The sequence below is a fragment of the Enhydra lutris genome, unplaced genomic scaffold, assembly GCF_002288905.1.
Source record: "Enhydra lutris kenyoni isolate GAN:26980312 unplaced genomic scaffold, ASM228890v2 scaffoldscaffold21, whole genome shotgun sequence".
Classification (NCBI taxonomy): Eukaryota; Metazoa; Chordata; class Mammalia; order Carnivora; family Mustelidae; genus Enhydra; species Enhydra lutris.
In genome coordinates, this window is record NW_019154105.1 from 72258951 (window position 1) to 72395006 (window position 136056).

The 136056-nt window shown below is 38.5% G+C and overlaps 3 protein-coding genes across 3 annotated transcripts; 2 read left to right on the forward strand and 1 right to left on the reverse strand.

The window, feature by feature from the left end:
- Positions 1–6989: 6989 nt before the first annotated feature.
- On the forward strand, positions 6990–16303 carry LOC111149149 (uncoupling protein 1). The gene is made up of 6 exons (XM_022506097.1): positions 6990–7115; positions 7758–7956; positions 11690–11890; positions 12202–12303; positions 13071–13251; positions 16189–16303. The coding sequence occupies exons 1-6, from the start codon at positions 6990–6992 to the stop codon at positions 16301–16303; spliced, it is 924 nt and encodes a 307-aa protein (XP_022361805.1).
- A 4138-nt stretch (positions 16304–20441) lies between these two features.
- On the reverse strand, positions 20442–49867 carry LOC111148990 (ELMO domain containing 2). Its single transcript, XM_022505855.1, has 9 exons — positions 49819–49867; positions 48509–48664; positions 46572–46600; positions 37455–37552; positions 37072–37201; positions 34666–34799; positions 30865–30933; positions 29956–30089; positions 20442–24009 (listed from the first exon to the last, which is right to left on the reverse strand). The coding sequence occupies exons 2-9, from the start codon at positions 48648–48650 to the stop codon at positions 23864–23866; spliced, it is 882 nt and encodes a 293-aa protein (XP_022361563.1). The 5' UTR covers positions 48651–48664; positions 49819–49867; the 3' UTR covers positions 20442–23863.
- A 12586-nt stretch (positions 49868–62453) lies between these two features.
- On the forward strand, positions 62454–105442 carry LOC111148892 (MGAT4 family member D). The gene is made up of 12 exons (XM_022505674.1): positions 62454–62689; positions 63322–63383; positions 78890–79048; positions 81408–81545; positions 84466–84599; positions 85984–86030; positions 92313–92426; positions 94134–94209; positions 95499–95613; positions 98409–98539; positions 103861–103968; positions 105341–105442. The coding sequence occupies exons 1-12, from the start codon at positions 62454–62456 to the stop codon at positions 105440–105442; spliced, it is 1422 nt and encodes a 473-aa protein (XP_022361382.1).
- Positions 105443–136056: the final 30614 nt, after the last annotated feature.

The following is a 136056-nucleotide window of genomic DNA, read 5'->3' on the forward strand; positions in this document are numbered from 1 at the left end:
TCCAGACCCTCAGGTGTGGGTGATCTCCATCTTCTACCCCCTGGCATTTCACGACACACCAGACTCAAACAACAAAGTGAAAATTCAAAGCGAAAGTTCAAGATGGTCATTTCTTTACTTGGCCCTGCTCCACCACGCCCTGCGTGAAATAAAACCCATCTTTTCATTAGCGTCAGGGCTGTGTCTTTCCCAGACATCTTGCCAACAGGAACGGCAATGGGGAGATTCACTGGCCAAGAGGACCTCTTGGCATGTCTCTGCCTTCTGTGTGGTGTTGGAAACAGGCAAACCCAAGCAACACCCGCAGACCTCACAAAGAATGCTTCCAAGCTAACCTCAGTTAGTCTTTGCTCCTTCCCCCAGTGTCCCAGTCACATTCACACTAGGGCTGCAATCCCTGACCTTTCGCAGAGTCCTCTCTGCCAGGCAGAATGCCCTGTGCTGACATTTCCATTTGTCTGGGAGATTGGGAGGAGGGATGGGGGAGGGAGAGGGTCCTGAAACTGGGCTGTGACCTCTAGCCCGGTAATCTTGACACCCTGGGAACTTCAAGCCTGACTCTCAGCTACAATGGCCCCGTTCATTTCACCTTCATGCCGCCCCTGGCTGTCCTCAGTCAAGAGACCTGGGTTCCAGTCCTGCTTCTCCTTCGGAATAATAGCTGCATCCAGGGTGGGTCATGGGATCTGGAACTCAAGATCTCCGAGTGTGAAGGACCTTTCACATCTTTCAGTAAAACCTTTTAGTTCAATGCCTTGGTCCCCTAGGACAGCCTGCAAAATGGTCATGCAAACTCTACTAATAAAATGTAGCAGCAGTGAACATATATTATACCTTTTCTAGGTGCCACTCATAGTTATTGTGCCAAAATCTTACTAGTATTAATTATATCCTCACAATACCACTGTAAGTGTAATTATGATGACCATCCCCGTTTTACACACGGGAAAACACATGTAAAGAGATTAAATAAGTTACCTGAGGTCACTTCGATAGCAAATGGCACTTTCAAATCCAGGTCCTTCTGACAATCAGGACAATAAGTTTGTTTCTCCTAAATGATATTACACCTAACTGCTTAAAACCCAATGCCCCGAGTGAGGAGAACTCTTACCTAAAGTAGCAGCACCTTCTATCTCTGATCACATCGCCTCGTATTTTTTACACTTACCTGAAATCTGTTCACTTGTACTTTCCATGCCTCAGCATTAATGCCTTTCCTTAATTGTGTACAGAACAAATCTCACCATCCCACTGCATCTGCCTTCCAGTGTCTGAGGACAGGAATGTCCTGTTCTCGAAGTCACCTACCTCCTCCTCTTCATTCTCTGGTCCCTCCACTGGGCCTCAATCCCTATAAATCACATTTTTCTAAATCTCATATATCACCTTCCATACGTCTTCCACCAGCTTCTCCTGAAGATGAAATGGAAAAAGGTGATTTTAGGGGCACCTGGTGGGCTCGGTTGGTTAAGCGTCTCCCTTCGGCTCAGGTCGTGATTCCAGATTGAGCCATTTCAGGCTCCCTGCTCAGAGGGAGTCTGCTTCTCCCTCTCCCTCTGGCACTCCTCCCTCTCCTGCTCTCTCTCCTACTCCCTCTCTCTCTCTCTCTCAAATAAATAAAATATTTTAAAAAAGAAAGTGATTTTTTTGAAATTAGAAGTGTTACGAAGTTTATTCTTTCCTTTGTAAATCCCCTCGTAATGTATAGAAACCAAGTAAAGGATATATATTTCATGTGACTTTTTGGAAACTTTTTCTATGACCTATTAAGAAAATATATGAGTATACCTAGCCAATCTACACCTTCAAAGCATAGGAAAATATCTGTCATAAATATGTTGGGAAGGTGGTTTGGGTATCACATAGTGACAGAAGGTTTGAGGATCAGACAAGCCCTAAGTGCACCATTGAGTGGTTACATGATTGAGAAGCTTCTTACCGCTCTGCGCCTCTGAGTTTCCTCGCCCGCGAGGTGGGATAACACAGTACTTTTTCCAAAGGGCTATCATGCAAGGACTTATGTGGGTTAAATCTTGTAAAGTGCTTAGAACAGCGTCTAGCACTTAGAGACTCCGTACAAATTGGGTAAGTGAATGAAGTGGGTACATCTTTCAGAGGCTTAAGACAATTATGTACACCTGGTGCCAAACACAGAGTGATCCATTAATAAGAATAACCTAATGACGCAGGAAGACTCATCGTAAAAGTGAAGAATTGGAGTTCAGAGAAGTACTTTGTCCCCACTCACTCAGCTAGTGAGCATCTTGGATAGAACTGGAGCGTGGACCTCTTTCTCTTATTTACTGGGCTGTGCCACCTTGGAATGACAATGGAGTGTTTTCTTCCTTATCACACAGCTTGATGGTCTCTGTCTTTGGGCTGGGCTGGACCAAGAAAACCCACTGGGGTCCTCTCCCCGTCCAATTCCTAAGGACAGTCTCCCTCATTTACATATTAATGCATACACACGTAGACACCAATGGATCACTATTATGCACAATTCTTCAGACAAACCCAGATAGACAAATCTGGATCCCAACTGACACAGATGCTCCCGGTAATTTGCTATTATAAATATTAAGCTGTAATGGGCATCAACCTATATAAGACTTTTTTTCACATTTTGGCTAACCATTTTAGGGCCGATATCTAGAAGTAGAATTACTAGATCAAAGGATATGGATGTTATCTTTGCTCAGTGGATACTGCTAAACTGTTTTCCAAAAGAATTACGCAATTTATAATGCCATCATTAATACAGTACTGCTATTATAATCATACTTTTCACATTCACAATTTGTAATTAAAACAGTCATTTATGTATATTTATAAATTAACTTTATGATATGAAAAGGTATATATAAATGTTATTATAATTATAATTTTGGTAGAGACAAGGTATTTATTAGGTAAAGAAGGTACATTACTTTATTAACGAGGTAAAATATATCCCCTCTATTTGTATAATTTGTATTTCTTCTTTTATAAATTGTCCCTTCCATCATTTGCACAGTTATCTATACAACTACAACACGGTATTTCCTACTGGTGGTGAATGAGAGAATTACGGGAACTTGTAGAACATTATTCAAATGCACAGCGTTACCCTGTTTTATTTAATATGGAGACATTTTGTTCAGTGTTCAGTTCGCTCTACATTTTCAAAGAGGAAACAGGTGTTTAGTACATGAGGAACCTGCTGCCACTCCTTAGCTACTTCATAAAAAGGCTGTTACCCTTGTTCACACTGACCTATCCTTCACGTCTTCTTTGGGCCAGAAGAGCAATCTGATCCTTTGGGGACGCCACCCTCTACCCTACTGTTCTCTCCAACCTGAAGCAAACTTTCTCCTACTTCCCCGAGCCTCTCAGAAAGGGCGAGGTAGCCTGCTCCTTGGAATCCAGAACCATTTTCCTCTTGAACTCCTGCAACCCTCCCTTGAGGGTCTCCTCATATGAGGCCTTTGAATTCTGCTGCTTCTTTGACCCTTAGTATTGGCATCGTGTCCGGCACATCTCAGGTGCTCGGTCATCATTGAACTAAACTGACACTGTCTTCTGCGGAGTTCTCTCACCATGTCTATTAATATCCCAGAGGCTCAGGCTGTCCTTCTTCCTATGGTCTCAAATAAGTCAGTTTCTTTATCCCCCCACAGGTCCCCTCTTTCCACCTGCTCTTACTGGTTCTCACTTTTCCTATTTCTAATGGATCTTTTCCTCATATTTTCTTCCCTTCTAATGACTTTCATTTCACCCCCTGGTCTGGTTTATCATATCCTGCCTTGGAAACATGGAAACATCTGCCTCATGGAGCAAAACAACTTTCCGTTTACCCTGTTTCTCCTTCAAAAATGTAGTGTATAGTACAAATCCAAAATTTGTAGTCCAAATCTAAAAATTCTATACCAGTCCACTACCTCCAACCCTTCATCAGGAAGGTAAGTAGGTAGTGTTGGAGGAATGAGCAAAGAGACAGTGCATGCCCCCCTCCATTTTACTTATCAAAAAAGTAAAGGTTGTGTTCCCTCTTCAAACACCCACCATTCCATTATATCTCAGATATAATTTCATGAGTCAAAAATTTGAGTCATGCTCAAGTGGATGATTCTTCTGTCCTACTGGCATGGACAGAGGTGACTCGGTGATATCTAGCAGTTGGGTGGGTTTATCTGTAGAATCCAAGAGAGCTGCATTCTTATGTCTGGCACCTTGGTGGGGAAGGCTGGAAGGGCCTCCATGGGGCCTCTCCAGTGTGTGAGAGACTCAAAGGAGCTGTATTTCTTACATGGTGGCCCAGGGCTCCAAGTGTTCCAAGGGACTAAGAAGCTGAAAGGGCTTTTATGATCCAGCCTCAGAACCACAGAGAATCAGTTCCATCTCATTCTGTTGGTCCAAGCGTTCACAAGCCTGCCCAGATACAAGGGGGAAGAGTCATGGACCCTCACCCTTTAGTGGGAGAAATTGGTGATTATGCTTTAAAACTACTACAGATGGAACATCGTGAACAATTTAGGTTAGGGTTGGGTTGTGGGTTGGGGACTAACCAGTTGATAGCAGCTGTTTGCTAGAATTAGCTGGGAAAAATGCCCTCACTCCTTTTACATCTAGTCTCACCATATCAAACATTTGCAATCTCTGCTTAGCCATCAGACTCAACCTAATGACTCCACTCCTGTGCACTCCCCAAGATGACCAATAGCCTTAGAGCCAAAGCCTACAGGCTTTTCTTCATTTTTGTCCTCCTTTGACATTTCTAAACTTCATCCTAGTCAACACCCCACCATTCCTTAAATTTTTTTCTCAAATACCATGGTTCCATGACTCGAAACACTATAATTTTACCTTTGAAGGCCATTCTTCCCAGACCAGAACTCTGGGTATCCCTATTATCCCTACATTTCGACCCATGACCTAGTCCTGCTGTTCTCGGTCCTGTTTAAAGTGTACCCTCTTTCATCACATCCATCTTACTTACTCCCAAATGCCTTCCAGCCCTGATTTCTTGCTCCTTTATCATGTTATATGATGTTTCTATGGTAACTACTTACCTATAATAAATACCCTTCTCTTCCAAGAATTCCAAGACTCTAAAGGCTGATCTCAACTTCTTGCCCCTAAAGTCACCTCTTCTTACCCTCTCATGACAATCAGCTGTCACCATCCCTGAAGCTACTACCCATGTTCTTAAACTTAGAATCATCTCTGAAAAATTTTTGACTCTATACCGAATCATTCATAAAGATGTACTGTCTACCATATTAAATACGACATTTATGTAAGAACATTTTATGGTCTGTAAAGTACTGTCCATGCATAAGGTGATGATAACATGAATTCATATTTGGAGCAGATGTTCAAGGTCAACCCTCAAGCTGGCCTCATTGGACTTCTACGGTCTCATCTTTTACCAACTTCTTATCCTCTCTCCTTTCCATCATCCAGTGTCTCAGGCAGGCCAACAGATCACATTCCCATATATTCGCCCTGCTTTCCCCAAATCTCTGCCTTCATACATACCACTTACTTGCCTCAATTGCTCTTTATTTCAACAGGTGTTTGTAGAGGAGAAAACCCACTGTCGTCTTCTCCTCTCTGTTTCTCCAGAGCCCATCCTACCTTTACAGTTGACTTCCTCAACATACCTCCAGCATCCCCTAGAAATGGCTTCTTGAACAGCTGCACAGTACCTACAACCTGTTCTCACAGAGTATTTGGAAATTATTCTCTAGGGGGGTTGAGCCTCCTTTTCCCTGCTCTTCAACCAAAAGAATAAATGAATGCTCACAATAAATCTTTGCACAAGGACAGAAGTAGGAAAAGCTCCTCCTTCCACAACAAACACACTTTGCAATATTTAATTTATCAATATAGGTAAGTTAGTAGTAGATTCCACACCTGGGGATGTCTCTGGATACACATTTTATTCAGAAGGAAGCAAAAAAGTGGGAGTAAAGATGACTTCCCACTGAAGGGAAGCCTCAGAGCTACATCTGCTGCGAAGGAACCTACCAATGTCTTTTCCAACGCACTCTCCTAAGAAAAGGGAGGGGAAGGGAAGGGAAGAATAGGGAAAAGAAGAGAAGGGAAGGGAAGGGAAGGAAAGGAAGGGAAGGAAAAAAAAAAGAAAAAAAAGAAAAGGAGCAAGTTATAGCTCACATTTTAGAGCACTTTAGCAATTTACTATTTGCTTTCTAGTATGTCAATGATCTCATTCGACTTCCTCTTACAAAAAGTGTTCAAACGAAACACTTTATGTCTTTTAAAAGTTCTGAGTGTTCTTGGTTTCTGCCTGGGAATTTTCCGGGTCTGGATTTGGTGGTTGGAAAGCAGAAAGTTAAACAGAAAGTTAATAGCAGAGAAAAGGAAGCTGAGAAGATGCCTGCAAGGTTCCAGGGGAGTCAGAGGAATAAAAGGGGCACCCCTTTATCATTTGGGAGAGTTCCAGCTCTGCAGGACCTTTTACCAGGATCCCCCAGAGACCGCGCTTGTCAGGCTGCCCCAGCCAAGGGCACGCAGCCAGGCTCGGGGTGGCGGTGGGCGGCTGCTGCGGTGCGCCCTCCCTCGGACACGCCGGGCGCAGACGGTCAGGTGCGCCGCGAAGGCTCTCGCGCTGGGAGCGTCTCCCCAGGCTCGTGGCAAGGATGCGCGTGGGAGGGACCAGGCGCCCCAGGACACGCCCCGGCCAGCTCCCAGGCCCGGGTCCGCGGAGACCCGGCGAGCCGCAGCCCGGGAGCGGCCAGCTATATAAGTCACCCGGCGCGGGCAGGGCGCACGGGCGCAGCCAGCCTTCGCGTCCTGGGTCCTCCTGGCACTACGGCGCGAAGGCGGGAGGCGCGGCCAGGCTCAGCTCCAGTGTAGCCGCTGCCCGCGCACCCCCTCCCCCGAAGTCAAGTCAGAAGCCGGTTTGCTGTCCGGGAAATTCCACCTTGTGGGGCCCGAGTCCATCAGTCCTTGCGCCCGCCCGTCGCTCCGCTCTTTGAGCGAAGATGGTGGGCCCCACAGCCTTGGACGTGCCCCCGACGATGACGGTCAAGATCTTCTCCGCTGGCGTGGCGGCCTGTGTGGCGGATGCCATCACCTTCCCGCTGGACACCGCCAAAGTCCGGCTCCAGGTAGCGAGTGAGATGAGGCTGGGGAGGTGTCTCAGGGCAGAGGGGGGACACCTATTCTGTGCGCCCTTTTGGGAATGGCTTTGGTTTAACCACTCCGCAGGTGGGGCCGGTGGCCGCCTTAAAAGTGTGGGCTTGTCACGGAACTGGACGCATTAGGGTGGGGAACTGGAACTTACCTGAGATTAACTGAAGAACCACAAGTAGCCCCAGGAAAGTCGGTTGACCATGACCACTGCCAGAGCCCCCAAAGTTAGGGTGCACTATGTGTTCTAAGAGCTAAGACTATCAGCCTCTCCCAAGTCTCCATGTCAAGTTCTTTGCCTTCCTTACTTTGGTGGGGGCATCTTCCCATCGGCTGCTTAGGGGTTCTGGAGGATTTGTACAGGGAGGGTGGGAATGTTCAAAATGGGCATTGTAGCTAACCTCTCTCCATATATGCACCTAGAGAGATATAGAGATATCTAGAGGAGATGTTACTGAGAAGGGAAAGGGAACTGGGAGCAGAAAAACAGTGGGAAAAATCTTGGCTGCAGGTTTCTCCACAGAGGACAGCCTGTTGCCAGTCTTTGTTTTTTCCTCACCAGTTAGGACCTCCTTACTCAATTTTCACTTCCCTCTGACCTGTACCTTTCTCATTTCCAGATCCAAGGTGAATGCCAGACCTCCAGAGCCATCAGGTATAAAGGTGTCCTGGGAACAATCACCACTCTGGCAAAAACAGAAGGGCCAGTGAAACTCTATAGTGGGCTGCCTGCTGGTCTCCAGAGACAAATAAGCTTTGCCTCTCTTCGGATCGGCCTCTACGACACGGTCCAGGAGTTCTTCAGCACAGGAAAAGAAAGTAAGCAATGAGCATCCCTGGGCGGGGCAGACAGCCGGAGACATGCCCTGGGCCCAGCTCTGTTCAAGCAAATGTTACATGCGGGGTAGTGGTCTTCATAACAAACTGGCAAGCAGACATCCAATAGTAGCTTGATACTCACTGTTTGTAGAAAGAAAAGGAAATGTGCAAAATCAATTTTTCAGATACCCATTTATACTTATAAAAATCACCTGATCAGTCATGGAAGTTTGGGGCATAATTTGGATATCCATCTGGAGAAGACGGATGGGCTGAAGAGTAAGGGGTAACTCTTAGGTTCCCCAAACGGTGAAGTCTCACAAGAACATCTGAGGAGCGTGTTGAAAATCCAAGTGCTGAGGACTGCCCTGTTCCCTGTTCCCTGAATCTGAACTGCTCAGGTTGGGACCAGGGGATGGATGTTTTCACAAGCTTCCTGGAAATTTTTGGCAGGCACAGATTTGAAAACCTTGGTTTGAAGGGCAGAAAACCAGACCTCATGAGGAGAGCTGAGAGGACAGGGAAAGGGGTTCCTCATTGTTCTTCAAGAATTCCTGTCAGTTCAGTCAGCATTTATTTGAGGCCACACTATGAGCTGGACTTTATTCTAAGTGCCTCAGATACATCACTGCTGGAAATATACTATTATTTGTATCCTTTAATAAGAGGGGAAACTGAGGCACAGAGAAGTTTTAGAACTTGCCCAAGGTCACATAGTTGGAAAGGGGCAGAGCACCAGTTCAAACCCAGGGAGTCTGGCGGCTAACCTGTCTCTCAACCACTTCACTGTCCTGCCCCCTCCATGTGATTCTGGGCATCATTTAATCCAACAGAGTTGTGAGATACAAAGTGTTATCCCCACAGTCAGGTAGGGAAACTGAGGATCAGAAAAGTTAAGTAACATCAAGATCACCCAGCTAGCATGTATCAGAGTCACTTTCTTATGGAGCAGACAATCCAGAGAGAAGATGGACTGATGATAAAATGAATATGTTAAGTGACTACGTGGGCAAAGTTCACCATTTCTGCTTTAAGTAACTTTAGGATGGATGCGAGGGCGATCGGGTTGCGACATCTGTCACCCCATTGATCCGGCTGGCTAGATGGGTGTCCCTTTCCTCCCTCACTGCTCTGTGTGTGTCCCTCCCAAAGCTTCACCCTTGATCAAAGAGGATGACCTTCCCCGATACAGGAAGACCATTCTTGAGTCAAGGGTATAGGAGTAGCTGCATTCCCCTGCTAGAAACTTCCAAACAAGCTCTCAAGGTCCATTGGTAGGAGTATGTAGTGTAGTCAAGCTTCCAAGACTCCAGACACATCCAAATGAGGCACTGGTGGTGGCAGTCTGTTTTTCTTTAAAAAAAAAAAAAAATGTCACCTTAGGATTACATAACTTTATGGGACAAGTTATAAATATTAGTCATACAAACATAGAATGAGTTTATTTTATACAGTTTCAAAGTAAAGTCTAGATGCTTTGAGATCACTGCATTGTCCTGTTTGTACATGTAACAAGAGAGGAATCACAAAAGACGTAAAGCTGCCCATTCTGGTAGTTTCTGTCACAGTTAATTGTCCAGCCCAATTGGTGAGTACTTCAGATACTAAATTAATAGGACCTATCTTGGCAGGATTCTCTGTTATGCCAATTCCATGCATTTCGTTAGCTTTATTGAGGTGCCATGTGCCCCAAACCGTGTTCGATACATGGATTATAGATTTCTGTCTAGGCAAGATCTGTGAGCTTTGAGTAGGTCGGTAGATGGCTATGTACTATGACACATCCTCTTTAGAGCATTTAGAAGTAACGGCAGGATGTTGGGCACATGGAAGAGGAATATTTTACCGAGCCTTGGGGCATGCTCGGGCCAGATTTTCCTGAAGAACTGACGTCTGAATCGAATCTTGAAGGACTGATAAGCCTAATAAGGTAAAGTGGTGAGGAAAGACCTTCCAAGAGAGTGAAGGTCATGTACAGAGGCTCAGGGAGGAGTGGCAAGAGCACACAGGGCAGAGAGGGAGGACTTGTTGGCAAGGAGGGAGAGGCGAAGCCCAGGCAGGAAGGAGCCAGATCACAAGGAACCTTGCAGACCTTGCTAGGAAGTTTAGATTTTTGTCCTTATAGTGATGGGAAATCATTGAAAAATGTTAAGCAGGAAAGTGTCACAAACCATTTATATTTTTGAAAGATCACTTTGGCAGCAATATCTAGAGGATTTATAGAAAAAGGGCCAGAAGGGGGTAAGTTAGAAAGTAAGAAACAACTGGGATAGGCTACAACAATGGCAATAGGGAAGGAGAAGAGAGATCAGAAAGATTCAGGAAGTGTAGCTGACCGAACTTGGTAGGCAGCTGGCTGTAAGGATGAGGGAAAGTCTGCGATGGAGATGGCCTCTGAGGTCCTGGCGAAAGGTTCCATTCATGAAGGGCAGGAACATGGAAGCTGTCTTGGAGGAAGGTAAACCTTAGGGAAAGTTGACACTTGAAGAAGTATAAACAAGTAACATCCAGTCAACACCATGAGCTTAGGAGAAATGCCTGCGCTAGACTCCAGATAGTTACAGGTGGAACCATCAGTAGTGTCATACAGAGCAGAGAGATCTAGCATGGAAAGGACTGAAACGTGATGGATGTGACTAACAACAGGAACCCATGGGTTTCCTTTGCCAAAACATCGGAGGGGGAGTAGCAGAGATGGAAGCTGGATCATAGAGGACTGAGGAGGAACTATAAGAAGGGCCTTGAGAAGTAAAGACAGAAAATATAGCCTCTATTTCAAAGGGTTTGACAGGGAAAAGAGAAGGGGACTGGTGGACAGGATGAGTGTCACAAGATAAGATTATGAATGTGGCCCCAAGTGAAGGGGATTGTAATTGTCTGATCTTGCCCATTAAAAGATGGTTATTTATTGTATGCTCAGCTGCTGGACAAGCGTGAGGAGAAAAGAGTACAATCATATGGTTATGAAAAAGCTTATGTACTTTCTATATGCAGGCCAGTATGTTATATGCTATACTGATATTATTTTAACTCACATGATAACTGGTATGAGATAGATGTTATCTCTATTTTACAGATTAGGAAACAGACAGACTGAGAAAGTCCTTGATGAGTACATGTTCTTGAGCCATACTTTAATGGATCCAAGACTACTTATAGTTTATTAAATAATATCTGTTTTGAGTAACCTAAGCTAATTTTTCAAATTTTCAGGTCAAAAATCACTTTCTTCACTTCTTTTTTTTAATTTTTTGTTTCCTTTGTAATCTGTTGTAGCCTAATACCACCGACATGCCATATGGGGGCCGTTTGTCCACTTGGGATTTTCCTAAGACCCTGAAGCCCTATAATTAACATTACCATTGACAAGAGGAAGGCTAAGCATCATTGGTGACTGGTACCTGCTCCCAGTTGGAAAATACTGGAAAAGAGGGCTAAATATAGAAGAGAACTAAGCACGGTTTAAATAGGCATTGCATTTTCTTTGTCCTTGAAAGTCTTTATTTATTTTTTAATTCTAGTCAACTTCGAAGTTTCTAGACCTAAAGTGATTTAGCCCATACTCAGTACATAATCACAGCATGTACAAGCATTAAGGAAATAGAAAAGATCTAGAGATACAGTAATAGTAACCACTAAAATTAAAAAAGACATAGAGTTGCCCTCTGGGTCTTTTTTTTTTTTTTTTTTCCATTTCTTTTTTGCTTGATAAGTATCTTTTCTCTCCGGATAGCAACACCTAGTTTAGGAAGCAAGATCTCAGCTGGTCTGACGACTGGAGGGGTGGCAGTATTCATCGGGCAACCCACAGAGGTCGTGAAGGTCAGACTTCAAGCACAGAGCCATCTGCACGGTCTCAAACCTCGCTACACCGGGACTTACAATGCTTACAGAGTCATAGCGACAACAGAAGGCCTGATAGGCCTTTGGAAAGGTAATTGACTTCAAGGTGAATCTGATCATTATTAAAACACATATATCTTAGGGAATGCCTTGGTGGCCCAGTCTGTTAAGCATCTGCCTTCGGCTCAGGTCATGATTGGAATAGAGTCCTGTCATTGGGCTCCCTCCTCAGCGAGGAGTCTGCTTGTCCCTCTCCCTCTCCCTCTTCCCCTTCCCCCAACTTGCGCACTTTCACTCTAGCTCTCTCTGAAATAAATAAATTAAACTAAATTCAAAAGAACACATATATCCTGTCAGCATCTTATCGTGTAATGAAGCTATTACACATTTTCTTTTTTCTAGGAACTACTCCCAATCTGACAAGAAATGTCATCATCAATTGTACAGAGCTGGTTACATATGACCTAATGAAGGAAAGCCTTGTGAAAAACAAACTCCTGGCAGGTAACTTCCTCTTAGATACGTAACCTGTGGGTCTACACATTTACAGTTTCATCCTGGAGGTTCTCCAGGGATGTTGTACTGAATCCCTTAATCGTAACAGTTGAAAAAACTAAGTAATTTTGAACACTAGATAGAACTTTTAAGCAAACAAAACAGAACAAAAGAAAAAAACAAACCGAAACCCCAAAACACCAACTTTTAGAAGCTTGCTGCAACCAATTTTTTTCTGCAACAAAAAGAAAGTGTAACAGTATTCTTACATCAGCATTATACTCAGGTAATACTAGTATATGGGACTTTGGTTAGCATCTTATTCTTTATATAGCATAACATCCCACACTCTATCCAGATGAGCTGGTTAGGTAAGGAGCCCATCAGTGTTTTCATCCAAAAGTAGTACCATTGGATAGGTTCCTAAGATAATCTAACAGGTTCTAGAGACATTGAAGTTCTCCCTGGACAATGACTTTAATTCAACAAAAAAAGTATTAGATGCCTATGTCTCGGGCATTATGCGATATCCTAAGGGCACAGAGCAGACTCACAAGATATTTTCCTAAAACACTAACAATCCCCTGTGCCACGTACTCTTTGTCATCTTTTTTGGTAAGGGTAAGTGAAAGCTTCCTTGGGATATTTTATTTATTGATGAGACATCCACATTGGTCTTCTGATATCACCAGGTTTCCGAGGATCTGAGAGATAACTAAAAACTAGAAGCTTCTTCCAAAAGTCTGCTGCTGATTTGTTTCATTGATCTCTTTTAGATGACTTACCCTGCCACTTCGTGTCAGCCCTCATCGCCGGATTTTGCACAACGGTCCTATCCTCGCCAGTGGATGTGGTAAAAACCCGATTCGTTAATTCTCCACCAGGCCAGTACACGAGTGTGCCCAACTGTGCCATGACAATGTTCACCAAGGAAGGACCGCTGGCTTTTTTCAAAGGGTAGGATATAGTCTTCTCTGTCTGTAATGCTGTGTTCAGCCTATCTGTATGCTTTGGGAGGCTGTCTCGTCTAAACAGTCGACCAACCTTAGTCTATGCCGTATGTTTAGTGTTTATTTTTCCTTGTCATAACTATCACCAGTTCCTCTGGGCCAGAAAACTATGATATTAAAATGTTCTCAGCCTTGATCAGAGGCTTGTTTAAATTCAGTGACCTCTCTCTTGGTCCCAACCTATTGGGAATTGGACAGGATTTTGCTTGATCAGGACTAGAGAACTATAAAGTGAAGGGAAAGCATAATAGAGGGCTACACAAAAGCAAGATGTGATTTTTGCTATTAAAATAATTTTTTAGAGGCGCCTGGGTGGCTCAATGGGTTAAGCCTCTGCCTTCGGCTCAGGTCATGATCTCAGGGTCCTGGGACTGAGCCCCGCATCGGGCTCTCTGCTCGGCGGGGAGCCTGCTTCCCACTCTCTTTCTGCCTGCCTCTCTGCCTACTTGTGATCTCTCTCTCTGTCAAATAAATAAATAAAATCTTAAAAAAGAGAGAATTTCTTAAAAATTTTTAAAATTTTAGTTCCAGTTAATTAATTCCAGTTAGAGCTGCATTAGTTTCAGGTGTCCAATATAGCGATTCCACACTTCCATACATCCCCCAACACTCATCACAAGTGCCCTCCTTAATCCACATCAGCCATTTAATCCCCCCTCCCTGCCCACCTCCGCTCTGGTAGCCATCAGTTTATTCTCTATAGTTAAGAGTCTGCTTCTTGATCTCGTTCTCTCTCTCATCATTTCCCCTTGCTTGTTTTTTAAATTCCACCTACGAGTCAAATTATATGGTATTTGTCTTCTCTGACTTATTTCATATAGTGTTTTCCTCTCAAGCTCCACCTGCGTCATTGCAAATGGCAAGATTTCTTTTTTATGGCTAAATAGCATTCTACTGTGTGTGTTCGTGTGTGTGCATGCGTATTTTCGTCAATCAGTGGACATGTGGGCTGTTTCCATATCTTGGCTCTTGTAAATAATGCTGCTATAAACATAGGGGTATATGTATCCCTTTGATTTAGTGTTCTTGGATTCTTTGGGTAAATATCCAGTAATGTGATTGCTGAAATTTTCACTGTTTTAATTTGATGGACTCAGATTTTTTTATTGTATTAAAGTAAAACTAGAGAAAAATCATTGCCACTGACCTAGAAAAGTCATGCAGAAAATGATGTGGTTTGAATAATTATTATGCTCACCTTGAAATCAGTATTGCATAGTAGACCACTTTTCCCGTTAAGTAGTATTACATTGACTACTACCTACCTGAGAAAGTACAGTATGAGCTACTGTATGGATGCACTCTGTAAGGATTAAACTGGTGATAATATAGCCATTTCTATAACCCTTTAAAATTGTAAGGCAATGCCTCAAACTTTATGAAATAAGCATAAATGCACCGTACACATTATACACAAGCTTTTCAAATCACCATAATTAGCACTAATGGTATATGAATGCAAATGAGTTATATTATAAAATTAATTCAGAATGGATATCTCAGTTATTGACCATTAACCATTTAACAATATTTTCGTTTTTTTCAAACTTGAAACCTTTTGGGGATATATGCTGCAGCAAGGATGAACCCTGAAAACATTATGCTGAATAAAATGGGCAAGACACAGGACATATATTGTATCATTTCACTTATGCGAGGTATCTAGAGTAGTCAGATTCATACAGACAGAGGTGGAATGGTGATTACCAGAGGCTGAGGGGAGGTGGAGGGGGGGTAGGGAATTATTATTTTTTTGTTTTTTAGGTTTTATTCATTTATTAGAGAGAGCATGGGAGCATGAGTGGGGTTGGGGGAGGGGCAGAGGGAGAGGGAGAATTAGGCTCCCCTACTGAGCAGGGAGCCTGACACGGGGCTTGATCCCAGGACCCTGAGATCATGACCTGAGCTGAAGACAGATGCTTAACTGACTGAGCCACCCAGGTGTCTGGGAATTATTGTTTAATAGGTGCAGTTTCAGTTAGGGATGACCAGAAGGTTTTGGAGAGGTGTAGTGGTGACGGTTGCTCCCAATGTGAATGCATTTAATGCTACTGAATTATACACTTAAAATGGTTAAAATGGTAAACTAATGAACAATGTACCACAATTAAAATACACACACACACATCCAGAAGTCAGGAGAAATGTATTGAGACCTTAAAGTAACCAAAATCTTTGGGGCATGATTTTTATAGGCCAGATCTCTTTTAAAAAATCTATCCAAAACGGAGTTAACTGATGACATCTTTTTCTCTCTGAATGTCTTATTGCTGCAAACAGGCATTCAAAATCAATCATCTGGTCTGCACAGTTTGACAGCATAACAACAACAACAACAACAAAAAACAAACAAACAGAAAACAAACCACCCAAACCTCTCCCCCGCCACAAAAAAGAAGAAAAGTACACTTAGCTCCTTGACGGTCTAAGGCCAAGAATTGCCAAGATCGGGACAGCACTAATTTCTTCACTTTAGAAAATCGTCCACTTACTCATCGATTTTTCTTGGCTTTCTCCTCTTCCTCTTTCAACAGATTCCTACCTCCCATTCAGAAAGCAGAGCAAAAGATAGCAAGAATTTCCTTGCTCCTCAAAAAAAGAGAGTTACGGGAAATGCCCCTTCAGAAAGGACACGAGCTTTGGTGTGGTGGGAAGGAAAGCCGTTTATGTATTTGGATAGATGTGATCATTTGGGGTTTTGTGGTTCTGAAGCAGTATTAGATGGTTACATAAAACATTATCTTAGGCATCGCTGGAAAGGGGAGGAATAGGTCATTTTAAATGTGTTTATTTGAGGAGAGGGTGAATGAGAAGCAGAAACTGTGTGATAATAGCTTTAAGAATTCCAACAAACTCAAGAGAATGATGACATGCCCTCTTCTAGATTTGTACCTTCCTTCTTGCGACTGGGATCCTGGAACGTCATCATGTTTGTGTGCTTCGAACAGCTGAAGCGAGAACTGATGAAGTCAGGACAGACCGTGGACTGTGCCACATAATCACCTTCAGGAAAAGGCGGTAACACACCAGGGAGAATCTTTGCTGACCGGATAACTAAAATCAAAAACGAAAACAAAACACCTTTTTCCCCTTATTTCACCCTAAAAAGATAAAGGAGTTCTGATAAAGAGTTTTGGACTTTTCAAAGAAAAATGAGTATTTATTTCCTGTGACTTTTATTCTCAGTTTCTCAGGAAGGAGAAAGCAAAATTCCCAGTATGCACCTTGGCTCATGCAAGGTGCAAATGAGTGACTGCATTTGATTGGCTGTTTTGAGAGGGTGGGAGTCTTATGATTGAATATGAAGAAATTTAACATGTTTTCATTATAACTTAAGTTCACAAGAAAGGAAAACGGCTGCATTTTATGTTTATAAATACTTAATGATGAACAGTTATCAAGAAAATGCTGTTTCCTTTTATTAACCCAGTTGTCAGTTAATATATTCAGTAAAGTATTCCCAGTACCTTTGAATGTTTGCCATTTGGGGTCTGTCTCTGAATGTAAAATTTGCGGTGCACTTCTAGCAAGTGAAGGTCTTTAGAATCAACAAGCATAAACTTACTTTAAATGTAATTGGTACAGATTTCTAATTTTGGGAGTCTGTGTTTTATGGCATTTATAACAACCTCTAATCTAAGACACTATAATCTTTTGGGCATATTGTTATTACAATCATGATATCTGTGTCAGAAGTGCAGAATTTTTGAGGCAGAAGGTACCTTGGGTTAGACAGAAGAACCGTCTGGGATTCCTAGTGAGATAAAAACAAATCTTCGTGGCATCTTTCCAGCCAAGCTAAATTCATCATTAACACCTGTAGGAACCTTTTTCTTATGCCCGCAAACTGAGTGCAGAAGAAATAGGGAAAGAATAAACAAGAGATTAGAAAAGAAGTGTAAGACAAAACCCAGGCTTGTTTTGAGCCAAAACTGAAGAATGGCGGAAGGGCCAGGAAGCCTACAGGTTGTCAGGTGTCATTCTATTTGTTTTCATCAGCTCCGCATTCTATCTACTGTTGTGTTTTCCCCCCTTGACTTTATGAGGTTTCCCTGGTGCTTATTTCCCCTGCTGTGAAATGGTCTTGTAGCAGAGGTCTGCAGTATCCCTCCCCTGTCTCTTTGATCTCACCACTCTAGCGCATGCGCGCCTCACTTCCTGTTGTCCTGTCCTCATCTCTCTAGGGTCTTCTGGCCAGCAGAGCCATCCCTGTGCGCCTGCGCATGGCATGCTCGAAGAACGGGAAAGAACACACCCCCTGGGAGCCGCCCTTGCCCAGTAACTGATGGGAGTTTGTACATAAATACTTTAGTCCCCTCGCCCTCACCCAAGTACTCAAAATCCAGTTACACAGTGTTATTTTGCTTAATACAAAACCCTTTATGGGATGACTTCAGTCCCCTCACTCCCTTACCAGTGTTTCCTGGGATCACCGCCCAAATGAATGACAAATCCTTATTCAAGGTCTGATTCTGGAGGAATCCAAACTAAGACAAACCACAACCTTAGAGTAGCATGTTTCTGTCAAATATAGAAGAAAACATAAAAGTTCGTTTCTTTGCAGTCAGGAAGTAGGCTGTAGTGACAAGATACTGTCCCTTGATCAAACTATAGTCAGGCTTCTCTGAGCTGCCTTTTTCTACTAAATACTCCTTAGGCATGTCTTCAAGAGACCAATTTAACAAGAATCAGGCTAGATAGGTTTAGCCAGAGTCCCTCACCCTTCATAAATGATCACCCTTGATAACTGATCAAAAATTCCTCCTCTACCCTTGATATTGGATCAATTCTCTTGGATTTTCTATGTACACATTTAGATCATTTATGACTAACTTTTCTTTCATTCCATCCACTTGTTTTATGGCACTGGGCAGGACTCTAGCACAATTTTGAATAGATGTGCTGTGACAATTTATTCATCAAATGTTCACTCTTTAGCCCTTCCTAATAGAATACATGTCCCTGTTCCACGGATGTTGGACTTGACCATGTGATTTGCTATACAACCAAGGGAATGTGAGTGGACATGATGTGAGCAAAGGCTTGAAATACCTGTGAGCCACTGGACTTCTTCTTGTGTTTCTGCTGCACCATTAAAGAGCATACCTCAGGTAGCCCACTGGTCCCAGATGAGTAGATGACATCAAGATGACAGGAGCCAAAAACATGACCTGGGTTTAAGGCCCACTGAACCCAGCTGAGATTAGCAAAGCTGCCTGGTTAGCCTACCCATGTGTGAGGAGGTCATTTTTTTTTTTTTTTTGTAGCCACTAAAATTTTTGCGTGATTGGTTGTTATGGGTTGTTATTGTGGCAAAAACAGATACAAGTGGTAACATCCTTTCTTAATTCTGATCCTGATGTTTTACCATTAAATATATATATTGGTTAGTGTTTATTTTATAGATATAATTATAGATATAAGATAAAATTGTAGATATAAAATAAAATTATAGATATAAAATTAAGGTAACCTGTATCTCTTATTTGTTAAGTTTTTAACATGAATGGATGTTGAATTTTTACCAAATGCTTTTCTGCAACTTTTAAGATTATGTGGTTTTCAAATGTTAATGTGGTAAATTTCATGAATTTTATTTTGGGAATTAACCTGAGCGGCAGTTGATCACACATTAAAACAACGTATCTATACGTAGTTCATTATTATTTAATATATTGATTTCTGGATTTCAGTAGTTTCTATTTTATTTAGCATTACAACATCTAAAATGACACTGGCATATAATTCTTCTTTTTCATTCTGTTCTTCTTGGACTTGAGTCAACACTATGAAGTTTCATGAAGGGTGTCTACCCTTCATTACGCAGAAGAGATTGTGAAAACTGTCATTATTTTATTCTTTTTTTGTTTTTGTTTTTAAAGATTTTATTTATTTATTTGAGAGAGAGACAGTGAGAGAGACCACGAGCTAGGAGAAGGTCAGAGAGAGAAGCAGACTCCCCGTGGAGCTGGGAGCCCGATGCGGGACTAGATCCCGGGACTCCAGGATCATGACCTGAGCCGAAGGCAGTCGTCCAACCAACTGAGCCACCCAGGCGTCCCTGTCATTATTTTATTCTTAAATGTGTTAACTTACCAGTGTGGAACTGTGGGTGTTTTTGTTTAATTAACATATAATGTATTATTTGTGTCAGGGGTACAGGTAAACTGTAGGTTTTTTAATGGAAAGATTTTTAATTCCTGAATCCACTAACAGTGCTAGGACTTTCTGCTTCCCTATTTCTTCTTATACAGTTTTGTTTTGATAAGTATATTTTTCTAGAAATGTTTATATTTCATCTAAAGTTTCAAATTTTTGAGGTGATCCTTAATATATTTTCAGGTTTGCAGGATCTGTAGTGATGTTTTCTATTTAATTCTTGATATCATTATTTGCTTTTCCTTATCTCACCATGGTTTATCAGTATTACTAGTCTTTTCAAGCAACAGCTTTTTACTTTTGTTGAGTCTATGGCATATATTTCTACTCCACACATCTGAGCTCTTGCTTTTAGTATTTCCTTCTTTATATTCTTTAGGTTTATTTTGTTCTTTGCCAAACTCCTTGAGGTGATTACTTTGTCTTTAATTTTCAGCCATTCTTTTTTCAATATATACATTTAAAGCTATTATTAGTAATGCTTTTGCTGTATCCAACCAGTGACATATGTGGTATGTTTGTTTAGCTTAAAATAAGATACACACACACACACACACACACACACACACACACAAAGAAGAATGCTCTGCAGCTGTACATAAATAGAATAAGGAAGCTATGTATTAATATAAAAATGTATCTAAGATACACTGCAATATTAAGTAAAACATACTACAGTGCAGTATGAATTATTCCCATCCTTTCTAAGAATGGGAGATGGGAGTGGTAGCTTCTTTTCTGGTCTTATAACCAACTGTTGTTACCCAATAATATCTTAAATACGTAATTAGTGGATGAGTTAAAGTCATAAAAATAAAAATTTTCTGTATATTCTGATAAATCTATAGGAACATGATTAAAGGATTAAATAAGAAAGGCACTATTTCATAGAAATAAGTGACTTAAATTAGGGATGGGGAGGAAGGGAAGAGACAGAAGGCTTAGCAGAAAGGCTTATAACAATTGTGACACTTTTTTTTAATTTGTTCACAACATTCCGAACAAAATAACATCACATTTCAACTATTGCTTTTACATAAGAAGTTAATTGTTTTATCCAAAGTAGACAAAAATCTATTTCTTTACGTTGCCAACCAGCACTTTTTCCCCCAGGGAAAGCTGCTGCTCATTTTTTGAATACATTAACAGAAACATAGAACTGCCCTATAATTGGGGAGAAAAAAAAAAAAAAGAATTCCCCTATAATAGTTGGGTCTTAGCTGAAGTACATTTAATTTTTTTCTTGTCAAAAGCTGAAGCCAGAAAACAAAACAAAACAGAACAAGCTCAGTCATGATTTCTCTCAGATGTTTAAAGTCCATTAATCTTCGTTAACAATCTGCCTGTGTGGAGAGGTTCCTAAATGTGAAAATGGAAAGTAAGCCTCCCCAGACTTATTCATAGAGAAGTTGAGTGGACCGTTTATCCTGAGAAAATAGCTCTTGGCCCCCAATCCTTACTTCAAGGAAGATAATAACCATTATTGCTCTCCAAGCCAAACCTCTTCTCTTATGTGCCATGATAGTGTGTAATATTTCCTGCTCTGGCAATGAGCATTCCACTTTTCACTCGTGTAATGCTGCTCCTTTGAGCAATCTATGACCAAGTTCAATTTCACTGAATGCTAAGGGGAGAAACAGTAATATAAACAATTATTAATACTGGAATAAAAATGAAGACTACACATAAATTTCAGATAGAAAAATACATACAAATCCAAACAGTTGTTAAGAGAGGAAAAAAAATACAGGATGGGCGTTTTCAAGAAAAAGATTTTGTTTTCTAACTGGTGCCAGTAAGACACTGATTTTATATCTAACTCTACCACCATATGTATATACAAAGAGAGGCTGGTCTAGGTTCACTGATATACTGATATCCCCTGATTTCTCCTATTTCCTTAAAGATTGTCTTTCAGAACATATTTGAACTACAACCAGTGTAACTGTGTTTACCCTGTTCTTGTCACTGGCACACTCTCTTCGATCTGGCACATACAAAAATTCATTTCCACATTGATTCACTTTTCTGATGCTAAAGCAAACATAATTTTCCTGCTACTTCAATTCTATCACTACTTTGGTATTTCATTCATTATTAGGGAAACAGGTAAGATTCTAAATATGGATTTTAAGACTACATAAAATTCTAACATACATAGGTCGAAAGCAAGGAAAAGTAGGAAGGTAGACACAATTATGTTTTTTCTTTTCATGTATGTCACTATGTTACATTCTAATTTACAAGTGGTGATAGTTTCGGCTTCCAGACTATCAAACGTTACAATTTATTGGTAGCTTTTAGACCAATTCACTACAGAATTTCTGAAATGGTTACTGATTATTTTAAGCAAAAACAGGACAATATCTATAGTGTACAAACAGAGATGACTTAAAGAACATATTATTGACCAAATTTTCTGATGACATTCTTTTTAAAACATTAAAGTTACTTTCCTCCCTAGAAGGGGAAAAACTTGCTTAAAAAGTTTCCCCTTCCACAGTTGGATCATTCTTTATTAAGCATATTGACAAAGGTTTAAATCAGTTCAAGACCTCAGCTATTGAAAGATCAAAATATTAAGGTAAGTATTTTCAGCTTGGAAATTAAACTAACAGAATTGCTTTCCATGTAAGAGTAAACACTTAAAACTATAATGATTAGCACCCGACCTTTACCAGGATTTTCCTACATCTCCTAGAACTCTAGAGCTGGATAATAAAGCACCAAAAACATAAAAGTAACAAAATAAAAGAAAGATAATCCCAAGGTTGAGAAGTCTCCTACAAGAAGCCAATTTTTAAATTCCTGTGATACTGAGATGGTAGACCACCATGACTATAATAAAATGAATCCAATTTTTAGAAGTTTTATCCTGTTGAGAAAATAATAGTTTTAATGCTGTGCTCTCAATGTATGTGCCATACAAAACCGCATCTGTTATTTTCCGCTCGGGTATTTTTCATCGCTTTTCTCTCTGGCAAGTTTACAGAGAGAGGTCTGTCAACAGACAGGAACAAATACTGCAAGTCTCAGGTCTTGCTATACCACAGGCGTCAGTCCTGAAACACTTCATATTCACATTAAAAGATCCACCAACTCTCATCATGTTTAAATGATGTCTCTAATAGGCTGCTTTCTGTAGGATTTGAGAACTTAGTAATCAGACAAACCTATCTTTAAACTCTTTTAGTTTTGCTAGGAGTACAGATTTCTAAAACACACAAGGAAGAAATTATTCCCGTTAGAATTTCCTCACTATATAATCCTTGACAGCACTTGATGCCCTCCTGAGATTTGAGGAGAATAAAGCTATACGAAATGCACAGTCATCATCCTCAGGCTACTTTAGAATCCCACAGATCATCAACTCAAAGAACACCCATAAGGTCCGTACGGCATTATCCAGAAACACTATGGAGGCAAAGCAAAAAGAAGCAACAGTTAAAAGTGAGTAAAATAAACCAACCATGTTTCATGGATATTTTTAAGAAGCTTTAGGTTTTCCCTTTGTTTCGGTTCAAAGACAGCTTTATGGAAAGTAAGCCACTGTCCTTTGAATACAGTCAAGATTTTCTTAGCAAATACATCTCTTTTCATAAACACTCACAGCCAGAGAAGCCTCATAAAAGGCCCTCACAATGAGCACTAACTATAGTTCTTTCCTACAACAGACTGAAAAGCAAATACTGAAGATGAGAAAATGCCTTTAAGCTTTAAAATACCACTGTGATATTTTCAAGTATGGTATTTAAAAACAAAAAAGCTAGTCACCAATACCATCATTCTCTCATTAGCGATTATGCTAATGAGAGAAACCAAAAAGAGGCCATGTTTCTTTATCTTGTCTGACATAGCTCAGCTTTCTGCTACTAATGAAGCAACATTAGGAATGTGATTGAGATGCAAAGAAAGAAAGCCTTGAAGAGCTACTCTTCCTGTTAATTAACCTAGGGAGAAAACAAGACAAAGGAAATAAAAAACAATCGTTTCCAAACTAAGACACGAAAAATCTGAAAAGAGCTCTGAAAAGAGATGGACTTGATAGTTAACAATACATAAAAATGAACACTGTTTTTTACACATTTTAATCAACCAATTTAATACAAATACCTGATTTATACTTTTACACTAAATGGGCTAAGTCCCAAGTTCCAAACTGTAGTTTGCAGGCCTCTACAGTAGGGATCTTTGGAAGGATAAGGTACCTTTGGAGGACAGTGTATAAATGACTGTAAACATACACTGATTGTCCACTAGCTTTCTTAAATAGAATTTCTGAAATATTTTAGTAGGAAATTATATATAACGAGTGTTATTGATCAGATAATTTCTATTACAACATATAAATTCTGTTGTGTGTGCAAAATGTGGTAGAAATAGAAGATAATATGGAGGAATCATATCTTTAAAGTTAGTGATACATTACAATCCAGTAAGAGTCCTTTAATCTTTTCATGAAACTTCTCTCTATACATGTTGAAATACATAATGCTTTCTGGCTTTTCTTCAAACCAAAACTTGTCAAATTCATAGACAAGGTAACCTGCAGTGAAAAATAAAATATAAATACAGTGCTCAGTAAAGGAAATCACAAACAAAGCATCTCATTTTAAAGTGCAGAACCAGGGGCGCCTGGGTGGCTCAGTGGGTTTTAAAGCCTCTGCCTTCAGCTCAGGTCATGATCTCGGGGTCCTGGGATTGAGCCCCACATTGGGCTCTCTGCACAGCGGGGAACCTGCTTCCCCCTCTCCCCTGCCTGCCTCTCTGCCTACTTGTGATCTCTCTCTGTTAAATAAATGAATAAAATCTTAAAAAAAAAAAATGCAGAACCCTCCTTTAAATTCCACATGAAGATATAATAAGATATAATCAGACCCTATGACCCAGCAATTGTACTACTAGGTATTTATCCAAAGGATACAAAAATAGTGATCTGAAGAGGCATCTGCACCCAATGTTTATAGCAGCGATGTCCACAATCGCCAAACTATGGAAAGAGTCCAGATGTCCACTGACCCACTGACAGGTGAATGAATAAAGAAGAGATGTGTGTGTGTGTGTGTGTGTGTATAAAATGGACTATTACATAGCCATCAAAAAGAATGAAACCTTTCCATTTGCAACAACACAGATGGAACTAGAGGGTAGTATGCTAAGGGAAATAAGTCAGAGAAAGACAAATACTATATGATTTCACTCAAATGGGGAATTCAAGAAACAAGACAGATGGACATAAGGGAAGGGAATGAAAAATGAAGTAAGATGAAAACAGAGAGGGAGGCAAACCATAAGAGACTCTTAACTATGAGAAACAAACTGAGGGCTGCTGGAAGGGATGGGGGTGGGAGGATCAGATAATTGGGTGATGGGCATTAAGGAGGGCACTTGATGTAATGAGTACTAGGTGTTAGAAGCAACTGATGAATCACTAAATTCTACCCCTGAAACCAATTTTACACTCTATGTTAACTAAACCGAATTTAAATAAAAAATTTTTTAAAAGATATAATAATCAGAAATCATATTAATAAACTACTAGAGGGATGCCTGGGTGACTCAGTTGGTGAAGCACATGCCTTCGGCTCAGGTTGTGATCCCAGGGTCCTGGGATTGAGTCCCATATCGGGCTCTCTGCTCAGCGGGAAGTCTGCTTTCCGCTCTGCCTGCTGCTCCTTCTGCTTGTACTCTCTCTTTAACAAATAAATAAAATCTTAAAAAAAAAAAAAAACAACCTACTAGAAGCCTGGAAAAACCTTTTAAAAAAAAGGAATATTTTGGTATGTTCAAAATAAGCCGGAATTTCAATAAAATATTTAGTATATCTACCATTTGTCTCAAATGTCAATAAAATCCCTCAAATGTAAAGAGATACAGTACTATCAAAAAAATACCTTGGGGATAGGAAAAAGTTATCCCCAGAGATCCCTGAAACACAAATATGAAAGTAATGAGAAAACATTAGAAAGCATAAAGTACATTAAAACATTAGATAAGCATAAAGTTTAATGAAGTCTACTTCATTATAAATCTAAGAATTATTTCTGCTTTCCTCAATAAACTAATCAACACCTTCATTTTTTAAAAAAAGAATATATGGGGGGCATTTGGGTGGCTCAATTGTTTAAGCGTCTGACTCTTAATTTTGACTCAGGTCATGATCTCCCCACATCGGGCTCTGTGCTCAGCATGGAGTCTGCCTGTCCCTCGGATCCATCTGCACCACCCCTCCAACCCCGACCAGCTTGGGCACTCTCTCTCTCTCTCAAATAAATAAAATGTTAAAAAAATATATATGCATTCTAAATAGTAGGCTTAACATTTTTGTTTTGCAGTATCTTCATAAAAGTAGCCAAATAAACCATCAAAATGTTAACGATACTTAATAAATATGCATATAGATATATTTACAACGAAAAAACATGAATTTAAAACCATTCCTAAACTGTACTTGGATTCAACCAAATATATTTAATATTATTTAACAAGTGTTATCATAGTGCTCGCCATGTACTCATGTGCAGATGTACTCTCACGGCAATCCTATGATGCAGTACTACCTTATCCCCATTTTACTGAAGAGGAAATGGAGTGTGCAGAGAGCGTTTACTTTTTTTTTCCCCAAGTAATTTCTGTGCTCAGTGTGGGACTAGAACTCACGACCCTTAGATCAAGAGTTGCATGCTCTACTGACTGAGCTAGCCAGGTGCCCACAGAGCTTAAATAACTTGTCCAAATCACATAGTTTACAAGTGGTCTCTATTATGTTCTAAGTTAGACTTTGTTTCCACCAGAATCTCATTTCCTCTTCTGAAAGGACTTTTAAGAAGGGATAGAAGTGATTTTTTTTTTTTTTTTAATTTGACAGAGAGAGAGAAAGAGAGCACAAGCAGGGGGAGCAGCAGGCAGAGAGAGAAGCAGACTCGCCACTGAGCAAGAAGCCCGGTATGGGACTCAATCCCAGAACTCTGAGATCTGAGCCAAAGGCAGATGCTTAACCCACTGAGCCACCCAGGTGCCCCAGAAGTGACCTATTTCAGATAAATGGAGCAGGGAAAGACAGTGACTGCATAAAAGTGTGGCAAGACTATCATAATCACTTAATATGAAAACAAAGTAAATTCTATTTTAGAACATCAGTCATAAATAAAGCAAACATTAACAGTTAAGAACCATGACATTTCAACATTGAAATATCTAAGAAGACCAATTTAAGAAAATATTTCAGATTAATCTCTTGATATGATAAAATAGATTTTTGTTAACTAGGATATGTTAGAAAAGTGAAGAATAAGGCCTCGTTGGGCAGAGGGATGCTACTTCCTTCTCATTCCCAAAGACAAACTGAGAATGGTAATCTTGTAATTATTTTTAAGTATATTTTTAATCTTTATTTCATTCAAAATTTAGCTTGTGTATATAGTGGAACAATAGTACATCTAAAGAAATTACATATTCGTGTATAAATTGCATCTTTGCTCTCCCCCCACCCCTACTCCCATCACATTAATAGGTATGTACAATAAAAAATTTAGAGATTAATAATCTGGGTAGTATGAAAAATAAGACATCTATCTAAACTTTATGGTATTTTTGTTTTAGTATTTTTGGCTATTGAGTTTTAGCTATTTACCATTCCTATAAGTCCTTTAGATTGCTTTTTTTTTTTAATGTGGGTTCCACACTAGGCATGGACCCCAATGCAGGGCTTGAACTCATGACCATGAGATCAAGACCTGAGCTTAACCAACTTAGCCACCCAGGCATCCCAAAACTGCTTTTCATTACTGTCCTCGGCAAATGATTACTTAGGTCTGGAACAAGCTGCTCAAGTATAAAGTACTAGAAATTTCTTGCTTCAGAGCTGGGTTATTGGTCTATAATGTAAACTGGTCTCAGAGAAAGACGTGCCTAAGGTCCTGAGACTGTAATGGCTAAGCTGATGAAACATCAAGACACTGCAGGAGATGACACCAAAATTATCGGAAGCTAGCTGGCAGGGCCTTACATGACATAGACTCTGAAATCCTTGCGGGAAAGGATGGAAAAGAGTTGTTTCCACAAAGCATATCTATTTTCCTCTTGACTCTAGGAGGTTTAAACACTAGCCTCAAGGAAATCCCACACAAAACTTCTAACCTTAAAATTCCCTGTGTGCTTTTACTGTCTCTAACCAAAGCCACAGGGGCTCTGGATATTTTCCAACAGGGGTTAAAAATAAGGGAACCAGGGGTGCCTGGGCGGCTCAGTTGGTTAAGCAGCTCCTTTGCCTCAGGTCATGGACCTGGGGTCCTGGGATCAAGCCCCACATCAGGCTCAGTGCTCAGCAGTAAGCCTGCTTCTCCTCCTCCCTCTGCTGCTCCCTCTGCTTGTGCTCTCTTGTTTGCTCCTCAAGTAAATAAATCTCAAAAAACAAACAAACAAACACACACACACACAAAAAGGGAACCACAGGAATAGGGATTGACTGTAAACTGGCCTGAGGGGCCTTGTGGGGTGACAAAAATGTTCTAAAATTGGATTATGATGTTGGTTGTGTAACTCAGCAAATTGACCCAAACTCGGTGAATCGTATACTTAAAATGAGTGAATTACTGGAGTGGTATCTGGAGGTGCGTGCTGCATGAAGGGAGTGTTTTGATCTTGAAAATGAAAGCTTTAAAACTGCTAAGACTTTGGGCTCATTTCTGCTCTCTCCGCAGTGTCTCGAACAGCAGCTGGCACCAAGTACGTGAATGCCTGATTGCGAGGTATGGAATTCTGTAGTCTGACAGGGATGCTCCAAAAGAGAAGGAAGGAAGAATAATGCAGAAATGGATAACTGAAGGAACAAAGTCTCTGGTAAGACTTCCCAGAGAAGGTCATGTCTAAACTGAGATTTGCAAGATGCGCAGGTGTCACCTGGACAGAAAGGAAGGAGCAGAAAGGGTGTTCCAGGCCGAGTGAGAGGTCGAGAGTCAAAAGAGCGTAATACATTTGCACAACTAAAAGGCCAGGTGCCCACATTGCAGACTGTGGGGAGTTGGTGTCTGACAAGAGAATGAATCTGGAGAGGTTACCAAGGTATGGATTATGAAAGGCCTTGTAGTGGAACCTTTTCAACAATCGTAGGCAGTGGAGCAAAATGATTCGATTTTCATTTGAAGTCATTCTATCTGCAACATGGAGAAGAACTGGAAGAAGGTCATCACAGAGAGACTACTCAAAAAGCTGTCACAGTAACCCATTAACAAAAGGCCTCGTGCTGCGCAGTTACAGTGGGGATGGGAAAAAGTAAGGAAAGGCAAGAGATATTCAGCACCTGACAAACCTGGGACAAGGGATTAAGTGAAGGCAGAGGAGGCTGTGGGAAGGAGAGACTTGGATGATGCCTTCAACGTGGAGATGAAGAAGTTATGATTTGGCCATTTATTACCAATTAGTTTCCTACATTCTGCCAACATGCAAATGGCATTCTAAAGACACAAAGAGATCAAGAAAAGTAGAATGTGAAACTAAGCTAGGTTTAAAGTCTTTGCTTCTGAGCAATAGCTTCACAAGATAAATTCATTTAATTAAACCTTTAGTGTGCAAATCACAAGAAAACTTAATGGAACAGTGATAATAATGACTGCATTAGGAACCAGTTAGTAAGTACCCCCAACCTAACACAAGAAAACCTGGCCTTGAAGTGGGAGATGGGGGAGAATGTTCCTTTAAATTTGATTTCCTGGGGCGCCTGGGTGGCTCAGTGGGTTAAGCCTCTGCCTTTGGCTCAGGTCACGATCCCAAGGTCCTGGGATTGAGCTCCGCATCGGGCTCTCTGCTCGGCAGGGAGCCTGCTTCCTCCCTCTCTCTCTGCCTGCCTCTCTGCCTACTTGTGATCTCTCTCTGTCAAATAAATAAATAAAATCTTTTAAAAAAATAAATAAATAAATTTGATTTCCTTATAAGACTAACAAAATAATCTGCAAATGGATTGTCCTTGACTCAACAGCATTCGCTAACAAGTTTTCAAGAGGGAAATTCATTTTATAGTTGACTGGAAAATGGATGTCTACAGGAAAACTGCATAAATCCTAAATTAACATATATGTGAAAAAATGACCTTGCTGAATTTTTTTATTCAGCAATTATAGACACTGATGATGAAATATTCTTGGGGACTCATTTTCCATTATTTCCTTCTTTTCTTTTTTCTTAAGGTTGATTTATTTATTTGAGAGAGAGCAAGAACATGAGCAGGGAGGAACAGAGGGAGATGGGGGAGAGAATCTTAAGCAGACTCCCCACCCAGCATGGACCCGACATGGGGCTCAGTCTCACTACCCTGATATCATGATCTGAGCTACAACGAAGGCTCAGACGCTTAACTGACTGAGCCATCCAGGAGCCCCCCTCCTTATTTCCCTGTTTTTCAAAGAACTTAATAAAATAAAATGTCAAGCGTAAATTACATATTTAGTAGAAATATGTCTAGAAATATCTAGTTTTGACTCATTTTAATACGCACAATAAAACTGATGAAAGTGTTCCATCGTTGGTATACCAGGAACAAAGTTGTAGAGATGAAACTTCAAAGCTTCACTCTTCAGCAAGCTATAAGCCATCTCGGTAAGGTTGATTCCAACTATTGCATAAGAGTACCTAAGTCAGAGACATTACCAGTTACACCAGCTAGCCAAATAGCTCATGAGATAAATTTAAAATTATGCAAGAAATTAGTGAAAAATTACTTTGGTGCATTTCTAATACAGTATTGGCTTTATGAATAGATAAAAGATTTTTATTTTTTTTTTAGAGGCCTTTGGTTTTCTGGATATAATCTAAGAAGTAATAATGAAACTTTGGTCATGCAAATACCAAAAACCTTTTAAAGCCTTAAAAAAAATTAAAAAGAGTACACTCTCATTGGTTTCTAAAACACACTGGATAATCTGACATTTTCTCCTCCATTATCAGGGTATTTATTTTTATGACATAATATTGTTATAATGTTTTTTCAAAGGTAGGTATCACTGGAATATAAAAACAAAATAATTGTGATAAAGCTGATAATCGGACCTCAACTGCATTTCACTTTACGATTTTCAAAGCTATTTCTCATTTTCCTATATCTCTGTCAAAGCAATTTCGCATTTTTATTTTCAAATCTATTCCTCAAGAAACTTTCAGAAAGTTCCTTACCTCCATTTTCTAGACAAACTATATCTTGTGACAAAAAGATATTGAAATAATACAAAATTGGTGTACGATCACATTTCACCTTAAAAATAATGGATCATGTACTATCTTTATGAAGTTCTTATTAATAAAAATAATCTCACTTTTAAAAATACCATGAAATACTTTCAAATTCAGATAATCTAATCAACATTTTAAAATTCAAGAATTTACAATTTCTTTGAGGTATCCAGCTTACCCTAATTTTGGATGATTTGAACGGGAAAGAATCTGGTGAGCTTCACTGGTATAATTTTCACTGAAATACCTTTAAAAAGTTGAAGAAAAACCATAAAATTAACACATTATTCAAATTGAAGATATCCAGAAGAAATTTAAAAAGCTAATGTCAACAGGATAGTCCCAGGACTGCCACAATCATCCCAATCTCCATCTCAAATCCCTTCTGTGACTCGGAAATGCTTGTGAATCAACATTTAATTCTGAGGGATCAGGCCTATCTAGTTAGTACAGGACACGGGCCCTTGGCAACGCTTTGAAGTATTTTAAAAAGAAATGATTTAACAAGAGACTTTCTACCTACCTTTAAAAAAAATCTAGAGTCCTTTTTTGTTGTTGTTATTTTAAATTTTCTATAAAATAGTGCGTGTGTACCTATTAGGATGGACATTCATCCTTTCTCCTAGGCTAACGCTTTCTATTGCAACTGGAGTCTGTACTGTTTAATGCCATTTTCTGTGCAGAGGAAAGGCAATAACCTTTCTTTTGCACTAAAAAAGCCCTCCTTGATCAGTGGTATAACTAAAATGCTGGCCATAAAACTCAAGTATTAGCAGGTACAATGGAGAAATATATGAAGCTACCTATTCGTAGGCTCATACATCCTGTTGTCTTATACTAATGCAACTTCTTTGAATTCTTCGAGAGAGGGACTAAATCTTCTGTTCAGCCTCCTGGGTCACCTCATGACGCACTGGTACTCATGCACATACACACGTATGATGACTGACTAGATGTTTGTATGAGGGTAAGAAGTAGAATAAACAGAGGGGCGCCTGGGTGGCTCAGTCGGTTAAGTATCTGCCTTTGGCTCAGGTTATGATCCCAGGGTCCTGGGGTGGAGCCCCACATCGGTTCCCTGCTCAGCAGGGAGCCTGCTTCTCCCTCTCTTCCTCTGCTTGCTGCTCCCCCTACTTGTGCTCTCTCTCTGTCAAATAAATAAATAAAATAAAATTTAAAAATCTTTAAAAAAAAAGTAGAATAAAAAGTGGCTTTCCATGGCTCATTTAAATTTTAGAAGGCACAAGCACTGAAATTTTCACACAGCATAGAAATTTCTAACCAAGTTTTCCCATTTTCCTTCTATAGATTAATACTGTAGACTTCTATTTTTCTTTACTAATTTTCAACCCATTAAAAAAAGGGTTGTTAATTTAGAACTCCATGAATGAAGGATCATTCATGAATGAAGGGGTATCCATGAACCACCTTAAATTATGCATAAATTTTTCTGTGTGTACATTTCCTGGGAAGAGAATATATAAAACTTTCACCAGATTCTCAAAGGGATATGTAATTCCCCAAACAGGAAACAGTCCTGTTTTAGTGCAATGCTTTCCTTACATATACTAATTTTTCCCCTTTATCCCTAGGTTGACTTTAAGGATGCCCTTACTAAACTATCTTTCATTTTTTGTCATGATACTAATACAATTCAGTATTAATATTTTTATAACCAAACTACTCTTAAAGTATTCAATCTGTAACACAGAACAACTTTTAATTTCCTTAATGAATTAGTCAACCCCTACCTTAACAGCATCTATGCAAAATGAACATCTATGCAATAGGAAAACTATTCCTTGCAATAATCTGTAGAGTTCCGTTCCCCCTTCCCTCCTTCCCTCTCACCTCTTGCCTGCCTGCCTTCCTTCTCCTTTCCCACATACTTTTGGCCTTAATTAGTATATTCAACTTAGCTGCTTCTATTTCCTCATCTATTCCGCTTTCTTCAGTCTCTCCTGGATTCATTTTCTGTACAATATCCTTTCTTCTACACCTGCCTCAACATTCATTTACCTAAGTATCATCATCAAACTACCAGCTATCCTTTAAAGCAACAAAATATCTCAGGAGATTAGATGACAAAGGCCAAGAAAGTTAAAAAATAAATCACACAAGGGTGTTTGAACAGCTTGTCTGGTTCTTGACTGTATCTTTACTTCCATCCTGAAGACTCATAGCTCCATGCACAGGATGACAAACATGATTCTAGGGGAATCAGAATGAATTTTTCATGTTTTCAACCATCTCGAGTACATCACTGGCAATCAAATAATTACTAATAAATTTAAATCAGTAGATACCAGCTCTAAATATAAGTATCTGTACACCACTTAAAGGTCTATCAGAATCTCTTGCCACAATCTTGAATCAAATCCTACTCACTTAAATTTTAAGCTACATTAAATTCTTTCTCTGGCAAATGCTGAAAAATCTTGATTTCTTAGAAGCAAGGTTACTCATAAAAAGAAAGGAAACACTATGGGGTGCCTGGGTGGCTCAGTCAATCATCCAACTCTTGATTTTGACTCAGGTCATGGTGTATCAGGGTTGTAAGACTGACCCTGTGTTGGACTCCACATGCTTATGATTCTTTCTCCCTCTCCCTCTGCTGCCCGCCCATCCCCCTCCAAATGCACTCTCTCTTTCAAAAAAACAGAAACACCAGAATAGTGTCTGATTCACTGAGGTTCAAATATCTGTGTAGTTTACAAGTTCCAAGAAGAAAGATGGTCTTTAAAGGCTATGAGCAAAGAATCCATGTGTTCTGAAAAACAATGAATTTTAAAATTTTTAAAAATTTTTCCAAGTGGAAACAAACTGCATTTATTCTACTTCAATTCCAACTGCAAGTTTGTTTATCAAAGCAGAAAACTGGCAATCTCATTTTTTAAATTATTACCTTGTAATTTTTTAAAAGACTATATTTATTTATTTGAGAGAGAAAGAGAGTACACAGTGAGGGGAGGAGCAAAGGGAGAAGCAGGCTCCCTGGGGAGCCCAATGCAGGGCTTGACCCCAGGACCCTGGGATCTCAACGTGAGCCGAAATTGGACCCTTAACCGACTGAGCCACCCAAGTGCCTGTGTAATTATTATTTTTGTATTGTGTTGTATCTTTGGCAGGTATACTTATAGGGAATCTTTATAATCTTTATACTTACAAAATTTAGGTATTACAGAAAATTAAATATTTTTATGACTGGAAAAATTATAGATATTAAAACCCTACTGTGTCTTCTATTTTCCCCCCAAATAGCTTTATCTATACAGACCTATTAATAATATTAGCACAGTTTTAGGACAAATTTTTTCATAGTAACAATTATCCAAACTATGCTAATGGTTAGGTTTCCCATTCTAGGCATTTTATGGTCTATAAATCACAATTCAAGGACAGACATTAAGAGTGGAATCTTAATTTGCATATCCACATCCATACTAATCTTCCAGTTTACTTTCTAGAATAGTTTTGGCCATCTATTCTGATTTTAATTACATATTTGGGGATTTCATATGTATGACCAAGCGTAAGTATTAAAGGAGGAAAAAAAAAAAAGAGAGTTCATATAGGCTCTGAAAAGTCAGGGCTTTAGATCACTGATCACAGATGGTGAAGAGTATATGTGAAGAGACTTTATTAGTATCAAGCTATATTTCCAATATGGAACTGGAGAGCCAAGAGAGAAGTGGCAAGAAGATAAAATGAATAAGAGTATACATGCTTCCTTAAGAGGTATCAGAAAGGAGGAGGAAAGAGAAAGGAAGAAGAAAGATATCAGTAAGTAAAGAAATCACACACACACAAAATGTTTCCAATGTCTTCATATTGTTGCCAGGACATGAGAAAATACTTTAAGCACTGTAGGTATTAAAATTCAGAGATTGTATGAAACAACTAGATCAATTCTTATTAGAATTTAACAATATTGGAGGTTATGCATCATTTCAGAGAAGAAAGAATGTATTTCACTTACACAAGGTTGATTAATCCAAGTATCCCCATGCCTCTGAAGTCTGTTTTAGGATCATCACCCTGGAAACCAATATCAGCCCACTGCTTGGAGATTCTAGCCTTCAGCTTTTTCGTGGGCATTAGAAGATTCCAAAGCTGTACAAACATACTTCCATATTACAAATAATAGCGATGTTCTTAATTTACTAAGACATTTTTCTTCTCACAGCTGACATACAAGTAAGCTGAATGCTTTCAATTAAACAGCTTTAGTAGACAAATCATAGGAGTTCAACAAAGACTATATTTAGAGAACTTTTCAGTTACCCTTAAAAATGCAGCATACTTATTCCAACTTAAAAGACTGATATTAACAATAGATTTTAAAAAGTGACAAGTATATAGAAATCTAAAACAATGAGATACCTTTATTTACTATATATATTACTTAGTAAATAAAGATATAGATAGATAGATAGATAGATATACACCAGGCTTGGCAAACTGCCTCCTTAAGAAAAAACAAAACAAAGCAGTGTTAGGTACTTGGCCCTTCACTCAAATACTACATACTTAAATAGGCTCTACTCTAATGGTGGGCGATTAGTCCCTAAACGGAAAAAGGGAAACAGAGGGAATCACAAAGAAGTAAGACTGACAGCATTTGAATCCGTACAATTATTATTTTATAAATTTTCATAATTTTAGAAGAAAAAATAATATGGCTTGGTTTTAAGTAAATATGTTCCTTAACACAGAGCATTTAAAAACAGCAATCACAGATTAGCAACTGACTAACCAATGCAAAACAAAGTTTAAAAAATTTAATCATTTTCTAAATTCAACACCACAAGTCATCAAACAAAACAGACTTACAAAAGTTGATTAAAAAGTGTGTCAACATTTGCAGAACAGAAATACTTGCATTTTTTTTCCATTTCACTACCATTTCAGGCATTGTTGAATAAAGGACTCCTAATGAAAGGAGTATCCTGTCACCTAAAATAAAATGTGAAGACTTGTGACCTTACTTTAAGACAGGGTCAGGACTCTGGCCCTGAAGCTAATCCAATCATTAGACTGGGTTTTTCTCTGGTCCCTTCTCTTTCTACTAACACATCAGTGTCTCTCCACGAGTTCGGCAAGGGGTTTGATTATGCCAATGCACAAATATCAAATTTCTGGGTTCTACCCCTGGAGATTCTGATTTCATGGGGCAAATGTGAAATCTTACACTGTAAATATAAGACGCTGGTTAATTTTCGTGAAGGTGGTCCTTAAACTACAGATTAAGGAAACGTGTACCTACTTAGCTCTTTCCCCACGAACACGGTGGAGTATGCACAGTGGCTGTGGGATTCACCGCCAGCAACTGGCTCTCTACCTTGAAAATGGAGTCTCATAATGAATCAGCCAAGATAAAAATTCCCTTGAACCAAATGCTAGGATGTGTATCTTACCCCTTCTAAAGGGAAGGGATTGTGTAGAAAAGGTCAGAAATTAAGGGAATGAAAACAATGAAGATATAAATGGTGGCCAACCTCCAGTTAAATATAAAGGTTCAGTCTACACCAACAGCCCTTTGAGGTGTGTATTTTCATTATCCTCATTTTACAAAATCAAGATTTATTTTTAATTTTAGGTGAAGTGTATGTTTATACTTTCTCAGAAAAAAAGGTTTGTTTTTAAAAAAACTTGTCTGTTTACTTAGATATTATCTGTTACTTAGATATTATCAATGTCTCTTTCCATAGCACTTTTAGATACAACAAACTCCTAACTCCAAGTACAATGTGCTATGTTCTTTACTTTATCCCTTTAAAAATGAAATTGGCCCCAAAGCAAATTACTTCATCTCCTCCGGCCTCAGAATCCTCATCCCTAAAACTAGAATGAAGCTGATAGGCTAGATGATCTGGAAAGCTTATTCCAGGTTTAGTAATCTCTACTTTTGTCCTCTCACTGGCCTTATGTATTTATACTTTAGAAATAAGAAATAGGAAAATTCAATTACTTTCTTAATTTTTAAATCTATGGCGGCACCATTTGGCAATTCACATTCTGTAAATCCCAAAATTTTTGACATAATAATATGAAAAGGGAGAGTCATGTTTACAATTTCTAAGTAAGCTAAAAAAGAATGCCTAACTTATACAAGCAATTTACATAAAAAGTAGGGGAACATCTGAAGCTTGCGGACTCATCAGTTGAAAAGATACCTCTCTCAGTAAGTTTTAATTTATTTCAGAATTAAAAGCATTAAAATAAAATTTACGTGAATATATTTTAATGAGGCTTATCAGAAAATTGCAAAAATAGCTAAATCTTTCACCAACAATAATAAGGGGCAAAGAAACTGGACGATTGGTAAGCCTCTAGAATCTGCACACAGACTTTACTGGCTTAGATAGAGAAAACAGAAATTTACCTTGAGAAGCAACTTTTCATGTTGGAGGTTATCAGAGTCATACGGCCTTTTCCTCACACTTTCTACATCCAAATAGAGCTGTTTATAACCCGATATCTGCAGTAAGCATGCCTTCATACAGATTTTAAAACTGAAAATGAGAAAATTATTATTTCTAAAAATCGTTCCTTCTTACCACACTAAAGTAATGCCTTCCACAGCTTGTGTGTTACATGTTGATCTAGAAAGCATTTCTTCAAGGCCTCATCTACTGATGTGACAGGGTTGAACTGGATGAACTCTACAACCCCTTCAGCTCCAATGTTTTACAATTGACTGTGTGTCATCTCCACACCTCACAATAGAAGTATATAATAAAAGAGAACACCATGAAAACAACATACCTGGTATCCTTCTCAGGGTTAATATTCTTTTCCTTCATTATATCCTCTACACATTTGTCCACTTCACTCTGGATAACAAGAGTCGCTTTCTGCAAAACCTGTTTATGTGAAAGAAAGCTGAATGAGGAAAATCTCTTAGAGCTGAAACACTACAGTAAGTTTTGGGATATTTAGTCAACATACAATGCATATAATAAAATGCAAAATGAAACAAAATTTGTTCCCCCAGGGCTAAAATCATACATACTTACCCACATACATACATGCAAGCATGCCTACATACATACATACATAAAACAGAAGCAGCAGGATGTGATGAAGGTTTCCTCAACTGAAAACCAATAGGTTCTCAACCGTTAAGTTCTTAACATACGAGCTGCCACCATACTGGGTGTGTGAAGCAGATACTTCTTATAAAATTTTTAAATTACATGTATGTGTACAAAAATTTTAATGTAGAAGTCAAAAAACCTTTTAAATGCAGAAGAACAAAAAGAAGAGAACTCAAATATTCTTGTAATTAATCTGCTACCACTAGAGACAGTCACTGGTAACCGGTATCCTTAGTCTTTTTTCTATTCACGTTAAACAGATTTCTTACATATGTCCTATAAATGTCCACTGGATCCTTCTTTTAACAAATAAGCAAATTCAGGACTTTTTTAATCCTTAAAAAGTTTAACTCTTATCACTCTGTAAACTGCCAATAAAATTCTCTCTGGTATCCCTTATAACCCCAGGCAAAATATTCTCATCATACCTGAAGTTATGCCTCTGCAGCTCCTGGACCTTTCTTCTGGAATGTTCCTTCCCAATCACTAAACATATCAACACTGCCCATTTTTAAGCGAGCTCATGTACCAGGCCCAAGAAGTTTTCCCTAATTTTATTCAAGGGGAATTAACCTCTCCTCTCTTGGAATCCCCAAAGTGATTTATCTATAACCTTTTTATGATGCTTTCTACTTTCTAAATTAGTTACTTTTTGTATATTAAGTGGAAAATTCTTTGAGCACAGAGATTGTATCTAGCTCATCTTTTCCTATCCTGCATGTAAAAGATAACTGACTAAATAACTGTTAAACGGAGATATTTAGCAGATAAAAACCTTAAGAAAGGCAACTGTTTCACTAAAAGACACATACAGCAATGCATATGATTATTTTTAAAAAGGAAGAAAAGGAAACAAAAAGAAGACTCCTCCAAGTAAATGAAAAAGTGAGAAGGAAAATGATCAAAGACTAACAGTTGGTAAGGATACACATATGGTCAACAAGGTCTAATTGGTCAAACCCTGAGGTAATATGGCTACAGGAAATGACTTGAACCTTAAACCCCAGTGGTAATTAAAGGGTTATCTTTACCATGGATAGAAACCTTTTGCTTCCTGAAACATGAAACACCTAGTCAAATATTACCTGCTCTTGTGAGGACTTCCTCAGCCCTGGAGTTAGCTACTCCCTTTCACGCTCATACTCACTGAAAGAGTACTTATGACAATGTATTTGCTTACTTTTACAGATTTGCCACTGGCCTTTGTCTCTCTTACATGCTCTTACATTATGAAGGAATGAATAACTGATTAAATGAACTTGCCCAGGGCCTACATAAACTTAGAGACAGATTTCATATTAGAAATAATGTCTAGTCTCTCAGCAAATACTTTTCCTGTAGACACTCTTCTATGACTTTTTAAAAATTTATTCATAAGATTTTATTTGAGAGGGCATGCCCGCAAGAGAGAGCACAAGCAGGGTGGCGTGGGGGGCAGAAGAAGAGGGAGAAATAGACTCCCCAGTGAGCAGGGAACCTGATGTGGGACTCGATCCCAGGACCCTGGGATCATGACCTGTGCCAAAGGCAGATGCTTCACTGACTGAACCACTCAGGAGCCCCAACTTCATTCTCTTAAGATTACGAGGGCTATACTAGGAAACTTACATTTCTGTATAAACTTCAGAATGCAGAGTGTCTGGGTGGCTCAGTGGGTTAAAGCCTCTGCCTTCGGCTCAGGTCATGGTCTCAGAGTTCTGGGATCGAGCCTGCATCGGGCTCTCTGCTCAGCAGGGAGCCTGCTTCCCCCTCTCTCTCTGCCTGCCTCTCTGCCTACTTGTGATCTCCCTCTATCAAATAAATAAATAAAGTCTTAAAAAAAAAAACAAAACTTCAGAATGATCTTGTCATTTTCTCCAAAAATAGCTTGCTGGGATTTTGACTGGAATTACATCGAATCCATAGGTCAATTTGGGAATTAACACTTTTTTTTTTAAAGATTTTATTTATTTATCTGACAGAGAAAGATCACAAGTAGGCAGAGAGGCAGGCAGAGGAAGAGGGAGAAGCAGGCTCCCTGATGGGCAGAGAGCCCATGTGGGGTTCCATCCCAGGACCCTGGTATCATGATCTGAGCCAAAGGCAGAGGCTTAACCCACTGAGCCACCCAGGCGCCCCTGGGAATTAACATCTTAACAACACGAGTCTTCCAATTGATGACCATCCGGTATCTTTCCACTTTTAACTTTTCTTAGGAAAAGGAGTTTTAGCGCAGAAGGGTTGTATAGCTCTCATTAGTCATTAAATATTTTATATTTCTGAATGCTCCTGTAAGTGGGACTGTGTTTTTATCCTGTTTTCCAAGTTTGTTGCTAACTTATAGAAGCACACTGTGCCTTGAGACATTGCTAAACTCCTATATTGATAATGTGAGTAGTTTTTGTAGACTTCTTAGGGTTCTCTGCACTCACAAACTATGTCATGTGTTAATGAACAGTTTTCTTTTCCATCATTGTTTTAGATTTCTTTTCCTTATTGGACTACCTAGGATCTCTAGCACAATGCTGAAAAAATTCAGAGAGCAACCCTCTTTACCTTGTTCCCAATTCAATGTGGGAGCATTCAATATTTCAGTATTATATATCATGTTAGTTCCATTTTTTCACTGATGGCTTTATTAGGATGAAGTTCCTTCTATTCCTAGTTGAGTTTTTAATCATGAATGGGTATTGAGTTCTGTCAAAATAGTTTTTCAGTATCTATTGAAAGGATTTTATTTTTCTCATTTGTCAATGTGGTGAGTTACATTCATTGACTTTGAAAACTCCACTGTGATACATTACCCTTTTTATAGATTACTGGAATCAATTTGCTAATAAGGAACTTTTGCATCTGTGCACATGAAGAATACAGCTTATTAATTTTCATGTATTACACTGTCCTTGTCTGGTTTTAGTATCGGGGTTTTAGTGGCTTCACAAAATGTGTGTGTGTGTTTTTTTAACTTGACTTTTTTTTTTTCCCCCAAAGATTTTATTTATTTATTTGACAGAGAGAGACACAGCCAGAGAGGGAACACAAGCAGGGTTAGTGGGAGAGGGAGAAAGCAGGCTTCCTGCCAAGCAGGGAGCCCAATGCAGGGCTCAATCCCAGGACCCCAGGATCATGACCTGAGCTGAAAGAAGACACCCAACGACTGAGCCACGCAGGTGCCCCTCTACTTGATTTTCTAGGAGTTTATAATAGTGGTATTATTTCTTCCTAATGTTTGATAAGAGTTCACTAGTAAAGGAGGATTTTAATGAATCTTGGAATACTGCATCAAAAACTAATGATGTATTTTACGGTGACTAACAATACAACAAAAAAAAATAAAGGAAGGTTTTTTGGTGCAAAATTTTTAGATTACAAATTCCGCTTATTAGGTGTGTGGCTATTTATATTTTTAAATTTTGTTTTGTATTCATTTTGATAAATTGTATTTTTCCAGGACTTTGTCCCTTTCATCTATGCTACAGAATTTATTGGCATAAAATTATTCATAGTATCCCCTAATACTTTTTAATTTGTAGTCTGATGTCTCTTCTATCATTCCTGATATTGGTAATTTGGGTTTTCTCTTTCTTGATCAGTGTTGCGAGAGGGTTATTAATATCGCTAAGAATCAAATCTTTTCAAACAATCAACTTTTGAGTTTGTTATTTCCTATTTTTGTCTGTTTACCATTTTGCTAATTCATCTTCTTTTTATATCTTTTACTAACTTTGGGTTTAATTTGCTCTCTTCTGGTTTAAGGTGTAAGCACAAATCATACATTTGAGGCCTTAAAAATCACTTAATTCAATTTTTTAAAAAACTTCCCTTGTGAGTTCTTTTCTGATCCATGAGTTCAATTTTTAATTTCTAGATAGTTGCGGATTTTCTAGATGTCACACTTTTCTAAGTTAGTACTATAGAGGACAGAAAACATACTCTGTATAAGTTCAAGCCTTTGAAATGTATTGAGACTTATTTAAAGACCCATATATTGATGTACCTGTATGAATATTCCACATGTACTTGAGAATGTGTATTATACACTTATTGGGTATAGCATTGTAAAAATGTCATTTAGGTCAAAAGAAAGTATTGTTCAAAGTACTATTGTAAAAGTATTGTTCAAAGTATTGTTCAAATGGTATACACCCCTTCTGATTTTTTTTTGGGGGGGTGGGTCTTTTTGTACTGTCAATTATTGAGAAAAATGTATTAAAATTTCCAACTACAACTGTGGATTCATGTATTTCTCCTTTTAGTTGAGTCCATTTTTCCTTCAAGTATTTGGCAGCTTTGTTAATAAGCGCACATACTTTTAATGTTGTTGCATTTTCTTAATAAATAAACCCTGTTATCATTACAAAAACAATTCAGTCACTGATAATATTCCAAGTTTATATTTTCTGAAACAAAGACACAACAGCTTTTTCATGCTTGTTTGCATGGCATATCTTTTTGCTACTTGTGTCCTTATGTTTAGAGTATATTTTTTGAAACAACATTCAGTTAATTGAGTCTTACTTTTTTATCCATCTGTCAATCTCTGGCTTATTCTCTAACTTTTGGGTAGGTCTTTGCTTCCTCATCAAAAATAAAATAGCAGCCTGGATGGAGGATAAATATAAACCATTACAACATTTTCTATGTTCAATTTGAAGGTATATTCAATACTGGAATATATAGTCCTGACAGAATTTCTGAAATCAGTAATTCCAAAACTTTCTTTTTTAACCTGGCTTGAGCCATGTACACACCCAAAGACAATTTTCCCAATATTGTTTACTTTTACTAAAGAAAAAGTGATAATAAAGAATAAGAAAACAACAAATATGAATCACTTATCATATATTTTGTAAGAAAATTACATATGCTTTGTGTATGATTTTATTATTAAACAGCATCTGATGAACATAAAAGTGAAACGGTCTTTTTTATTGCACCTACCTTGACAGTAGGTTACAAACTACATGATTAACACATATTTCCAGGCAGCAAATATCAACAGTGAGTTTCACTATGCAAGTAAATTCGGGGAGATTATATATACAGAGTATGAGCATTTCATTTGTGAACCACAGCGCCTATATGGTTATATACTTAAAGGTTAGGGATCTAAGCCTAGCTTTTGCAAAATTAAAGACAAAAAAAATACGCGAATGTACATCACTGGACCACACCATCGACCCACAGACAACTGAACTGATGCCATAAAACTGATTTATCATTCAACAGCGAGAATGTTGTCATTATTATTTAAAAGCCAAGATAGCAGCTATGATTGAAAAGCACAGCCAGACAAAAACACTATTAGACTGACAAAGTGTTCTTTCTTTCAATTTCAAATTTTTCCAATGCCTGTATATGCATTAGTACAGTTGAGTTTTGCAACATTACCATACACTGCATGGCAGCCAGACTTGTTAGAACAGTACAGAATTAGACTGCTCGAATTCCAATAAGGTTTTCGTTTTCACTTATAAATCCTAAAGTTTAGTAACCCTTAATATACAATTAATAAGTAGTCCTTAGCCTAAAATATAAGCAAATGAGACTCAATTTTTAACAATCAAAGAATTTCCACTGAAATAGTTCACAACCCAGTAGGAACATACTATCACTGCTTTAAGGAATAAAGTGGCCTTAATAGACTAAAATCACTTTTATTCACAGCAATTATCAGCACGGTTAAGTGTTTAAATACCTAACAAGGGTTCATGAATATTTAAACTTCTAAAAATCTTGTAGTATATACTGGTTTAATATCATTATCATTAATATTACTAACAACTACTATTTGTCATATACCTATCATGTACTATGTATTCTTAGACTGCTTTCATATTAATATTTACAATCCTAAAACAATCACGTGGATATTAACACCTCCTTTTATGATGAGAAAATAAGTACCCTGCACGTAAGTCAAACCACGAGCCAGTGATGAAATCAGGATTTGAACTTGGACTTTTCTCATACTGATAAAAAAGTAGATCAAATGAATAGAAATATATCACAAAATTGAAATTTGATTTTACTCCACAAAGTAAATGGAAATATACAAGTGAGATGTAATACATACCAGAGATGGTATGTTTAAATTGATGAGGCTTCCTCCATTTGTTTAACAACAAGTTTACCTTAGATCTAAAACTTCAAGAAAACCAGCTTCTGTGATTTAATTTAGTTAGGAACTACCCATTCGCTGACTATCCTTTTTTTCAGTATGCCCTACAAAATACCATTAGCAATCTACACTTTTTAATAATAAAAATTGTTGGGTTTTTTGTTTGTTTTTAAAGATTTTATTTATTTGTCAGAGAGAGCGAGAGAGTGCACACAAGCAGTGGGGGGCAGCAGTCAGAGGAAGAAGCAGACTCCCTGATGAGCAAGGAGCTCCATGCAGGACTTGACCCCAAGAACCCGGAATCATGACCCGAGCCCCATGACCCCAGCCCAAGGCAGCACTTATCGGACTGAGCCATCTAGGTGTCCCAATAAAACTGTTAACAATACAATGTTAATGTTTACTTTTCAAGTGGGCTTTTCATAGTCAGTAAATCAGATAAAAAAGAATAAACACTGTATTTTTCTTTAACTCATTACCATGACCTTGAAGTTCCCAGTAAAGTTTACCTATACCTTCTCTAAATGCCTATTCATAATTACATTCAACACTGCTCTTTATTTCTTTTGTATATCCCAAAGACCCGAAGATCCTGTTGAACATATGGCACCATTCAAATTTTTGGTCAAGGATTTGACCAAGGCACTGAAGTTCTTAAAAAGCAAGATCTTATGTACAGTCCCACTTAAGTTTGGCATTATTATACCACATATAAAATCTCATTAGTAAAATCTGTGACCAAAACTGTTGTTACAATCAGTTGTAGTAACAATAGTTACACAGACAGCTATGACACTGAGCTGCTAGTTTCAGAACTTCTCTAGAGGTTCTCCCACAGTTTATGATATTGTTACTTTGTGACACTGCATCTTAAGTTTTTTGTTTTTTGCTTTTTTAAGATTTTATTTATTTATTTGACAGAGCAAGATCACAAGTAGGCAGAGAGGCAGGCAGAGAGAGAGAGGAGGAAGCAGACTCCCTGCTAAGCAGAGAGCCCAACGCGGGACTCGATTCCAGGACCCTAAGATCATGACCTGAGCCGAAGGCAGAGGCTTAACCCACTGAGCCACCCAGGCACCCACATCTTTAAGTTTCAATTAATGGAAGAACTATACGGGTGGATAAATTTTTAGAAACAGCAACTTGTTACCTTTTCGATCCCTACATTCTTATTTTAAAAAGAACAAGAATATTAATCACTCTCTAGGATTCCAAACAAGAGTCAGACTCCAGATTCCCGTTCCCAATATATATTCATGTAAGAGTTATTCTTACCTTGACCATTCATAAAAAAGACTGTAACTAAATCAGTAAAGGCACTTATTTTATAGGTCACTCCCCAGAATGTAACTGATATGCTTGCAACATTCAACAGTGCCCATTTTCTTTCTGGCATGAATTAGTAACTCATATTGGTATCACTAGATAATAACAAGTCAACAGTTTTTTCATTCTATTTTTTACCCACATTGTAGATCACGACCAAGTACAAACACACCTATAGATATCTAGAATATCAATAGATGCACACAGATAACTAAAATTAAAATTTAATAAAACAATATTTAACTTTATTATAACCAGTGTTTTCTGATTATCTTGTATTCTATTTCTTTTGTTTTCTTTAATGCTGGCTGTGACCTACTATGGGATTTTAAACAATGATCTAGATGACCCATACTCTACCTTTCCCATACCAAATTTTATATATATATAGAAATCTATCTATGTATAGAAAGAGAAAAAATTGTGAACTACTACAGAGAAGTACAGCATGTAGCAGATTGAATCATTTGTCCCAATTTTTCACTCCCCTATAATTAAATTATATACTCACATGCTTACCATGGCTTCGTAGTGGGCACAGTGTATTTGTCCACTTCTTGACTTGGACTGGCTATGCAACTTACTTTACCCAATGGGATGTTAATGGACATGACAGAAGGAAACTTAAAAAATATGTCTCTGTGGTTGGACATTCAATGATCTACTGTGAGAACATTCTCAAAGTACTCACTACATTTTCAACCTGGGTTGCAATAATAACACAATTGCAACAAACCTGAATTTGGGACCTACTTGAAGAAGAATCTCTCCAGTTGGCCTGAAGGCCATGGGCAAGAAATAAACAATGTATTGTTATATATGCCCCTGAGATTTTATAAGTTTGTAACACAGCAAAAGCTAACTAATAAAGAGCATGAAGTAGGACTTATTTTGGATCAAAAGGCATGTGATGCAGGGTTTTTGGTTTTTTTTTTTTTGTAACTATCCAAAATTGTTTTTATCTCACATAAGAATCTATCTGAAGGACACAGTTTCTGAGATTTTTTTTTTTCCTTAAGAAGATGCTTTCCCAAAGGCTGTCAAGTTTTGAGGCAAAATAAACAAACAAAACCTCAGATAAGGACAAATTATTCAAATACCTTCTCTATGCATGAGTAGCGCACTAACACACACACACACACACACACACACACACACACACACAGAAAATGTTTCAAAAATAAAATAATACTTTCAAAGTGGGAAATTTCATAATACTCTACAGCAAAGACTCTTCTAGTAGCACATTAAAAATAATTCTAAAACTGAGGCATTCTTTTTTTTTCCTGAGGCATTCTTTTAAAGAAAAAGAATCTCCAGGTTGAGTTTTCTAGAATTACCACCTTGATATAATCCTACCTTATTCTTGGAGTATGTCAAGGAATTTTCTGAAATAAAAAGAAAAAAGAATGTTACCACTTAAAAGCTGTTTGTGAATTACTCCATAAACAAATAATATAAATATCAAGCCAGTAATAAGTTAATAGTTCTAGAAAATGTGATTTCTACCTGTATAACACAGCAAACATTTTTAAATGTTATCCTCACGTATAGAGAACTAGATATGATTCCAAGATCCTCAACCCAATACAACACCAGAGCCAAAGAGTTGAGACCATTCTAAATTCCCCAAGGTCATGTTTCTGTGCAAACCCCCGGTGTCTACTAACCAATGCAAATTCATTCATAGCTGCCTCACAATAGCTTAGGTCCCAGAAACTCATCTAAAGAACATACAAGGAAAGTGTGCTTTACTACATTTTATTCATCTGTTGGCCTTATGAAGTAAGCATTTAGATTTGAGGAGCCAGTGACTAATTTACAACAAAAGGGCAAACATGTAATGACTCAGATTATATGGCCAACTATCTTTTGAATAGAGATAGAAAAGCAGCTTCTCCATTCTTGTCTTCTGTTTCAAGAATGACTATAACATTTCTACTAGACTATTTAAACATTTTTTCTTGGCACATTTACTAAGTATCTTTATTCTCAGCAATTTGAAAAATTCAAGCAAAATAGTTTTGCCAAATTAATGCCTATGTTCTTCCCCCATAGTACAAAACATAAACCATGACTGCTAAGATTTCTTATCAAGAGGTACTTTGTTCTTAGAGCAGCCAAAAGGGCAAATCAGAACTATAGGCAGTAACTGAAGTCAGCCAGGAAGTTGTGAAAAAAAAAAACTAGGGAAGTAATTAAACTTCAATCATCCAGCTGCCCTGAGGTTTACTCCCTCCTTATAGCTCTCATTCTTCCCAAGTTGCCTTGGATACCAACGCCCACTCCCCAGATCTCACAGGGGTGGATTTCTTAGTTGAAGTACACGTGTTCAACAAAAAGGAGGATTTAGTTAAGTCATGATTTTCCATTTAATATAATGAACATGAACTGTAGCCAATCCCTGGTCTTCCTTACTCTGGTCAAAGAGTAATCACCTCAACCACATTTCTCACTCCTCTGTGTTCTAATTTAAAGCAATATTTTCAATTAAGCGTTGAAAGCTGATGAACTTTAGAAGGTAACAGAACACCACTGTGCAAAAGAAATACAACACAAGCCGAAGTGTGAGCCATGTGTGTACTTTAAAATTTTCTAGTAGCCCATCACAATAAAAGAAACACATAAAATTTATATATTTAACCCAATACATCAAAAATATTATCTCACCATATCCTGAATATACAATTATTAATGAGGTATTTCTATATTCCTTTTTCATATAGAGTCTTTGAAATCCAGGGTGCATTTTATGCACATCTCAATTCAGACTAATCACATTTCAAGTGCTCAATAGCCACATGTGGCTACTGGCTACAACACTGGACAGTACAGACTCTGACTGTAATGATCTTCATCAGGGATCACTAGATACGTATTACTGTTCTTTCACGAATTACATAAAAGACTAAAAGACGGATAAGAGTGCTGAATATAAAACTGGTCTAGATTCAGACACTCTTCCCCATCATGTAAGTGAAAATTTCCAAGGATATAGAAATATAGAGATTTTTCTCTGGAAAATAGGTTGTAGCTATAATCTAAGGTACAACTGATGAATTTTAGGAGCCAGAGAAGATCATTTTTTGCACAGATGTGGAATGAAATTATGATTCCTTTTCTATCAAATCATAGTTTTAGAACTGGAATCATTCAAAGCTAGATTTCAAAGACTAAAAAACTAAATTGAAGATTCTTGATCAGGATACACAATGAGTGCATCTGTCACTAACAATATTGAGAAAAAATATTGATTCAGAGTTAAAATTGATTTATTCTTTTTCAGATAACATTACCTATCCTGTGTGTCCTTTGTGCACCTACATAGGTATCAAAAATTCGCTGCAATTCACATTTTCCAGTCATCTGTCGTAAGAGCCATTTCATCCAAAAGCGAAAAAAGTGCCCATAGAAGAACTCCCACAAAGAAATAAACATTTTTTTTTTTAATCCTGGAGAAGGAAATATATGACAGATTTAATGACCTTAAATTAGATTTAAGTGGAAAAAAATAGTTATTTCAACTTATCAAATCCCAAATTGTATCTATCATGTTATTCCACTGGGTCTACTTTGCAGTAGTAGTTAGGCATGTAAGAAAACAATGACAGATGTAATAAATACCATTTAGATCAGTTAAATAATGGATGGTCAAATAGTCAATTTCTCACTTTTTAGGAATTAACTATAAAAATCAAACTACTTACTTAGCTTCAACTTCTCAGTTCCCTATATTCTCTGAGAATGGGGCTCAACAGTTCAAGAACAAAAGGGACACAACTTAGAAACAATTAAATAAAATATGCCATACATCTGAATGGTTTGTATAACGAAGAGCTCTTTGAGCCGATGTATAATTCCAGTTACATCTGTCCTACAGTCAGGAGATTCCAGCGAATAAAACCACAACACATGGCTTACAAACTGAAGTATATAAGTTGAACCCAGAGTAGATCACACCCCGGCTAATAATTGATTTTCCATTTAAGAGGTGAAGGGCAGAAATACTAATGAAGAGTAATAAACTACACCCTCGACAAAGCGGAATCTTGACGCCATTAGAAAAATCTTGAACTTCTCAATGAAGCGGGGGGGTGGGGGGGGTGGGGTAGGGGGAATACCAGTGAGAAGTTACTTTAAAATAAAAATGCTTTATCTCCTTCCTGCCTTCAACATTCCCACAGGTACATCGTCTCTCGACTCCGGCCCGAGGGACTGTCAAATTTGAAATCCCCGAAAGTCAGTGCAGAAGCAACGCCCACCGTCAGATATAGGGGCAGAACTGCGACTTTAAAATGAATCCATCTAGGTCCGCGCTCAATAGGACAAAAGAAGCGAGAACTGCCGAGCGCGGGGAACGCCAGCCTCGAGGCGCCTGAGCTCCCCGAACCTCGGGGAGTCGCTGCACGGAGCCCCCCTTCCGGAGCCTGGCCGAGCCCAGGTCGCGCGCTGCCCGCGAGTGGGAAAGTACGGATCGCACAAAGCCCCGCCAGCCTGGGCACCCCACGGTTTTCCTTAAGACACCGAGGGGCTCAACCAGCCCGCGCGACCTCAGCACAGCCGCGCCAAAGCAGCGCCGGCCGAGAGGAAAAGAAACAGCAGCCACCTCACAAGAGCGGAAGAACTAGGGGGGAAGCTGGAGCTGCCTCGGTTTCCCCAACTGCAAACAGCCGGCAACGGAAACGACGGTAACCGCGGAACACTCCCTGCAAGCACCGCGACCCGGAAGTCGGGGAGGGAGGCCGCGGGAACGCCCTCCCCGGGATACTGCCCGCCCCCGCCCCGCCCTTCCCGCCACTCCGATTGGCCCGAGCTCCACCAATTGCTAACGCCAGAAGGAGGTAGCTCTGAGTCGCTGGAGCGCGTGCTCGGATTCTAAGGACGCCCAACGGTTTCCCTGGCAACGACTTCCTGGAGGCACGCCCCGCGCCAAAGGTTGGTCTGTCAAAAGCGCCGCTCTGGCCTTACGTCTCGCCTTAAACCTCAGGTCGTTTGCGCGGTCTGGAATTGTGTGCTACTCCTAAACTCCAAGAACTAACGGAGAAACAGCGTACTTTTGGTAACCTTCATAGCGCCAAGGTTGCAAAAGCACTTTCACCTACATTTAATATTAATCCTGCGAAGTATTTATTAATAGCCCTACTTTATGGATGAGGAAACGGCATTTATGTTTAATGACTTGACCATGGCTAATACATGGCAAAACCAAAACCAAAACAAAACAAAAAACACCAAAAACTCTGCTATGTTGAGTAAAGAAGTTGGGACTTTGTCCAAAACCCAAGAGTATCTGGAGGAAGTGCGTTCCAGGCACGAAAACCACAAGTGCGAAGGAGCATTCTTCATGAATGGGAGAAAGCACGAAGGCCAGTGTGGCTGGAGAAGCAAAGGATAAGAGGAGAGTAAATCTAAGTACAAAGGACAGCTTCCGTGGAGAAATAACCTACCCCCCACCCACCCACAACTCCTGAAACCTCAGTCCCATTTCTCAAAAGCAACCAGCATTAGTTTCTAGTTCATACCTCCAGGAATATTTTAGGCAAGTGTGTGCTTGTATAATCCCCGCATCCCCTTATGTGTTAACACACATGGCAGCAGCAATACACACTTTTCCACACTTCAACATTTTTTCAAAAGGTGCTAATTGTAAAACATTAGACACCGAAGCCCCATGGAAGCAACCAACAACCAACGTGGTCATGAAAACTGGACATGTACTATAATAATAGAATCATAGAATCTTAGATCTTGAGGGAAACTTAAAGATCTCATTGAATATTTTTTGTTGTACATGAAAAGACTCAAAAAGGCAAAGTATACAGCCAATTTGGCAAATTAAGAAGTGGAAACAAACTTCTATTTAAGGGTCTTTCAATTATTACACAAGTGCTTTGTATAATTGAAAGTGAGATAGTCCTGTAGCACCATTTCTTAATCCTTCTACTTTTAAAATTTGCTATGCTGAGAGTACAGAGTATAAAGAAAAACTGTATTCTTGTCTCCATGCTGCCTAGTTGGTCCACTTCTATCTATGTTTTCCTCCAAGAGAAAGTAATGGTAACCTGTTTGGTTAGAACCTGAAAAGTTGATTGAACTGACTTTATTGGAAGCAAAGTCACTGTACATTAGATGTCATGTGCCCCAGCCAGGAGACCCAACAATGACCACAAGCTCTTCTCAAATTAAAAAAATATATTTTAAAAATGTCATGTGCATATGATTACCTCTTCTATTTTCACTAATTCATTTGCATGTAGCTGGCAAATATATTAAGCACTTCTTGTCTCTCAGGGAAGATTGTCCTTCTCTCTTTCTCTCTCATTCTCTTTGGTTTTCTTCTTCCATGTGGCCGGCTAACTGATGGTTAACTCGAGATTAGAATTCTGGCTTCAAGGAGAAGGTGGGACCCCACTTAGGTCTCTGAACTAATCTGTGTGCTTTTACCTGGTTCTGTCAAATAACCTAAACGGAAAACAAAGGTTATGGTGTAATGGTGTTTGGTTATATTTTTCAATAGTACTAAGGAATCTTTGTGTTCTTAGATTCTTAGACTAAACAATCAAGCACTGTTGATTTTAGAAATTGCTTAATAGAAAGGTTGTTTGGCATGACTTAATCAATAGCTCATTGCAATGTTCAGCATTTGATCCATAGAGGAATCAAATTAAATATCAATGCCCCCTTTTGGAGTGTGTGAGGTCTGGAATGCAGCAAATTTATAGTGAGAAGGAGAATTGTATACTCCTTTCATTAACAGTGAAATGGATTCTCTCCTGTGGAAGTATTAAAAATATGAAGGACAAAAAAATATTAAGGACAGTGGCAACACTGGTTGTATGATGATTTGTGCTATACTTCTCTAAATCTATTTTAAATTTTATACACTGTAATTAGGGGGACCACCTCATAAGTATATGGTTCCCCATTTGGTTCTTTTAGTGGGAGAAGAGGAAATATACAGAATGCCAAAGCACATTGATTCTCATAGCTCCTAGTACCGAGCTTTACTGATGAAAAGAAAGTTGAATCTATTCAGAATTAAGCTAATGGACTGGGGTGAAAATGGTAACCAGGACAAAGGAAATAAATATTGAATCAGGTTAAATGATTTCTATGATTGCTTAAAAAAAGAAGGGAGAGTGAGAGGGAAGAGAGAAGCAGGAAATTGGATGACCTACCAGGGGCTTGGTAGCACATTTGATAGCAATAGTTGAGAGGAGAGACACCTACTCCAGCTCCTACATCCACCTCACCTAAGCTAACCTGTCAGATCTGTTCCAGTTTTCCCAGCCTGGGAGAGTTTCAAGCCAATGATACCAAAGGGAAATAGGGAGGTAAAGAGTGTTTAGCACAGGATGGTGATTTTGATTCATCCATTAAGTTTGTGGGAGAAAAGGACAATTAACTGGAGGGTCAATAAATCTTCATTTGATCCCTGGTAGGAGGTCCAAGATTGTTGTTGTTTTTTTTTAAGATTTTATTTATTTATTTGATAGAAAGAGATCACAAGTAGACAGAAAGGCAGGCAGAGAGAGAGAGAGAGAGAGGGAAGCAGGCTCCCTGCTGAGCAGAGAGCCCGATGTGGGACTCGATCCCAGGACCCTGAGATCATGACCTGAGCTGAAGGCAGCAGCTTAACCCAATGAGCCACCCAGGCACCCTCCAAGATTGTTTGATGAAGTTAATTTTGAGTGGCAGAGGGTAGTGAAATACCTTTTAGGGATTAGTGAATGATGATGCAAAATGTAGCGCAATACCAGCTGAAGAATGAAAGGACCATATTAAGGTATGAAAATTCAAGTTTGGTAGCGCCGGGATCACCATGAAGCTGAAGAGGAAGAGGAAGAATGAGAAAATGATGAAGAATGAGATGGAGAATAAGAAAGAACTTCCAGTTCTTGACTTTAGCAGAATATATAATTAGAATCGATGTGAGGATAATTCTTGTCGCTACCAGTTTAAAGCCAAATGTTTTTAAGAGACAGAGAAGTCTGCCCTTCATGTAGCTTTAATTGGACACGCAAAATAGAAGACCTAAGAATTGCCCAAACCTTCCTTTATAGTAAATATAAGGCAGTGTCAGATTCTGTAAGGACACAGAAAATCTCACCTTTCATTAAGGAAACACAGGAGCAGAAGAGCTAATCTCCACTAATGGTTTGCATTAATCCTCTGTGGCCTAGGAAAGAAAGAAATAAGAAAAAGAAAAAAGAAGGCTCTTAAAAATAACATGTTAACGTTATGATTTAACCAAAGTAGTTTCCATGATTTAAACAAGTGTCTGTTATGCCAGGCATTGTAAAAACTATAAGAGGTTCAGTATGCCATCTGGGACTGGGATTTTTGTGATCATTTCAGTAAATGCTGTCTTCTCGATCCCACTCTCAGAACTCAAGCACCATTTTCTTGTACACGAGAAGGAATGCAGTATTTGTTCATGGTCCTTCCCCCAAGATATCTGACCTCTCCAACTCACTGCCACAATTGGTGAGATTGAGTTTAGATATGATTACCATCAAAATTAAGTTAATTCATTGTATTGATAACATTATGATCATTTCCCCTTTGAAGGAAGAAACTCAGAAGATATGAGATATGTAGTGGCAAATATAACTAACCAAATGGTTCATCAATCCAGATAAAATTTAGAACTTAATGCAATCTTTGAAATTTCTAAAGATCACTTTGGACAACCAGAGGTATTCTATGAACACTAAATAAATACATAACTCTCTCTCCAGAACTCTATCAATAAAAAGAAGGCACAATACCTTTATGAACTATTTGGAAAGCTATGAAAAATATATAACGGGCAATGGTCCATGAATGCTCCGACACCCTCTGATTCTTATACATTCACACATAATTTTCCAAGAGTCTGACACAGAATACAAGCAGTTTGGAGGCTTTGAATAAGATGATACTGCCGCCTTGTGGCGACCACTGGGATTTTTTTACTCAAAAGTTCCTGATGATGGCGCTAGAGAGCCAGTTTACCAGCACACTGTTGGGCTCTAATGAAAACAGTTCCCCATAACTTAAGAGGAGCAAATTAATATCAAGACCTGAACGACCTGTGATATGATATATGTGATATCAGGAAGAAGTTGTGATAAAGAGGAAACTGCACAACAAGTTCTCAAATAAAATGGAATTTGTGTCATGAGAGGGTTCTCTGAGGAGTTATAACACACCCATGACCCACGAGCATAGCATCTGTGCTTTCGGACGAATTCATAGTCCACTTCTCTGGCTGACCAGTTTAAACCTCATGACTTTCCTTTCACCAAAATAAAACCAGTTTCTTGGTTTATCCATGAGGGGTCCTGTACCGTAACAACTGCAGTGTAAAAGTCAGCCACCATCTGCTCTACAAGCAGTAAACACCCAGTGAAATAAGGCAAAGGCAAGTGCAGGCAAGGGGCCACCATGAGGGCGGAATCCTTGACAGTGGGGGGAGAACTGTTTTCTACCTCAGGGCAATGTCCGCATGTTCAAAGAGTAGTGGGCCAGTCACCAAATGAGAATCTCGGTGAGGGAACATAAGAATACTCCCAGGGTAGGTGATAAAATTGTGGAAGCCTCACAAGGCTTCCCAAGGAGGATTTTAGTGGATCATAGAACGCCTACGACAGGGTGCCTGGCTGGCTCAGTCGTTAAGCCTCTGCTTTCAGCTCAGGTCACGATCCCGGTGTCCGGGGATCGAGCCCCGGATCTGGCTCCCAGCTCAACAAGAAGCCTGCTTCTCTCTCTCCCACTCCCCTTGCTTGTGTTCCCTCTCTTGCTGTCTCTCTCTCTCTAATAAATAAATAAATAAAATCTTTAAAGAAAATAAAAGAAATGCCTACGACAAGAAGTGAGTTGGTTCAGCAGGGGAATGGAATGCCTAGGTGATGCCCTGCCGATTTCTTGAAGTAGCTATGTGGGTAATAATGTGGGTACAGTGGTGCCAAAGTGAGACAAGAGTGGGAAGAATAATGGTATTGTTCCACTTGTCTCTCACCTGTGCCACTAATGTGGTAGGAGACTGTTGACTGCTAATGACAACAAAATTAGCCATTTAAAGATGGCATTCAAGAAAATCTCCTGGGCAAAAGACTCCAAGCATAAAAGCCAGTCGTTAAGAGGATACAGGATTACTATTTGCAGTCCCTGTAGGATCCAAATGAGTTTGACATTTATTCTGTCCTGGACTAAAGCCCAAACACTGTCCAGGGCTATTTGGTTCCCTTTGTGTGGGGAGTCCCGCTCGGACGAGGGGACACCAAACGTGGGCGGCACGGGCAGTGAAAGGATTCATCCAAAGCAGAACAAAAGAGATAAAAGTTGGGACGCCTGGGTGGCTCAGTCACTTAAGTGGCTGCCTTCAGCTCAGGTCATAATCCCGGGGTCCTGGGATCAAGTCCTGCATCAGGCTCCCCGCTCAGCCAGGAGTCTACTTCTCCTCTCCCTCTGCCTGCTGCTGCTTCTGCTTGTGCTCTCTAAAAAAGTAAATAAAATATTTTTTTAAAAAATAGAAAAGAGAAGTTTCTTGAATACACTGCAAGGGAGCAGGCAGGGCAGAAAGGAAAGACTGAGGTGAAGAGGCCTGGAGGTGATGGTGAGGGGCCCTAGTAATAGGGCGGGGGAGAGGGAGTACGGGGATGTACAGAATTTTCCTTTTATTTATTTATTTTTTTTGGTAATCTTACGAACTGTGCCTACCTTGTTGAATTGGTCATTTAGGGCCTGTAGCTATTTCCAGGTGGGTCACTTAAAGAGCCTGTTCGCACTCCGCTTGATGGTGGTCACTGTGGGCGCTTTCACCTTGCTCCACACTCTGGACCAAAGAATGCCTTCTACATTCCAGTGTGCAGAAAACGGCCCCTCCAGTCCTAACATAGGGACACATCAGATTCTTCTCAGTCTATAAAGTAGCTGTTAAACTGAAACTAGAGCTGGTATTGAAAATACAATGTAAAGATACAGAGGGCTGGCTGCATCAGTTAGGTGAATGTGTGTTTTGTCCCTTTTTTATAAGGGAATCTAACTCAGGGACAGCCAAATGGAAGAGATCCGTAGGACAGTGTGTGGAGAAAGAGGCACGAAGCTTCTACACTCTCTGAGCACCCCATTTCCCCCCAGTCTCCACATGGTCCCCAACCCAGAAGCTCTCCTAATTCCACCCATTCTGGTGTTTATGGAGGCTTTATTACATAGGCATGATTGATTAAATCTCTGGCACCCTTGGTGATTTTACTCAATCTCCTGCCCCTCTCCCATCCCCAGAGGTCAGGGGTGGGATAGGACTGAATGTTCAACACCCCTCACACCCCTGCCTTACATGCTTTCCAAAAGTGACTTCATTAACCTAACAAAAATCACTTTTATCACTCTCTCTCAGGAAATTTCAAGGGTCTTAGGAGCTCTGTGCCAGGACTGGCTGAAGACACAATATATATTTCTTATTAGAAATCACAATATGGCCATGGGGATGAGGGGGTGGGGGATGGTGAGAACTCTCTCTTTCCCATTGTACACACTTATTTTACTGGACCTCGTGCTTTAGGGTCCAACATTTCACTTGGAAGACAGAGAAGGGAGAATTGCTGCCCAAGACACAATTTCTGTTCCTTTCTACATAAATGTGCATATTTTTAAGGAACCCGCCTGTGTTGGATAGTGACTTCACATCATGTAGCCAAGCAAGGATTGGCTATATGTTTCTCCCAGTGACCTCACAGAGTGGGAATATACTTTGTTGTACTTGACTGAAACAATCCTACCCCTTCCTCCTGGGAATGGACAAAGGGAAGGCCCTGGCAAGTTTCCAACTGCTGCTCTCCTTGTGGGTTGAGAGTGTGGCTGAACCAGAGGCCCTTGCCTGGGGAGACTAAGTCTATATTCTGACAGGTGATAAATGGAAAAAAGATGAAATGTTAAAAGAAGGAGAACAAGTAAATGATGATGCTGGGGAAAGAGACTGTTACTTAGTCCTCTAGAGTGACTGATAGTAAGGGCACCTGGGAAACTCAGTCGGTTGAGCATCTGCCTTAGGCTCAGGACATGATCCCAGGGTCCTGGGATCAAGCCCCATGTCGAACTCCCTGCTCAGCTGGGGACCTGCTTCTCCCACTCCCCTTACTTGTGCTCTCTCTTTCTGTCTCTCAAATAAATAAAAATCTTAAAAGAGAGAGAGTGTCTGATAGTAAGAGAACTTAACACTTATTATAGTGATTTCTCATACAAGCCACATCATGGTTGATGACAGGATCAGGCCTCAGATCTGTTGTCCCTGAAAACTAGATTGAAGCAGATTCACATGTTTGGCCTGTAAACTCCGCCAGGAGTTTCTGGAGAAAACCGCGACCCAGGACCCCTGAGCTCCTACCCCAATGGTAGAAGACTGGTACTATCATCTGGGTTGTGACGTATGAGCTGTGCTGGTTTTTCTGCTGCTTTTCTAGGTACCTGATGTGGTCATCTAGGTGGCCTCCTCGTTTTTGTTAAGACCAGAACTATGCCTGGTCGAAGCTTCCGGAAGCCTACATGATGCTTTTGTATGAATGAATATGAGATGCCTTCCTTGCTCTGAACAGTTCTGCACCACAGAGTGCAGCTGGAGCATGTGCTGTTCTCAGCCTTCACCTAGGCAGGCCTCTTTGGTAGGACTACAGTCTTTCAATTCAGGGGACAATTCTAGACACTTGAAGCCTTTTCCCCCCTAATCAGGCTTGTCTTGGTACATTCAGGGATATGAGACAAATTTAACATCTAGAATACAACGACCAGGGCACATCATGGAACCCCCCCCCCCCCACACACACACAGACTGATGGCAGAGAATGCAGTGTCTTTATTACATAGGTATTTTGGAATGATTTGAGCAAAGAGAATAAGCTAAGTAATCTATACTTTTCCCCAAATCCAACCTATGATTCTATAAAGGGCTGCTGTGCAGTGATTCCCAAAAGAGTCATTCCTTGGACTGTCAGTATCATCGAGGACTTGTTAGAAACGCCCCTTTTGGGGTCCCAGCCTTACCCCACTGAATCAAAACTGAAGGTGGGCCCAGAACTGTCTAACCAGGTTTCCAGGTGATTCCTTTTTTTTTTTTTAAGAGTTTATTTATTTGTCAGAGAGGGGGAGAGGGAGCACCCGCACACACAAGCAAGGGGAGCAGCAGGCCGAGGAAGAGGGAGAGGGAAAAGCGGGCTCCCCACTGAGCAGAGAGCCCTAAGGGGGACTCATCACAAGATCCTGGGATCCTGACCTGAGCCAAAGGCAGACGCTTAACTGACTGAGCTGCCCAGGCATCCCTCCAGGTGATTGTTATTTAAGAAGAATGGCTGTCATAGATGATTCTTAAAAGTTCCTTTCAGTGCTGTCATTTTCCTGAATTGTGCCAAACAGATGGCACTCAGGTGGGTACAGATGACTTATTTCTAAATAACATGAAACAGACAACAGGGCCAGGACAACTGGCATTTTATCAAGTTATTATCTTTCAGATTCTTTCCACCCGTATATCCCATATATATACAGAACTAGAAACATCCGTCCCCACTAAGTTTATTTTTCTTTGCTCCTAACAGTCGTGAGACCACCATTCAGACCGAAGTTCACTCAAGAAGCCCTGATGGCTTTAAGGCTGGTCATACCCCCAGAGAATACTCTCCCCATTCCCATTGTTATTCCCATAAATATTCCTATACATATTGAGCATTATTTGCCCTGGCAATTCTCTACTTCCCATGGTCTGAAGGTGCCACTAATTTTAGAAAGCAAATCGCAAAATGGAAGTCTGACGGTCCTTGAGAACGCTACTGCATTCTTTATCCATTGGATTTCCTGGAGTGGTGTTTATTGTAGGCATGAACCATAAGGAGCTAGCAACTGCGGGTAGTTTGTTGAGAAGACCGCTCAGTTGTACTACAGGCTTGTGTTTCAATCACTACTTTTGATCTGTAAGACACCCTGGAATCCACAAGAGGGAGTAGGATATGGAAATATGTGAGGTACAATATGGAGTGGGATATGGAAATATGTAAGACACAAACTTTCTCTTGTAAGGACTCAAAGCATGGTAAAAGAAAGAAAATATGTGCATAACAAATAAATATGGTGTACATCAAGTGTCCTGAGAGAGGACCTAAGTGCTACAAGTTTTCAAAGAGGATAGAGATTTCTGTACACACGGATAGTCAATGAAGTCTTCAGGTAGTGTCGTTTCAGCTGAGTCTTGAACACTTTTGGAAGGTAGGGACATGAGCGTGTGCAGTGCATCCATGTTTGAGCGTGAAGAAGGCAGAGCCCAGAACCAGCAGGGGACCATTTGTATCTCCAGTACCTAGTTCAGTGACTGGCACAGAGGAGATGTTGAGTGACAATCATGTGTTCCGACTCATAGACAAACCATTGACTGATTATCGTGTTTGTTTGTTTTACTTTTTTTTTTTTTTAATTTCTTTTCAGCATAACAGAATTCATTGTTTTTGCACCACACCTAGTGCTCCATGCTATGCATACCCTCCATAATACCCACCACCTGGCTCCCCCAACCTGCCACCCCCGCCCCTTCAAAACCCTCAGGTTGTTTTTCAGAGTCCATAGTCTCTCATGGTTCACCTCCCCTTCCAACTTCCCTCAACTCCCTTCTCCTCTCCATCTCCCCATGTCCTCCATGTTATTTGTTATGCTCCACAAATAAGTGAAACCATATGATAATTGACTCTCTCTGCTTGACTTATTTCACTCAGCATAATCTCTTCCAGTTATCATGGGTTTTAAAAAAAAAGATTTTATTTTATTTATTTGACAGACAGAGATCACAAGTAGGCAGAGAGGCAGGCAGAGAGAGAGGGGGAAGCAGGCTCCCTGCTGAGCAGAGATTCCAATGTGGGGCTCAATCCCAGGACTCTGAGATCATGGCCTGAGCTGAAGGCAAAGGCTTAACCCACTGAGCCACCCAGGTGCCCCATATCATGGGGTTTTTTAAAGATTTTATTTATTTATTTGAGCTAGAGAGAGCAGGGGGGAAAGGGCAGAGGGAGAGGGAGAATTGGACTTCCTGCTGAGGGGACGCAGGACTCTATCCCAGGACCCCAGGATCATGACCTGAGCCAAAGGCAGATGCTTAACTGACTGAGCCACCCAGGCACCCCTGATTATCAAGATTTTGGTTTTTCCTTTCTTTGGAAAAGAGACAAAAGAAAAAAAATAATTATACAAAATGGAAAAATTAGAAGACACATGCTGATTTCTAAAACATTAAGATGTGAGAGCAAAGTGCTTTTCTGAATCTTGAAAACATGGTATTTGGTGAGTTTGAGTGGAGTAGACCTTGTGAGTACTACATTAGAGGCAAGTACATAGCTGGAATAGGGAGGATAGCTGGAAAGGTAGATGGAATCAGACTGTGCAAGGGTCTGGACTCCACGCCAACACTTTTCACTTTTAACAGAGTTGCTGGAAGATTTTTGAGCAGGCGGTCTGCTCAAAATAATAATAGAGAAAAAAATAATTAATGGTAGTTAAATGCCATAAACTATGGGACAGTTCTCCACTGCTTTGTGGGGGAAAAATAATTAGAATTAGTGAGAAAATTAATACTGTTTCTGACGAGCAACAGCAGAGAACCAAAATGTATTGAGTGTTACATAATGACAAGGAATATGCGAATTGGCTTTGAACGCTACTTAACTCAGCAACCTAGAACAGGTATTATTCATGTCATCTTTTTGTTGAAGACCCCTACTTTAAAAAGGATTAAAAACTTTCCCTGTATACTGCTAGTGGATTCTGATGTTGTTTTTCAACACAAAGCTAAAAGTGTGAAACTGGAGACCAAGTAAAAGGACTGTGAAATACTGAATTTGGAGATTCCTGTGCTGAAGAGCTTCTTCCCCCAGGTTAGTCTTTCTCCACCCAGCTCCACACTCCCCTCCCCCGCAGACAGGTCGGAAGGTCTAGTACACTACAGAGAACTTCCTGGCCCTGTGGCTTCCAGAGGAGCTTAGCCAATGGGATGAGGGAGAATAGAGTTGAGGATTGGCTCCCAATCCTGGGATCCGGCTGGGTGACTGCTCAACGGAAGGTCACAACTTCTGCCATCAGCACAGGAGAAAATACAGCTTATAAAGGCATCCTCAGGTTGGCATGTGTTCAAATCTTTTTTCTCTTTCGAGGGCCAGAAACTAACTCAGCCAGTGGTGTAGTGCTGGTTTGAAGAACACTTTTTACCAGACCTGGCCAGTAAGAAGATTGATCAGTGGGGAGAACCTAAATAGCAAAACACAGTTCAAGGACCCCAAAGAGAGTCTCAACCTACTGATTTTCTTTCTTTCTTTCTTTTTTTTTTTTTTAAGATTTTATTTGACAGAGAGATATCGCAAGTAGGCAGAAAGCCAGGGAGAGAAAGGGGGAAGCAGGCTCCCTGCTGAGCAGAGAGCCAGATGCACAGGACTCTGAGATCATGACCTGAGCCAAAGGCAGAGGATTAACCCACTGAGCCACCCATGCACCCCCTGATTTTCTCCTAGTATTTCCCAGGCTTAGTTTTTAAGGGGCTGAGAAACGGATACCTTGAACTTGGCATAGCTTATCAAGTCTCCCTTGCACTACGCATCTTATATATAATTTCTTTCCTTCACAAACGTTGATTCCCCGCTCCTTTCCTGGGGGAGGATGTACTAAAGTATAAAAGATAAAGGGATTAAGCTGAATGTCTGATATTTGTCATTTCCCACACAAAAATCTAAGCCCCCTAAGATATTTGGGCATTTGATGGTTTTCATTTAAAGCTAAAGATACATATTTTATTTAGGATCTTTTTACCATATTTTATTTATAAACTTCTCTATGTACACGATTTGTGGAGGAGCCCCGTCCAGCTGTTTGTCCTGTAGCCAACTGCTCCATTTCACAATAGCTCCTATTCTTTCAAGATAAAATGAAGAGAACAATAGCATATTAGAACTATTGTTATCTTGCCTTTAAAAAATTGGGATGTTGGAGGATTTACCGAGATAGTATGTACAAACTGCTTAGCCTAGGGTCTGGCACGGAAGTCACAGCTACAGGAAAATAAAGCAAGCTCCTGAGCATCCACCAGCCGCAGGTTAGGCAGTGGAGAGTTTTCCCAAAGTTCATGGCATTGAACTACCAGCGGTCCTAGCAAGAGGTTCGAGATGCTAAGTGCTGAGCCACGGAAGGTGGCACTAAAAAGGCGGCCGAGCCGGGACCCCCAGCGATAGGGGTGGGATGCGGGCAGGGGGCAGGGGGCGCGGGGTGGGGGGGCGCGTCCAGAGGCGCAGGCGCGGTGCGCGCGGCTCCTCCATCGCGGGGGCGCTGCGCGTTGCCTCCACTCGCCGGGCTGCGAGCCACGGGCAGTCAGGCCAGCTCCATGAGGACCAAGCAGGTGAACGTGCTGATCGCGCTGGCCGCCGTCATGCTCTTCAGCTTCTTCTGCTTCTGCATCTCCAGGACGACTCAAACCAGTAAGCTGCGGGTGGCCTCTCCACCACCGTTCCCGCCCGGAAACTCTGGCTTGGGGTCTTTGGGGTTGCCAGGGCGCTCGGGGAGGGGGGGAGAAAGGGGGAGCGACGTGAGAGCCCGGCGCGGCCGCCCGCTCTCGTAGGAGGTGTTTTGCAGATGCAGCCCCGGCGCCCCTGTCAGACCGGCGGTTAGACTGTAACGCGCGTCCTTAGTCCGCTCCGGTGGCCGCGACCCCCGCAGGGCGCGCGCGCTAACGGATCGGCCCTCCCAGGGCTGGGGGCTCCCGGCGCAGTCCCGCCTCCGCGCGTCCTTTCCCCCAGAAGGTCCGAGGGTCCGCTTTGCGCCCAACTTCCCGCCGTCCGCGTCTTGTTCTTCCCCATCCTTTCCAGAAACGTGCCTGTCTGAGTTAAGAGCTCTTCTTACAAAGCCAACACCTTCCCACCTTGGGGTTTCGAGTTCTGTTACTGAGCCACATTTCGAGGCTCCCGAGAGTATTTTTTGCGAGGCCAGAAAGGGGTGCGATGATGGAGACCCATTTAGAGTACGGGTGTGGCTCCTGAACTTTCTCAGATGAGCCGTGCGGCTTGTGTTACTACTTCGCAACACACCGACCTTTTAATTCATCTTGTTTTAGGGCTCCCATTGTAGCAAACAAACGTAGAGATTGCCCAGGGAAATTTGAACTTTGGATAAACAGTGAGTAAACGTTTAGTATAAAAATTGCACAGGCTATATTGGTACCAAAGGACTTACTGTTTATCTGAGTTTCAAATTTAACTAGATTTGCTGCATTTTGTCTTTTCAGCTCTACTTGTCCAAGGTCCAGTGTAACATTTTAGCGTCCATGTAGTTGGATTTTGAATTAAGCTAATTTTAAGTTTATATATATATGTATATATATATATATTTTTTTAAGATTTTATTTATTTGACAGACAGAGATCACAAGTTGGCAGAGAGGCAGGCAGAGAGAGAGGAGGAAGCAGGTTCCCCGCTGAGCAGAGAGCCCGACGTGGGGCTCGATCCCAGGACCCCGAGACCATGACCGGAGCCGAAGGCAGAGGATTTAACCCACTGAGCCACCCAGGCGCCCCTTAAGTTAATATATTTTAAGCCAGATTTCCAGGATTGTCCTTAGGTTGTTTTAGGTTCAATTTTCATTTTTATTAAACACATTTATGACCCAGGGTTCACACAAAGTGCCCTTGGTGGTAGTGTCCAGGATCGAGTTTGGAAGTGTCTTTAGTCCTCTAATTAATACGAAATTTTGTCGTGTATACACAATATCAACATTCTACTCCATTTGTTTCAAAGGTTTAGAAATATATAATAATTTATCTGATTTATACTACTGTTCTTTAATCATTTTATACACTTTCCTCTTCCTGATTTTCTGTAAGAACATTATCCAAATGTGTTTTTATGTATTTTAGGACAACAAACTATTACTATTTTTATAACAAAAAATAAATCGTTACTCAGAATTAGAAAGTAAAATGTAAACTCCCTCCCCCCACCCTTTTTTGGTGCAAGATGGTGGTTTACTAAAGCACGGGAACAGGACCCATGGGTAGAAAGAACTGCTGCTGTAAACTCCCTTTTAAAGTAACTTTGGAAGGCAGTTTGGATTGATAATGTCAGAAGGTGTTTTAATAAAACTAATATTATTATATTATTTATTATAAACTGTGGACTTTGTGCTATGACCAGAAAGGAGAAGTTTTGTCCCTTGAAGCATTTCTATTCCCATCATTCATATGTTCAAATTCAGAATATGAGATATTGTTCTTGAAAATGCACCACTCTTGGAATAACTGATAAAACACTGTTTTGTGTTTATGTTTCTGTGTAAGCCAGCTCTAAAATAGTTACAGAATCAATCCTGAGATGTTCTTATGTCAACAAAACAGACTTCATTTAGTTTTGGAAGCAGCGATTTTTATAAGACACCAAAGATAGTCCGAATGGTTTTTAAAATTTGATCCATAGCTGTAATTCTTACCAATGAAAACTTGGTTATATTTATTAGAAAGATGGCCAGGGGGTGCCTGGGTGGCTCAGTTGATTAAGTGCCCAGCTCTTGATCTCAGCTCAGATTTTGATCTCAGCCTGGTGAGTTCAAGCCCCATTCTGGGCTCCATGCTGGGCAGGGAGCCTACTTATTAAAAAAAAAACAACAACAAAAACTTGGCCACAACCTAGTGGGAATCTTTCCCCTTTTAAATTTGTGTGTGCGTGTAACCTTTTGTTTGTTTCTATAAGCTCATAGCGCTAACAGTTCATTAATTTGCTCCATTTGTACGTAAGCTCCATGCAGAGAATTTTTTTCTTTTCTGTTTTTGCCTGCTTGGTTCACTGCTGTGTCCCAGCATCTGGAAAAATGCCTGATATAATAGGTATGTCAAATATTTGTTGCATGGTTGGATGAATGAGTGAATTAATGATTTTGATAAATACTTCTTCATGTTGTAGGAACTAGGCAACAAAAAAATTTTAAAGCCTTTCAGGGAGCTTACATTCTGATTAAGGGAAATAAACAACAAACAGGAATGATATTACTCTATGATGTCAGGTGTTGACAGGGGAGAGAAAGTGCTATTTTAGATAGGGTGGTTAAGGAAAGTCATATTCATGCCTATTCCTGAATGAAGTAAGGAGACTATTGTATGGCTATCTGGGGGAAGAGTTTTCTAGGCAATGAGAAAAGCAGGTGCAAAAGCCTTGTGGTGCAGTCAGCTTGATAGTTTGAGAAACAGCTAGGAGGCTAATGTGAACAAGGAGGAGTTGTAGAGGGATAAGATCATGGAGACCATAGTAAGAACTATGACTTTTATTCTGAAGAAGATAGGAAGCCATCTACATGAAAAGACAGTCAACATCACTAATCATCAGGGAAACATAAATCAAAACCACAGTGAGACACCACCTCACACCTGTTAGGTTGGCTATTTTTGAAAAGACAAGAAATAATGTGTGTTGGTGAAGATGTGGAGAAAAAGAGAAACTTCATGCATTGTTGGTGGAAATGTAAATTGGTGCAGTCACTGGAAAACAGCATGGAGTTTCCTCAAAAAATTAAAGATGGAACTATTCATATGACTCAGTGATTCCACTTCTGGGTATTTATATGAAGGAAGTGAAAACGCTAACTTGAAAAGGCATCTGTACTCCCATGTTTATTGCAGCATTATTTATAATAACCAAACTGTGGAAGCAACCTGTGTGTCCCTCGATGGATGAATGGATAAAGAAGTTATATATATTCTATTATAATGGAATATTATTCTTTTAGTGCATAGCTCTAAGCAGCATCCAGAATGCATGTGTGGGCCATTCAAGACAATAATGGAAATGTCTGGTGGAATTTAAAGTATATCTAGAACAACAATGCATGACAACGATTACAAGATAAGATAGAAGAGGGGTAAATGGAGTTAACTGGTATTAAACCTGTAGCACTGTTGAAAAATGAGAATGTGAGAAATTGTATTAGACTGTAGTAAGTCAAGGATTCACAATGAAATCTCCGGTCTAACTATTAAAATGATACTAAAATAATGTATAACAATATCACTCATTATAGTTAATACTCCAAAAAGGAAATTACGGTTTTTTTCTGATTGGATATAAAAACAAAACCAAACATGATGATATTTACAAGAGATACATTTAAATTTTAAAGGTAGAGAAATGTTGGAAGAGGGATGGAAAATGTATACCAACAACCTAATCCAAAAGAAAGTTGGTGTAACTATATTAATATCAGCAAAATAGATTCTAAGGCCAAGTGCAACATAAATGTTAGCTTCATTAGCAATCAAATAAATGCAAATTAAAACATTTCTTTTATAACATTTCATACCATTCAGATTTTTAAATTTAGGAGATAAGACATTTGGTGAGGATGCGGAAGTGCAGGAATTTGCACACACTCCCCTTGGGAATGGGGATTATGCATACATTCAGTAACTTTCATTGTGTGACCTGCACTTCCTGTGTCCTAGCAGTTCTGCCAGTCAGGACTGAAACTGGTGTGCAGTGTCACCCAGTGGTTTATGGCCAACTCTTCTTGTCACTGATCAGTACCCACATCATACAGGTTGTTCAATATTTAAGACAACATCCCTACCACCAGATATATACAAGGGAAACTCTTGAATATATTGACCTGGTATGTTCTTGGTAGCATTTTGTATAATTGTTCATCAACAGTAGAAGAGCTAAATGTGTTACTGTATCTTTAAAACAGTGGAACATTTAACAGTAGTGGAAATGATTGGACTAGAGCTTCACTTATCAGTATGGATGGATCGCAAAAACATACATTAAGAAAAAGAAGCAAGTACAAAAGAATACGTATAAGTATTACTTATTAATATCTTAAAACAAATATCAATCAGTTTGCACAAGTGGTGAAACTTGAAAGAAAAACAATGGAAGATTAATACAAAATTCAGAATTCTGCTTATCTGGGAGTAAGGAGGAAAGGGAACATAATCTTAGAAGGAAACAGATGGAATATTTAAGGCTAAGGTAGTAGTGGATTCATGGATGTTAATTTTTATTATTGTCTTTCAAACTATTTTATATATGGTTTTCAAAGTCTGAAATATTTCATCATAAGACCTAACGCATAGAGGGATCAATCCAAGGGAATTCAAAGGGCGTTGTTCATAGTGGGATTTGATTATTGCAAAGCATACATGGAGTGGAATAATCCAAAATATATTCTGTCTTTTTACCTTCATCTCCTACCAGCTGCCTCAGATAGTCTTTCTTTGGAGCCACACTGGGTACAAATAAATGAATAATAGATCTGAAGTGGTCTGCCCATTCTTCAACTTCATGCCCCTCATTTCCTTCCTTTTGACCCCCCCAGTGAATTACTTGCTTTCCCCTCCATACGCCGTACCATTTCATACTTACGCACTTATGTTGTCATTTTCTTAGTTTGGAATGCCCTTCCCTGCCCTCTGCTGTAGGGCAACATTCTGTACATTCTTCAAGTTCTCAAATATTCCCTCTTCTCTGAAACCTTTTCCCTCGTCCCTCCCCCACTGCTCAGTCTTCCTTACTAGGTAAGCATTTCTGTCTCTCTCTGCCTGTAGCACTTGAGGATAACTCCATTTTCACAATTATATTAATTGGTTGTTTAAATACATGCTCCTTCATCTCTTGTCAGATAATTTAGAGCAGCAACTTGACTATCCATGTTTAGCTGTCATATAGTTCAGTGAAGTATTAAGTGAGTATTAAGTGGCAGAAAGAATGCATACCCCGTGATGCTTCTCATTGCTGGAGGGGTTTAGTGAATGAAATAGTGTGGAAGAGTCAGGTCATGGCCCTATGGATGAGACCTTGTATGTTAAAGCACGTAGTTTGGACTTAATTCAGTAAGCATTCAGGAAACCATTTAAAGTCTTTGAGCAGTGTTTCCAGAAGATTAATTGTAGATTGGAGGTGAGAGACTAATTAAGAGACAATTATAATAGTGCAGCTAGAGGCAGTAATGACCTGAACTATGGTAAAGTCAATGATGAGAAAGAGAAAACAATTAAAGACATCTATAACAGTGCTTCTCAAATTTTAACGTGTATACCAATCTCCTGTGAATCTTAACGAAAGCCCAGATTGTTACTTAGTAGATCTGGGGAGAGGTCTGCGATACTGCACTTCTTTCTTTCTTTCTTTCTTTTTTCTTTTCTTTTCTTTTTTTTTTTTTTTTTAGAGAAAGAGAGAAAGCATGTGCACATGTGTGAGCGAGTGGGGAGGAGCAGAGGGAGAGGGAGAGAAAGAATCTCAAGCAGGCTCCATGCTCAGCTTGGAGCCCAATGCAGGGCTTGATTTCGCAGCCCTGAGATCATGACCTGAGTCGAAATCAAGAGTCCACGCTTAACCGACTAAGCCACACAGGTGCCCCAAGAGATACTGCATTTCTAATAAGTTCACAGCTACTGCCAAGAGCCTGCTGTCCAATATGGCGGCCTCTATCTAGGTGACTGCCAAGCGCTTGAAATATGGTCAGTGCAACTGAGAAAATGAATTTTAACTTTAAGTTTTGTTTTGACTAATTTAAACTTAAATTTAAATCTAAAGACAGAAGCAGTGCAAAATATTTCTCCAGTAAGCAAAATTTTATTCTTTGGTAAGAATGCACTGTAATATAAAACATACACGAGATTTAGCATACATAGTATAAAAAAGAATGCAAGCTATTCCATTAGTTATTTTTTATGTTGATTACATGTTGAAAAATATTTCAGATATATTGAATTAAATATTAAATATATTCTTCACAATTATTTGATCCTTTTTTACTTTTTTAAAATGTTGTTACTAGAAAATTTAAAATTACAAACGTGGTTTAGATTTTATTTCTACTGGATAGCAGTGCGTTGGACTCTTGCTGTGAGAAACAAAGGTCAGTAGTAATTAGGATCTTACCTGACCCCTTGCTTATGGGCGGAATTCATATTGGCCCATTGCACACATGGACTGGTGTTTGTTTTCACAATTCCACCACACTTGGCTCAAAACATTAAATTATTGTTTATTTCAAGCCTTTGCAAATAGTTTTATAACATTTCACCCTCACAAAATACCTGATTGACTATGAAAGTAATGTAAATATTTTAAATAGAATATCATTGAATAGCATAATCAAGTAAAAATGGGTAAGAAGCAGATCTAAGACTAGGGAATACATGCTTTAACTTTTTTGCATGGTTGTTTCTGCAAATACTACTTCCTATAGAGAAAACTCTTTCTTTCATGTTTACCAAATCGCTCCCTAAGGGACTGACTTAACACCGTGGAAGCGTAGCCATGTTGCATCACCCATGATGTATCAACTTCATGATTCAGTTTGCTGAGAGAGTGTTACCTGAGGAACCTCAATAACATAGGGTTATACTGGTTACACTATGTCTACTTCTAAAGTTTGTCGACACCTTCAAATAGTATCCACTATGAATATTCAAGATTTATCTGGGATAGTGGCAGTTATTTGATTAAAGCACAGTTCAGTTTAAAATTCACTTGGGGCATCTGGTGGCTCAGTGGGGTAAGCGTTTGACTCTTGGTTTCTGCTCAGGTCATGATCTCAGGGTTGTGAGATTGAGCCCCACATGGGGCTCTGTGCTGGGTGTGGAGCCTGCTTGGGATTCTCTCTCTCTCCCTCTTCCTCTGCCCCTGCCCCCACCCCACTTTCACTCTCAAAAAAAGAGTTGTCCCCCTACCCTGTCTCTAAGCCCTGTGGTCCTGCTTTCTCCTGAACCCACTCCAGCTGGGCTTTCACTTCGCTGACCCCTAGAACCTCTGTCATCAAGGCCCCCAGGGACTGCTCACTGCTGTCTCATGGCCTGTACCCTGTCCTCATCCTCCTTGCCCTGTCGGACAGCACTTGACAGTTGATGCCTTTCATCTCCTTGACACGTTTTTCTCACTTGGTTTCCAAGGACTTGAAACACACCCCAGTGTCCTCCTGCCTTACCAGCTAATCTGTCTTAGCTTCGTTACTGACTTCTTCAACTTATAACTTGGGGTGCCCCAGGATTTAGTCCTTGGGCCTCAACTCTTCTGTGCTCATCCTCATTCTCTTAGTGATCTCCAGCATCTTACCGCAGGTCTCTCTAAATGTCTCTGTCCAGGCCAGGCCAGTTCTCCCCTGAGGCCCACACATGGAGCTGCCTACTGAAATGTGTGATAAACATGTCAAAACTAACATGTCTCAAACCTGACTCCTAATATTCACACCAAAACTTGCTCCCTTCCTCTTCTCTATCTTAGTAAATGGTACTCCTTTCTTCTAGTTGTTCAGAATATCATTGCCTCCCTTTTTTTCATATCCCACATTTGATGTCCGCAAATCCTGTCTTCTTTATCTTCAAAATATATCCAGAATTAAACCATTCCTTAGCCACTATCCCACCCACAATCTTTTCTAAGCCACAGACCTCTCTTTCTTGACCCCCTTTCTTCAGTCTTAGTTTCCCCAACTCTGTTTTTCACACAGGAGATAGAAGGATCCTGTTCTGGTAAATCAGATTATGTGATACTACGCTTACAGACTTACATTGGTTTCCCATTTTGCTTAAAGTAAAAGCTACAGTACTTATACAAAGGTGGCCTCGTAATTTCATCACCTTCTGTTCTCCCTGTCATTCATTTTGCTTCAGCCACACTGGTCTCCATGCTGTTTCTGGAGATAATGGGCACCCTCCTGCCTCAGGACTTTTGCACATGCTCTTCTCTCTGTACCAGAGTTACCTGCAGTCCTTCATTTGCTTTGTTCTTGTCTGTGCTCACATGTTATCTCCTTAGAAAAGCTTTCTTGGATCACCCTGTTCACAATTAAAACCTCCCCCAACCATCAACACTCTTTTTCCCCCGCTTTGTATTTTTTGGGTACTTACCATCTTCAAATATATTTCACTTATTAGTGAGTATGTAATTCACTTATTTTTTCTTTTTTTCCAGTCAGTAGGATGTAAGTTCCAAGGGGATCAGGAGTTCTGACTGTTTTGTGCATTGTCATATCCCCGGGACATGTAGCAATATTTAGTTTCATAAGTCTTTGTTGAATGAGGGAATGAATTGTGTGGCCAGGCAACTGTTCTGGCTGGTGAGATGTAGAAGTCCCTGAGAAGAGCATCCCTTCCCAAAGAAAAACTCAGGCTCTGCTTGGAATTGTTAATGAATTCTGAATACTCTGTCACAGTGTTTCAAGAAGGAACAGAAAATTGCTTTTATTCTTGACCAAATGGTGATCTCTCTGCTATAGCCAGGTCTTTCCATCTGTAGAGAACCTGGAGAATTCTTAGTATTGCTCTATGGGACAGCGATGACTAACACAATTTGCCAACCAGTACCCATGCAGGTTCTGGCGACCAAACTGTCATTGCTCCAGCTGGACCGATTCTGGGGCCCAGAGTAGGAGCCTTCAAGAGGCTGCTGAGAAAAAATGAATTCAAAGCAGCCAAGTTCTCCTTCTTTTCTTACTGAGTGATTTATGTACAGATTAAATTGTGGCTTGGATTCAGCAGTGCCTTTTCACTCTTGTCTGGCCTTTCCCTGGAGGAGGGTTGAGGGAGGAAACCAGAGATCTGGAGCCACCACCCACTCGCTATTGAAGACTAGAGATGTAGGGCCTTGAGTTCTGCTGGCTGTATCATAACAGGCTAAGAACTTTTACAGGAATGGGGCACAACACTCACTGTGGAAGACTGCCAGCAGACTTCATAATGGTAGGATTCTCTATAATGGTTAACCAGCCAGTTGGGTCTTTCCCTAAACCTCCACTGCCCTGTTTCAGCAAGCCCAACTATGCATAAAACCCGAATCTACTTGTTTGTGCATGTACCCCATGGATGGGGAGCCCCTATTGGCAGGATACTCCATATTATATGAAATTGTTGCACTTGAGAGATTCAGTGACACAGAGCTGGAGATGGAGAGGTGTTGTGACAGATCCTAGAGGTGGAGCATGCCACTGGGTGAGGACTGGAGAGGTGGAGTCCCCTCCAACCCAAGGGGGAGAGACAAAGCGTCTTGTTAGAGAGCAGTGAAACAGCAGGTTTACTTTCCTCTGTTGTATCCTGGGGTGGATGATCTATTGAGGTTTGGAAGAGAAATATCAGGATATTACAGTTTATTAGCTGCTTCTTATCTTCGTAAGGCAGCTCAGGCAAGACACACGTGTGTTCCAAGCTGGTCTGTGTGAAAGCTGAATGGAACCAGCAAGATGGATGGACAGTGCTGTTAAGAGGGGCCAAGTCTGCCCCTGACCAGGGATTCAAGACCTCCGGGAACCAGACATTTAAGCACCCTGCTGGATTTCAGACTCTGAACCCTCTGCCCCAGGCAGTGTGAACCAAGGCAGGGAGGAAGGACACAGCAGGAGATGAGACTGGGACAGTTTTTATCACTACATTTTCCTGCTCCATTTTGTAAGTGAATCTCACTCTTGCTCTCAAATCTGTAACACCAGCCCTAATCTCTCCCTTGAACTTCAAAGTCACATAGCCAACTGTTTGCCACATATATAGATGTCTCACAAGCATCATCACTGCTCATTTTCCTGTTTTCCCAACTCAGACTGCAGAAATCTGTAGTCATGTTTGAAACCTAGCAGGGATTCTAATCTCCTTTCTCTAAGTCAGTTCAAAGTCTTTTCAATAAAAGCTCTTGGATGTTTTTCATATTTTCCCCTATTTCCTAATCCTTTCTGCCCTGATTTATTCTTTTATCTTCTTTCGCATGAAACTACTATCACTTTAGGTTCCTGACAGGTGGTTTCTCTGGCTTTAGTTTTGCCTTTCTGAAACAATCTTCTGTATGGGCACCAGAATGATCTTCCTGAAAGATGTTGTATCTAATAGTCTTCAGCTACGTTTCTCGATTGAAATACCTGTTCCCATGATAGCCAGTAGTGCTGTTCCAAGATATATAAAGTCACCTGGAAAAAAAAGTTGGGAGAAGGGAGAACGTGACTTCGTTATCTTTATATTAAAACAACTACCTCTTTTTTTGTGTCAGTACCATGCTGTCTTGGTGATCACAGCTTTGTAGTAAAGCTTGAAATCAGGCAACATGATATGCCCCCAGTTTTGTTTTTCTTTTTCAACATTTCCTTAGCAATAAGGGGCCCTTCTGGTTCCACACAAATTTTAGGATTATTTGTCCCAGCTCTTTGAAAAATGTCAGTGGAATTTTGATCGGGATGGCATTGAAAGTATAGATTGCTCTAGGCAGTATAGACATTTTAACAATGTGTATTCTTCTGATCCATGAGCATGGAATGCTCTTCCATCTTTTTGTGTCTTCTTCAGTTTCTTTCATGAGTGTTCTGTAGTTCCTTGAGTACAGATCCTTCACCTCTTCGGTTAGGTTTAGTCCCAGGTATCTTATGGTTCTTGCTGCTATAACAAATGGAATCGATTCTCTTATTTCCCTTTCTATGTTTTCATTGTTAGTGTATGAGAAAGCAACTGATCTCTGTACATTGATTTTGTATCCTGCCACATTACTGAATTGCTGTATGAGTTCTAGTAGTTTGAGGGTAGAGTCTTTTGGGTTTTCCATATAAAGTATCATGTCATCTGTGAAGAGAGAGAGTTTGACTTCTTCTTTGCCAATTTGAATACCTTTTATTTCTTTTTGTTGTCTGATTGCTGTTGCTAGGACTTTTAGTACTATGTCGAACAACAGTGGCGAGAGTGGACATCCTTGTCGTGTTCCTGATCTCAAAGGGAAGCCTGTCAGCTTTTCCCCATTGAGGATGATATTCGCTGTGGATAGATTTTATGAAGTTGAGGAATGTTCCCGCTATTCCTATACTTTGAAGGGTTTTAATCAGGAAGGTTGCTGTATCTTGTCAAATCCTTTTTCTACATCAATTGAGAGGACCATCTGGTTCTTCTCTCTTCTCTTATTGATTTGTTCTATCACATTGATTGATTTGCAAATGTTGAACCACCCTTGAATACCAGGGATAAATCCCACCTGGTCATGGTGGATAATCTTTTTAATGTACTGTTGGATCCTGTTAGCTAGGATCTTGTGGAGAATCTTGGCATCAGTATTCATCAGGGATATTGGTCTGAAATTCTCCTTTACGGTGGGGTCTTTGTTTGGGGATTAGGGTAACGCTGGCTTCATAGAAAAAGTCTGGAAGTTTACCTTCTGTTTCTTTTTTTTTTTTTTTAAGATTTTATTTGTTTATTTGACAGAAATCACAAGTAGGCAGAGAGGCAGGCAGAGAGAGAGGGGGAAGTAGGCTCCCTGCTGAGCAGGGAGCCTGATGCGGGGCTTGATCCCAGAACCCTGGGATCATGACCTGAGCTGAAGGCAGAGGCTTAGTTCCCTGAGCCACCCAGGCGCCCCCTGTTTCTATTTTTTGAAACAGCTTCAGGAGAATAGGTATTATTTCTTCTTTGAATGTTTGGTAGAATTCTCCAGGGAATCTGTCAGGTCCTGGGCTCTTGTTTCTTGGGAGGTTTTTGATCACTGCTTCAGTCTCGTTACTAGATATTGGTCTATTCAGATTGTCAATTTCTTCCTGATTCAGTTTTGGAAGTTTATAGGTTTCCGGGAGTGCATCCATTTTGTCTAGGTTGCATAACTTATTGGCATATAACTGTTGATAGAAATTTCTGATGATTGTTTCTATTTTCTTGGTGTTAGTTGTGATCTCTCCCCTTTTCACTCTCTGGAACAGAGTAGAGAGCCCAGATATGGACCTGCAACTCTATGGTCAAATAATCTCCAACAAAGCAGGAAAAAATATACAGTAGAGAAAAGACAGTCTCTTCAATAAATGGTGCTGGAAAAATTGGACAGCTATGTGTAGAAGAATGAAACTCGACTGTTCTCTTACACCATACACAAAGATAAACTTGAAATGGATGAAAGACCTCAACGTGAGGCAGGAATCTATCAAAATCCTGGAGGAGAACATGGGCAGTAACCTTTTCGACATTGGCCAAGGCAATTTCTTTCAAGACATGTCTCTAAAGGCAAAGGAAACAAAAGCGAAAATAAACTTTTGGGACTTCATCATGATCATAAGCTTCTGCACAACAAAGGAAACAGTTAACAAAGAGGCAACCCACGGAATGGGAGAAGATATTCGCAAATGACACTACAGACAAAGGGCTGATATCCAAGATCTATAAAGAACTCCTCAAACTCAACACCCAAAACACAAATAATCACGTCAAAAAATGGGCAGAAGACATGAACAGACACTTCTCCAGAGAAGACATGCAAATGGCTGACAGACATGTGAAAAAATGTTCATCATCATTAGTCCTCAGGGAGATTCAAATCAAAACCATGTTGAGATACCACCTTACACCAGTTAGAATGGCCAAAATCAACAAGACAGTAAACAACGTGTGTTGGAGAGGATGTGGAGAAAGGGGAAGCCTCTTACACTGTTGGTGGGAATGCAAGTTGGTGCAGCCACTTTGGAAAACAGTGTGGAGATTCCTTAAGAAATTAAAAATAGAGCTACCCTATGACCTGCCATTGCACTACTGGGTATTTACTCCAAAGATACTGATGTAGTGAAAAGAAGGGCCATCTGGTACCCCAGTGTTCATAGCAGCAGTGGGCACAGTCGTCAAACTGGAAAGAACCATGATGCCCTTCAATAGACGAATGGATAAAGAAGATATGGTCCATATATACAATGGAGCATTATGCCTCCATCAGAAAGGATGAATACCCAACTTTTGTATCAACATGGACGGGACTGGAAGAGATTATGCTGAGTGAAGTAAGTCAAGCAGAGAGAGTCAATTATCATATGGTTTCACTTACTTGTGGAGCATAAGTAACACATAACATAACATAACATAACATAACATAACACGGAGGACATTGGGAGATGGAGAGGAGAAGTGAGTTGGGGGAAATCGGAGGGGGAGACAAACCATGAAAGACTGTGGACTCTGAGAAAGAAACTGAGGGTTTTGGAGGGGATGGGGGTGGGGGGGTTGTGTGAGCCTGGTGGTGGGTATTACCGAGCACTGGGTGTGGTGTATAAACAATGAATCTTGGAACACTGAAAAAAAAAATTAAATAAAAAAAAACCCAGCTACATCTTAACTAGCTTATTTTGGTGATTGTTTCACAACATATGCAAATATCAACTCACTGGCACACTGGAAACTAATATGTCAACCAAACATCAATTAAAAAAATAAGTAAATGAAAATCCCGAACCCAAAACCAAAACAACAAAAACAACAAATATGTACTGTAGAGTGGGCTGCAAAATTTGCACATATTTTGAAGAAATGTCAGAGAAATTTCAGGACTGTGGGGGGCTATTTCAGGTTATGCCTCCACCCACATCCCTTTTATTCAAATTTACCACAATTAGAGGGTTTTTTTAGAAAAAAGGTTTAAGAAACACTGGTGTGTAGGGGAGTGTTCAGGCCCTTTAACTAGCTTATCAAAAAGATCAGCAGAACCAGATTTCTCTCTTAACTTCTGAATTTCCCCTGTTGACCCTTAAATAATGAAGAGCTTCTGGGTGTGTAGCGCCCTGTTTTTGAAAACCTCCTTGTCTTTCCCTCAGCAGTGCTCCAAACAGAACACCTGTCCTTGCTTCCCTTGACTTTTGAACTCACACTCCTCCCAACCCCCACTCCCAGAGTTCTCCCCTCAGGCAGCACATTCTCCAGATTCCTCCTCTGACCTCCTGCTCTCCCCTCCCAAGCTGTCTGGATCCCATCCTCTGGGCACACTATTATCACTAGAAGTCAGGGCTAGCTGCCTTGTTTTATCGTGCCCATATTTCCTTCACGGAGACATCTTTCATTTTGTTCTCCTAGAACGGCCATTTTCAAGTGCCCACTTGGACTTTCTTTCAGAAAGGAAGAGAGTCATCTGAAAGGTGAGATGGGTCAGACCTGACTTCTGTGGGCCACACTGACAGGAAGGCAGAATGGCTTCCTTGAAAAGACAACTCGGGCCATCTCTGGGCTCTTTCGCTCATAAAAGTTCTTATGGACTCCCTCCAAGAAGGGCTAGGTCTCTCTACTTTTTCCTCCAAAATAGTAAGCACATGTGGCAAGTCATCCCTTATGTGGCTATAGCCTCACTGTGGCTCTTTCAGTAATGGGCTGGGAGTGAGTTAACTTGGGCAGGGAAATAGGACATCCCACTGTGTTTGGCAATATAGCCATTGTCAGACAGCCCCAGATAAAACTGACAGCTTCTATTTGGATCTGGTGTTATCTATGTATTCCTAATTAGTTAAAACCCAAGGAGAAGGAAATCTGTAACATCCAAAATATCACAATGATTTAAATTACCAGTTAAGTTAGTTCTACCAATTAGCCTATAAACTTCTGGAAGGCAAGACTACTATATCTTTCTTTATTGTTGTACTTCCCTCAGTACAGAGTACTTGACAGATAAAAGGTGCAGAATTATTTTATCTGTTAATTTTTTTCTGATTATAGAAGCAATGTAACGTTCTAGAACAAAAGAATTCTGTAAAAATAGGAAATAAAAAGTGATCCAACAAACTAAAGATTATATATTAACAAAATATAAACTTGTATGCTTACTCTTTTTTACTATCTGTATATGTGTTGTTTTACCAGAAAGAGAGATGATTTTATACATAGTTTTGTTTTTTAAAAAAACAATTTTTGGGGGACGCCTGGGTGGCTCAGTTGGTTGGACGACTGCCTTCGGTTCAGGTCATGATCCTGGAGTCCTGGGATCGAGTCCTGCATCGGGCTCCCGGCTCCGCGGGGAATCTGCTTCTCTCTCTGACCTTCTCCTCGCTCATGCTCTCTCTCACTGTCTCTCTCTCAAATAAATAAATACAATCTTTAAAAAAAAAAAATTTTTTTTGCAACATTAAATATTCTTCTCTAAGCTAATTTTCATAGCTGTATGGTATTACATTGGCAAATGAATAAAAAGTAGCCCTTTGATAAATAATATTTATCAGACATTTTGTGTGTGTGTGCTTTGCCACATGACTTATGTGCATTACTGTATCACTTCTTCCCAACTCTGGGACAGGAATTTTTATATATCCATTTATACATGAAGGAACAGAGGCTAACAAACATAAAGTAGCTTGTCCAAGGTCACACAAGTATTAAGTGGTGAAACTGGGATTCAATTACACTTGATTTAAAACGAGAGCCTCTGTAACTTTTAAAAGGATATTCTGTAATTTATTTAGCATATATCCATTGTTGAGCATTTAGGCTGTTTCTGATTTTCTTATAGTTATTAGTAATGCTGCTGCCTATGTTAGACATCCTTAGAGCCAAATCTGGGTATATATTTTTGGTTTTGTTCTTCAGATAAATTCTTAAAAGTGAATTTTTGGTCTCAATTGGTTTTTCTCTCTAATTACAAATCTAGCATGTGCACAAAATGGAAAATTTGGAAAATATAAAAAAGCACAAAGTAATAAGGGAAAAACCACTTATAATAATTCCACCTTCCAGATAGTACTGTTTTAAATCTCACTCTTTCTCTAGCCTCTTCTTATGTGTATCGTATACACACATTTATCTATAAACTATGTACATGTATATGTACACACAAATATAGTGTTATAGTTACATTGAAGTGTATATCTTACCTTTTTAGTTATATGTTATAGAAAATGGTATGATATCGTTGCTATGTATATAAATATATACACATATGTTTTCTTTGCAGGTAATCAATTAATTAATTGTAGAAACCATATTTTGGAGTTTAAGGAAAAAATGCTACGTTTAAAAAACAAAACTGAAAGAAATCGCCAAGAGCTGATCAAAGCCTTGAGTAAAATGAAGTATGAAATGACACAGAGAAAAAATATGTCCATAAACTTAGGTTTGTGTTGCTTTTGTTTTTACGTGTGGTGGTTTGTTTGTTGATTTTGTGTTTTGTGTTTGGAAATTAAGATTTTGTGCTTTCTGATTTTAGGACACTTCTCCCCAACAAATATAACTAAATTAGTACTTGTTCTTTTATTATGAGGCATATAAAAATCAGGTAAGAGATATCACTGATATACTTCCTCTCCTCTCTAGCTCAGAAATGGTCTTCCTGTGTTTTCCGTGTGATTTGCACCACCATCGTGACCCATACACTAGATGGGCCCGAACCCTGAGTGTCCCTTTGACTCCTGCCCCTCCCCCCGCCTCCTCTCACATTTGCCCATTTTAGTCAGTTCACAATCCTGAGTATCTCACAAATCTGTGCACATTTTCCCATCACCATCTCTGCTAGTCATGTCTCCTTCATGCCTCATCTGAATGACTGCTAACATAATTCTCTGTTTTTTCTCTTTCCCCAGAATTGTCCCCGCTTATTTCCACTGTAACCAAAGGGAAGGTTCACTGTCCTGTGTATCATCCTGCAGTGGCTCCCATTTCTCCAGGATAAAAGTCCTGCCTCTGTTTCCCCTTTTGTAGTCAGGTAGTCCTCACTCTTAATCCCTTGCAACCACTAATCTGTTCTCTGTTCTTAGAGTTTTCCTTTTCCCAGAATGCCATACGAATGGAATCATACAGTGTGCAATCCTTGGAGACTGACTTCTTTCACTTAGCAAAGATTCATCGAAGTTGTTATGGGACCAAATTTTTGTTGCGTTTATATTGCTGAGTAAACTATGATTACATGGATGTACAGTGGATACAGTTTTTCTATCCTTTTACCAACAGGTGGTTTTCATTTTTTTGGCAATTACAAGTACGTATTGCTGTAAACATTAATATACAGGTTTTTTGTGAAGAGAATTTTCTTAAAAATTTTTTTTCTTAAAAAACTTTTTTAAGAAAATTAAAAAAAAAAAATTTTTTTTTTCTTAAAAAAATTTCCTGGGGCGCCTGAGTGGATCAGTGGGTTAAAGCCTCTGCCTTCAGCTTGGTCATGGTCCCAGGGTCCTGGGATCGAGCCCCGCATCGGGCTCTCTGCTCAGCAGGGAGCCTGCTTCCTCCTCTCGCTCCCTGCCTCTCTGCCTACTTGTGATCTCTGTCAAATAAATAAATAAAATCTTTAAAAAAAAATTTCCTTAAAAAATACATATATATTATCCTGAATACATATCAAATGGATATGTGATTTGGGAATGCTTTCTCCCAATTTTGGCTAGTCTTTTCATTCTCCTTACGGTGTCCTTCAGAAAGCAAACATTTTTATATTTGTATGTGAAGTTCAATTTATCAATTTTTCTTTTTATATAATGTTTTTGATGTTATCTTTAAGAACACTTTACCTTCTTCAGGGTCATGGAGATTTTCTTTTATGTGTTTTTTAATTTTATACTTTCAGATTTTAAATTTGGGTCTATGAAACTTTCGAATTGATTTTTATAAATGGTGTGAAGTACTGGTCAAGATTCAGTCTTTTTCATTTGAATGTCCAAGTATTCTAGCACCATTTGTCAAAAAGCCTGTCCTTTCTGCACTGAATTGCCTTTGCACCTTTTCCAGAAATCAATTGATAATATTTATGTAGATCTATCTCTGGATTTTCTATTCTATTCCATCGGTCTATATATCTTTTCTTAATGTAATATCACACTGTCTTGATTACCATATTATGTATTATGAATTAAATAGGGTGTGAGTCTTCTAATTTTGTTCCTCTTTTTCAAAATTTTAGAGGTATATTCAAATGAATGGTCTAAGTAGAATCATTAAATGTTGAGCTACAAAACAATGTTTAGGATATAAACTATAATGTGATATTAATCAAAATAGCAGATCAGATCAATTATAGCATGTTTCAGTTGCACTTCATTCAGAACTGATAGTTCTGTTAGTCTCTGGTTATGTAGCTCATATGCTAGGCTTAAATATTACTTTTTTTTTTTTTTTTTTATTTGAGAGAGAGGCAGTGAGAGAGAGCATGAGCAAGGAGAAGGTCAGAGGGAGAAGCAGACTCCCCATGGAGCCGGGAGCCCGATGCGGGACTCGATCCCGGGACCCTGGGATCATGACCCGAGCCGAAAGCAGTCGTCCAACCAACTGAGCCACCCAGGCGTCCCTTAAATATTACTTTTGAAATAAATGTGAATCAACAGTATTTGAGCTATATTTTGTAGCCATATAATTTTAATAATTCACATTTAATTGTATGTCTCATATACTGAATATTAAATCTGTTTATTTCATTATGAAAAATTGTACCAGAGAAAAATCCCTATGGTCATGTACTTAGAAACCCTATTTTTTCTTTCTTTCAGTTGAGAAGAAAATGAATACATTGGGTAAGAGTGAAACAGCATCTAATACATTTGAAATCCTAAAGTTCTTTTTTCCTCATCTAAGGAAAGCAGGCAGAATTTATCCTGATGTAATCATTGGCAAAGAGAAAACAGGTGGTAAGCAAACTTAGAATTAGAAAATCAAATATAGGTATTTTGGTCTTCGAGGACATGCTTTTAAGTTTTGTTGTCTGTTTTTTGTTTAATTTTGTAAAGATTTTATTATTTATTTATTTATTTATTTGAGAGAGAGTGTGAGAGGGGGAAGGGCAGAGGGAGAAGCAGACCCCCTGCTGAGCAGGGAGCCAGATGCAGAGCTCCATGTGGAGCTCCATCCCAGGACTTGAGGATCATGACCTAAGCTGAAGGCAGTCACTCAAACAACTGAGCCATCCGGGTGTCCCTGTTTATTTAATTTTTAAAATAGGCTCCATGCCCAATGTGGAACTTGAACTAAGAATCCTGAAATCAAGAGCTGAATGCTCTACCAACTGAGCCAGGCAGGCGCCCCTTAAGCTTTTTTTGAACGCTTCTCTTATTATTATTGTGCTTGCTTTTAAGTTTTAAAATGTAATCCATTAATATAATGCCCTCATATATAGGCCACCAGCCTATGTGGCATTAATTTGGACTGCCAGCAATCAGTATATGACCTGGCACAAAAAAAATAGTTCAACAGATATTTAGACTTGAATTCAAATTCAATTTAAATACAGATGTGTTGAAAATAGGTCATTATAAGTCACATATACATGTGACTTATATTAAGCATCTGCTAAGTACCGGGCAACTCTCGTCTCCCTTGGTTTTGATCAATTCATTCTTACCTGGTTATCTTCCTATTTCCCCATCTTTCTGGTGACCAAGGTCAGCAAAAACTTTACAGAAGATGTGATGTTAGCTGATCCTTAAAGCACGAATTTAACTTCAGCAGGTATTGAAGAGACAAAGCATTTAAGTTAGAAGTAGGGATTTTAGGGCTGGTCCCACAGACCTTGTTTATTCTAATGAGCCAGTCACTCTAGGCCAGTGGCTGCAAATTGCATCCTACTGGCCAAACCTGCTACTTGACAGAAAGATCTGGTTGGAGCCTCGTCAGTATTCATTCTTACTTGTCTGCGGCAGAATGGAGTAGTTGTGGCAAAGACTGTATGGCCCGAGAGCCAAAGGTGTTTACTGTCTGGTGCTTTCCAGAAAAACTTACTGACCTCTGTCACCTCTATCTATGTGGCTTCTAGGGAATAAGTAGTGTTGTTCCATAGCACATGCCTCTGCCAAGCCTGCTGTGCTGGGATGGGGGTGCCCGCATGTCCTTTAGCATCTGAATTCTCCCTGTGTTCCATAGACGGACTTACTGTACGTGCTTGCTTGCTTGCTTTTTTTTGTTTTCTCTCATTGTCTCATTTGACCCTCACAACCCACTACAGCAAGACCTATGATTATCTATATTTTACACCTAAGAAAATTGAGGTTTAGAGATATTAAGGTGCTGCCTGGGATCACACTTGAGTCTTTAACTGCGTCAGATTCCCTCTTGGGAGTATTTTGAATGTGGCGTGTGTGTGTGCATAGATGTGTGTGAATACATAGACATGCATACATGTGTGTGAATATATGAGAAAGTGTGTGCTACCCCAGTGCTATAGGTAACAGGAGGAGGAGAGGAAAGACATAGGGAAAAAACCCCAGTATACAGACACTATAAAATACAAGATACCAAGAACACTATAAGATACGAGATACCAAGAATAAACATAGCCTTAAATAAACATCAGCCAAGATAAGCAGAAGCTCGTTCCAGAGAGTGAAAGGAGGGAGAGATGTTTGTAATCGGGAAGAATAGCAGAACTCGTTTAGGGGTTTTGGGATGTTGAGGTAACCTAGTTAGCAGAATTGTGTTAAATCCTGGATAATTTTCTGATTCCCATCTATTTCCTGATTTCCATCTATGCTGTATATATTGATCTTCCTTTTGAGGCCCCTTTGGTGGATTTTCGTAGGTTCTTGGGAGGATCAGTTTGCCTATAAATCTTCAATACCAGAGGTAATTTAAAAGGAGATTTTTTTTTCCCTGGTAACTGAAAGATCACAGCACATAAAACGTTTGTAAATGCACTGAAGCCTGTAGCAAGGCCTACAGGGGAATCTGTGACCAGTCTTATTTGTTCTATATTCTGAGTATATCTCAAGTAATTTCTGCTCTCTACCCGCTATAGCTGTTCTTTCTGAGCTTTCATTTCTTGCGCAGTGTACTGAAATAGACTTGTAAACTGACTAAAGTCAATCCATTCTTCATACCCTCTTCAGAGCTACGTACTAAAATGCATAACGTCATGCTCAACCCTTGCTTAAAATCCTTTAGTGGATCCTCAGGACATATAGGGTGAAGCTAGCTCCTTGCACAATAGACTGTATCTTTCAAATCAGTTTTTGCTACTTCCCCCCCTTGCTACCTCCCCTCCCCTTCCAGCAACCCCAAAACACTTAGAGGTCCTATGAATAAGCCAAGTGATTAGCACAAGCTGATCGCTGCCTGCAGTGAACTCACCACCTCCTACTGACCACAACTAACTTGTCACGTAAGTCCCTTCCCCAGTACGACTTTTCAGCTTAACTGACAACTTCTTTGTGCAGTCCTCCCATGTCCTCAAGGAACCAGCTTCTACCAGACATGGCCCTCATCCTCCTGCGTACAATAAACCATTGAGAAGATAATTCATATTCAGGAGAATATCTTTATGACCTGAAGATAAACAAAGATTTTTCAACAGGAATCAAAAAAGCACTAACTTTATATAAAGGACAGTCCACAGCTACTCCACAGCTAACAATCCACAGATAACTGGCATTTGTTCAGGCAGAAAATGAACTTTGTGATAAAAATTAATAGTAGTTGGGGTAATTTTTATAACTTAGTTTTGGACACTACTTATGACCATACAACTAACCCAAATTCAGTAATAAGCATAGCTATTAATGATAAATTGTGTCTTTCTCTATGGTTTGAAATGATGATTCCACACTCCTCTGTCTGCAGTCTCTTTTGCACTGGGTATTTCCACTGTTAACAGAGGAAATCAGAGTTACCTGAAGCAAACACTGAATTCCGTTGTCTCCAGGATGACTCCTTCTGAAGAGAAGGACTGTGTGGTGATTGTCTCTGTTGCAGATGTACGTATGAAAAATAAGTGGTTCTCCTCATGCCAAGTCTATGGTCTCCAAATACCCTTCCTCCCTGGTAATTGCTGTATCGTTTTGGGTTTTTTTTCTTGTGATCTCTCTCTGTCAAATAAAATAAATAAATAAATAAAATATTTAAATGAAATATTTTATAATATTTCAGTGTAGCAAATAGCTGGTGATTCAATTTATGGCTATCTTAAGAACTTTAAGTACTGTCAGAGGTATCTGCATCATGATGGATATTTTAAAATAAGCGGTCTGACTATATACAGTTCAGAGTACTCAGATTTGACAATAGAAATGTTATTCAAAATTTTACAGAATTTCATATTAGGGATGCTTTGGGTCCTGAGGCAATATTGTGTAATGCTAATCACTTTTGTAAAAAAAAAAAAAAAATCTGAGAATGTACTACCAAAAGCTATTTACAAATGAATCTTTTATCTAATCTAGCACAGAATTTGATAAAGATTAGGCACACAAGGTTTGTTGATGAAAGAAAATTTGGGAATCAAGCTGAGTAATACCATCTGGAAAACTGTGGTATAGTTTTTTTTTATAGATTTTATTTATTTGACAGAGAAAGAGAGATCACAAGTAGGCAGAGAGGCAGGCAGAGAGAGAGGGGGAAGCAGGCTCCCCACTGAGCAGAGAGTCTGATGCAGGGCTCGATCCCAGGACCCTGAGATCATGACCTGAGCCGAAGGCAGAGACTTAACACTGAGCCACCCAAGTGCCCCAAACTGTGATATAATTTTGAAGTACATTTATTATCCTATAATACTCATAAAATGAAGACATTTTCAAAAAGAACAGTTCTTAGAAATAAGCTATCCCATTTTTAGGACAAATCTGTTTTAGATACATAAGTTTTTGCATACTAATTTATTTTTTTTTAAAGATTTTATTTATTTATTTGTCAGAGAGCAAGAGAGAGAGAGAGAGAGGGAGGGAGGGAGAACATAAGGTGGCAGAGCGGCAGGCAGAGGCAGAGAGAGAAGCAGGCTCCCTACTGAGCAAGGAGCCCGATGCGGGACTCGATCCCAGGACTCTGGGATAATGACCCGAGCCGAAGGCAGCGGCTTAACCAACTGAGCCACCCAGGCGTCCCTTGCATACTAATTTTTAAGTGTAAATAATGTGTAGTGATATTTTATACTGTGACAAAAGGAAGAATGAAATATTTTCAGTATTCAAATTGGGTCTTTAAGACACGTGGGTATTTTAAAATCTTTTATAGACAGTGAAAAAACAAAAAGTTCTTAGGAAGCAATGCCATTCCATGCCTAAACTAAACTAATGTGTAGCAACCATATAGTAGCAAAACTATGAGGCGTGCTTAATTTCAGTGAAATATTTTTCTCATTTTTAGGGAAATGAAGATTATTTAAAATCTGTTGTTGACATGATTACAAAAAGGTAAGTAGTGTTTGATAAGTTTGAAAATAGCTGTTCTTTCATTTTTCTGTTTTATTTTTTCTGCCCAATTATATTATTGCGTTAGTGATCATATTCATTCTGATGAGTGTAGCTGTATAGAAAGAACTACGGGTCGTTCTAAGCTGTGACAAAGTATAGCTTATAACTTTCCCCAGTTTTGTAGGTTGTCTGCCTGATAAAACCCAGCTTGTGTGCGTTATCATCGCTGTATCTATTCTCCATGAAATCTACCTCCTCTGAAAAAACCTACTAGATTATTTTTCTTTTCTTTTTTTTTTTTTTTACTGGGCCTACTAGATTATTTTTTAAGCACTCTCGTGTTCCTTACTGTATGAAGTCACATTCTCCACTTCTGCTTACAATCTCCTGCCCGATGCAGCCTGGGAGGGGTGAGCACATGATGATGAACCAACATGAAGCTATTTATCAAGCAAGATGCTGTGGAATGGACGCAGACTTTCAGATCTTTATGTTCAAGTGGCTGATAGAATTGGTAAAGAACAAATCACAGCAGGAAGCTGGTGTTTGGTACTGGTATGGAGAGGGCAGCATGAGAACACGTAGACGGGGAAGCCTTCCACTCTACCTGCAAGATAGAAAGAAAGTAATAATTGAGGCTGAGTCTAAAGCTGTAAGTAGATTCTGTTAAAGCAGATAAAAGGAGAAAGTGAATGCCTGGCAAATAGAATTGCTTGAGAAGGCAGAAAGGCCAAAAAGGAGCACGCTAGATTTGTGGAAATGGAAGTGTATCGTGGAGTGTGGGTGTTTGGGATTAAGGAAGGAGTATCAGTGGGAGCTCAGTCGGGCTGTGATAAGATCGTGAAGAGCTTGGGTAACAGGCTGAGCATTATGCACTTCATGCTACAGACCAGGGTCGCAAACTCGGCCTTCAAGCGGAATCTGGCCATCAGACAAGTTTGGCTTCGCCAGCGAGGTGTTTCGTTTTGTCTCCTTACCAGATAGCTCAAGGCGGGGGAAGCAAAGTTGTTTTCGTCAAAAAAATTCTAGCTAATAACTGCAGAATGAATGGAATTAGAAAATCACCATTTCGAAACAACTGGTTCACGCATGTCCTTAAGGGACATGTGGACGGGGCCCTTTACCAGGAAGGTGTGCCAGCCAGCCTCCAAACAGGAAACCTTTGGTCATTCAGATGGAGGGAATTCAGCACAGAGAATTGGTCAAGAAAGTGTTGACAGGGGCCGAGAGAACAAAAGAGAAGAAAGGAAGTGGGAGAAGCATAAAGGGTGCTGGGGTTATAGCCTCCCACCCCCCCACCCCCCCAACCTCCCAACCCCCCAGCCGACGCTGGGCCGCCCCTGCTGCTGCTGCGCTGTGGAAAATGTCTGGATGGCAGCGCTGGCCCGCTGCCCGAGCTGGGCACTCTACCCACTCCACGACCTCCTCCTGCTCCCGTCCTGCTGCTGCTGCAGACTTCCCCCAACCCCAGAGTAGGAAGCAGAACCTCCTCTTTTACTGCCTTCTAATCTCTTGATACTGCCTGCTATCTGCAGAACCTGCCTGGAAGCTGGTTAGCGGGAGGGCCGGGGTTGTGGCCTGCAGAGGCCCCGGCCCTGCAGTCCCGGCAGAGCGGAGCGTGAGAATGGGGCTGAGGCCAGATGCGCACCCGGCAGCAAGGGCTCGGGTGCCCTCCCCTGAACCTCAGACCAGTCTCAGCATCACTGCCTCTAAGGCAGTCAGACATGCTGTGGCTTCTGTTGTGTAGCAAATGAAATCCGCTGTGAAATAACAGGAGCAGATCATTGCCCCCTGCTCTCCAAGATACAATGTAACACAACACACAAGACAGAATAGCCTTCTTTTTTTGTTTTTTGTTTTTCTTTTTTTCAGTTTCAGAGGTAGAATTTCGTGACCCATCAGTTGCATCTAACACCCATCCATCGCGAGCCCTCCTTAATGCCCCTCACCCAGTTACTCCATCCCCCTCCTCCCCTCCAGCAACCGTGTTTGTTTCCTTTGACTAGGAGTCTCTTAAGGTTTGTCTCCCTCTCTGTTTTCCTCTTATTTTATTTGTCCTTCCCTTTCCCTATATTCGTCTTCTTTGTTCTTAAATTCCACATATGAGTGAAATCATATATTTAAGACAGAACAACCTTTAGTATAATCTGAAAGCCAGTGTAGCGTATACACAGTGAACAGAGGAAGCAATCCGTGGTAACCACTAGGATGCAGGACATTCTATAGGACAGTCGACCCAGTTCTATGAAAAAAGATAGCTGAGGGGAAAAGAGAAGAACTGAAATGACTGGTGTGGATAATAAGTTTAAAAAAGAAGGAAGAAATAACTGGTTATAATGAGAGGACCTTGATACTCCCTGGAGCACCCCCTCCCCACCCACTGTCTTCATCAATTAGTTACTTGTTAGGATAATGGGCTTATTTGAATATCAACTGAATGTTATGTGATATTAAAATTCTTAGCCTTGTAAGGTGTGATAATGGCTTGTGGTTGTGTAAATAAATGTGCTTTTTTGATTTTGACACTGAAGATTTAAAGGGTGAGAACTGATTATCTAGGATTTGTTTTAAAATACTTCAACAAGAAAAAGGGGGCTAAATGGATGAAACAAGTGTGAATAAAAAAAAGTAATGGTTATTGAAATCAAGTGATCAGGGATTCATTATAGTCCCACTTTTGTGTCTGTGTGTGTTAATTTTCATAATAAATTTAAAGATGTAAAGAATTGAATTAGGCTATTCTCAGCAAGCTCGACTGATGGGGAGAGATGTTGAAGCACAGCAGCCTAAAGGAAAACTTGTGATTGGCGGGGTGGGTCTGGAGACGGGAGTCCCAGGAGTGGCTCTGTACCTGCGCTCATTGCTCATGGATGGGAGGAAGCTGATGAATAAAGTCTATGGGGGTTGGGGAGGGGGGAGTTGGATGCAGGGTACACATGGCAGGAGGTTTAGGGGAAAAAGATAGGAACAGGTGAAGGAGTAGGAAAAAATAGTTTGAGAAAGGAGGGTGAAATGAAAGCATTCCCTCCTTAAAGGATTTTCTTTTCTCCGTGAAAGAAAGATAGTATGTTGAGAATGAGTGATTTATTAGCAGTGAACTTGATCTTGAGGATGGTAATGAAGCTTTGAAGTAGACGATGTATATGGAGGGAGATAGAACTGGTAGAGATTAACTAAAACACCCTTATATGTCTAATTTTACCCAAAAAAGATTCCCCAGGGAAAAAAATTGTCTCATACTTGAATCCTTAAAATGTTCTCATATTCCAGGATAGCCTCTCTTGGTTGCTTTATTCTGCATAATAAACCACTGTTTGAAGAAGACACATTAGCCTGAAATGACTTAAATCTATGCTAGTTTGGTGTCCTTATAAAGGAGTCTTAACAGAATCCATTACAAAGAAGGCAGTGTTTTGCAAACAGTTTCTAGGGATATGTTTTGAAATCCTTTGAAGATGACTAAAAAATTACAGTATGTGGTTACTTGTGGAGATCAAAAATAAAAATACTGCTTGGTGTATAAAAACACTTATGTTTTGCTATAAAATGTACAGTCAATGTCACTAACTAGAATTTTAGTTAGACTTAATGATCATGTGTACCAGAGAACGATGTCAGATGATTCAAAAAGAGATTCTCGTGATGATGAGAATGTTAATGTCAATACAGGATAAAGAGTGGGAATAAAATTGTTTTATTTTTTGTGAGAATAGAATACAACTATAATTTAAAAATATATCTTATAGAATATGCAATTTTAAATGAGATTGTATCTAAGTTAATGTAAACTCATAGCTTTTCATTTCTATACATAAATTTTTATATATTTAATTTAGCCAAAACTCTTTGCTAGGTCTGCTCATTGGGGTTAATGAAAGATTGCTTTGTATTTTATTGGTCTTAAATTTGAGACTGTAGTTGTTAAAGGACCCAACTAAGGTTATATATAACCTTACATGAAACTGTATATAACTATTACTTTATATAAAACTATACAGCTATAAAGTTTCCACTTTTTTATAATCACAAGGTAGAATCATTCATTTTTAATGACAACAATGTATAGTTATACCGTTTTCCCTAGTCACTGGCAGCTAGCAATTCTGGTATCATTATCTCAAGAACTTTTGAAGCTATCCATAGCCTAATAAGCTAGAAAAGATTTAAAGAATCCTAGAAAGGTGTCCCCACACAGGATTTCAAAGGTCTTGCTTAAGACAGACTGAGTAAAACTGAGCCTGGAATCTTTCTCTTTATTAGTAATGGGAAATTATACCATCAAGATAGAAATTATTTGTAACTTGACTTTTGTTGCCTTAGTACTTTGCCTGAAATTTTCTGGAGGATAAAATCTACTTACAAGCATCTGTAATCCAGACTTTTTGTGATTATATATACTGCAACTTAATGTTATTTTCACTTGCCCCTGCTATTCTAAATTGCTATAAAAAGTTATGCAATTTAACTTTTAAAAATGTAGATATTATGTTAGTAATTTTTGCCCCAAACCAAATAGAAATCCTCATTCTTTTCTTCCATACCAATATTTTCTACTCCTCAAGGAACATACTAAAATGGATTTTTAAATAAACTTTTCTGGGAACGCCTTGGTGGCTCAGTCGGTTAAGCAACTGCCTTCAGCTCGGGTCATGATCCCAGGGGTCCTGGGATGGAGTCACTGGGGGTCCCTGCTCAGCAGGGGGTTCTGCTTCTCCTTTTGCCTACTGCTTCCCTTGCTTGTGCTCTCTCTCTCTCTCTGACAAATAAATGAATAAATAAAATCTTTTAAAAAATAAAAAACCTTTCTATTTGATATACCATTAAATCAGAAGAGCCAGTAAGCCTTTCATCCCCTGTACTCACCCATTTACACTCCCACCTAAAAAAATAAATAAGTGAAAAAAAAAACCAAAACAAAACTCTTCCATTGATACATAGAGCCTGGGAAGAATCTATGTATGTAGAAGAATTCTTTCCTTACCCGGGTATGTATTGCTATTCCAGTTTTACAGATGAAGAAACTGAAGGTCAGAGAAAGTAAATGACTTGCTCAAAGTGTGTTAAGTGAAGGACGCAAAATTGGTAGAGACCCTTTTCTGGGTCTCACTTTCTCTCTAGCACTGCTAGAGGTTGCTGCTGCTATCCCATGCTCATGATACATACCTATTAGGAAACATCTGGAAAACATTTAAAATGCAAATGAAAGGAATACAATTGTCCACATTCCAATGGCACAAGGAGGCAACAAGACCACATGTTTTGCTGTCTGTAAGTAAACTGAACAACAGAGTAGCAGTGATCAGGCACCCACAGATTCTGAAAGGAGCAGTGAGATGGTGAGGTGATGATATGCGATTTATGTAGTGATTTGTGGACTGAAGAGTCAGAAGCAAGTTCGTACTTTATGGAATTATTCGCGGTTAATCCAGTGTGAAGACTCAAATTCAACCAGTGTTGTTGAGGGAGAGCTGTTATTTAACTGACATACGGTAACAGATTCATGCATAATAGAATTGTGCAAAGTGAGGACTACTTATTTTGCACATAATAGAGATTCTGCATATAAATCCCCATCTTGCTTTTTCACCTATTAGCATAAAACAAACATTTTCTTGAGACTTTAGGCATTTCAATAAATAATGTAATGCCTAAATTTAAATCTCATTTAAAGTCATATTATCTATGTCTAAAGGAAAACCATTTAATGCTCTACCTGGTGTGTCCTGTCCTTTACCTTGACGGTACAAGATGTGTATTACAGGTTTTGTGAGCAATATTTCATGCATTTTAATAATATCCTAGTTGGTCTATAAATATTAACTTTAAAGATTCTGAAAAGCATACATAGTCATCCAATGAGTTGTGGACAAGTCACACTCATTCAGCAGCCATGAGGGTATTCAATAGGACATTTACTAAACTCAAAACTATGCACTTTAAAAAGTCATCTAATGTTCTATGTTAACTCGTTAGTTCCATTATTTTGAATCTTTTAGAGTACATACCTGATTGTAAACTTGCAAAATTTCAAAGTGCCTATAATTTTTACAAAAAGAAATTAATTTTATATTGTATTTTTTAACTTTGTTAGGTTGCTTACTAATTTGTAAAAGAAATAGACTAAAAAGTATTAGTTTCAAAATGTGGATATCGTGTATCAACATGTGAAATAATTCAAATACAAATGTTATGTGGATATGCACAAAGACATTCTTTTTAAATATCTATTATTTTGGTAAATCAAATATTAAGTTGCAAGCTTCCAATTACTTCTGTTTACAGATTCAAAAGGCAACTAAGGTCTGGGTCATTAGAAATCATTTCAATACCTGCCTTTTTTTATCCAAACATATTACACGTCAAGCAGTCAACTGAGGACTCCGGAAGATCAGAGAGGTATGACGTACTACCTTAAATAACCCCATCAGATGTAATGTGGGAACCGGCATCCGATAGACCCCATCTCAAACCACAGCCAGCTCCTGTTAGCTTGCAAGAGCTGACTGTGTGCAGCTCTTCCCAGTCTGCATCCAGCAGTATCAAGTCGGTAGCATGAAATCAGCCATGGTAGGAGCATTTACACCACGGAGATGGGCAAAACACAAACCGTGGTTCACCCTCACCCTACTCCCCGAAGAATCAGTTGTTAAAACATTTACCACCAGCATGCCACTGAGTATCTGTGTTCGCGTTGTCAGCCAATAATTAGCAAGGGTGTAAGGAAGGGGGAAAGCCTGGGGTTATAAATTATTACGGGTTCATTCTTGTTCCAGTTTTTTTGTTTGCCGTAGGTCATCCTAGACAGGTAGTTTAGACTTTGTCTTCTTACCTTCCTCTGCTTTCCCTAGTGCATAATAAAATCTACAATATATATTTGGGAAAGTCATTGTAAGAATAAAATATAGTACTTATGAAATAATTTTGAAAAAAGGTCTATACATGTATAAAGGATCACTATTGTTTGATTATAAATGTCATAGGTATTATAAGAAGTGTAATGATTTGGTTCCTCAAAATTACTAGAGTAAAAGAAATGTCAGAATTCAGAAAAAAGTTTGATCCCAGAAAACTTATTAGCTCTGTTTTGTTTAATGGTAATAAATGGTATGTCAGAATCTGGAAATCTCTTAGGGATTTTCCTTTGCTTTGAATTAAGTAGTCAGTTCTTAGAGTCATAAAGCTGGGAGACATTGTAGGTCCTGTTTTTCTTTCTGCTCTTTGTGTCTCCATCATCATTTCTTCTTCTTCCTCTTCTTTTTTTTTTTTTTTTTTAAAAAAAAAAACAATCTCTCTCTGCATTATCCCCCTTGTCTCCATTCCTCTGCCTTGGACTTACTTCAGGCCATCCATGATCTATTTGTTTTCCCTAAGCCTAGCCTAGCCTGGCCTCTCTTCCAGTTCATTCTCCCAGTGTAGCCAGAACACCTTTTTCATAAGAGATCAGGTCCAAAGTTTCCTTCCTGATCTCGTCTCTGCCCACCTCCCCATCAGCAGCTTTTCCGTCCTCTCTTGGTGCTCTGGATCTAAGGTGACATGCTTTCTCGTGCATTTCATGTCTTGGCAATACTGGTCCTCCCACTGAATGCCCGACCTCCCGATCCACCCATCCCATCTTATTTTACGTCATCATTGCCAATGTCTCTGTAGAGCACTTACCTAATCATTCTGATTTTATTTTCTATCTTTTCATACTGGATTATGAAACTCAGAAGGGCAAAACTGCATTGTGTCTTGCTCTTTGTATGTTCAGGAAGTGGCCTAAACCTAGCTTAGTATTAAATTAGAATAGAGTTTCTTCTTTATTTTTATTTGAACAAGACCTTAGGCCAGAGATACTATTAACTTTACTACACAGGTCAGAATTCAACCAAAACATAAAACAGATTATGCTTCTCCTAGTGTAGTGATGGCAGATAAGGTCCACTGAATAAAGATGGGAAACATTTTAATACAACTTATCCGTGTAACATACTCAATTGCACCTACTGTAGATAGTACTCTGTGTTAGCAAAGCGTAAAAAATTGTTTTAATTACTGAAGTGCGCTTATAAATAAATTTATATAATAATGACAAATATTAACAGATTTTATTGCTGTCTTTAGTTGGCGTATCAAACAAGTACTGGATTTTTGTTTTTTGATGCTGTATGCCCAACCCAAGGCCATGTATTATTTACAGGTAAGACCGTGGTGTATGTGTGTATGTGTGTAATTTAAAGTGGAAGTATCATGTTCTCCTTTCCTCTTTTGATTCCGTCCTTCCTCATCGTGTTCCTCCACCTTACTTTGTATTCAGGAAATAGTTAATATATTTAAGTTCCAAAAGGAAGTTTAAAGTTGATTTTATGTAAGTCTTCTTGCTGGATTTACTGTTAACAAAGGAAATTTTAGTTACCTGAAGCAAACTGTAAAGAAATTCTCAAATTAGGAAAAAAATAGAAATTATGCTCCTTACGTTTCTCTTCCCACAAATTTCTTACATTAGGCAGATGTATTTTGAGCACTTACAGTATGTCAGACAGTGCGTATGGTTACCATTGGTTCCCTACATAGGCTCGCATTGTATGTTCAACCCAGTGCTACAGTGCCTTTCTGTATTTCTGAAATAAAGCAATTATATATAGATTGAATTCCCTGAATTCTGGTGTATTGTTAAATAATAGTGTTATGTTTCCCAGCAGTGAGTGTACACCTTAGTATGTGTGACAATATGTAGTGGTAAGAAGAGTTTGCAAGACATCATTGGAGAAGAGAGAATGTTAGAAAAATGCCCGAAGCAGGGTCCTCTCTTTTACTGGAAGAAAAAAAAAATCTTTTGATTCCTAGTTAGTGGAATGTAACAGAAACACGAGATCCAGCCAATGAATTCTTCCCAATTTTACAACAATGCAGTTCTCTTTTGTGCTCTGGTTATATGCTTGAGGACTTTCACATTTTTCTGAATCATTTAGGAGGCTTTTTTAGTGGATAGATTACACATAATATATATCAGATTTAAAAGAAAGGAAAATTCTAGTTTTCCTTTCCCCTTCTCTTAGGGAGAACTATTCTTAGGCTTATGTGCACCATCATTCTACCCAGCTGGTGGTGGATGAGAGTGCCGGTTCCCTTTTGTCATCTCTTGGCACCTGTCATCTTGAGCATAAAGCTAGTTGGCCTTAAATTAGAAACGGAAGTATTTGTAAGGATGAAAATGGATTCAGGTAAGCCATTTTTTTTTCAGTGAGGATTTAGATTGAGTGTTCCATATTATCATTTAGGAAAGAAACTTATCATCTTTGGTCTCAGAATCCGAAAGTGAAAACTAACAGTAAAAACCCTCAGCAACTTGAACTAAAAATAAAACTAACCTCATAAAAACATTTTCTTTAGTGTATGCTGTTGAAAGTATTTTCAATTCTCAAATGAATGCAACTTATTCAATGGAAGTATCAAAGTTACTAATGACTTTTTGTTTTTTTTTTCTAGCTAGAAGATGATATCATAGCTAAAAAGACATACTTTACAAAAATCACAGATTTTGTGCATAATATCACTTCAAAAAATTGGTTTTATATTGAGTTTTCAATTCTTGGATTCATAGGTAAACAATATATCTATTTTTAAGCACACAATAATCTTAAAAGTTCTTAAGAACTTATCAGTTTGGGATGCCTGGGTGGCTCAGTTGGCTAAGCGACTGCCTTTAGCTCAGGTCATGAACTTAGAGTCCTGGGATCAAGTTCTACATTGGGCTCCCTGCTCAGTGAGGAGTCTACTTCTCCCTCTGACCCTCCCCCTTCTCGTGCTCTCTTTCTCTCATTCTTTCTCTCAAATAAATAAATAAAATCTTAAAAAACTTATCAGTTTGTTAATAAATGTAAAGGAATGGCATGATTTCTATAAAGATACTTTTTAAGATAAGATCAAATTCAAGTATCTGAATTTCAGAAAATGTATTTTCAAACCAATTTTTTCCTAGATGGACAATATAGATTAGCAGGTTGACATATACATATATGTTATAAAAATGTAGGAAAGATACCACTTGCTAAGTGCTTGCTGAGAGTCTGCAAGTTCAGTGACTAAGGCGTACTTCTCGATTTTATGTAGAAAAATAGTTTCAGCTTACATAGAAACTCAAAGAATTAAAGTTCCAGAGAATGGAATTCTAACTTAGGACTCCTGTACTCTAAATTCCTTGTCACTTCCGGTATGCCAAAGCTGACCTATCTAGAAAAGTATAAAAATATATGAATTGGACCCACCACCAAGGAGTTCCTAAAATTGTGCCCATGATGTGATTTTTAAAAACATTTCTTCTTTGAATTTTCTTTTGCTTCCTTCCACTCTCTCCACTCTTCCTTCTACACTTTTCCTTTTATTTGAACTCTGAGGTAGCAAGTCGAATGACCTTACTCATTTCATGGTGCGCGTCATCGTTTCTTCATGCAGGAGCCTTCTCTTATTTTATTCTTTTGTTTGAGGCCCAGTCCCTACTCCCACTTCCTCCCACCCCCCAACAGGTTTGTGCTCTACTGTGTTCAAAGAATACATACAAATATGTATGCATTCCTGTCAATACTTGGTGTTTATCACGTTTGTACCTGCTTAAAGTTTACAAAAACAGGTGATGTGATAAGCTTGTTCATGCCCCTTACATTTTTGTACTTAAAACTAGATTTTAAAACTGCCGACATGTCGATTTATGCCCGTTTAGTTTATTGTTTCTCCTGCTGTTGCATAAGCCCTACATAATAATCCATTTGATATATCCAGCCTCAGAGTGATTGACCTTGATTGCTTCTAACTCTCTGCTGCCACAAAGAAATGAAGTGGCATATATGTCCCCGGGAGCAGAACCACGGAGAGTGAATGTAGCAGTGTCTCTACGTAGCCAGATTGCTTTGCAGATTGACTGTACTGTTTATACCCCCCTAAACAGTGTGTAGGAAGGAGTTTCTGCTTCCCCATATGCTTGACAGTATTTGATTCTTTCTGTTACTTACTTTTTTTTTTTTTTTTTGCCACTGGGAGGAGTGTAAAGCATTTCTCTGACTGCTCGTGAAATCTGTTATTCATATACTTATTTGATCACCACCTTTCCCATACTTTTTTGTTAAGTGTTGTAGAATCCAATTTTAAGACCTTATTTTGCTCAGCTTTGATTTAAATAAGAAGAATTATAGGTAGCAGTAATACCTGATGAGCTTGAAGAGGAAGTAAGCTTATTGATACATTGCTTTATGAACTATAAATTCCTTTTTATCTTTTTCACCAAAGTCAGGTGTGAGAAGGATGGAGAATATTCACATTCTGATCACAAGAGCACATTGAACAGGAGCACTATATATGTAAAGCTGAAGTCTTATTTAAGCTTAAGTTTATAAGGGCTTTGTTTTCTGTTGTTATAATAATAATAATAATTTTCTTACTCAATATTACCAAAACTATGAGTTTGCTAAGCAGAATTTTATAGCATACTGACAGCAGATAAGGAAAACACGAATACTGAATCAACTATTTCTATCATTAAATCACTTGGTCACCGTATATACTGGTGCCAAAAAAATTAAAATACAACTATACATTTCACTAAATAACCCATACAGACTTAGCTCCTAGTGAAAAAAACCGAAGGATGCTTACTTCCTACCAGCATGTTTATTAAATGGTTAGATGTTTTTTATACTATTTACTTTAAAGTGAAAATTTACCTAATTTTATACCTTCAACTTCATTTTAAAATTAAATTAATTTTAAAATTAAAGATGTAGTATATTAGAAAAAAAGCAATTAGACCTAATATCGTACTTTAAAAGATAGCAAATCTTGAGGAATCACAAATGTGAAATAGAAATAAAATTCATATAAAATGATGCTCAAATACTGAAATAATACAGTATTCTAATCAAAATTAAGTGTTAAACATAAAAAAATCTGGTAGATGGATACAGTTCTACAAAAGTCAGGTTGTAAATCAGTTTCTGTAAAATTAAGTAAAAGATTAAATCTCCTATAGTTTTCATGTTATTTATATATCTTTTATTATTATGTTTATATCTTTCATTTGATTTAGAAAATTGATCTCACTGGTTATCAAAATTACCTAAGAGTATTCACTATACTAAACCTGCTTCACACTTCTTGCCCAGAAATGGTAATCATTAATACTTAAGTAGATGTATTATTTTGTTTTATTATCCTTCAACTTCACTAATACTTCAAGCTTTATTTATTTTGAAGGAATATGATATATTTAATCTTTAATGATTTGGGGGGTATTTTCTCATGTTAATAGAATGAACAACTGTATATCAGTGTTATTTTATGATATATTGTTATTTGGATTTATAAACACTCAAGAGTTATTTGGATTTGTTTACTTTTTCTCCATAGGAAAACTGTTTAAATCTGAGGACTTAACTGACTTTGTACGTTTCTTTTTAATGTTCTACAAAGATAAACCCATAGACTTGCTCTTGGGGGACATTTTTCAGGTAAAGATGTGTAACCCAGGAGAAACTCCTGTGAGTATTTCTTTACTTTGTAAATGCAAAATATTTTAGGAAAATACTATCTGTCTAATGTAATTCCCTAAAATTTGTTCACCAAACTAAACCTTGATGAATGCATTAATTTTTTGACTTCCGGTATCCAGAACTTTTACTGACATTTATACGTACTAAATGAAGTAATGAAAGGCCACAAATGTAGTGAAAAGTAGAAAAAAGGAGACAAAAGAAAAAAACCCAAACAAGTAACAAAATGATGGATGTAAATCCAAATATGTTGATATTTAAATTAAATATAAATGACCAAAATATCACCAATTAAGAGAGAGTTCATCAGAATGGATTTAAAAACACTATGCAATTACTTGCTGTCCATATTCAGTTCAAATATAATGATATACATAGGTTAAAAGTAAAAGGTATAAAAAAGAAATACCTGCAGACACTAATCAAAGAAAATCTGTAGTAGCTATATTAATATCAAAGTATACTTTGGTGCAAAAAAAACAAAAAATTTGACCAGGGATCAAGAAAGATACTACATACTGGTAAAAGGGTCAAATCACCAAGGAGATATGACTATCATAGAAGTGTGTATACATTTAACAACAGAAACTCAAAATACATTAAGCAAAAGATGACAGAACTAAAGGAAAAAATAGATGAGTCCGCAGTTATAGTTGGAGACTTCAACACTCCTCTTTCAGTAAGCAGCAGAGCTGGTAGGTAGAAAACCAGCAAAGAGATAAAAGAATTGAATATCATCTACCATCTGGATTTAATTGCTATTTTATTTTAAAGGTTTTATTTATTTATTTGACAAAGAGAAAGAGAAAGTGCATGTGCACAAGCAATGGGAGTGGCAAGCAGAGGGAGAGAGAGAAACAGGGCTCAGGCTCAGTCCCACACCTTGGGATCATGAACTGAGCTGAAGGCTGATGCTTAACCTGCCGAGCCCCTTAATTGATGTTTTAAAAACACTATGTCCAACAGCAATAGAAATCATATTCTTTTAAAGTATGTATAGAACATTCACCAAAGTAAACATGTCTTGCATCATAAAACAAAGCTGACAAATATAAGATGAAATCACACACACAAAAAAATGAAACTAAAATTTGACCACAGTGGAATAAAATTAGAAATTGATAACAGAAAGATAACTGAAAAATCCACAAGGATGTGGAATTTAAACAATACACTCCTGAATAAACCAGAGTGAAAGAGAAAGTCTCTAAAGAAAAATTAGAAAATACTTTGAATTAAATGAAATGAAAATACAACCTATCAAAATTTGTGAGATGCAGCTAAAGCACTACTTATGGAGAAATTTGTCTTAGAAGAAACCATTATCTTAGAAGAGAAGAAAGATCTCACATTAGTAATTTCAGCTTCCACTTTAAGTCACTAGAAAAAGAAGAGTGAAATAAACCCAAATAAAGAAGAAGAAAGAGAATAATAGCTACGAGGGCAGAAAGAAATGAAACTGAAAACATAAAGGCAGTAGAGAAAATTAATAAAACCAAAATCTTGTTCTTTGGAAAGAGTAAGAAAATGGATAAATTTCTAATAAAACTGACAAAGAAGACCCCAAAACATAAATTATCAATATTAAAATGAAAGAGAGAATATCATGGTATATATGTAGATGTGTGTGTATCTAAATCTAACAAAATATGTAGGTTTATCTATATGCTGAAAACTTTACAATGCTGATGAAAGGAAGAGACATACCATGATCATGGATTGGAGGTTCAGTATAGTAAATATGAAAATGCTTCCTAAATTGATTTATGGACTTAACATAATTCCAGTCAAAATCCCAGCAGGATTTTTTATGGTAGTTGTAGACAAGGTAATTCTAACATTTTTAAGAAAAAGGAAAGGAACTAATTTAGCTAAAATGATTTTGAAAAAGAAGAATAAAGTCGGAGGCATCACAGAACTCAATTTCAAATTTTATGATAAAGCTACAGTAAGCAAGACAAACATTTATAGTAAAGAGGTAAACAAACAGACCCATGGAACTAAACAGATAATTCAAAAATAGGTCCACAAAATATGGCCAGTTGATATTTGACAAAGGAGCATATGCAATTCAATGGAGAAAGAATAGTCTTCTCAACAAATATATATTGGATTAATTGAAGGTGTGTTTGTGTGTATGTGTGTGTGTATGTGTGTATGATCTCAACCCAAACATCACACTTGATACAAACATTATTTCAAAATACATCATCTATCTAAATATGAAACATAAACTATAAAACTTTTAGAAGAAAGTGTAGAAAAATATCTTCAGGCTCCAGGACAAGGAGAAGAGTTCTTTGGCATGACACTAAAACCATGATCCATTTTTTTTTCATTGCTAAATTGGATTTTATCCAAATTAAATCTTTTGTACTGTAGATTTTACTGTTTGAGGATAAGGCACCATAGACTAGGAAGAAATATTTGTAAATTCCATATACAGCAAGGATTTATATTCAGAATACATATAAAATTCTTAAAACTTAACAACAGTGAAACAACCCAATTAAAAAAAAGGCATAAGACTTGGGGCACCTGGGTGGCTCAGTGGGTTAAGCCTCTGCCTTTGTCTCAGATCATGATCTCAGGGTTCTGGCATCGAGCCTCACATTGGGCGCTCTGCTTGGTGGGGAGCCTGCTTCCCCCCCCTCTCTCTCTCTGCCTGCCTCTCTGTCTACTTGTGATCTCTCTCTCTGTCAAATAAATAAATAAAACCTTAAAGAAAAATAGGCACAGACTTGAATAGACACTAGAAAGGCAGTTTTTCCCTTACTGCAATAAGTAATGAACTCAGTTTTTCTTTATCAACAGGTTATTTGGGAGGGTAATTTGGGAAGCCAGCATTTGATAATACCATCTCATTGATATTTCTGTTAATAACTTAACAAATGTTAGAATTTCTATTTCCTAAAGTTCAACTCCTCAATTAATTTTATCTGACTATAGTTTCAAATTAAATTAACCCAGGATTATATAATTAATTTACAGTTTCAAAAACAGTCATTTAATGTAATATTTTCCTACATGTTAGTACCAAGTAGAAATGCATTTAAGTAAGTCTTCTGTTCAAAAAATAAAACAAAAAAAAGCAACCTACTGAATGGGAGAAGATATTTACAAATCTGATAAGGGGTTACATATATCTGATACAAGGTTCATATCCTAATATATAAAGAACTTATACACCTCAACACCAAAAAAAAAAAAAAAAAATCTAATTTGAAAAAATGGGCAGATAACCTGAATAGAACTTTTTCCAAGGAAGCCATACAGATAGGAGTGACTGGGTGGCTCAGCCAGTTAAATGTCTGCCTTTGGTTCAAGTCATGATCTCAGGGCCCTACAATCAAGGCCCACATCAGGCTCTCTGCTCAGTAGGGAGTCTGCTTCTCCCTCTCCCTCTGTGTGCGTGCTCTCTCAATCTCTCTCTCTCTTAAATAAATAAATAGCCATACAGATGGCCAACAGATACATGAAAAGATGTTCAGCATGACTCATCATCAGGGAAATGAAAATCAGAACCACAATGAAATAGCACTTCACACTGGTCAGAATGGCCAAAATAAAAAACACAAGAAATAACAAGTGATGGCAAGGATGTAAAGAGAGAAAAACAACAACAGCAAAAAACACCCTGTATGCTGCTGGTGGGAATGTAAATTGGTCCATCCACTATGGAAAACATGGAGGTTCCTCAAAAAATTAAAAATAGAATTGCCATATGATCAAATAATTCCACACTAGATATTTACCCAGAGAAAACCAATACTAATTGGAAAAGATACATGCACCCCCCCCTATGTTTTTGAGCATTTCTTACACTAGCCAAATTATGCAAGCAGCCCAAGAGTCCATCCATAGAGGAATGGATAAGGAAGGTGTGATATATATACCCAATGGAATATTATTCAGCCACAAAAAGTGAAATCTTAACATTTGCAACAACATAGATGGAACTAGAGAGTATAATGTTAAGTGAAAAAAAAATCAGAAAAAGACAAATACAATATGATTTCACATATGTGCAATTTAAGAAACAAAACAAATGAGCAAAGGAAAAAAGGAGACAAACCAAGAAATAAACTCTTTGTGGGGGTGGGGGAGGATCAGAGGGAAAAGGGAAAAGGAGAGACAGAATCTTAAGCAGGCTCCATGCCCAGTGTGCAGACTTGACTTCACAACCCTGAGATCATGACCTGACTGAAATCAAGAGTCAGACACTTCACTGACTGAGCCACCCAGGTGCCCCAAGAAATAGATTGAACTATAGAGAACAAACCGGAGGTTACCAAAGGGAGGTAGATGAGATGAGTGAAATAGGTGAAGGGAAGTAAGAGTGCAATTACCATGATGAGCACTGAGTAATGTATAGAATTGTTGAATCACTACATTGTACCCCTGAAACTAATATGACTCTGTATGTTAACTATACTGGAATAAAAATTATGTTAATTTTACTGGAAAATGGCATCTGGTGGTTCAGTCAGTTAAGCATCTAACTATTGATTGGGCTTGGGTCATGATTTCAGGATCATGAGATCCAGCCCTGTTTCTGGCTCTATGCTTAGTGGGGAGCCTGCTTGAGATTTTGTCTCTCCCTCTCTCTGTGCCCCTCCCCACTGGGTGTTTACTCTCCCTAGCGTGCATGCACACACACTCTCTCTCAAATAAATCTTTTTTAAAAATTGAGTATATAAATTTGAGATGTATTTTTATGAATTTTCTGTGTATACAGTATATAAAATAATTATCAAAAATCATAATTTCAGATGTTTTCTTCTAATAGGAAAGGTGTCACAGGTCATCTTTCTTATTTTTATTTTAATGAGATTAACCAAATCTTTTTTCATAAAATATAATATTGGTTCTTCATTTTAATCATGTGTTTTTATACTTAAGAAATTAAAGAAGATATAGCTCAGTTTAGGAATTAATGACTATGGAAAGAGAAAGAATAATGTAGTCTGAGAGAAATAGAAAAATATGAAAAAATTTCGTCTATGTTATTGAAATAAAAAGAAGGGAGCAGAAGATTATAGTTGTTACAACAGTAGCCTGATTTTCTAAGGCAGAGTTCAGGAAAATACATGCTTTAACTAAAACCTTTTTATATCTCAACTTGTGTTTTATTATCCTTATGAAGGAAAAGCTAAGAAATAAAGTTTAATGTAATTTTTAAATATCAAAATAAAAACCTAATATAATACAAAAACTAATATAGTACAAAATTCTGCCATCCATAAATGCAATCAAAAGGAGTATTTGGGTTGTTACAGAAGATTGTTGTTTCTCTTATTTTTCCCTAGGAAAAATGTGCAGAACGAAATAAGCAAATTCGTATTCGATATAAGCCTTCTCTTTTCCAGCATGTGGGTATAGAGTCATCACTCCCTGGCAAAGAACAAGATTCCAAAGTAAGATTTTGAAATGTATCTTGAGTAATATACAATGTCTCATGAACTTATAAAATATTGTTTAGGAAGGGAGAAATGAAAACTTGCGAATAAAATATGGTTGTTTAAACATAATTCATCTTATGATAACTGTATGTTGGGCAGAGCAATTTTCTTTTCAAGACCCAACTTATCTGTCATGGTAAGAAAAATCTAGCCTATGTAAACTTCTTTGTTTTACTGTTACCAGCTGTGCAATGCAAGTAATTCACAAACATGTTTTAAAAATCATAATAAAATTCACCATCTTAGTCTAATATTTAAAGTTATAGAATATTTCTGAGTAAAATGCTCCTATTATTGAACTGAAATGTATCAATATTCTTCTTTAAGATTACTGAGATCAACAAAATATCAACAAAAATTCAAACAAAAATTGTTTGATTTTTAATCATTCTTTAATTTCCCATCTTTTTTGGAAGCAATGTTATTTGTAATTGACTTAACATCTTGGTAGGGCAGAAGCAGCAAAGACTTCAGAGTCAAAACAACTAGGTTTTAGTAACGGTGGCTTATGTACATGATATTGGGCAAGCCCTAACACTGTGCTTTTTTCATCTGTAAGAGAAGTTTAAATTAGATCATCTTTAAGATGTTTCCCACCTTTGTAATCTCTCCCTTCTTAGTTTCTTCACACAACAAAGCAAGTGATTGCTTTAACCCTTTGTCAATTAAAATGAGAGAAATGCACATACACATACTCCCATCATTTCATTCATTTTTTTATGACCTGCCCTCTTTCCACCTTTTCTACTCCTTATCACTATGTGTTTATTGCACTGCACTCTTTGGAACGCTGTCTGAAGCATAGTGTGGATTCAGTAAATGTTAGCTGTTAGCAGTTAGGCAAAGTGAAATTCTAGATTAAAAGTGTTCATTAAGCAAAACAAACAAGCGCCAGGAATAATGAAAATTTAACTGTTATGAATGTTCATACAACAAATAACACCATGAAAATAAATAAAACATAGCTGCAGGTGATGCAGAAAGAAACTGTCTATGCCATTCTGTTTGTTGGTGCTATTATAATGGGACTCTTTTCTTCTATTATATTTTTTGTTGGATAAGCTATTTTAACCTTACCTTTTGTAAATTCACAACAGACTAGAATATTTATCTAATCATTCATAGTTTGATATTATAATCTAGCTTTTTTCCTTTTTTATACCTCACCTCATGTGAAATAGAAATAAATAATAATTTAATGATATGTCAAATGTGATTGTATATTTTCAAAATCTATATTATTTTAATTGTCAAAATTATTTAATTATATATATTAATTATTTAATTATATTATTTTAAAATTTTCTAACAGGATATTTATTATTAGGAGCTTCATAATTCAAATACCTTCTTTAAAAATGATGAACATCATTCTTTGGGAAAAATGGCGAACATCATTCTTTGGGAAAAATGGCATAATAAGGATTAGTCTTAGCTCTCAACTTACTTCATAGTGGATAAGAGACTATATCATATAAAAAAATTTAAGCCTTTGATAATATAGTAAGTATAAAATAGTAAGTATAAAAATTGATATATAGAAAATTATCAGGTATTTGTTGGCCTTAATTTATAATCGTGTTTTGTGTATTTTAAAATCATATACAGATAACTTTCTGATATACTAATATTTTGTTTTAGAAGAATGAATAAGCATTTTCTTTTCCTTTTTTATCATATACTGTAGACATACAATGAATTTGGAGGCAATAGATTTGAGTTTGAAGCCTCATTTTTTTAAGATTTTTATCTATTTGAGAGAGAGAGCGCACGCACATGCAAGCAAGGGGTGAAGGAGGGGGAGGGGCAGAGGGAGAGGCAGACTCCCTGCTGAGCAAGGAGCCCAATGCTGGGCTCATCCCAGGACCCTGGGATCATAACCTGAGCTGAAGACAGACACTTAACCAACTGAGCCACCAGGCACCCCTGAAGGCTCATTCTTATCAATAGTTGTAACAATATGGATGAATCTCTGAAGTTGCATTATGCTAAATGAAAAAAGCCAGATGCAAAAGACTATATACTGTATGATTCAATTTGTATGGAATACTAGAAACAGCAGATCCTGATATCTCATTATGATTTTAATTTGCATTTCTTTAATGACCAATGATGTTGAGAATCATTGCTAGTTGCTTGTGTGTGTACATATATAAAATACATAGATTTTTACAAAATGTAGATTTTAATGAAATGTATGTATATGTTTTGTGAAGTGTCTTATTGAGTATTTGACCATTTAAAAAATGGGTTGTTCACCTGTTTATTTTTGAATTGTTATAATTCCATATATAGTCTGACTGCAAGTCTCATCTTATGGCTTTCTCTTTCATTTTTTAAATTTCGTTTTCTTTCAATGAATGAAAGATTTTAACTTTGATAGAGTTCACTCCACCCAAACTCCACTCTGTCCACATAGTTATGTCAGTGGTTAGCTCAGTATTCAGTGATTTTATGAGAGTATAAATGCTGTTTACACTTAAACTACATAATATCCTTTATTTTTCCTTTATTATACAACTTTTTTTGGAGGTTTTTTTTAAAGATTTTATTTATTTATTTGAGAGAATGAGAGAGAGAGAGCATGAGAAGAGGGAGAAGCAGCCTCCCTGCCAAGCAGGGAGCTTGATGCGGGACTCGATGCTGGGACTCCAGGATCATGACCTGAGCCGAAGGCAGTTGCCCAACCACTCGGAGTCACCGAGCTGCCTCTTCTTTTGGAGTTTTATTTTTTTTTATTTTTATTTTTTTCTTCTTTTGGAGTTTTAAATTGATTTTATTTCAATGTACTTATCACTAATTCACCCTTAGATTCCCTGTGAATTATCTAAATCTGTTCTTGGTATATTCAAACATTTTAAAATCATGGATAAATGTTGAATATCATCAAGTGCTTTCTGCATTCCTACTCCTTCTTAATCTTGAAAAATACCTCTTCTTCAGCCTTCTGACCAGTTCTAGAAGATATCTTAAGAACCCGGGGGTTGATTTTCCTGTTTTCTATATCCCAAATCTGTATCATACTTGGTCTACTTGTTTGTTTAGTAAAGCACACCCTCCAGTAATTTCTTAAGAAAGACTGTGTAGGAAGTGAATTCTTGGAGAAGTAAAACATCTTGAAATAACTACAGTCTGTCAAACTTAATTGTTAGGTTGGCTAGGCAAAGAAATCTGAATTCTGATTCTTGAAGGTATTCAAGAGTGTAACCAATGAAAAGTAATTAAAGCCATTTTAATTCCTGTTTCTTGGTATAAGAACAATTTTCCCATCTGTAAACCTTTAATATTTGTCTTGTATTTAAGGTTCTACAATTTCATGATGATGGGTCTATTTTTATTGATTGTGATTCATATTTGGTAGAGCTTTTTAATGTGAAAACTCATGTTTGGATTCTGGAAAATATTTGCAAATTATTTTATTGATAAATTTTCTCCTCTATTTTCTATGTTCTTTTTAAGGATCCCTATTTTGACTGTTGGATTCCTTGGATTGATATTCTCTCTCTCTCTCTCTCCCCTACTTTCTCCCTCCTGTTATCTTTCTTTTTGCTTCACTTTCTGAAAGTTTTTATAAATTTCATCTTAAATCCTTTTTATTAGTGCTTTTTTGGGGGGAGGGCAGTTTTCGTTGATTGATTGATTATTGTTTTTGTTATTATAGTTTTAATATCTAAGAACCCCTTTTGTGCTCCTAATGCCATTGTCCCCTCTTTCAACACTCAGTTCTTATTTTATGATTGAAATACTTCCACTTAACCCTCTGAGGATTTTAATAGTTTTTTTTTTAAAGATTTTTAAAAATTTCTTTTTCCTGCATAGTTTCTATTTCCTCCAAGTTGTTTTTTGTTGTTGTTGGTCTCTGTTCTTCAAGTTGCTGAAGGTTTTCCTCATGTATGTAGTGATATAGATTGTACGTTCAAATGGAGAAAGCTGGTTGGAGGCTCTGAGCACATGGCAGAACCTGTCAGTTTCACTGTCAGGGTCGGAGTGGCTAGGTTCTTTCCCAGAGAATCACCTGTGTTAGTGCCTCCCAGTCTTGCTGCATGGGCTAGTCAATTTGCTAGAGAATCGGGGAGACAAGTGAGCAAAGATAGCTGGGCTTTCGGTGTTCACTTTGTCAATATTTACTTATTTATTCTGCTTTCTTCTCCTCCTCCTCCTTCTTCTTCTTTTTTTTTTTTTTTTAGATTTATTTTTTATGGGCAGGGAGGCACAGAGGGAGACTGGGAGAGAGAATTTCAAGCAGACTCCCTGGCAAGTGTGGAGCCGGATGTGGGACTAGATCTCGCAACCCTGAAAACACGACCCTGAGATCATGACCTGAGCCAGAATCAAGACTCAGACACTTAACGGACTGAGCCACTCAGGTGCCCCTATTTGTCCCATTTATCGTTATTATCCTTACCCTAGTTTGAGTCTAGATACATACCCTATGTTTGCCTTTTCAGAGAATTATCCTTTGAGAGTGAAGAAAAGATCATCACCTGGATCCGAGGATATTTAGAGCTTTACCCATCACTGCGACTTGCAACCCATCCTCTTAGTTCTACCCCTTCTTCACCCCTGTTTCTAGCAGTAGGAGGGGGTTCTGCCCTTGGGATTGTGCTTCTCTGCTCCCCACTGACAGCTTGAGACACAGCTCTCTCACACCTCCATTTGGTTGCCATTGTCTGCTTTGCCATTCTGTCTGTAAGGTCATGCATCTTCAGCTGGCCCTTATGGTTAAGTGTGATTTCTAGAAAGAGTGAAAGTAAATACTTGCATCTGATTCATCATCTTTATGGGGCACCCTGCTGGTTCATTCTTGAACTTTCACTTTTTGGTTCATTTGTTTTTTAACTTCCAAAAATAAAATCTTAATTTCCAGGATTTCCAGTTGATTCTTTTTATATACACAATATCCTTCCTAGCATTCAGAGAAAATTAATTTACACTTAAACAGTAGTATAATAGTATATGTGTAATTCATTATTTTAACTGCTTCTTATACTTATTGTCTGTTGTTAATTCTACATCATTGTCGTCCTCCTCTCCACTCTCTGCTTCTCACAGTAAAATTGGGGGAGTACACCTCACAGAATGTCTTTCCCTCACAGACTGCTGCGTTAGGTTGTCAGTGAGAGGTACTCTCAGTAGACCTGGAAGACAGTGGCCAAGAGGGCAAGAGATGCCTGCTGTAGACAGGAATTTGAGTTCACACTTGCTGCCTGGCCAGCTGAGATCCCTGGTGGCTTCTCCTGGCTTCCAGGGTTCTCATAACGGCCCGATATTCTGCTGAGGATTTCCAGTTTCCAGAAGTGGCTTCTTGACATTTGCTCCCGTAACTCTTCTAAGAGTTGAGTTCACCTCTAGTTCACTCTAGCTGCATGAAGCAGATTTCTTTCTTCCAAATACCTCAAGTGGCATCTGTTTCCTTGACTGAACTCAGATTCTTAGGATCTGCTGCTGCTTGTGTTTCACATACCCTCAAACTTAAATTTTGTTTCTTACTTATTGAAACTCTCTGTTGTTTTGTCTGTGAATGTTGAGTCTGTTTTCTGTAGACTTTCTCTAGTATTTATGGGAGGAATGGGCAGTCCAGGGCTCATTCTGTGCAGAAGCTTTTCTTCTGAGTAGGGAAGACCCATTCTTTTTGGGTCTGGTTTTCTTCTTCACAAACACCTGTACTCTGTGCCCTGCTGGGCAAAGGTCATTTGATGTCTGCTGCTCGGCATAAGCATGTATGTTCCAACTGTGACTCTGCAACTATTTCCAGTGCCCCTGCCTGTTCCCCTGTAACCACCAGCTCTGAGCTTGGGTCATCCTTAGAGCCACGCTCACCTTTCTACTAGCTGGCTCCTATGTGGTTTGGAATTTGAATTCTTCCCCTTCTAACCCAGCCTCATCTGCTTCCCATTTAACATTCCGTCTGCATGGTTTGTATGGATGGGAGTGTGTTCATGCTGAATTACCTTTTGACACTTCAATAGTAAAAGGGGCATATAATATATAATCAAAAGTATGCATTATTTATACATATACCACTTCAAGGACATGTGGCACCATTTCCATGAAGATAACCCTGCATTCTATGTGTTTCAGTTAGACCTGCATCATGTTAAAAGGTGTTTTTCTTTTTTAATGGGACTGAGATGGACAAAAGCTTGAAGAAGGTAGCTCAACTGGTAAATTTCCCGGGAGCCTTTATCTGTTGTGCTCTCAGTCACCTGTCTTTCTCTTTTACTCGCTCCTTTCAGAATGTCTCCCTTTGTTCCTTCAAGAACAAGAAGACCACCCCACCACCTCATAGTTTCCCTCCCACATTAGGAATTTGAAATGCCTTCAGCATCCTCCATTGCAACCACATTTCCCTATCCAAAACAGTTTCAGGGAAATAATGAGCTATTTGCTAAGAATTCTAGATATTTAAAATTAGATGTTTCCAAACTGAGGAAAGAGTTGGAGAATAGATTACCCCTTTTATTTTCCAAGGCTGTATTTCAAAATGGAATAAAATTTAATCATATAAAATTTTTAGCTTTGTTTATATTTTTCAAGCAATATGGCCAGATCTGGCTAAAAGTGAATAAAAAGGAGCTTATAACAACAAGCAACAACCCCTTGTACTTCCCCAGCCTTATCTCATTCACCAGAGGCAATGACATTTCATCATTTCTGGTTTAAATGCCTCTTATAATTTTCTTTATATTACTAAATAGTACGCTTATGCTACGAGTTTTTATTTATCCACATTATTTTTCCTGCAGTACAGATGCATATTTAGCTCAGATACTTGTTCACTTTTATTACGTCTTAGTCAGTGTCAGCTGCTGTGACAGAAATACCACAGACTGGGTGGCTTACACAACAAGAATTTCTCACAGTTCCAGGGATTTGAAATCCCAAGATCAGGGGGCTGCCAACATGGAGGATTTTGATGAGAGCCCACCTCCTGGTTTGTAGACAGTTGTCTTCTGACTATATCCTCACATGGCCAAGAGTAGAGAAAACTCTAGTCTCTTTATCCCCTTATAAAGGCACTAAACTCATTCATGAACCCTCTGGAACTAATTATCTCTCAAAGCCCGCATTTCCAAATACACTGAAGAATTAGGCTTCAGCATATGAATTTGAGGAAGGGGACACAAAATTCAGTTGATAACATGTTAATAACTTTAATTATTTTGCCCCTTTTCTAAGTTCTCTTTTCTGAAAGAATAATCAAATATTAAACTTACTGAATTGATCTCCTATGTGTCATAGCTTTTATTCTTTATTTTAAAAAAGATTTTATTTATCTTTTTGAGAGAAAGAAAGCACATGAGAGAGAGCTAGAGAAAGCATGAACAGGGGAAGAAGCAGAGGGAGAAGCATATTCCCCATGGAGCAGGAAGCCAGAGGTGGGGCTCTGGGCACTATCCCAGCACTCCGGGATCATAACCCGGCTGAGCCACACAGGTGCCCCTTTCTACTATTTCTGTCACTTGTTTTTTCTATGTACTAGATGGGTTCCTTGACTGATTTTTCTTATGAATTTTTTTATTCTTATTTTGTTCCTTTTTTCCCTACCACCTATTTGTTTTGTTGGTATAATTTTCCTCAAATCTCAGAGTATTAGATCCTTTCATGAAAGATTTTAAACGTTCTCCTCTGTATTCTGAATGAGCTGTTTTTTGTTTTTTGTTTTTTCAGATCAATCTCCCTTTCTGTTTTGATCTGTCTCTGTTAGGTTGCACCCTTTCCTCAAATATTTAGTGATTCTTGATGGTCTGGTGGTAATAGGAGTCATTTATTTCCTCTTCCTCCTCTCCCCTCCCCTGACACTGCATTCATCTTCATATTCCTTTATAAAATTGAAAGGAATGAGAGTTCCTGAAAGTTTTTGGTAACTGGGTAGAATTTGTCGGCTTGTAAACTCTGTTTTACAGTATGTGCATGGCTAGGTTGTGATTGTTTTGTGTTGGAGTTTTTGTGGTTTTTTTTCCTGTTTTGTTTTCCCAGTGGTTTGAGAGAAGGGGCAACAACATGCCAAAATATAGAGAGCTTTGTACTGCCTGAGCTAGTACATCCAGGCAGCACATTCACTTTCCTTAGAGAAGACTGTATGTGAGTTGCCTGGGGCCGAAAGCCCTTGCTGTTCTTGGGGATTGTGGGTGCTCCTCCCACAGACCCACTTCCTTCTCCAGGGCTAGCCCTAGTTTGGCTCCCATCTTTCATCGAATTTGCTGTCTCCATTCTAGCCCGTTCCTGGTGCCGAGGTCACAGATTTCTCGGCTCCACCCGTTAGTCCCCACTTTTCCATCAGATTTATGTCTCGTTAATTTAATTAAATGTCTCTTCAGCTGAGAGCCCCTTTCATTCTTTACATTGTTTGGAGTTACATCTTTTCAGCTCACTTACTATCATTTCAATGGGGTCTAGCTGTCCATCACCTAGAACCAAGAGTTTGGATATTATATTTCAACTTTCTTCCATTTTAAATTTTATTAAGTAAAATAAAATTTACATTCATGACCCCAGTGAAATAAATGTCACCCTCTTTTCTTTTTAAGATTTTATTTATTTATTTGACAGAGGGAGACACAGCGAGAGAGGGAACACAAGCAGTGGGAGAGGGAGAAGCAAGCTTCCTGCCGAGCAGGGAATCGATGCGGGGCTCGATCCCAGGACCCTGAGTTCATGACCAGGGTGAAGGCAGATGCTTAACCCACCGAACCACCCAGGCACCCCTCCCCTCCTTTCTTTAACTATGTCCAACATATCAACAAGTGTTGCTACGCTTTCCATAATATTCATTTCATTACCTCTTTAAAAAATTTTTATGTAAAATTTGTTCCTTAACCAGTTAAATTATATATTACACTTCTCATAAAACTTTAAAATGTAAGGTAAATTTTCTATAGCTCATTAAGGAGAAAAATAGTTTGGTTTATTTCTATTCATCCAGCTTGTAGCTCAAAAATAATAATTCAATAAACAAAAAATTTTTCTTAGTGATAAATTTCCTAGGGTTTTAGTTTTTTAAAAATTTGCCTATGTCATTCGTTTAAATGTTCGTTATCATTTCATGTTCTTAATCTATAATAAATATAAAAGAAATTTATTTTAGAAACAACTGAAATATTTCTGTATGAATAATTTCTAAAAACTCAGATAAGACACTTAAAGTTTTGGGGCATGCGAAGGTCATAGTCAGTTAAGATCTGACTCTTGGTCCCAGCTCAGGTCATCATCTCAGGGTCCTGGGATGGAGCACCCCCAACTCTCTCTTTCTCCCTCTTTAATATAAGTAAATCCTAATAAAGATACTTGAAGTTTTTCTGTTCATAAGCAACAAAATAGTGTGTTTCTATAATTTGCTAGTGCTTCATCCTATATGAAAAGTTATTTTTGTTTTACTGGAGTGTACTGATCAAGGGGCAAAGTGTTTTGAGGTGTTAGAAGTAGGATTACCAGATAAAATACAGGATACCCCACTTAACCTTGAATTTAGTTGAACAATGACTTTTTTTTTTTTTTTAATCTATGTATGACCCGTTCTTTTTTTTGCTGTTGCTACATTCGGTATGCCTAGTTGCAGGTGATGGAAAGAAAGGAAGTAGATAGATATTTCCCATCAAAATGCTCTAACTGAATTGAGTTTATGGTTTTGACTTTTATTAAAGAATGATGTATGGCATATTTGCATTTTCTTCAAAACCGTTATTTCAAGTTTTATGTTTCTTTTCTATGTAAAATACATGTGACGACGTTCTCTTAGAATTTGGAGCTAGAGAGGCAACTGGGTGGCTCCGTCGATTTAAGCATCTGCCTTTGGCTCAGGTCATGATCCCAGGGTCCTGGGATCAAACCCTGTGTCAGGCTCTCTGCTCAGTGGGGAATCTGCTTCTCCCTCCCTCTCTGCCCCTGCTTGTGCTCTCTCTCTCTGTCAAATAAATTTTTTTAAAAAATTTTTAAAAGAATTTGGAGATTTAAAAAAGATATTCTTTCCCAAAGAATTGTCATGATTCCTTTTGCCCGTTGTGGGTATTTTGTTCCTTTTGACTAATAAGAAGTTCAAAACTAATTTCATGTGAAATGTAGTACTCATATTCACAGCAAAATTTCTTCAGTTCTAATTTTATATTTAGGATTTTCTTTCATATATTAGTGTTAAAAGATATTATGTCTTTACTTAGTTATACTAAATCTTTTCAGTATTTATATTTTTAAATTATAAACATTAAAATAAAGTGAATGTTTAAAAATATCTGTACCTTATTTATAACAGTTTGTTGGCTTTAATGATAATCCAACAATATGGATTTCCCAGGTATCCCAGTGATAGAAGTCTACTTTCAGTAATTTTAACACCAGGACAATATTAATAATACATCTTAAGAATCATGTATTTTGCCAATGTAAAACTATCTTCTCTATTTATAAAGGGAAAGTTTGTTAAAAGGACAGAATAATGAAAGAACATCATTCTCAAAAATTTTCATGAAAATAATGCCATCTTTGTGAATGTTATTTCTGCATGTTACAGGTTTTTTGTTTTTATTTCAGAAAATATGAAGACAATAAGCATAACAAGAAAAAAACCTTGTAATACCTTGGAACCTCAGATAACCTTGCTTTCTCATGGCCTCCTTCAGAAATTATAATAATGAAAATGCATAATTGTATAGAAGAGGAGAAAACAGTAAACTACTAGAATTGAAAGTACTAAACTACCTCTTACATCAAGAAAAATTAAAATATTTATGATGCTTGTACTATTACTATTATAATTTAATTTAAAAATAGTAAAAGCAGGGAAGTTTTTGAAATTAAGAAATGTATTTTGTTAACTTAGTGATGTTGTCACATAATCTCATTAAATATCTACAAGTTTAGAAAATTGCCATTGCCACAGACAAGTTCTGTGTATATTGGAGTATGTTCTTATCCATTTTGTTAGGACATCTAAAGAAATAGAAAGCATAATTTAAGTAACCCTGGCTCTAAATATTTAAAGATATCTTCTTTTAAATAAATTCATTTAAAACTATAAACTTACCCCGAAGTGTCATTTGAATTACCAACCTCTTGATATTTAGGTATTCTGATAGTCATTTAGTTCTAAAGATTTATAATTTCTCTTATTATTACCTTTTTAGCTCTGGGGTTAGTTGGTAGTTTTGTGGTTTTTTTTTTCTTTCAAATGTATTGGTTTTTGCCATCTTTTACTGTTGATTTCTTATTTAATTACATTGATATTAGTGGATTTTATCTGTGTGATGATTTGAGAATTGTTATGAATTGTACACCCCTTTTCAAATATGTTGCATTCATTTGTTTTTTATAAAAGTTAGTTTTGTGCTTTAAAAGTGTCTTTTCAAAATATTCCTATTTATTGGGTAAAGGACTCTCTTATGTGAGGCTTTTTAATTTACATTTTCAGGTTCTTTTAATTCTAATGAATTTTTGTCTGCTTGAATGATCTATCAGTTTCTTAGCAAAGTCTATTAAACTCCCCTATTCTTCTTGTTATTCTGTTGGGCTTCATTTTATTTGTTTTGAGAAATAATGAGATGTTTCTTCTTTCTCCTGATTCTTCAATAAAATATGAAAATCATAATTTATACTGCTAATGTATTAACTCGCCTTGACTGCCAAAACTTTACATATTTATCTCAGTCTAAACTGTGTCACATATCAACATATAAGGAGTATACGAAAGCTGAACCATTCACATGTGTCTATTTCATTCTCCCCTTTCAGAAGAGAAGCAGCAATATGTCAAGTATATTTCAGTAAAGCTGAGGAGGTAGCAATAGCAAATGTGACTGCACTCTTGGGTAAATAAGAGTTAACCCTCTACCAGCATAGGTGGGTAACAATATCTTGGGGTTTGTTGTATACTTTTATGGACCTTCCACTCTGTGGCAGAATTGCAGCAATTATGAACAAATAATGGGAGCTAAACCTGGGCAGACATTTTCCCATGAAAACTAATTATGTTTTTCCCCTTAATTACCTTTTTCCCTCCTAGTTACATTTTAGATGCTATGTTATTAATACTATTATTATTATATTAGTATTACATTATTAATAATATTAATATTATTACTCATATTAATTGCCAGTCATAGGCAATGAATTATGAGGAAGTTTATATGAGCGGATAGGTTTGTGTTTTGCCAGTATTAGTTTTCTTTCTAGAAGCCCAGATAAAATGAAGATTTTTTAGGAGGATTCCGTTTACATAAATTATTATGAATAGAGACAGAAAGCATAAACCAATGAATTTTGATGAAGAAATAGAGAAAGCTATTGAGAAATAACAAGCACAAAGAGACATTAAGCCTAGATGATTACACAAGGGAATTTAGCTAAACTTTGCGAAACCAGATAGTCCCAGTATTTTAAAATTGTTTGAGTATAGCAAATAATGGAAAAGTTACCAACTCTTTTAGTGGTGGAAGTATAACATGAATACCTGGTCCTGATAATGGTAGCACACAAAAAAAAAAAAAGAAAGAAAAAGAAAACCACAGACCTATATGATGCAAAAATCTTAAATGCAGTATTACAGATAAATTCCTAAACCACATTAAGAGAACAACACACCATGACCTGGTTTTTTGATACCAAGTGGATCAGGATCTGGATAGGATTCTTACTGATAGGTCTCAGAAGAAAAATAATCTGATTACCTCCGCAGAAAAATGCAACACTTATTTTCTATAAGAATATTAAAGAAAATTACAATGAATGGATACTTCCTTAACATTATAAAATTAAGGGCCAGATAAACACATATGAACAATATATGTACTAAAAATTATTTGTTCATATGAAATTAGAATCTCATTGAGTGTCCTGTATCTTAATTTGCTAAATCTGATAGTTCTAGATACAATATATATATCTCAATTCTAAAAATGGTTATTTAATGGGGAAACACTGGAGGCATTTCTACTAGCATCAGAAATAGAGCAAATGAACCCCACTATCTCCAGGACTGTTACATTGTTCTGGCTAGGTTAGCCAACGAAATTTGAAAAAGAAAAAGAGTTATAGACATGAGAATTGGAAAAAAGCGAAGTTCTATTTGAAGATAGGATGACAGTATATGTGGAAAAACTCAGGGGACTTAATCACAAAACTAACTAAAATAATTCAGTAAGATATTGGGATATAAGTTTAGCAGTCAAAAGTGAGTAACTTCTTAAAAGTGATAATTAACCCTTAGAATATATTACGAATGGGGAAAACCTCTTTTATAATATCAGTGAAAAAGACATTTAGGAATAAATCTAAGAAGAAATGTACAAAACCAAGAAACTTTTGGAAGTGATAGAAATAGTCTATATTTTAATTGCGGAAGTGGTTTCAGAGGTATGTACACTTGTCAAAACTCATTAAATTGTAAGCTTTAAATGAATGGTATTTAGTGTATGTGAATCTCAGTGAAGTTGATCTAAAGATAAATGTGCAAAACCTATACAAAGAAAGCTATAAATCACTCCTAAAGATGCAAGACACTCAGGCAAATAGAAAGGCTTCTCTCTTCTCGGATAGGACATGTCATCAAAATTTTAGTTCTTCATAAGGTAACTTACAATCTTATTGTGATCCCAGTAAATATGCCAACAATCTTTTTCTGCTGGAGGTTGGCATATTGATCCTAAGGTTCATATGGAAAAAAAAAATCCAAGAATATCTGGAGAAGTACTGAAAAGGAAGAGCCAGGAGGGGATCTAGAACAACCAGACAGTAAAACATTTTTCAAAGCCTTTATAATTAAAACACTGTGGCACTTTGTACCATCATTTGGGTAGACAAATCACTGAAATAGAGTAGAAAGTCCAGAAATAGACTCAAGTACATATGGAAATTTAGTAAATGATAAAGGCAGTATCTTAAATCGCTGGGCAAAGAGATACTCTGATAAATGATATCAGGACAACTGGATAGGCTTTTGGAGAAATAAAAGACTCACATGCCCCACAAAAACTTCAAATGAGTCAGAAATAATTAAAATACAAGTACTAAAAGAAGATATAGGTGAATCACTCTACAACCTGGGAGTAGAGAAAGGTATTTTTTTAAGATTTTATTTATTTGACAGCGAGAGAGACTGCAAGTGGAGAGAGACCACAAGCAGGAAGCGAGAGAAGCAGGAGAAGCAGACTCCCCTCTGAGCAGGGAGCCTGATGGAGGGCTCAATCCCAGGATCCTGGGATCAGGACCTGAGCAGAAGGCAGATGCTTAACCAACTGAGCCACTCAGGCTCCCCTAGGGAAAGGTATGCTAACTATAACTCAAAATCTGGATGCAATAAAAAGAAAACATTGCCTTTAAATATAAAAATTTATTCAGCCTCACTTAGAAGTAAAAATTAAACCTACATTGAGATCTCAAAGATTGCTCCATCAGGTTGACAAAAATTCAAAAGCTTAACTGTACATTCTTTTGGGTGAGGTTATGTGGAAATAAACATTCTCATACACTGTTGATGAGGACACCAAATGATAGAACCAAATGATAGGGGATTTGGTAATATAGAAGAAAACTACATAGTATTTACAACCACAGTGAGAAGCACCTGGGTGGCTTGGTGGGTTGAGCCACAGACTCCTGATCTCTGCTCAGGTCATGATCTTAGGGTCTTGAGATCCAGCCCCATGTTTGCTGGGCACTCAGCGGGGAGTCAACTTGAGATTCTCTCCTTCTCCCTCTGCCCCTTCCTCTCATTGCCCTCTCTCTTACTCTCTCTTTTTTTAAGATTTTATTTATTTATTTATTTGACAGACAGAGATCACAAGTAGGCAGAGAAGCAGGCAGAGAGGAGAGAGGAGGAAGCAGGCTCCCTGCTGAGCAGAGAGCCCCATGCGGGGCTCGATACCAGGACTCTGGTATCATGACCTGCTGAAGGCAGAGGCTTTAATCCACTGAGCCACCCAGGCGCCCCGCCCTCTCTCTTTAAAAAAAAAAAAAAAAAAGTGGAACCACAACGAGACGTCATTGATTGACCTCTGGAAGGATTAAGACTGGCCATACCAAGCAATAGTGAAAAGTAGCATAACTGGAACTCTCAGACATGGCGGCTGGGAACATAAACAGCTCAGCATTTTCTTAAACAGTTAAACATATGCCTACCATACATCTCAGCTATTCAAATTCTGTCCAGATTTACTGTAAAATATTAGTGAGAGCCGCACGGCAAACCATCAATGGGGCCAAGAAGCTTGTGATTCAATCCTATCTTTACACTGCATTTTTATTTTTGGTGTGTTGTTTACAAGTAGAGGCTCTGAGAGAAACAGGCCTGGATTTGAACCCTATTTGTTAATCAAAGTTTCAGACAAGTAATTATCTTTAGTTCCTTCACCTGGGCTGCTGTGATGGTTAAATGAAATAATGGATGTAAATCCCCTAGAGTATAGTGAGCACAATAAATGTTACCAATTCTTACTGATAGTGTTTCGGAAAGAAAGCAATTATGTTAACATTCTATAGATCTTTATCATACACATATCCACACGAAGTAAGAAGCCTCCTTGCAGACCACAATGACTTCTCCTCTCTTAACATACAGAACTCTAGGAAAGGCCTGGGGTACTCACTGGGCACTGTTCAAAACGTGGTTTATATAAAACTCAGAACCCACTTCTGTGCAATATTAGGCAGAACCCCTCTGAATGCAAAGAAGACAGCCGCTCCTAGGGAGGAGAAAGTCTTCAGGCTAATGAGGAATGCGTCCCATGCCAGTCCAGGAGCCCGGTCCATACCACGACTGGGTGGCAGAGCTGGCGCGAGCCCGAAGACGCGCCTTAGGGCTGGCTGGGCCGCTCAGCGCAAGCCTCGCCCAGCAGCGCCCCTCCGCGGCAGTTGAGCTTCTCGGTGCACGCGCCTCCCGCCGCCGCCTCCTCCCAGCCTGCGGCCGCACGCGCATGCGCGATTAGCAGTCGCTGCTGGGCGGCCGCCGGCGCGACTGGTCTGGGGAAGCGCGGGGACCAAGTGGCAGCGACTCGGACATCTGAGCTGCCACTGCCGAAAACGGGCCCGCAAGACAGGTGCGTGGGCAGTGGGCCACTTGCCTGCTGCTCTTTCTGCTCGGGCTAGGGTGAGGAATGGGAGTCATTGATTCTACGCCCAGGGCGGGGATTCCTGGGCCGCTCCCCTTTCTTTGGCGACCCTCCAGGCTGAACAGGTTGGGGCCAGGTGAGGGGCTGGCTGTGGAGTTCGGGGTTGGAGGTGCCCCGAGCTAGGTTCTCGGGTGGGCTCTCCCGGCCTCTGGAGGAGGAGAGCCAGCCACGGGCGGCAGAAGTGGATGCCACGCCGGGTCCGTTGGGTCCTCCCGAACTGCTGCGTCCACCTGCTGCGCTGAGGCTGGGGCTGGGGCGCAGAGAAGACGGGTGCCGTCTCCATCCCGGCCTGTCCCCGGGGGCTTGAGCGGCCCCAGGGAGCCGAGTCCGTTATTCCAGCGGTTACCATTTCAGCCCCGTTCCAAGCTCGAGCGCAGGTGCGCGCTCAGGAGGGAAGTACGGAGGGCGGGGGCGTGTCTGGGCGCCGCTCACCCTACCCGCTAGTTTTCACGAAAACGTGAACAAAACCAAAAAAGGCGCAGTTTACGCAATCTCTGCCTCTGTAAAGGCGAAGAGACCCAACCCTCTTAGCGCGGGGACCTGTAATTCCTGGCCACTCCCTAGATGCACTGCCTGGAGCCCGGTGTGCGCCACCAGGGAAGGAGCTGGAGGGTTGGGTTGAATCCAGTGAAGCCCTAATTACTATAGACTCATTATCGCCCAAAGCCTGTTTACGATCAATCAGACGCTTGAGCTGATTTTATTTATAGCATCGCCCAAGCAACAAAGAGACATTTGCTTGGGATTTAAAAGCAAGTGGCAACAAAGCACAGAAGGGGGAGAGAGAAAGTGGCCGTGGGAAGGAGTCTCAAATTAGGAAAAAAGTTTGAAATTTTGATTCATAAAAGCCATCAAAACCCTGATCTAGTCTTAAGACTTCGCTTGCTTTAAAATTTTTACATCACTCTAGGTCTTTTAATCACTCTAGGTAGCCTTCCCTTGGTAATGGTAAATTGGCCTCTTTTCACTTTACATTTCTGCCTTCACGTTTCGTTGGCTGGATCTTCCAATACCATTTAGACCTATCCCCAAAGCCTTAGAGCAAGATAATCTATATTATCTAGTTGATATAGTTATTGTATATGAATAAGTATGTTGATGGATGTCTAGAAATTGAACAGTGTTATAAGTTAGCTTTACTGCTTTTCAGTGCCTAGTAAGTTTTAGTGCTCTTAAGTAGAAAGCTAGAATTGTCCATTTTAATGGACCTTTTAAATCATCTAGTTTGACCCTTTCAGTTGACAAATGAAAAACAACAAGCCCCAGGTAGTTTTAACCTCTTGCCTTTTCAATAATAGAACTACGAACTTGGTGTGAATGTGCCAAGTTCAGTGTATTTTCTATTATATCATTCTGTAGTTGAGTTCCTCCGAAAGCTGCAGGACAACTAAAACTTTAAAAATAGTGATTTTTAAATTCTGCCTTTGAGACGTACCAGTTTTGGGTGAGTCCTCAATCAGCCACTGAAAATGATCAGCAGAAAGGCACCTCAGTTATAAGATACAGCATACAGAATAGTATTATGTATTACATACATAGGTGAGTGTTGAAGGGAGCAAAAGAAATAAGTCTTAAAAGGACAGATTTTTTGCTGAGAACTGTACATTTTTATAAACAGTAAGATAAGACTTGTTTTAGAAAAGTCATGCTAGAGAGAAGGTAGAGGAAAGACTTAGAGATTGGCCAGACTGAAAGTGAAGATGCAAAGTGGGAGTTTGCTAATCTACTTCAGAAATGATAGATTCCTGAATCAGGTCATGGCTTGGGGATAGAACAAGACCTTTAAGAAATGCCCAAGTGTGTTCAGCCACCAGTGACATAGGGGATCCATGAGAAAGAATAGTCTTAAGATAATGGCCAAGTGACTTGACTGGTTTAGTTGACTGGAGGTACAGCTAAGGGAGGAGGAACATTTAATAGATAGAGAAGCAGGTTTGGGAAGAAAGACTAAGTTCAAATTAGCAGAAACTTTGGGACATCCTTGAAGATGGGATAGTGATTTGAAATTATGGAGTGACTTTTGAGCTGTGGATAAGATTTGGGAGTCCTTGGCTATCTTTTATAGGTAGAAGCCAAGAGTTTATGTCATGTAAGAAGAGAGCCTGGGGACAGAAACCTAAGGAATAGCAACATTTACAGAAGATTGGAGAAAGTGCCTGTGTCCAAGGCTGAGAAAAGGAAGAGAGTTAAGAATCAGGAATGGTGACAAGAAAACCAAGGGAGGAGATGATTCCAAGAAGGAGGCAGTCAGGAGGAGCAGTAGTCAATAGAACAGAAAAATATTATCGTACTTGTCAATGAAGACTTCGTTTGTATTAACAGTTTCAAAGAAGCTATAATCAAGGAGCCCAGGAATGATGAAAGTATTATTGTCATTGCTGCCATTACCACAAATGTAGCATCTTAAAGCAATACCAGTTTATTTTCTCTAGTTCAGTAGGTCAGAAGTCTGATACAGGTCTCACGGAGCTAACATCAGTGTGTCAGCTGGGTATCATTCCTTACTAGAAGCTCTGAGGAAATTCTGCTTCCTTGCTCATTCAGGTTGGTGGCAGAGTTCAGTTTCTTGTGGTTGTAGGACTGAGGTTCCTGTTTCCTTGTTGACTGCCAGCTGAGGGCTGTTTTCAGCCTCTGGAGACCTTAATTCCATCTTTAAAGCCCCTTTTGCTGTGTGAGGTAACATTCACAAGGCCCAAGCATTAGGGTGCAAATATCTTTAGGGGATCAGTATTCTGTCTACCATAGGACATTAGAAGTATTAACAGTTAAAAACATTCTTTCTAGGGGCACCTGTGTGGCTCAGTGGGTTAAGCCTCTGCCTTCAGCTCAGGTCATGATCTCAGGGTTCTGGGATCAAGCCCCACATCAGGCTCTCTGCTCAGTAGGGAGCCTGCTTTCCCCTCTCTCTCTGCCTGCCTCTCTGTCTACTTGTGATCTCTCTCTCTCTCTCTCTCTCTCTGTGTCAAATAAATATATAAAATCTTTAAAAATAACATTCTTTTTAGCTTTTGTTAGGGAGAGGAGATACCTAGAGACATTTATGTTATCCAATATGTGATCATTATAGTTCCAGTAGTAAGCCAGTTATTTTCTTAAATATCCTGAAATTTATGTAACTCTGTAAAATTTTAAAGGATCATAGTAATGTATTACCATGAACTTGCTGGTGTTTGTATTTTTATATAACCTAAAACTGCTTTAAAATCTTTGCTAGAGGGGCGCCTCGGTGGCTCAGTGGGTTAAAGCCACCGCTTTCGGCTCAGGTCATGATCCCAGGGTCCTGGGATGGAGCCCCGTATCGGGCTCTCTGCTCAGCAGGAGGCCTGCTTCTCTTCCTCTCTCTCTCTCTCTCTCTGCCTGCCTCTCTGCCTACTTGTGATCTCTGTCAAATAAATAAATAAAATCTTTAAAAAAAATCTTTGCTAGAAAGCTTTTAAAAGCCATTTAAACTAACTATATGTAGTTATAGTACATAAGCCTATATACATATGTACATAAGTCATAGTTTGGATACACATAAAAATATGGCTTTTCACATATAAAACCTACAGAAACTGGAATGTATGTCTGAAGGATGGAATGTAAAAAATTTAACCTTATATTTTATAGACCTAGAACTTTAATCCCATTTGGTGAGAATTAAATAATTAAACCTCCTAACCTTAGAGCCTTAATAAAAGGAATGTATAACCTAAAACTTGACCTAACGTTGAGTCTCCCCCTCTGTTTAGCAGCACTCTGTATTCTTGAGTAAGAACACACTTTCTTTGTGTATAAACGGGATGCCAATACCTTCACCACAGAGTGCTGCAAAGATTGGGATCAGTATGTTTGAAAATAATGTGTACGCGAGACAGTACTGCTCATTTTTCCTGCCCCATTCTTCCCCTTTGAGTTCCTTCATCACATGCTGGTTGCTTTGTTCTTGCCTAGGGAAATCACTCCTTTCTCTCCTTTGCATCACACTTGACTCTTAAAAAAACCAAAAAACAACAAAAAAAAAACTTTTTAAAAGATTTTATGTATTTATTTGAGAGACGGAGAGTACAAGCAGGGGGAACAGCAGAGGCAGGGGGAGAAGCAGGCTCCCTGTTGAGCAAGGAACCTGATGCAGGGCTGGCCTGGGATCCTGACCTGAGCCAAAGGCAGACGCTTGACCAACTAAGCCACCCAGGTGCCCCTTTAAAAAAAAATTTTTTTTTTAAGATTTTATTTATTTATTTATTTATTTATTTAGAGAGCATGGGGGCAGGAACAGAAGGAGAGAAAGAGAGAGAGAATCTCAAACCAACTCCACACCGAGCAGGGGATCTAGACTGGCCGCTGGCCAAATCTCAGGACCCTGAGATCAAGACCTGAGCTAAAATCAGGAGTCCAATGGTAACCGACTGAACCACCCGGGCGCCCCTGCATCATACTTTAAATGTAACTTTCTCAAGCAGGCTTCCTCTGACCTTTCCCGTACCATGTAAATTCAGTTCCCCAACTACCAATTTTAGAACGAACTTACTTTCCTGTCACTTATTGTGGTTTACATATTATACCTGGGTTAATTTTTCAATGTCGGATTTCCATCTTAGACTGTAAGCTCTTTGAGATCAAAAGCTATATATGTTTTGCTAATTACTGTAACTGACACAATTCCTGACACGTAATTGGCAATCAAATATTTGTTAAATGAACTTGTGAATGATGAATGTTAATATCAACTGGCTGACCTCCCCTGAATTTCTGGACACATCAGCCATCACGAAATTAACAGATCTGTTGTGCAGCTCGTTCTGAAGCATGCTAGTTTCTTTGGTGAGAAAATAGCTGCATTTCAAATGGAGTCTTGCAGCGTCTTTGGAAGAAGACTGCCTTCTGAGATGCCACTGTTTCCTGCCTCTCCATGTTGGATCTCCCATGATCCTTCAAAGTGAATTTTCCGTGTGCTACATGAATTTTCTGTTTGCTACTTGGAAAACTCCAAGAATGCCCTCTAATTTTGGTGAGAATTTGTCCCATATTATTTTTGTGATATGGTAACACAAAACCTTTTAATCTGATTTTTCTGTTTACTATCTTTTCTAGCAAATTATGAATTGGGTTATTAAAATGCAGTCTGTCTGGAGCAAAATTCTCAAGTAACTCATAATAAGACATGTTTCTTCATAGATGTAGAGTAGAATTTAAAAATATGATTAATTTCCCCCATACTAAATTAGATCATAAAATACAAACTTTCTTTTTTTTTTTTTTTTAAAAGATTTTATTTACTTATTTGACAGAGAGAGATCACAAGCAGGCAGAGAGAGAGGAAGGGAAGCAGGCTTCCTGCTGAGCAGAGAGCCCGATGCGGGGCTCGATCCCAGGACCCTGAGATCATGACCTGAGCCGAAGGCAGCGGCTTAACCCACTGAGCCACCCAGGCGCCCCATAAAATACAAACTTTCTAGAGCACTATCTCTCTTCTCTATAGAAAAGTTTTATTATGTTACTTTTATCAATGTTCTAACAAACCTTAGAGGGCCAGTGTCATAAGTATTTACATAATGAATTTTCTCTCAAACCAGTAGTTACAGACATCTATTATGTAAGGATTTAGTCCATAAATTTTTCCAGAAGTTAATTCTAAAAAAACATTTTTTTTCTTTAAGGATCTTGTAGACTTTTTTGGACAGTGAGAACCCCCCTCATTTTATTCCTGGCTTCCCTCTAAGTGCATAGAAACCCTTTCACTAAATGTATTGCTGTTCTGTTGCCTCAACAACAAACTCTTCCGAACTGGTTGCTTCATAACATCTTTTTCCCTTTTTTCCCCTCTCACTTAGGAACTCATTCGTTCATTTGTTCATTCATTCATTCATTCATTCATTCTGTGAATGCGTATCTGTTCTTACTCATCATGTGCTGGCCCTCTTGGGTGCTGTGAATACAGAAATGAGAAGGAGTTCCCGTCCTCAGCAGGCTTATATTTTTGTCTATGTTGTGTTTTGCATGATGCCTTCAGCTATTCTTTTGGAACTCTGAGGAGGTAGTATAAATCCTAAATACATAAGTAAATATATCATTCTAATGTTTACATCAATATAATTTTGAAAATGACCTTAGTATATAATTTAAATAATATTCTTATATCCAGGATTTCAGCTCTGTTCCTCTCATTAATCTCAGAACTTCAGTAGTTTCTCACTTTACAGGATCAGAGCCAGGCTCCTTGGACTGTTTTGTAGTACTGTGGTATCTGAACTGCCAGAAAGTTGTATTTTCAATTATTATTTCTGCTGTTATGGTTCTTTTTCTACTTTTTGCTATATTGCTTGAGGTCTTTTCATTGTTTCTAGGTTTTTCTGATTTAGGAAGAGAATACCTGGTCTTGGTCAAAAGTATGTATTAGTTAAGGTAATGCTCAAATACATAGGAAACAAAACTATCCCAAAGACCCAGCACAGTTTCTGGCTGCTGGCCTTCTGGAGGAGTGGGTGGCTGTGGTGGTTAATTGTACGTGTCTGCTTGACCAAACCACGAGGTGCCCAGATACTCAGGCATTCTTCTGGGTGTGTCTGTGAGGGTGTCTGGGGATGAGGCAAACATTTGAATGATAGGCTGAGTAATGCAGATTGCCCTCCCCGGGGTGGGTAGCCTTCATCCGATCCGCTGAAAGTCTGAACTAAACAGAAAGGCTGACCTTCCAGTGAAGAAGAGGGAATTCCTCCAGCCAGGCTGTCAGAGCTGGCACTTCCATCTTTTCCTGTCTTTGGACTCGAGCTGAAACATTGGCTGTGTTTGGGTCTTGAGCCTGCTGGCTTTTGGACTGGAAGTTATACCAGTGACTTTCCTGGCTCTCAGGCCTTTAGACTCAGACTATACCTGCATCATTGGCTTTGCTGGGTCCCACCTAACTCCAAAGAAAATATAGTCCAGTCATGTCCCCTGGAAAAAGAGAAAAGAGCTTGGTGATCAGCCATCAATCTCACACTTTACAACAATTACTGGGTATCCTGCGATTGCCTTTCCTTTTAGGGCTCCAGCCACCTTTGATGTGGGAGTGAGCATTACTTCAGTACCAGTAAGCGAGCTGCGCTTTATAATTTGTGATTGCGGGCTCACAGTGGAGATTGAAGAGGGCTTTTAGGTGGTGTTGGTGAAACTCTTTGAGATAGATTGGGCTGCTTGGCCTTTGTTTCAGATGTCAGTGAGAATGGTATCTCATACTTGGCCAAAGTTACCTACACTTTAATTTGTTATTGAATCAGCCCAGAAGCAGTGCAGAGAACATACACGAGATCAAAGATGCAGGAAAATGGATGCACTTCTCTAGTACCTCCCTTCTTCCTCAGGCACGGATGATATTTGGTGATTTTAGCAATCTGTATAGAGTAAGGAATGCACAGAAAGCTTAGAATCCTGGACATGCTAGCTTGTTTATTGTAAGCAGGGAAGTGGGGGGGCAGTTTGGCATTAGCATTAAATGTTCTACCTTATACCGTATAAATGAAAGCTTGCTGTATTGAATATGCATAACTTAGGACAACTATTTATTTTTCTTATTTTTTAAAGATTTTATTTATTTATTTGACAGAGAGAGACAGCAAGAGAGGGAACACAGGCAGGGGGAGTGGGAGAGGGAAAAGCAGGCCTCCTGCCAAGCAGAGAGCCCAATGTGGGGTTCGATCCCAGGACCCTGGGATCATGACCTGAGCTGAAGGCAGACGCTTAATGACAAAGCCACCCAGGCGCCCCAGGACAACTATTTAAATCATAAAGAAACAGAAGACTTGAACAATAATATATACCAATTGGACCAAGTAGATGTATTGTATAGAACATTCCATCTAACAACAGAGAGAAAAATTAATACCAGTCAATTGAAATAAATATTAATAACAATCTTCCTCCAGCTCATCCAAAAAACTGAAGAGCCAGGAATACTTTCAAAGTCATTCAATGAGAGTAGTATTACCCAGATACCAAAGCCAGGCAAAGGCACTACACGAAAAATACAGACAATATCACTGATGAATATTGATTCAAATGCATTATTTTTCTTAAGTGCACATGGACTATTTTGTAGGATAGACCATATGTTAGGCCAAAAAACAAATCTTAATACATTTTTAAAAACTGAAATCATACAAAGTGTTTTTTTTAATTATAATATAATAAAATGAGCAATCAGTAGCAGAAGGAAAACAGAAAAATCCACAAATATGTGGAACATAAAGAAACACTCCTAAACAGACAAAAGACCAAAAAGGAAATCACAAGGAAATTAGAAAATATCTTGAGATAAATGAAAACAGAAATGCAACATACCAAAACTTAATGGGATACAGTATAAGTCTTGTTAAGAGGGATGTGTATAGCTGTCATTTACATTAAAAAATTAAAATCTCAAATTTGCAACTTAACTTTGTACCTTAAGGAACTAGAAAAACCAAAGCTAGCAGAAGGAAGGAAATAATAAAGATTCAGTGAGAGATAAATGCAATAGAGAGTAGATAAACAATAGAGAAAATCATTGAAACCAGGAGTTAGTTTTTCAAAAAGATCAACAAAATTAACTAACCTTTAGCTACATTGAGTAAGAAAAAAAAAAAAAGAAGACTCAACCAAAATCTAAAGTGGAAGAGGGTGCATTATACCATTATACCTGATTCTATAGATATAAAAAGGACTAAGAAAATACTATGGACAATTGTATGCCAACAACTGGGTAATCTAGATGAAATGGGTGAATTCCTAGAACATACAATCTATTCATTATTTCATACAATCTATTCATTATTTCATGATGAAACAGGAAATCTGAACAGACCTAGAACTAGTAAGAGGAGTGAATCAGTAATCAAACATCTCCCAACAAATAAAACCCAAGAGTGATATTGTATTCTTTATTTTGATTTGCCTCTAGCTACTCAAGTTGACTGCTTAACCCATTACTTTTAAGTATTGTGTTAACAGCGGCCCACAAGTTTCTTCTTATGGTTTTTTCATCTCAGTTATGTTTAGTGATTCTGATTGTGATTTCTTTGTTAAGCCTTGATTATTTGAGTGTGATTTTTAAGAAATTATAAATTCATGGCACCTTTTAAATGATCTTTTTTATTGTTGGTCATTTAATTATATATGATCAGAGGGAAAAAAAAAAAACCCACAAGAGTGAATGGCTTAACTAATAAAGTCTACCAAACATTAAAAGAAAAAGTAATACCAATCTTCCTCTAGTTCTTTTGATTAACTAAAGCAGAGGAAGACTTTTTGAAACTCATTCTGTGAGGGCGGTGGTTTCCTGATACCAAAGCCAGACAAAGAAACTACAAGAGAACTACAGACCAATATCCTTACTGAATATTGATGCAAAAATCCTTAACGAAATACTAGCAAACAGAATTCAGCAGCACATTAGAAAGATTATACAGTGGGGCACCTGGGTGCCTCAGTCACTTAAGTGTCTGCCTTTTGATTTCGGCCCAGGTCATCATCGCAGGGTCGTGAGATTGAGCCCTGTGTCGGGTTCCATGTTCAGCGGGGAGTCTGCTTGAGATTCTCTCTCTACCTCTTCCCCAGTCCCTCCCCTTGCTTGCATTCTCTCTCTCCCTAATAAATAAATCTTTAAAAAAAAAAAAAGGTTATACACCATGAACAAGTGGAATTTATTCCTGGCATTCAAGGATGATTCAACATATGGAAATCAGTCAGTGCAATATAACACATTTACAAAATAGAGTGAAAAACCGTGATTATCTCAGTTGATGCAGTACTAGCATTTGACAAGATTCAACACAGATTTATGATAAAGACACAAAAAGCTGGGAATACAAAGAAACAACCTCAATATAATAAAGGTCATATATGAAAAGCCAACAGCTAACACCATACTCAGTGATGAAAGGTTGAAAACGTTTTCTCTAAGAACTAGGAAAAAACAAGTATTCCTGGTTTTTTTGTTGCTTCTGTTCAACATAGTATTGGAAGTCCTAGCAGGAGCAATTAGGCCAAGAAAAAGAAATAAAATTGAAAAGGAAGAAATAAAACTTCTTCATAGATAACATGATATTATACATAGACAAAACCTAAAAGCTCTACCAGAAAAACATGTTAGAGCTAATAAAAGAAGGGTGGTTGCCAGGGGCTTGAGAGAGGGAAAATTAGAGAGTTGTTGTTTAATGGTATAGATTTTAGTTTTACAAGATGAAAAGAGTTCTGGAGATTGGTTGTACAACAGTGTAAATGTACTTAGTCCTACTGAATTGAATGATTAAAATTGTTTTAAATGGTAACTTTTATGTTGTAAATTCTACCACAATTTAAAAAAATTCTTTAACTATACAAATTAGTTGCTTGTGTTTTGTAGTTTCACCTCATTGTCAGCCTCTCAATGCAACAATACAGACCTGGCCATATTTTACCACCTCCTTTAAGAAATAATAAAGTGACAAACCTCACAATTTTGTTTGGAGCTTAATGACATATGGACACCATAGTGTGATAACTTCCAAGTAATACTATGACCTTCATGATTTAATTCTTAGTTGTCAGCTTGTCCATCACTGAATAATTATAGAGCACTCAGGAGTTAAGCAGAAACTATTAGGTCTGTATTTCTGGTTCTCATTTAAAAGTAATAAATAGCAGCAATGACCTTGAACTACATCATTTTTAAATGGAGACTACTATCTGTAGAACTGTATTGCCTGTAGAGAGATTTGTGACCACTAGCAGTTTATTTTTAAGTATTTCATTTTTGTAGTAAGGTAATATGGTCAATTCTGGGTAAATATCTTTCTAGCTTAATACTAATAACCTAAATCTGAGAAATTTCCAAGAGGTTCAAAGTATGTGCCATTACCATTTTTGTAATCTCTGTTGCTCTATCAAAAAGTATCTGATAATGCAGTGGGGTCAGATTAAATGGTAGCGTGGTATATTGAGGTACAGTTCTAGATTTTGATCTTGTTTCACATTTCCAACCCATGTGACTTTGACCAAGTTTTAAAATCTGTTTTCAATTTGTAGATTGGAAGTAGTAATGCCTCATGTCCTGGGCTGCAGAGATTAATTTAGCTCATCCCTTTATGCAAATGCATGATTATAGTCATAGAACCTTAGAGACAATATTCAGACTTTTAAGATAAAAGACTTTCTAAACTTTTTTCCTGAAGCTTTGTTAACTATTTCTGAAGGAAAGTTAGGAAGAACTGTAATATAGAAAACAGAATGGGATGGTTCTGGATGAAATAAGAATAGGGTTCCATTAGAGTACTGCCTGCTTGATGTTCCCTAAACTTTCCCAACAGCCCCATACACCAGAACTCAAAAAAAGCACTTAGAATATATTTTTTCAACAAATTAATTATTAAGAAACTAAAGTCTGTGTTCATTTTGAAGAAGAAGATATGGGCCACAAGTGGTATCGTTATTACTGCTATTGTTTTATGCATTTCTGTTTTACTTAAATGTTATTGATAGTGAGTCAAGCAAAACACTTTACTACGTTATAGAAATTGTGAGAAGCTTTTAAAACTTGAGAACCGAAGCTTTTAGAATTATTAACAATTCATAAGCAATTTGCAAATACACTCATTCCTGTGCCAATAGTAAAAAAAAAATTTTTAAATAAACCTACCTATGGTTATTGAGTCAAATTGATCTCTTTAAATTTACTTTCTATCTCACTTACACCTCTTTTTTATGATTCAGGGAGCTCAAACTCTCCTAACAAATAACAGCGTACATCAATTTTTGTGTTGTCTTTGTCAATAAAAATGGTGGCATTAACATACTTTATAATATAGAATATTCCAATTATGGCAGATCAGTTGATTTAAAAAAATGCATTTTTTCAAAGTAAACCTCAGTGTTATAGTCAGTGTCCCACAGAAGAAACCAAGGCTAACTTGATTTATTGATTTAACTTGATATATTCATATAAAGTTTTGATTTCATTAGGAAGGGTTCTATCACAGATCAGTGAAACCAGGAGCTGGTTCTTTGAAAAGATCAACAAAATTGGGCGCCTGGGTGGCTCAGTGGGTTAAGCCGCTGCCTTCGGCTCAGGTCATGATCTCAGGGTCCTGGGATCAGGTCCCGCATCGGGCTCTCTGCTCAGCAGGGAGCCTGCTTCCCTCTCTCTCTCTCTCTCTGCCTGCCTCTCTGTCTACTTGTGATCTCTCTCTGTCAAATAAATAAATAAAATCTAAAAAAAAAAAAAAAAGATCAACAAAATTGATAAGCCTCTAGCAAGACTTAACCAAAAAGAGAGAGAGAGAGAGAGAGAGAGAGAGAGAAGGGACCTAAATAAACAAAATTACCAATGAAAGAGGAGAGAAAACAACTGATACAAAGAATTGTAACAATATTATAAAAAGTCTGTAAGCAAACCACCTGGACATCTTAGAAGAAATGGATAAATTCCTAGAAATGTGTAACCTAGCAAAATTAAAGCAGGAAGAAATAGAAAATTTGAACAGACCAATTACCAGCAATGAAATTGAATCAGCAATCAAAAAACTCTGAACAAACAAAAGTATAGCACCAGACAGCTTCACAGGCAAATTCTGCCGAACATTGAAAAAAGAATTAAGGGGCACCTGGGTGGCTCAGTGGGTTGGAGCCTCTGCCTTCGGCTCAGGTCATGATCCCAGGATTCTGGGATCGAGCTCCACATCGTGCTCTCTCCTCAGTGGGGAGCCTACTTCCTCCTCTCTCCCTGCCTGCCTCTCTGCCTACTTGTGATCTCTGTCAAATAAATAAATAAAATATTATTTAAAAAAGAAAAAAATTAACACCCATTCTTCTAAAACTATTCCACAAAATACAACAGGAAGGAAAACTTCCAAATTCATTCTATGAAGCCAGTATCATCCTGATACCAAAAACGGATAAAAACATCACAAAGAGAATTATAGGCCAACATCTCTCATGAATATAGATGCAAAAATCCTCAACAAAATATTAGCAAACTGAATCCAACAATATATTTAAAAAAAAATCATATACCGCAATCAAGTGAGATTTATTCCCGGGATGCAAGATGGTTTAATATTCATAAAACAATCAACATGTTATGTCACATCAGTAAAAGAAAGGAATAAAACCATATGACCCTTTCAATATATGTAGAAAAAATATCTGAAGAAGTACACCATTTATTCATAGTAAAAAAGAAAAAACAAACCTCTGCAAAGTAGGTCTAGAAAGGAACAAAATAATAAAGGCCTTAAATGAAAACCAACAACCAACACAATACTCAATGGTGAAAAACAGAGCTTTCCTCCTAAGGTCAGGAACAAAGCAAGGATATCTACTCTTAACCACTTGTATTCAACAGAATACTGGAAGTCCTAGCCATAGCAATTAGATGACATAAAGAAATAAAAGGTCCAAATTGGTAAGAAGAAGTAAAACTCACTATTTGCAGATGAGATAATATTATATATAGAAAACCCTAAATACTCCACCCAAAAAGTACAAGAACTGATAAATGAATTCAGTAAAATTGCAGGACAACAGAAATCTGTTGCGTTCCTATATACTAATAATGAAGCAGCAGAAAGTGAAACTAAGAAAACAGTCCCATTTACAATTGTACCCAAAACAACAAAATATCTAGGGATAAACTTAACCAAAGAGGTGAAAGACCTCAACTTTGAAAACTATAAAACACTGATGAAAGAAATTCAAGATGACACAAAGGAATGGAAAAACATTTCCATGCTCATGGATTGGAAGAACAAATATTGTTAAAATGTCTATTCTACTTAAAGCAATCTACACATTTACACAATCCCTATTGAAATACCAACAACGATTTTCATAGAACTAGAACAAAAACAATCCTAAAACCTGTGTGGAATCAGAAAAGACCTCTAATAGTCAAAGCAATCTTAGGAAAAAAAAAAAAAAAAAAACTGGAGGTATCACAATTCTAGACTTCAAGTGATATTACAAAGTGGTAGTAATTAAAACAGTATGGTATTGGCATTAAAATAAATACACAGAACAATGGGATAGAACAGAAAACCTGCAATTACATGATCAAGTAACCTTCAACAAAGGAGGAATGAATATACAATGGGAAAAAAAGTCTTTTCAACAAATGGTATTGGGAAAACTGTACAGCCACATGCAAGAGAATGAAACTGGACCACTTTCTTACACCATACACAAAAACTCAAAATGGATTAAAGACCTAAATGTGAGCCCTGAAACTATAAAAATTCTTGAAGTGAGCAGAGTCAGTAATGTCTCTGAAATCAGCTGTAGCAACATTTTTGTCTCCTGAGGCAAGGGAAATAAAAGCAAAAATAAACTGTTAGGACTACATCAAAATAAAAGGTTTCTGTGCAGTGAAGGAAATAATCAACAAAACTAATAGGAAACCTAATGAATGGGAGAAGATATTTGCAAATGGCATACCTGATAAATGGTTAGTATCCAAAATATATAAAGAACTTATATAACTCAACACCCAAAACCCAAATAATCCAGTTAAAAATGGGCAAAAGACTTGAACAGACATTTCTCCAAAGAAGACATACAGATGGCCAACAGACACAGAAAAAGATGCTCAATATCACTCATCATCAAGGAAATGCAAATCAAAACTACAATATCACCTCATACCAGTCAGAATGGCTAACATCAAAACATAAGAAGCAATAAATGTTGACAAGGATGTGGAGTAAAAAAACCCTCTTGCACTATTGTTGGGAATGCAAATTGGTGCAGTCATTGTAGAAAACAGTGTGGAGGCTCTTCAAAAAATTAAAATAGACTGCCCTATGATCCTGGAATTGCATTACTGGGTATATACCCCAAACTACAAGAACACTAATTCGAGGGCTGTATGTGCCCCTATGTTTATTGTGGCATTATTTACAATAGCTAAACCATGGAAGCTGTCCAAGTGTCCATTGATGGATGAATGGATAAAGTTGTGGTATATATTGGTAGACACACACACACACACACACACACACACACACACACACCGGAATATTAGCCATAAAAAGAGAACGAAATCTTGCTATTTGCAACAACACGGAACTAGGGAGTATTATGCTGAGCAAAATAAGTCAAGAGAAACACAAACACCATATGATCTCACTCCTATGTGGCATTTAAGAAACAAAACAAAAGAACAAAGGGAAAAAAGAGAGAAACAAACCAAGTAGCAAATTCTTAACTATAGAAAACAAACTGATGGTTACCAGAGGGGAGGTGGGTGGGTGAATGGGGGTTTTGACATTGGAGATTAAAAAAAAAAAGAAGAGTTCTAATCATTTGGGCTAACTATGTGGAAGAAAGCTTTTTATAATCTGACCATTTCTTTTCTAAAAACAGCTTTATTAATACATTGTACACCTTCAGGTCCACTTGTTTAATGTGTGGAAGCGAATGGGTTTTAATACATTTACAGAGTTATATAACATTACCATATCCAGTTTTAGGAAATCTTCATTACCCCTTAACCCTTTCTTCCCACTCCTTTCCCTAGGCACTCACTAAATCTATTTTCTATTTCTATGGATTTGCCTCTACCTTTTTAATGGGATCATGCAACATGTGGTGTTTTATCCCTGGCCTCTCTCACTCAGCATGTTTTTTGAGATTCATCTATCTTATATCTGTACTCCATTCTGTTTTATTGGTAAATAATATTTTATTGTTTAGATAGCTCACATTTTCTTTAACCATTAGTTGATGGACATGTGGGTTGTTGTTTCTACTTTTTGGTTATTACGAAAAATGTTTCTTGAAACATCTATATTTAAGTTTTGGGTCAGATACCTACTGGTGGAATTGCTAGGTTATAGAGTAGTTCTGTTTTTAACATTTTGAAGAACTGCCATATGATATTACAAAACTTGCATCATTTTACCTTCCTGCCAGCAAGGCATAAAGATACCAATTTCTCTACATCCTCCCAGCACTTGTTAATGTCTCTTTTTGATTATAG

Excerpts from the sequence above, each read along its gene's own strand:
- LOC111149149 (XM_022506097.1), top strand. The coding sequence starts at position 6,990 with ATGGTGGGCCCCACAGCCTTGGACGTGCCCCCGACGATGACGGTCAAG. Across the intron at positions 7,116-7,757 it reads CCGCCAAAGTCCGGCTCCAG|ATCCAAGGTGAATGCCAGAC; the intron begins GTAGCGAGTGAG and ends TCTCATTTCCAG. Across the intron at positions 13,252-16,188 it reads CCGCTGGCTTTTTTCAAAGG|ATTTGTACCTTCCTTCTTGC; the intron begins GTAGGATATAGT and ends GCCCTCTTCTAG.
- LOC111148892 (XM_022505674.1), top strand. The coding sequence starts at position 62,454 with ATGCGGGCAGGGGGCAGGGGGCGCGGGGTGGGGGGGCGCGTCCAGAGG. Across the intron at positions 81,546-84,465 it reads TGGCAAAGAGAAAACAGGTG|TCTCTTTTGCACTGGGTATT; the intron begins GTAAGCAAACTT and ends CTCTGTCTGCAG. Across the intron at positions 86,031-92,312 it reads GTTGACATGATTACAAAAAG|ATTCAAAAGGCAACTAAGGT; the intron begins GTAAGTAGTGTT and ends TTCTGTTTACAG.
- LOC111148990 (XM_022505855.1), bottom strand. The coding sequence starts at position 48,650 with ATGTTTATTTCTTTGTGGGAGTTCTTCTATGGGCACTTTTTTCGCTTT. Across the intron at positions 37,553-46,571 it reads TGACATACTCCAAGAATAAG|GTTTTGCAGAAAGCGACTCT; the intron begins GTAGGATTATAT and ends TCACATAAACAG. Across the intron at positions 30,090-30,864 it reads TCAAATCATCCAAAATTAGG|GTACTCTTATGCAATAGTTG; the intron begins GTAAGCTGGATA and ends TCTCTGACTTAG.